The sequence below is a fragment of the Ammodytes marinus genome (assembly GCF_949987685.1).
Source record: "Ammodytes marinus genome assembly, chromosome: 5".
Taxonomy (NCBI): domain Eukaryota; kingdom Metazoa; phylum Chordata; class Actinopteri; order Uranoscopiformes; family Ammodytidae; genus Ammodytes; species Ammodytes marinus.
Window position 1 is genome coordinate 33,009,280 of NC_137234.1, and position 122,913 is coordinate 33,132,192.

The window sequence follows — 122,913 nt, forward strand, 5'->3', positions numbered from 1 at the left end:
TGTTCCTGTTGAACAGTATTGGCTTATGTTTATTGTCTACTCTCACTGATAGAAATGCTGTGGCCATAACACACATCTTTGAACGTTTCTAAACATTTTCCAAATACCAGCCCTGGTTTATTCATGGATATTAAATTTCAGGACATCAAAGGTTCAATGCACTGACTTAGCAGCCAGATTGTGAACAGTACCTTGGTTCACCCTATAGATGGGCCAATAACCTGTTTTATTTTACTGCTGATGCTGACACAAGGTGAACTCCTCATCACTATGTGACTCATGGTTTATCTTCATTCTATTGTCCAGGCCATGAGCAGGCAGACAGGCTGGAGGACAGGACTGCTGACAGTGACCTGTCTGACAGGTCAGTCACACTCATCTCATTCTGTCTTAGAACCACTAACAAGTGTTTGAAAAACCTCAAATAAATGTTAGTACATGTTTCACTGTCTAGACCGTTTGACAGGACTGTGTGGGTGTGGCCGTATGAAACAGTCTCCATGGCGATAGTCATTGTTTTTAAGGAATGTTCGGGCAGAGAACTGCCGTGATTGGTTCAAAATACTTATTGTGTAAGAAAAACCAAAGCATAGCTCGCCTCATCTAAACTGATTTTCTGAAACGTCTATCAAATGAAAATGAAAATCTCTCATTTGGAATAATAAATAAACTCTTTTCAGATGCTTACTATGATGCTCCTTACTCCCAGTTACAGTTAGAAGGATATTTTGGATTTGGGTTTAAATGACCTTTAAAGTGACATGGCTGAGATTGATAAAAGACCATAACGGCTACATTGTGTGTGTGTGTGTGTGTGTGTGTGTGTGTGTGTGTGTGTGTGTGTGTGTGTGTGTGTGTGTGTGTGTGTGTGTGTGTGTGTGTGTGTGTGTGTGTGTGTGTGTGTGTGTGTGTGTGTGTGTGTGTGTGTGTGTGTGTGTGTGTGTGTGTGTGTGTGTGTGTGTGTGTGTGTGTTTATGTGTGTGTGCCTGTGTGTCTCTCCAGGGTAATCTTTCAGGATGCCTTTGAGGAGAGTGGAAAAGAAGGCTTCACAGATGATGTGATGTTTGAGCCATGCCCAGACAAGAGGTGTGTACAGGTATTGTGGTTCCTTCTAAAGCCAGTTGAATATGACTGCTGTTGACTGAAGCTCTCTTTCCCCCTGTCCCAGAGCTCGCAGGGTCAGCGCGCCCAACAAAAGAAAAGCCAGCGCCAAGGCCCCCAAGGAACCTAAAGTCAGAAAGAAACCTGGACCCAAACCAGGCTGGAAGAACAAGCTCAAACCTAAAGGGTATGTAGGCTCATTCCACACCACTTGAGTCTTATAATAATAATAATAATAATAATAATCATACATTTTATTTGTAATGCACTTTATATTACTAGAATCTCAAAGTGCTACAGAGAAGTTATACAGTACCAGTCAAAGGTTTGGACCTTCTCATTCAATGGTTTTTCTTTTCTCTACATTGTAGATTAATATTGAAGACATTCAGACTATGAAGGAACACATATGTAATTATGTAGTAAACAAAAAAGTGTTTAAAAACCAGAATATGTTTTTTTAAGTTTTAGATTCTTGATGACAGCTTTGCACACTCTTGGTATTCCCTCAATCAGCTTCATGAGGTAGTCACCTGGAACGCTTTTCCAACAGTCTTGAAGGAGTTCCCAGAGGAGCTGAGCACTTGTTGGCTGCTTTGCCTTCACTCAGTGGTCCACCTCATCCAAACCATCTCTATTGGGTGTAGGTCAGGTGATTGTGGAGGCCAAGTCAGCTGACGAAGCCCTCCATTAGTCTTTCAATAGCCCTTCCATAGCCTGGAGGTGTGTTTGGGGTCATTGTCCTGTTGAAAATCAGATGATGGTCCCACTAAGCTAAACTAACAGATGGGATGGCATGTTGCTGCAGAATTCTGTGGTAGCCATGCTGGTTAAGTGTGCCTTGAATATTGAATGAATCGTCAACATTGTCACCAGCACCCCTGCCCCCCATACCGTCACACCATCTCCAACATGCTTCACGGGGGGAACACAACATACAGAAACCATCCGCTCACCTTTTCTGCGTCTCTCAAAGACATGGCGGGTGGAACCAAAAATCTAAAATTTGGACTCACTAGTCCAATGTCCATTCCTGGGGCCTCATTTATAAAGGTGTGCGTAGAAACCTTCCCAAAACATTGCGTTCGCACAAAGCCAAGAATGTGCTGCGCAAGAAAAAAGTTGAGATTTATAAAACTGTGCAGCGCACACTTGCACGCAATCTTCCCTTTATAATTACCCACCTGCGGTGAATTGTGCGCGGACGATCTCTGCCCGGTGTCATCCCACTACACCTCCCAGTTTCATCCCACAATCTACCATACATGGCGAATGCTAAATAGCTCCTGAATATGATGACACACTTAATAAGCACAGCATTTTGACTGACATGAGGAGAGAAGGGAGGCAACCGGCCACAAAGAAAGCGGCTGGGAAGGAAGAAAGCCCGTGTCATGCGTCGCTGTAACTGCCTCACAAACACAAACACACGCGCACGCTGATCACATATCATGATTGGCACAGTCGTCATAGTCTTTGTTAAACTGTTTTGCCCAACTTTGTACTGTATGAAATATCACGTATTAGCGAACCTGTACGACTATATGTAGGCCTATATAAAATGTGTTGTGAGAAGTAAAATAATGCATTAGCCTGTAGTCTATTCCAAAGCATTGTTTCCCTTCCGTGAGATCAACACATTTCCAACAACGTCAGATTATAGTTTAAACTTCGAGGGTTAGTTGTTATGGGAAAGAGATGCATAAAATAATTTGCTAAATTAATAACATGATTTTATCTAACGAAATATATAGTTTTAATTAATATGTTTGGCCTTAACTTTGTACAAAACTACTTTTTACACACAGCCTAAAATATTGACTTTGCTCTCCTGCTGGCCACTCACGGACACACCTCCCGACGTACTGTGTATGATATTATTATAGAGTAGAACTATAAGATTCAATTTAAAAATATAACCAAAACATGTATAGAACTACTTGATAAGTAAATCAACCTACATCATTACTGCATGCCATAGACAACAGTAGCCTATATTCACAACAATAGGTACGCACATATAATTGATTAAATATATTGGGTGCCATGCATTTCACAAGGATATGTGTGTTTTTCCGATGACAGAGCTTTATTTCGTGGTGTTGCCATTGAGTGTCGCTGATTCCCCGAGTCAGGAAAACCTTGCGGTAGCTCTACGCATGGTCAAAAGTTGGCGTGGGAATACGCACACTTCTTCGCAAAGAATTATTTTATAAATACCACCGGTTTGCCACCGCACATTTGACCACACATTCTGCCGTCTACGCAAGGTTTTTGTGCGCAGCAAGCTTTATAAATGAGGCCCCAGGTGTTTATTGGCCCATATTCAAAGTTCTGGTAACGGATTGACTGACCCCAATGTCTTAAAGTAATGACGGACTGTTGTTTCTCTTTACTTAGTTGAGTGGTCCTTGCCTTTATATGTATTAAAACAGTAGTAGTCAGATAGGGCTATTCACTGCATAGAGAGCCTTGTATCAACGCTACGTCTGCACAAAACAACCAATGCTCTCAAACACATTAAGCAGGCAAAACATTCCAGAATTTAACTCTTGACATGGCAACCCTGTTATTTGAAAGCCATTCCAGGTGACTAGCTCATGAAGCTGCCTGAGGGAATACCAAGAGTGGGCAAAGCTGTCATCAAAGCAAAAGGTGGAAACTCTGAAGAATCTAAAATATAAATGATATTCTGGTTTGTAAACACTTTGTTTACTACATATTCCATGTGTTCCTTCATAGTTTGGATGTCTTCAATATTAATATTGGTAGAAGTAAAGGTAGAAAAAAAATAAAGAAAAACCATTTAATGAGAATGTGTGTCCAAACTTTTGCCTGGTTCTGTATGTCCAACATCCATAAATAAGACACAGTATTTAAATATGCAGTTTGTTTCAGTTCATTTGGGCCACCTGTTCTAACTGTGGCTTTTTCCAGAGAGGAGCTGCCCAACATCTACAAATGTCCATATCAAGGCTGCACAGCGGTATATAGAGCTCCTGATGCTTTGAAGGTCAGAATTCACACACTCTTGACACAAGACAAAACACAATTCAAAGTGTTTTACTGGGGCATACAAATAAGACATCTGACATAGTCACATATAAATACATTTACCTCATCGCAATGTATCTTTGGGTCTCTCTTTCACTCGCTGCCTGAACAAATGCACGCGCTGGGGCTCGCACTGGGGCTCTGGTGTTGTAAATACACAACCGCTTTTGTCCAAAGTTGCCGCTAGAATAAAACTAAAGTGGATGTTGAAGCTTTAAATGTGCCTCTGGATACAGAAGGTGTGACTTAGGAGAACAAGAACTATTTAGTCATTTAACTCCAGACCTGAAGAGAATTACAACAATGTAAATTTGGACCTGCAGAGCTCTGTGCAGCAGCAGTGCTTATCTGCAATGTAACGGTTTGTGGCAACCGAAACAAAAAGCCTCAGTAACTGTGTTGCCAGTGAAAAAGTGCCTTGATTACGTAACTGTTGTACATAAACTGTGTCAGTGAAAATGAATGAGAATGTAGTATTTAGCAGCTGTATGAAGTTGCGGTATGCTCCGTCTTTGTATGAATGCCTAGTTGTTGCTGTGTTTTTAGAAACACATCAAGGAGCATCATGAGGAAGTGAAGGAGCGGCCCTGCCCTCATCCCGGCTGCAACAAGGTGTTCATGATCGACCGTTACCTGCAGAGACACGTCAAACTCATCCACACAGGTGAGGGACACACATTATACATGTGCTGTTCTCACCAAAGAGTCTTGTGTTTAGAAAGACAAAGCCACACCCTGCTACATGTGTTTCATTCTTCAATAAATGAGTTTGAATGATCAAAAGACCAAACTGTCTTACATTTGGGTGGATGTGCCATGTTAAACACACTGCCACCAATTCAATAGAACAGGCATTGTTTGAGGTGTAAATTCCTCTTGTATTTCATAAGTTTGATATCTGTGTTTGCAGAGCAGAGGAATTTCATTTGTGACCAGTGTGGCCAAACCTTCAAACAGAGGAAACACCTTTCAGTTCACCAGATGAGGCATTCAGGGGCCAAGCCACTACAGTAAGTACTGATGATGATGGACTCAACTTTAAAACAACTATACAAACCAGTTGTAGTCAAATGAAGTTTGATTGTGACTGACACTGCACTAAGGGGCACAGCGGGAGATGATAAAGAAATGATTAGAATAAAGTTGTAAATCAAGGACACTAGACACATGTTCTAAGTTTCTTTTGATTTTCTCCTCCTTCAGATGTGAGGTTTGTGGCTTCCAGTGTCGCCAGCGCGCCTCGCTCAAATACCACATGACCAAACACAAGGCGGAGGCTGACCTGGAGTTTGCGTGCCTGTTGTGCAGAAAGCGTTTTGAGAAGGCCCACAACCTGAACGTACACATGTCAATGGTCCACCCGCTGACCCAGGCAGAGGTGGTGGGAGGAGGCAGCAGGCAGAGCCAGCAGCAGGGCCAGCCTACGCTCTACTCTGAGCTCCACACCATCACTCTGACAGGGGAAGTGGTTCAGCAAGACCACCACAGATGACCAGGGCCAAGTCTGCTGCATGGGGTTATAAACTGTGGGCCAGGGACCGGGGTCTCCTCAACGGGGCTGCACTGTAAGCCTTGTTTACACTGAGCGGTGCGGTGTGGTTAATTGCGGCAGGCATTTATTTACTGTCAAAAGTTGGAAAGTGTACCAAAATAAGCTAACCGAGCCGCACCTATTTGTGTCACCTTTTTCATTGTGGTACCAAGAGGGTGGAGCTAAACACTCCAGTCCATTGATTGGTCGAAAGTCACCTCGTCAAGAGTGAAGAGTCTAATGATTAGAGAAAAATGTTGGCCTATGTGCCAACATTTTTCTCTAATCATTTGTTTATCGTGGGGCGTTTTTCCTCTTCATGAATTACCCCATCTACTAAGTAAGGGCAATCCAAGAACGCAATCCATGCCACACCGAACTGTGCTGCTCAGTGGAAACAAGCAGTTCCCATTTTGTTTTCACATTCAGGTCATGGACTGGGACCGGCTGTACAGCTACTGGCTCCACCCGATTCCAAAAAAGAACGGGTTAGTTATTTTAAAAAGTAGTAATTTTATCTCAGCTTTTCTTCATTCCAAAATTAATCAATTTCAGTTTAAAGGTACGAACACACTGCACACCGCCGCGCGGCGAGTTTACATACAAAGTCAATGTATTTCGCGCGGCGACGCAGAAGTTGAAAATATTGAACTATTTGCCGCCAGCCGCGCCGCGATAGCCAATCAGCGTTGAGCTCCTCCCGACGTCACTCACTTAGAGACGACGGACAGAGGAAATTAAGATGGATGAAAACATAATAGTCACAGTTTGCTCCCATAAGTTCTGTGAATAGCCTATGTGTCTGTTGCCTGCTGTGTACAGCTATCAGTTTTGCTTTATGAACCAAGTTAGCACCGGTTAGCTTGGGTAAAGCACCATCAGCAGACTGGTGCTCTCAGCACCGGTTAGCGCCAGCATATCCCCAGAGTAGAGAAGGCTGCTCTGGTCGGGCGGCGGACACAAATGAGCCAATATGATCACGCGGCGCGGAACCTGCGATTCGCGGAGTGCAGTGTGTTCGTACCTTAAGGAGGCTTTGAGAAAGCTGCAGCCTTTACTTCACATGTAACTGACTGGTGCAGTGCAACCTGACACACTAAAGCCGGGCCATTATCAATCTGTAGTACTGAATGGAGAGGGACCACTGTTGCACTTTCTAATTACTTCCAGAATTCATTTAAAAAATGTAATACTGGATTTGAAAGTTGTAATCCTCAAAATGTTCAGTTTGATTTGGAAACATGGTTGTTACTCTACAGTATTTACAAACAATGCCATTTCATACAACAACCAACACTCTGAGCAGCTCTAAAGACATGTCTGTCATTACAGCTGTGATCTGACTGTTTGGTAGAAGCATTTGTGATAAATGGTCTGAAAATGCATCATATTTCCTGTGACTGCTTCACAATAAAAGCCACCAAGTGTTTGGCCAGTGGAATGCTTTTAATGTGAAGCAGCTTTTATCTAGCCCTGTGAGACCAGCGGGATTTCATGCAAGCTTCACATTTGTTTCTCTCCCACAGATCAGTCTGGACTTTTCCCAATCTCAGTGGGGAGGAGCCTGGCCCTGTCCCCTAGTGGAAGGCAGTCCCTGATTGGTTCATGTAGTTTTCAATCTAGCCTTTATTTGTGGAAGGCAGCCCCTGATTTGTTCATGTAGTCATTGATGTCAACATGGATCGACAAATAAGCTCCTGAGATACGGCTTGTATCACAGAGCTAGACGAACCAATCAGAAGCTGCCTTCCTCTATGAGGGACAAATGTAAGTTCTGAACCCAGGCCCTGATTGGCACAGTCAGTTTTTGAGCGACTCCTCCCCACAGAGATGGGAGAAAGCCCAGACTGACCTGCGGGAGAGAGACCAAATGTTTGCTCATGAGATAAGGCTGGCTTCATGGGTCTAGTTGTTATAAGGGATCATATTACTAACAGTAACACAAGATTACCGGCTGCATTGCTTTCCCTCTCAATCCAATGTTCTTCTGTAGGCAGGTTAAATCTAGCACAGCAATGGCCGACCCCTTACTAATATATTATGTATAGAGGGATAATTATGAAACGTATATACATGAAATGCAAATGACTGAAAATACGGCACCAAATAATAGAATCAGAATTTTTTTATATTATAACGGATAATAACTTGAAAAGGCATGAAACCACTGGTGGTGCCTCTTCCAGATCTGAAGTAAAGACGATGTTCAAACTGCCTGTGGACTATACAGTACACAGCAGCCACATATAGAAAGCTGATTCACCTATAGAAATGCAGTCTAAAGTCCCATAATGCAATATTCCTGTTACCTAAACACAGAGGTGTGCTGAGTAACCTTTGCAGAATGATTTCACAGAATGTTCAGTTCACCTTCATTAGGTCACTGTTTTTGTATTAAGTTATTACAATGCTCTTTTTCAGAGTGTATGTATTGTAAACAGTGGAAAGGGCTTCAAATATACATACATGTGTATGAAAATGTCCTGTGTGCATTATGTACAAAAAGACATGTAAATAAAGATGTAGAAGTTTTTTTTTTTTACAAAGCCGAGTGCCAAATGTTATTTTTAATACACTTACTGGTCAAATCTGATCTGGCACATTACATTACAAACATTACAACTAATAAAAGTACCTGCTGTACTGTAACTACACTCACCGGCCACTTCGTTAGGTACACCTGTTAAATTGCTTGTAAAAACCAGTCGCTAATCAGCCAATCTCATGGCAGCAACTCAATGTATTTAGGCATGTAGACGTGTTTAAGACAACTGCTGAAGTCACTTAAACCCCCTTTCTTCCCCATTCTGATGCTCAGTTTGAACTTCAATAAGTTGTCCTGTGCAGGTCTACATGCCTAAATGCATTGAGTTGCTGCCATTTGATTGGCTGATAAGTTATATGTGTTAACAAGAAATTGAACCGCTGTACCTATAAAGTGGCCGAGGAGTGTATAGTTCTTATCACGTCCAAAGCTGTAGGGAGTGGAGACTATTTTGCAGTAAAGATGGCGTCACTGTTGACATTTTCAGCTTTAACATGAGTGTAGCTGTGTCTCAATTAAGGGGCCTACAGTGCGTTCCAAATTATTATGCAAATTATATTTTTCTCAGATTTTCCTAAATAGTCGATGCAAATGACAGTCAGTATAATTTTCAAGTCATCAACCGTTAAAGTAGGATTCAAATTTTATTGAACAAACCTCCAAATGATAAAAGTGATTTTTTCAAAAATTAAAAAACTCCAAATGCACCGTTCCAAATTATTATGCACAACAGAGTTTCAAAACATTTTATAGGTTGTAAAGAACAAAAAATGGTCATTTGTTGAATTTGCAGGATGTGGAGGTCATATTTAGTGAAATCAAAAGCTATTTCAATCAAAAACATCTTAACAGGCCAAGTTACATGTTAACATAGGACCCCTTCTTTGATATCACCTTCGCAATTCTTGCATCCATTGAACTTGTGAGTTCTTGGAGAGTTTCTGCTTGAATATATTTGCAGAATGCCAGAATAGCCTCCCATAACTGCTGTTTTGATGTGAACTGCCTCCCAACCTCATAGATGTTTTGCCTGAGGATGCTCCAAAGGTTCTCAATAGGGTTGAGGTCAGGGGAAGATGGGGGCCATACCATGAGGTTCTCTCCTTTTATGCCCATAGCATCCAATGACACAGAGGTATTCTGTGCAGCATGAGATGGTGCATTGTCATGCATGAAGATGATTTTACTACGGAAGGCACTATTCTTCTTTTTGTACCACGGAAGAAAGTGGTGAGTCAGAAACTCAACATACTTTGCCGAGGTCATTTTCACACCATCAGGGACCCTAAAGGGGCCTACCAGCTCTCTCCCCATGATTCCGGCCCAAAACATGACTCCACCACCTCCTTGCTGATGTCGCAGCCTTGTTGGGACATTGTGGCCATTCACCAACCATCCACTACTCCATCCATCTGGACCATCCAGGGCTGCATGGCACTCATCAGTAAACAAGACTGTTTGAAGATGAGTCATCATGTATTTCTGAGCCTAGTGCAACCGTTTCAGCTTGTGAGCATTGTTTAGGGGTGGCAGAATAATAGGTTTATGCACAGCTGCAAACCTCTGGAGGATCCTACACCTTGAGGTTCGCGGGACTCCAGCGGCACCAGCGGCTTCAAATACCTGTCTGCTGCTCTGTAACGGCATTTTAGCAGCTGCTCTCCTAATCCAATGAATTTGTCTGGCAGAAATCTTCCTCATTATGCCTTTATCTGCACCAACCCGTCTGTGCTCTGAATCAGCCACAAAACTCTTCACAGTACGATGATCACGCTTCAGTTTCCGTGAAATATCTAATGTTTGCAGCAAAGAGATCCTTTTTCTTTCCCATATTGCTTGAAACATGTGGCCTGCTTAATAATGTGGAACGCCCTTCTTAAGTAGATTTCCTTTGATTGGGCTCACATGGCAAACTAATTATCACAGGTGTCTGAGATTGATTTCATTGATCCAAGGCATCCTGAGACAAATTTAATGTTTATGACACTTCAATCTAATTTGCATAATAATTTGCACTGCGCGGCGAGTTTACATACAAAGTCAATGTATTTCGCGCGAATGGGCGGCCGGCGGTGAGCGGTTCACGCAGGAGTTGAGAATATTGAACTTTTTGCCGCCGGCCGCGCCGCGATAGCCAATCAGCGTTGAGCTCCTCCCGACGTCACTCACTTCGGGACGACGGACAGAGGAAATTAAGATGAAAACAAAATAGTCACAGTTTGCTCCCATAAGTTCTGTGAATAGCCTCTGTGTCTGTTGCCTGCTGTGTACAGCTATCAGTTTTGCTTTATGAACCAAGTTAGCACCGGTTAGCTTGGGTAAAGCACCATCAGCACAGCAGACTGGTGCTCTCAGCACCGGTTAGCACCAGCGCCAGCTTATCGGGCGGGCGGCGGACACAATATGACCCAATATGATCACGCGGCGCGGAACCTGCGATCCGCGGAGTGCAGCCCGTGAAGGCCGAACCGAAGGCCGAACAAGCGTTGTTAAATGAGACGGTCTCCGCAGGTCTCCGTATACGAGCATTTCCGGTTTGCGTAACAAGCTGTTACCTTGTGTGACGACTCGCCGTTCCTGTGCTGCCTAGCAACCCTGATTGCTGCCAACGGAGACAGCCTTGTCAACGGAGGAAAAAATAAAAAGAAGTTGCCTACCAGACGAAAAGAAAAAAAAGTACAAGAAAAAAGAAGGACAAGAAAAACAAAAGAAAAGACAATATAAAAAGAAAGCAAGATAAAAGTTAAGAAGATGGAGCAACACGTTGCTGTTTTGTTATTTTTTATTTTATTTTATGCCATCTCTGAAAAAACCGCAATGAATTTTTGGATATGTTGGGCCGCGAAGGATACATCTGTTGGACCCTTCAAAACCGTGAAACGAAGGCTGCATTTCTCGGCCGCGTATGAAGGAGCCTTCCAAATGGGACAGGCCGCTATGACGCAATCGGTCTTCAAATGCAGCCTTCGCAGGCTTCGGCCCCTTAAATGAGACACAGCTTGTGTGTATGTTCACATGAAGTCCAACTCTGGGCTGAGGCTGGGAGGGTCCAGGTGAACAGACAGAGCTGCTGCCACCTCCTGGTCCAGCTCTGCACACTGGGACTCCAGCTGCAACACAAACACACCACACAGCAAGCAGTGAGAAGCAGGACAGTAGTTGGGCTGCGTTCCAAATCGCAATTTCCTATACAGCTGATCATAAAAAAATAATCTAGCTAGAATGCAGTAACAATTGGGACATACTTTTTTTTTTTGGGGGGGGGGGGGGTGCTTTTTAAAGAACACAAACACACAACTGAAAAACAAACAAAAACTGACATGGCGCTCTACTTAGAAGGTTTCAAAGACATTGTTCATGAACAGTTATTTTGAGTCATAATTTAAACATTTTAATATAAATATAATTAAAGCGGCTACGAGTAACATTTAAATATCTTTTAAACAGCCTCATGTTTCCTCTGATAATCATAAATTACCTTTACCAGTAAACGAGACCATCAGTGCAAAGAAAGACGTTTTTAAATAGTTTTTATTACTGCTTTTGGTCTGGTCGCACACCCAGTGCGATTTTCGGTTCGCTCGTGCAAGCTCTATGGTCACATATCCGTATTGGTCGCAGATTTCAGTGTGGCGCAGCAACGTGAATTGAGAAGCCTATCCCTCCAGGTGAGGGAAGGGGAGCGGGAGCCTTGTTTGATACAGTTATTTGTCGTCATAATGACTGATAAAAGAAACCATCAAAGAAAAAAAAGAAAATGCAATGAAAAAAAGCTAAAAGGGAGAGTGATATAGGCTACGGGGGACGAGGGCGTTGCCAAGCAACGTGTATACAATTTCACGAGAGCGAAACTAGACTGCAGTGTTTACTCCTAAATGAATGAGCGGTTGGTACTAACACAAAGTTTGCTTTGCTTCACCATCATCAGATAACCATTATCTGAAATAGTAATTATTTACAACAACATAAACACATTACCTCATCGTGATCCATACTAACTGCCGTCTCTCGTTCATTCACTTTCTGTGAGCTCAGTGAGAGAGTAGTTAGGTGACACTGCGTGTCAGGTGCGTGTGGCAGTGACTGGCATTAGTTCATGCAGTGTCAAAACCACTCTCACGGAGCCGAAAAGAGTCCTCACACTTTCAACACACGGACATGCACTATATTGCTCCCTTCTCAGTTCACACTCACGCGCCTGGCACGCGCTAGGAAACAGCTTTGCGACAGCGGGCGTCGTAAAAATACTACCGCTTTTGTCCAAAGGGGACGCCAACGTGCCATGTTACTCGTAGTGGCTTTAATTAATAGAAAGAAAGAAAGAAAAAAACATACTTTTTACTTATTTGATCATAAATTGCGCCTTGATTCTGCCTCTCCTGACATATTGGTTTTCATACAGAGGCTTTGTGGAAGTGACGTCACTTCCTGTCCACACTGGATTGTGGGTTCAGAATTGCCCAAAAAAGCATGCTGATTTCAACACTACGAATCTCGGCTGGATGTAGTAGTAGCTTAGTAGGCATCCAGGTTTTTTAAGCATGCTAAATCCGACCACAATAATTGGGACATCCTGAATATTTTTCTAACTCAGGGATAGTCTCTAGCAGCGGATAACTACACTACTTTTTTATTCATTTTAAATACATTAAACTGGTAAACCTGAGAAGTTTGCTGTAGCGCCACCACCAGGCAAAACTTCACATTTACCGACAGCATTGTCTAGTTTTTCACCTTGACCTCTATGCATTTTCTTGAACAATGGTAATCTCAAAGGTACCACCAAATGAATGGGCATGTCCAATTTAGTTGGAATTGACACCTTAAATGTTCTTCTACATTACATGGTTCCAAAATAAAGATCGTTTGGCTGCCATCTTGGATTTTACCTCTCACGGTTAGCAAATACAAAAATCTGACTTCCTTCCACATCTGAAAACAAACTTCATAAAATAGAACTATTGTTATAATATGTGAGCTTATCCGCTGTTCTCAAAAGAGTGAGAGAGGTATAGCGTGTGTGTGCGTGTGTTGGTTACCTGTCTGAGTTGGCTGGAGGACAGAGCACTGGGAGACGCCTGTGAGATGGCTCTCAGTAGGAACTGCTTGGCATGGCTGAGGATCTGGAGAGGCTCCTTGATCTGACGGTTACATTTTACACATTTAAATACAATAACTTCAACGTCACAGGTTTTGAGTGACATCATAGTCACAATAATCTGAGGCGGGCTCACCTGATTGGCTGAGGGCTGGGCGGTTGGTGTAGGCGTGTGTCCGTCAAGGAAGAGCTGCAGCAGACTGACGTAGCACAGGACAGCAGTGTGGAGGAAGCCTGGACAACACACAGCTCTCTGTAGGAGCTCGCCACTCTGTTGGAGCAGTAGACTAAACACACACAAAACAGAGTGGAACTATATAAACCCTGCGTTCCCATACCCATACTTTCTGCTATTTAGTATGCTAGAAAAGATTTAGGATACCCCAATTATTGTGGTCAGATTTAGCATGCTTAAAAATACCCAGATGCCCTACTACATCCGGTCGAGATTTTTTAGTGTTGAAATCAGCATGTTATTTGGCCGATTCTGAACCCATAATCCAGTGCACACCGGAAGTGATGTCACATCAACAGATGTAACCCCAGATTATTTTTATAATCAGCAGTAGTATGTAGAATAGAAAAAAGTATGCGATTTGAAATGCAGCAAAAGATTTATTTTAGGATTGTAACATTATGTAGCTCTACTTTGCTCATTGTAGTTTTAAAATGATTTTGCATGATGCACTTACTCTTGTGTTTATATCCATGGTAGTATCTATAGTTAGCCTGGTGCTACCAGACCATCGTACTTCATTTCATTTGTACAGAAGGTCTGGAATCGCTCAATTGACAAACGTTCACTCACTTGGAGGCGGGTATCTGTTGAAGTTTAAAACTATTGGATCTGCTCAGTGCCACTCTGGATCCGCCAACCAATCGCATAACGTTTGGTCGTGACGTATGTCATGAGCCGGCTTCTGACGGTTCGTTCCAGTTGTACTGGGAACTCGGAAATTTCCGACTGCACTACACATTGTAGTCTATGGATCTACCGGTACCTGGCAACGGTAACTTGCTAGAGCCTCACGTTTAGTTATTTGGATGAGAAAGGTTTTAGGCGTCCATACTTTCCCGAGCAGATGCACTGGAACACAGACAGGTCGGAACTCGGAACTACCAAGTCGGACATTTCAGAGTTCCGAGTATAAAGGAACGCAGCATTCAACTGAAACTGGAGCGCGACTTCGACGTCATCGTTCTTAGCCACTCGCTCTGTTCGCTGATTGGACGGCACAAAAATCTGTTCGAGCAGGATCTCATGAATACACTGCAGCCCCAGACTGACTACTGAAGGGAAATTAAAATTGAGCGGAGGTAGGTGGGCGGTGCCAGGCTAACCTATAGTGGCTCTAGAGCAGGAAATAACTCAATCTTACCTGTAGAAGGCCCAGGGCATCAGTCGAGTAAACTCATCTGACGTCACCATGGTAATGGACTGGTAAACACCTTGTTCTAGAGTTGGGGGGGAGGTGGAATACAGCCAACTCATTTAACAATGCATACATATACACAACACATAGTCATTTAATATTAGTGCTGATACATTGTAGCACTAGCAGCTGAAGTGAAGTGAATGTGTCACACTACCAGTTGGTTTGAAGATGAGCAGCCAGTCAGCAGAGTCCACCAGCACAGGCAGCAGCTCTGTGCATAAAGCCCTGGCTCTCTCATGGCTCTTGTCCTACACACAGTAACATGTGTTTGAGGAAAACAGGACACATTTGTTATGCTCCTTTATGCTCGCTCCTTAAAAACAGCCAAAACTCAACTGCACATTGTTCTCATTTTACATTCTGTCGTTTGTTTCAAGCTTTTAAAGGTGGAGTCTGCGATTCTGGAGGATGCTCATTTTTTTCCCTCTTCAGGGCACGTACAGAATGGACAGGTAGCAGATCTTGAGATATTCACTGATTTTCACAAGCGTTCTCCAGAATCACTGACTCTGCCTTTAACTCTTAAAGAACAAGGTGCCGTATGGTCTAAGGGGGTTTTAATTGCCTGAAATAACGTGTAAACCTTTACACAACCCTCTCTCCTTTTCTCCCTCTCCACCTTTCTGAAAACATGTGTTAAAAAAACCCAGTCAGATTTCTCTGCCATTATGATGACATAAGAAAATGAAGCGTAAAATGTGAGCTTTAACATGTTATAGGTCAGTTAACCATCTCATGGCTGTGTGCTACATCTATATATCCATACGTTTCATAATGAACTCTGAGCATTTCTATACCCAAACACTTGTTAGACTCTGTTGTTTATCTAAGCTCAACCTGAACCTGTGAGTATATTGTGGTGGGCACTGGGCAGGGCATGGTGAGTTACCTGAGGATACAGGAGTGATGACAGATAGTCCTTTACACACAGGAAGAGCAGAAGAACCAGCACCTGGAATAAGAAATGAGACAGAACAAGGTTGAAAACATCAAACTATGGCTGTATGCAGAGGACGGGTATGTTAAAACAAAACTGGCATATGAAAACTGTTGGAGTTGGTTGAGGTGGAGCTCTTTCTGAACTATTTATGGGAAATGCCATCACAATTATCGAGTGTCTAAAGTGACACCTTAGGGGCCACTCACACTAGGGCCGCGGCCCCGTGCCCGAGCTCATTTGCATACTAAAGTCTAGAACATTTGGCTAGTGTGACCACGCCATCCGTATTCCAGCACGGAACAGCCCCTTGGCCACGGCACACTTGGGAGAGGTGTGCCGTGGCCAAAGTACAGATGCTAATGAGATGACACGCGCACAAGCAAGCGCACATGCGGCGTTCCTGACGTGAATTTATTAAGGATGCATAGTCCGTTAACGTCCGCTGCCTTACTAGTCGGCACCAGAATTGCCCACCACTTGGACTTGTAGCTAAAATGTGTGAGAATTAACGTGTGTGTAGGCCTAGGTGTGGGCTAATAAAAGAGGGAGAGAGCTAAATAGGTGAGCGCAGAAAGCAAAGCAAAAAGGTTTTCGTGTTTACTCACGTTCGTCAGATGATTTTTTTCTTTTTCCTCCCGTCAGCTGTCATAATACTGCCTTTACGCATGGCGGTGGAGACGCACCCAAAACAACAGCGGGACTCCGCGGCCCGGTGATAAGGAAACAGTAGCCTACACTAAGGTTTAACAAGAAACTTTATAAAGACACTTAAAAAAACGATCTCTGCCCATACAAAAAGTTCTGACTTGGATTACTTGATGGAGCGATCAATGTGTATAAAACCATCCGGTGTATGGTCTGATGATGGGCCGTTATATTAATAATAAACAGCGTGCTGCACAAATATGAGACTGTCCACCGCGACCTATTACGTCAAGGCTACTTTTTAAAAAAACAATAGCTTAAGGATTCTCATTGCTCTAATGTGGAAGTGGAATATTTGATGCAAATTTGGCCGGATGAAAATATTCACAAACAGTCGTATAGCCTACAAGTAGACTACGCTCCAAATCCTAAACGTGCATGGTGACATAGGCAAGGTGCAATCGTGCCCAGGCCACGAGCAGTGTGACCACGGGCCAGCGTGGGGAGTGGGGAGGGGGGGAATCGTGCTGAATCTTCCTGCAGCACGGAACAGGCAAACTTGCCTAGTGTGAGTGCGCCCTTAGGAAAACTTTGTTTTATCCAACCAATAGTCCAAACCTTCCAACAATTTGAAAGAAACAGTAAATTCTTACGTTTGAGACGCTGAAACAAATAGCAATATACTTGTATTTACATTTGGGTGATATTTTGTTACCCTGGAAATCCAGACCTGCCACTGGCAAAGTAATTTGCTACGCCTGTTGGGTTTGGACCCTTTACGATTTGGAAGACGGCACTCAAATCTTTCATTAGCAAGTAAGAGGAATGTTCTGTTTTGCCGACCGACCACGGCGAAAGTTTAATTGAACAGTTAATCCCGCTGTTCGCTAAACGAACAGGGCTTAATACGTCACCTTGTTCATTGCTCTGATTGGTTGTAGTGCTATCCAATTGCGTGCAGTGGCATTTGAAATGCACGAGTAGGAGCCGCCCCTTGAGTTGGGAAGGTCTATTGATTGTGGCCAGACCCTCTATCGTTCTAGATATGGGTCTGGATTTCCAGGCTAATATTTTGTTGTTTTTTTGTGCAAAGGTATGATTTCTTTCTATTAACTACAGTTTACCCACTGTTGTGGACTGCTTAAACCTAGATAAGACAAACAGTCCCTTATTATGTATAAAGATTTGCTTTTTGAAAGGAAACACACAGGTTGGTGTCCACTCACTGAGTTGGGCTGGGGAAATGAGTTAGTTCTATACTCTTACCTGTTGTCTCAGCATATCCAGTGCAGCCCTGGAGCCCCTGCCTGGCCAGGCTTCATGCAGGCTGGCAGCCAGTAGCAGGTCTGCAGCCACAGGCACTGCACACCTAGACAGGCCCTTCTCCAAACTGGACATCAAACAAAACATTGTTTGTTCAAGCACTGGTCCATTTTGAGATTATTGTCTATTTTGATTCAATCACATGCATGTCTTCTTTCATACTAGTATAATTCAAAGAATGGTCATACGTCTACATTAAAGTGTTTATTCGACTAAACCTTGTCTGTTTGTGTCTGTATATTTTTCCTATACAACCATCTTTCAGTGCCGTCATCTCAACATTATTTTTTCAATACTCTGAACCACAAATCTCAACTTCTTAAGCACTTACATCAACTAAATATTCCATATTCATTCTTAGCGCTATTCTGAAAGTTATGACTTGGGATTTGTTCATATGTTGTTAATTGTATGATTCATGACATATATATATTTTTTAAACATTTTCTTTTTGTATTTTTTTGTTGCGCTGACTGTAAAATGTTCTATGAGTGGCGTGGAGTGAGCTGGATGAAAGATACACAGCTGTTGGTTTACCTGCTGGCCCACTGCCTACAGTCAGTGAGTAGCTGCAGCTGCTCTGGTACAGGCTCCCCATCGCACACACGAGCCCACAGGGACAACAGCACTGGAGATACACGCTCCCACCAGTGCTACACCCACCCAAACACACACACACACACACACACACACACACACACACACACACACACACACACAGAAGAAGAAGAAGATATTTTTTTAAACAAAAACATACACACAATACCTTATCGTACATTATTTGCAGTACATCTTAACCTTTGACTTAAAGCTGGGGTACATGATTTCTGATTGGTCAAAGTTAACATGAGCTGTATACTTTGACCAATCAGAGCGAGGCTCCGATTCTCTGTTCTTATTGGCTGTTGGGACTGTCCATTCACTTTGGCACGACTTTGTTGGTGTAGAGCGAGTCAGGGAGGGACCATAGGGGAGGGACCAAAGAGAACAAGTGGAGCGGTTGAGGTATTTGGATTCGAATCTCTATCCCAACTGCCATTTTCTCCCCAAATCCTCCACCCCAGCTTTAACTCCTAAGTGGCACTGTAAAGAAAATAATGTGAATGTGACCTGAATGCAGGGACATCTGAGCATCAGCTATTGACTGAGGAAAATGCACTCTTAAATGATTGCAGTTCTCTTATAAAGCAGTACTGTCTTCCCAATGTGAAGATACTTCTGGGTGGATTTTCCTGAAACTGGAACCACTGAATGGAATTCAGCCGTTATAAGTTGTAGGGGAGAGTGGCCTAAGTTGTGCCGGTGGGGAAGTTGTGCCACCCCTTGTTTCTAGAAAACCAAATTGGAAATGTGACCACATATTTAAGAAGAGCCATCCATTTATCTCATCCTGTAAAGAAGGGAGAAACATGGAATAAGATATAAGCACATTTAAGCTCAAAAAACAGTTTTTTTCAAAGTAAAATTCCATGATCAAGGTTTTTTGATTATTGTGTCTGAACAATTATAAACATGTTTGAAAACATTTGACACATGTTTTAGTGCTTTAGTATGCTACACTTTGTGTCTATATAGTTAGCACAATGTCAGCCCTAAACTGCTGCATCATGCTTATTATCCAAAATTCTGGGGTTGGGGTGATTTGTGCCAGAGGGCCTGGGGTGAGTTATAAGTAAGTAAGTAAGTAAAATGTATTTATAAAAGCACATTTATAACAGTTTGCACTGTCCAAAGTGCTGAACATAGTGCATTCAGTAGATAAAAAATTAAGGTAAAATAACAATAACCAAAATAAAAAACATAAAGCCCAGACATCCACATATACACAGAGATAGTAGTGTAGAGGTAAGATAGTTAATGGGGAGGAAAAACCAGGGTGTACATATGGGTTTTGAGCCTTGATTTAAAGGCAGAAATGGAGGGGGAATTGCATATGCCAGGTGGCAGTTGGTTCTACAAGGGCGGAGCAGCTAGTGCAAAGTACATTTCTGAGAGTTGTGCCATTGGCATGGCTGCATACGCTGGTCACCAAAAGAATGTGATTGTCTACAGTAGCTCAGAAGAGAGTGACATCTCCATTCCACTTAACGACACTGATGAGAGTTCAGATGGCCAGAAAGATGATGATGGTGACTTTGTCATTGTGAGCTTTGCAGGTAAAACCATTAGATCTGCTAGGCCTTGTTTAAGAAAATTGTCTTGAATCTTTGTAAAATATTTACTTTATTTACTTTAAATAAACCTCTAATGGATTTGTCTTGCATTACAGTTTATGAGATATATATCAATGGCACAATTTACCCCATGGTATTCTCTCCAACGGCACAACTTACACCACACCGGGGGCAAGTTGTGCCACAAGACAACTTTTTTCCCGAAAGCTATATTTCTTCAACAGTTTATTCCAGATCCAAAGTTTTTATTGCCAGGGATGCACAACACCCTGAAATATATGTACATATTTGAGTTGGAGACTTTACTGTCAAGGCCTCACTTTAAAGTCACTTTGAGTAAAAAAGTGGCACAACTTAGGCCACTCTCCCCTATAATAAACATGTCCTATTTCATAAATCACTTTGACAAATCAAAATATGTTCCCTGTAAAAGGCCTATTTAAAAGCAACAATGATTGTAACCCTCATAAGCATACTGGTTAAAACCAAGTGTGTTGGACACAGGGTCAAAGTTCATAAGCTTTTACGTATGAGCAATAAAGCGTACCACTGTGGAGACAAGGAGCAGAGGACAGTGTAGACTGAGCTGGGACCAGGCTTTGTTGACTTCTTGCCCTGGATGTCCACAGCGTACACTGGCACATAACAGGCCCTGTGGAGGGGACACACACAGCAGACTTACTCTTTAAGTTGACCCGCAGACATACAGAGGGAACTCAGACTAGATTTGTCTTCAGTAAAGTCATTCTGACCTTCAGGAGGTGTGTGGTTAGATGGCAGGACAGCAGGCCGGCTGGAAAACACACCTTCCTCTGTCGAGAGAGCAGAACCAGAGACATGACACATGTGAGAACTATTGAGACGGTAAAAAGCAAAAAGAAAACCACTACATCACAAGCGGCCCCTAAAAACAAACATTTCTCACATACATATTTAATGCACAGCTGGTCGAATTTGGGTGAAGAATCGCTTTTCGAAGAAAAGAAAAAAAAGATGTGATAAAGAATTGAAGAAGACACCTGATGCTGGTTGACATGTTGTATCAGCTTGCTACAGTCCAGAGTGCTCCTCCCGCCTTCAGCCTTCACTTTGATGAGTAACACAGCCGGGAGAGCCAGCACAACTCTGGGAAACACACACACACTCTTTGTTTTTAAGATATACAGTACATGATGATCTGTATGTGGTGTGTGTGTGTGTGTGTGTGTGTGTGTGTGTGTGTGTACCTGTTCCATGTGTTGAGTGTGTGTTGCAGGCCCAGCTGGGTGCTGATGCTGGGTGAAGCGGAGGTGGGAGAGCATCTCTGAGACATCAACTCAAACAGAAGGTCACACACGTCAGCTCTGCTCCCACGGCCGCATGAGAGCTCAGTCACTTCCATCTCATAGACAAGCTCCTGCACACACACACACACACACACACACACACACACACTTATTGATTGACAGATTCAACATGCCAAATACAGTTTACCTGATTTTTTTTCACTAGCACTGTATTTAGGGCCACAACCTTACGCCTCACGTCCGTGTTCACACCTGTAATCTGGACAGGATGTCGGGCATGCAGGTCCCTCTTTCTTTCACACTGTGATCTAGCTGTTCCAGGCTCTGGTCGCTGTTGGAGTAAATACATAGAAGAGTTCCATTTTTACTAGAGGTGGAAAGAAAACTGTGTACATTGGATTTTATTATAGTTATTTTTTTATTGTAGGGGAGAGTGGCCTGAGTTGTGCCACTCCTTGTTTCTAGAAAACCGTGGAAGAAATTGGAAATGTGACCATATATTTAAGAAGAGCCATCCATTTGACTCATCATGTAAAGAAGGGAGACACAAGGAATAAGATATAAGCACATTTACGCAAAAAAAAACTGTGTTTTGCCTTTCAAAGTAAAATTTCCATGATCAAGGTTTTTTGATTTTTGTGTCTGAACAATTATAGACAAGTTTGAAAACATTTGACACATGTTTTATTGCTTTAGTATGCTACACTTTGAGTCTATACAGTTAGCACGATGTCAGCCCTAAACTGCTGCTTCATGCTAATTATCCAAAATTCTGGGGTTGGGGTGATTTGTGCCAAAGGGCCTAGGTGAGTTATAAGTAAGTAAGTAAGTAAGTAAAATGTCTTTATAGAAGCACATTTATAACAGTTTGCACTGTCCAAAGTGCTGTACATAGTGCATTCAGTAGATAAACAATGAAGGTAAAATAACAATAACAAAAATAAAAGACATAAAGCCCATACATCCACATATAAACAAAGATAGTAGTGCAGAGGTAAGATAGTTAATGGGGAGGAAAAGCCAGGGTGTACATATGGGTTTTGAGCCTTGATTTAAAGGCAGAAATGGAGAGGGAATCACATTTGTCAGGCGGCAAAAGCACGGAGCAGCTAGTGCAAAGTAAATTTCTGAGAGTTGTGCCAGTGGCATGGCTGTATACGCTGGTCACCAAAAAGAGAGTGATTGTCTACAGTAGCTCAGAAGAGACTGACATCTCCATTCCACTTAACGACACCACTGATGAGAGTTCAGATGGCCATAAAGATGATGATGGTGACTTTGTCATTGTGAGCTTTGAAGGTAAAACCATCTAGATCTGCTAGGCCTTGTTTAAGCAAATTGACCTTCAATCTTTGTAAAATATTATTTACTTTAAATAAACCTTAAATAAGTAATTGTCTTATGGAATTGTCTTGCATTACAGTTTATGAGATATATATCAATGGCACAATTTACCCCATGGTATTCTCTCTTGTGGCACAACTTACACCACACCGGGGGCAAGTTGTGCCACAAGACAACTTTTTTCCCGAAAGCTATATTTTCTAAACAGTTTATTCCAGATCCAAAGTTTTTATTGCCAGGGATGCACAACATCCTGAAATATATGTACATATTTGAGTTGGAGACATAAATGTCAAGGCCTCACTTTAAAATCGCTTTGAGTAAAAAGTGGCACATATCACCCCACTCTCCCCTATTATAAGGTTAAGGAAATGTCGCCTTTAAATTATGCAATAGAGAAGGGCATACAACGTCATTGCGCAATACATTTTTGGGAGGGAGCCGTCATATTGGGTTGCCATTGACGCTTGCTTGATAAGGGAATGCCCACTTACGTCGGTAAACACAACGCCACACCATTCTCTTCTGGTACTGCTCAGGCTTAGTATGCTTAACAGCAGACCCTGCATGTAACACACAACACTTTGTTTTTAACATGTGCGCCCACCTCTGTTGCTGGTCCATGATAGCATTAAGCAGATGGGAGCAGAGGGTCTGACTGTCTCCTCCACAGCCTCCATGCTCCTCTGGACGGGACAGGTAGAGCTCAGAGCAGGCCCACTGCTGGTACTCCTGACTACACACACACACAATGTTTAATGGCACACATGACTCGTGTGTTTGTGTGTGTGTGTGTGTGTGTGTGTGTGTGTGTGTGTGTGTGTGTGTGTGTGTGTGTGTGTGTATTGTGTGTGTGTGTTTTCTGCCTCACCGTTCTGGGTCAGGCAGCGCATCTTGACTTCTCTGAACTCTGAGCTCAGTGGCCAGCCATTCTGAGAACGACAACTTGACAACAAAAACAAAGGTTTAAGATCAATATGATCATCCATCAAACCATTTAATTTTATTTCACGTCATTACAGATGCTCACTGTACATAATATTCCATACTCACATGTTAAGCCCAGTTCAGACCAAAGATTCGCCTTGCAACTGCTTGCAACTCGCAACTCCTTGCGACGAGACGGTTGAGACGTTCTAAAACTGGACCTTGCAATTTGATATGTTGAATCTTCTGCGACGCCTTGCAACGGCTTGCAACACGCTGCAACGAGCAGGTCACACCGCTGCGATTTCTCCCCCGCGACGTTCTAAAACCGTCTCATCGCAAGCAGTTGCAAGGCCAATCTTTGGTCTGAACTGGGCTTTAGAATTTAATTTATAGTTTAGATAGACATGACAATGCGATTAGAAATTCTAGAACATTTTACTTTACTCACACAAGAAAGTGGTAAAATTTGATTTAAAAGGTTTAGTTAATAAATATCTATTTAAACACGTGTCATGTGATGTTTAATGATAGAAAGCCATCCTTTAAACAGTGCATTTCAGCTGCTTCCCTCTGGACAGAGGCTCAAAGTTCCCAATAGCAGAACAGACCGCTACAGGAACAGTTTTGTTCCTGCAGCCATTATCTGTATTAATAAAATGTTACAGCGCCACTAGTGGTGCATCATTTTGTTGCACTTCTGATGTACTGAGCACCTCTGTGATTATTGTCTTCTGTATTTTGTTGTGTCCGTTGTACTGTGTATGCTAGGTGTGTGAACGCCTTTTTCTTGACATGCAAACCAAATTTACCCACGGGTATGAATAAAGCATCCTTGAGAATGTTGTCTTAAAAATGTGTTAAACGTAAATGAATGGCAAATCTATCTATCATCTAATGAAGCCTACAAAGTCTTAATATTTTTGATTATTACCTTGGCAAAAAAGTTAAATGAAAGCATTTAATCTATTGTCATGTTTGACTGCAGTTATTTCTATATATTTATGTGCTTTGATATTGTAAGACTTGAGTGGAAAGTTGATAAGTTTTATGATACATTTTTCACTTTCAGTAAAGAATGGACCGCATTATGATTTAGATTGTTGTGTTGAATATTTGTTGAAAATGATATGAAAAAGTCTGAATTATAAGTAGGCTAAGAGTGGTGAATTTGAAGAATGTGCTATGTGGACCATATGAGAAGTTTGATTTGGTTTTATGGATGGAGCTGCCCTGTCTATGTGTCTGTCTGTGATACATTGTGATACAATGCATATTGCGACATTCCACATAGGTCAATGAAAATGTAAAAACAGAGCTTAAATACAAGAGACTGTGTAAACTATGGGTGGGTCTTAATACATCACATTATATTGATAATTAAGCACAAACATTTTTATTCAAATTCTAAACCTGGACATTCTAGGCCACTAGCATACTGCGACATCTACATGAGCGGACCCTAACCTTAGTTCACAACCCGTTTAAAACATGTCATTTTGTTCTCTCTAAAATATCGATACTGGAGCTCACAGTTAATTACAGATATCATGAAAAAGTAATCATCAGGATATATTGCTGTATGGCCATTTGAGCCCAGCCCTACCTGATACTGTGGTGTGTGCTGTATGTGACAGAAGGCTGGGTTCCTCCACAGCAGCGCTGCAGTGGCCCTCCAGGAGGCGCTGGTGTCTGTAGCGCTGCTCCACAGGCTGGGCTGGCTCTCCTCATGGGACTCACTCACTAGAGCACATGGAGCCAGGGCACCTCTTCTGGCTTCAGGTAGCAGTCTTGGGATGAGGTACTGCAGCTGAACACACACACAGTGACATGGAGAGCTTGAGTCACATTTGAATGAATTAAGGTTCAGGTCGTAGGCATGATGGAAGAAGCAAATATGTCCCTTGTCCCTAGGGGGGTGTGAAATTGACAAAAACTAATTTTTGCTGATATTTTGCATCCCTAAAATTAAAAAATACAAATGAAAATATCAAAATTGTATTTGTAAAAGCTGTGTAGACTAGTATATTAGATGTCAGTGATTTTATTTAAAAAATATGGTGGTTTTGTATAACATGTGCAAAGCCAATGCCATTGTGACATGCGACAGATAAAGACAGTCAGACCTTCTTATAGAGGCTGCTGGGGATGTAGCCCTGCTGTTGTTCCTGAGGCAGTGAGTCTCCTCTGCAGATCCCATAAGACACAGCTGCCACACACAACCTGGACAAAACCAAACCACTGTTAGTCAAGTGGCAAGGCAACAACCACAAGCTGATGCCAAAACAACAATGTCCAGTTAAGGTGAGACACGGCAGGCCTAAACTATGTGTTTTTAAGCACTGGTCATTTTAGAGATTTTTTGTCTCCATAACATGTCTTCTTTCATACTAGTATAAACCAAAGGTTCAACATGCCCATTTAGGTGTTTATTTGACTAAACCTTGTCTGTTTGTGTCTGTATATTTCTCCTATACAACCATCTTTAACAGCCATAATCGCAACATTAACGGTATTCAATACTCTAAACTCTCAAAATCTCAACTTCTAAAGCACTTACATCAACTAAACTTTCCATAATCATTCTCAGCACTTTTCTGAAGGTTATTACAGGAGGACTGTTTCATTATGTTGTTCATTGTCTGATTTATGATAACTATGGACAATTATTTGTTGTAAAAAATTAAATAAAGATTTTAACTCTGGCTTTATCCAACATCTAGATGTTTGGGTTTTAAAGAGATGCATAAGTTAGATACTGCCAAAGAAAACACTGTAATCCAAAAATTAATAGTTTGTTTCATGATGATAAGTTACACATTTGATCCTATTTTTATTTCTACTGTAAGTCCACAATAGGCCAGCTAACGTTTGAAGCCTCACCTGACACAGAAGAGCATGCTGCTGTGTGTGTTGCAGACTAGCGCCAAGCTAAGAGCTTCTCCCAAAGCTAGCGGCTCAGACAGCCTGTGTGTGAGCAGCTGAACCAAAGGACACAGGGACATGGAGGAGTGGAGGTGGACCAGGAGGGCTGCCAGGCCCAGGAGCTGGGCAGCACTCAGTGAAGACGCCTTTTACACAGAAGGGCTTTGGTTCAAAACTGACTGAATCAAACAAGTCATTTCAATCTAGTCTGGAATACTAAAACAAGACCATCAAAGCAAGATGTCAAACAGTACCACAGACGAGAGGGAGAGGAAGAACATACAATAAAATGACTAGAATCAAGTCGGAATTTTAGGAGAAAAAGGTCATAGCTCAATATTAGCAGAATAATGTTGTTGTCATTTTATGAGAAAAAAAAGTAGTAATATTGTGGGAATAGAGTTGTAGTTAAAGGCTATTTGTTATTTTGCATCAGGCCTACAATGAGCAAGGTGGAGCATCTTGTGAACTTATAGCCTTCTTAAATAAGGACATGCTTAATATTTTGGCGAATGAATTCCGGTTTATTTCTCGTAAAATAACAACCTTATCGTCGTATTATCACAACATATTCTCATAATTATTTATTTTGTTCTTGACGTGGCCCTAATACTCCATCGTAGAAAGAGAGATAGCGGACACAAAATGCAGGACAGACTCAATTAGAAGTCTTATGAATATGGATTTGTGTGTACCTGGTTATGAAGTAGGTCCCAGAGCCTGTGAATGAGGCAGGAGAGGAGCTGTGTGTTACCAAGCAGCACACTGACAAACCTGGAGGCCCACATGCTTTGTCTGGAAGGGACACAAAGGGAACCTGTTGATTCACACACTACAAAGACAGAGGAGATCCCACACAATGACTCAAACTGTGTAATTTCACACCTGTGCACTGTAAACTGGCTTTAAAGGTGAAGTAAGCGATTTCTGTATGTTAATACAAGTGTTAAATCGCTCTTTATTCATACAGTGATCACTTATATAGTGTGTAAAAATCCTTCTCAATGTCTGTTTTGATGGTTTTGTCATGTTTTATTGCGCTTATGGATCTGAGATGATGCTAGATAACTCACTGCTTGAAGACCGCAGTGCATTAATGTGGTGACGAGGGAGGGGACTGCTAACTGCAGGAAGTTAGCTAAACTGACCATTCCGCTTATTGAACCTTTAATTACTTGTCTGCTTGTTCCTATTCATGCATTGTGTACTATATAGGGATGGAACCGATCCAATTCAAAATCGCTATCGGGTCTGAAATGGCTGCAACCCACTTATCGGTAATTGGACTGATCATTCCACTGATCCATGTACCGATCCAAATTCTGTAGTCCGCCTACAACTACTACACTACTACTTATACTTCTGCATTGAAACCGTTCAAAGCAGTAATAATAAAGGGTTTGAAAATATTTAATGCATGTTTGCATTTTTGTATTATTTAATTTTTTTTAATTAGAATTGCTGTGTTGCATAAGCCTTTATAACCTTACACATAATATCATCTCAGCAAATCATTTTTATAATAATTATGATATTGGAACGTAGCAGAATCAGACCAGAACTGAAACATAATGGATCGGTGCATTTTTCTAAATGTGTGTAAAAGCTAAAAAGGATGTTTAGGGCCACAAAATACTGATCCATACACTTTGAAACTTTTCATTTCCTGCTTATTTCAGACCTGCAAACTCATAGGAGGTGAAAAAGGTGACAAACACCCGTCCCTTCTAGGGGGGTCGGGTGTTTTTCGCTGTCCAAACGATTGGCTATTGTTAAATATCATTCACACAACCAGAGTTCTCCACTATTGCCTCCAATGTCCAGCTGGGTGAAAATAATAGCCAGCTGAGATCCTGACCCTCCTAGGGGGGTCCGGGGGTATGCCCCCCCGGGAGATTTTTTTTAAACTTTTTAAAGTGAAATGCATGAATCTGGTGCACTTTGAGAGGGAAATTAAGAGGCTAAATCTGAGGAATTTTGTGTGAACAAATAATTTGGGTCGGATGAATTAGAAGCTTCTTGGATTTTCCATTAAAATGTTCATTTAAAATAAAATATTATGCAGGGTCCTCTGGGTTGGGCTTGGTGCTCTTTTTCTTTTATGGGACATATTTCTCTGTAATATAATGAATGCATTTAAATGCAGTGAGAGGAATGAAGCAGAAGAACTCTGTTGTCCAGCTATCTTTTTTTCCACAGATGAGGCTGAAATAGGTTATACAGTGCATGGGCATCTGAGCCCCATTTCCAAATGTTTTTAAATAAACTCAATACACACTGGACGTGAACGTGACGTGATCAGTTAAACTTGGATTACCTCCCAGATGAACTGATTAAATTATTGGGCTATTAACTAGGCTATCTAGATCAAAACATTGTATTATTATTTTTGTATGATATAATAATATGATGTTAATATCAAACACACAAACTAAAAAATAAAAATAAAAATAAATTGGGGGGGGGGGGGGGGGGGGCTGTCGGTCGGCTCCGATTGTGAGCGCACTGCAGACACTTCATTTCTGCAATGTGCGCTCATTAAACTGTCAGCTTCACTTAAGAGTCCTGTGTGGGTCAACAGTGCAGTGCAAACTATGCAGCATAAAGTTATAACATTCGTCTACGACCGTGATGTTAAATCACCTTCACACAAAGTCTCCGCCCCAGCAAAGCAGCGAGTCGATCGCTGTGACGGTGAAAATCACCGGGACCCGGGAGACCCAGTGAGCGAGTGAGACGCCGCTCAGAAAAAACTCTGTGGTTTGATGGATGAAATCAGTCGGGGATATCCTGCCCGTTAACTTTGTCTACGGGAACGGCTTCCGCGGTCTTTTTCTATGTCTCGAGTCTAACAGAGAGCCATGTCGGCAAACTGACAGCGCGACTAAATAAAGGGACTGTAGGCTACAGTGAGCTGCGTCCCTCCGTATAGTTTCTGTTTCAGTAGGCTGTTACATTAACCTCTGAAGCATTGACAGTGTTTAATCAAAGCCTCTAATTTTTTATTATCAAAAGGGTTTTGATTGAGACTTTTAGCCAATTCTAAAGTCTGAACACACAGCGGTAGCAGTGATGCTTGTGCCCGATCTTAACGCTGATTGGACAATACTCATGACGTCTACCAAAGATGTTTTATTGCCAAGATAACGATATTCCCTTGTCTCACACTACGGTAACTCGCCCACACAGTCCAGTCTGGGAAGCGCTGGCTGACTTCTCTGGCAGCTGCCGCTACCCCCCCCCCCCCCCTCCCAAAAACAAAAACTCTTCGGATCTATACGATTCACGTGGGTCATATATTTTGATTCTAAACGGCGATTTTTCGCCGAAAAGCGACGAGTTTGCAGGTATGTTATTTATATTTATTATTTATTTATAATGTGTCAGACTTTGTCAAAGTTACACTACTCACTTATTAGGAGGCTTGGCTCTGGAAGTGTCTAACACGCACTGGCAGAAGTTTCTCAGAATCATGTTGATGACCTGAGTATATGAGAGAGAGAGAGAGAGAGAGAGAGAGAGAGAGAGAGAGAGAGAGAGAGAGAGAGAGAGAGAGAGAGAAAGAACACATACAATCACTGGATTCTATACAGTCAACTACCACATTAGAATGGGCAGTGTAACAATAAAGAAAAAAGACAATGAAGTGAATTGAATGGCTGCATACGTTGACATGGAGCTCAGGGGCCAGAGGAGTGTTGATGTGTATCTTGATGACTGTCTGTCCAATCAGCTGGTCCGGACGCCCAGGGAAGATGACACTCAGAGTGTGTGAGATCCTGGACAGCTGGGCAGACATCTCTGAGCAGACACATCAAACATCATGCAGGAGATTTAGGTTTTAAGTTAGCCGTCACATATATATTGCTTATTGCACATTGTGAATATTTTTCATCACATTTCATTTTAACTTATCTATTTTTTACTTTCTGTTCTATTTTATACATACTGTTTTATATTGCACAGAATATTCCTTTGCACTACTTAGTATTTAGAATTTATCTTATGTAAATATTGTTTATGTTTAATCTTCTTTATCTCATTTAACTCTATATTGTTTTATTTTATCGTTCTAACTGCACTGTGGGCCAGAGATAAACACCATTTTGATTCTGATGTATGTCTTGCATATATCACAAAATAAATAAACAAAAAAAGTTATTTTTCACAAAGCTGAGACTTCTGCTACAGCAACATCTCCCCCAAACTCCTCATAGTGACTGCCATCTCCATAAGGTATCACACTTACAATGTAGAAGTACCTCCTACAACCCCACTTCAAAAATACTGAACAGTCTCTTTAAATATCCAAACAAAGTTCTCAACCAGCTGGGTTTGGGAAAACAGATTTGGAGAATACACACTTATTTAAGTATGGTGGCAAACACACACATACTGTTTGATCCGCTGTATCTAACTATACTAGATACCGCTTCTAGATCACCCATTACTAGACCAAGGAAACACCTTTTTGACAACTAGCTTCATCTGAACCCGCAATGACTGATTCATCTGAGAAAAAAAAGTTGCCAAAATAAGGCTGCCATAGCATCAACTTTTAAGTTGCTCTGTTTACATGTCCAGCAGTTAGCAACATTATCATTCATTTGGAGTCGTGTTTGTGTCACGTATGGACATAAGTCTAATATTATCATTTTTTTTACTGTTTTTGGTCTAAGCCAACTCCCTGGGGAAATAATGTTTATTTATATAAATGGTAGGTTCATGACTACAAGGGATGCTTCTCACATTCCCTATTGTTATTTGATACACTGTTGATATAAAGATATTGATTGAAGAACCAAACACTGATGTTGAGCAGCTGGCTTGACCGACTTGATTTTAAGATGTTAACCAACTAACTATATTGTAGGAACACAAACTTATACAAGCTTAAATTGGGGTAACTCAATTAGAAATGGGATACAAATGCTGCTGAAGTTTCAACAAAACATATCTCCAAAACAAATAGAAAAAAAACACTGAAACAAATAAAACATGAGAGCCATGTTGTGGCTATTGTAATTGCCAATGTGTGTGTGTGTGTGTGTGTGTGTGTGTGTGTGTGTGTGTGTGTGTGTGTGTGTGTGTGTGTGTGTGTGTGTGTGTGTGTGTGTGATGCACTGTATTCTCTCTCTCTAAATCGGCCTACCTCCATCCTCTCCCTCCACCACCAGCTCAGTCAACTCCTCCAGCTGAGTCTTCAGGACCTCCACAGGATCCTCTTTCTCTTGAGTGTCCAAACGCACCACACTCCCTGAACGCACCAAACACTCAAAATGCACTCATCTGTGTTTTCACACAACATTAAACCACTGTACTTTTGTAAAAGTCAGGTCTTCTCCACTCTCGATGTAGCCACATGTACTGTTAAGGCGCACTCACACAAGGCAGTCCTTCCGTGCCCAAGCTCGCTTGACGGCTTAAGTCTAGTTGCTTTGACAAGTATCAGGCTCAAGCACGGTTCACTTCCTGGCCTGGTTGAAAAAGGTTTGCTTGGGCATGGTACGGATGCTCATGTACGAGCATAGATGACGGCGGTCCTGCCGACAATTTATATGCGACTATTACCGTTGACGGACATTAAAAGAAAAATGCTTTGTGTTTGTGTTGCTCTGATGCAGGGGAGGAATGTTTGCTGCAGTTTTGGCAAGATGAAAATATTTTAAAAATACAAACATTGGGGCGCTCCGGTGGCGTAGTGGATAGAGCGCGTACCATATTGGCTCAGGCCTTCGTTGCAGTGGTTGCGGGTTCAAATCCGACCCCTGGACCTTTACTGCAGGCCATCCCCCCTCTCTCTCTGTCTCCGCATTTCAACTCTGTACTATCTAATAAAGCTTGAAAATGCCAAAAAATAATCTTAAAAAAAAAAAAAACATTAAAGTAAATCAGTGATTCTTGAGAACCGGGACAAAAGGCTGGGACAAAATGCAACTGCTGTTATCTCTAAAAATGAAAATATTTAAAATTGTAGATGTTATTAGGGATTAAGAATAGAATGTCTGGAGCACAATTATTCCCTTCAATGTAATTTTATTATTATTATGTCAAATATATGACACTTCAAAAACAGTCAAAAACAGTGTGTCCACAGAGAAGGTTTCAATAAAACCTATTAAAAATTTACTATAATGATTAAAAAGAGCTTTTTTCATCAAAGGCAACACTAAATAATCTCTCATATCAATAAAAACAGTTTTTCTACAACACATTCATGTTTTATAAGGTTTCTAAGTGGGGGGACACTTTTTGTCACCACCGTCAGACATTTCATTAAAATGTAATAAAATCAGGCAATATGAGGGGCAGCTGTCTCCGTGAAGGACCTATTGTCACAAGCTATCTGTGCAGAGTACATTAGAGTCAGACAGGCTCTGATAAGTGTTGTAGTTTTAGAATATTTTACATTCCGAATCTTGAAAGTCCTGCGTCACAACCATGATACGTCAACACCGACTTACAATTTCTGAAGAAACATATGAAATGTTTCGATAATTTTATTTTCCTGAAGTACAGTCCCCTCCATAAGTAACAGTGAGGCCAATTCCTTTATTTTTGCTGTAGACTGGAAACATTTGGGTTTGACACCAAACGAAGAATATGAGACATTAGCTCAACATTTCAGCTTTCATTTCCAGGTATTAACATCTGGATCCGATACACAACTTAGAAGATAGCATTTTTTGAAAAGGAACGCCAAATTTTTAGGCAAGCAAAAGTATTGGAACAGATAGACTTTAAATAAATTAAAGTGAATAAACCGTAATATTTTGTCGCAAATACTTTGCTTGCAATAACCGCATCAAGCCTGTGACCCACCAAACTTGTGCATTCTTCTTTTGTGATGCTTTTCCAGGCTTTCACCGCAGCCTCATTCAGTTGCTGTTTGTTTTGGGGGGTTACTCCCTTCGGTCTCCTTTTTAGCAGGTAACATGCATGCTCTATAGGGTTTAAGTCTGGAGATTGACTTGACCAGTCTAAAACCTTCCATTTCTTGACCCTAATTAACTCCTTTGTTGTTTTTGCAGTTTTTCTGGATCATTATCTTGCTGCATAATGAAGGATCTTCCAATCAGTTTGGTTGCATCTTTCTTTAAATTGGCAGACAGAATGTTTCTGTAGACTTCTAAGTTCATTTTGCTGTTGCCATCATGTGTTACTGTGTTGCTGTCAAGATGAACCTTTACCAAAGTGATGGAAAGGCTAAAGTTTGGAGAAAGAAAGAATCTGCTCATGATCCCAAACATACAAGCTTATCTGTGAAACACGGTGGAGGCAATGTCATGGCTTGGGCTTGCATGGCTTCTTCTGGGACAGGCTCATTATTCTTCATTGATGATGTAACACATGATGGCAACAGCAAAATGAACTCTAAGTCTACAGAAACATTTTGTCTGCCAATTTAAGGAAAGATGCAACCAAACTGATTGGAAGATCCTTCATGATGCAGCAAGATAATGACCCAAAACACAACAAAGGAGTTAAACAGGGGCAAGAAGTGGAAGGTTATAGACTGGCCAAGTCAATCTCCAGACTTAAACCCTATAGAGCATGCATTTTACCTGCTAAAGAGGAGACTTAAGAGAGTAACCCCCTAACACAAACAGCAACTGAATGAGGCTGCGGTGAAAGCCTGGAAAAGCATCACAAAAGAAGAATGCAAAAGTTTGGTGGTGTCAATGGGTCACAGGCTTGATGCGGTTATTGCAAGCAAAGGATTTGCGACAAAATATTACGTTTTATTCACTTTAATTAATTTAAAGTCTATCTGTTCCAATACTTCTGCTCGCCTAAAAATGTGGTGTTCCTTTACAAATAATGCTATCTTCTCAGTTGTGTATCAGATCCAGATGTAAACACCTGGAAATGAAAGCTGAAATGTTGATCTATTGTCTCATATTCATCTTTTGGTGTCAAACTAGAAGAGAAATTGATATGCTGGTTTATAAAGGTTTGAGGAACAAAGTTATCCAAGAACTAAGATCAGCTAAATCCCGATTTTATGTCAATATTTTAAATGAGGCAAGAGGCAACATTAAATTGATATGGGAAAATATTGATGATCTCACAAGGAGAAACCATAAATCTATTGGAGATCTTATATTAAAAGTACAGGGAGAGTTAATTGAAGATAATCGTGTTGTTGCTTCTGCTCTTAATAATTTTTTTCTTGAATCTGTATGTGAACTTGGGAAAAAATTTCCAACAAGAAAACTGGATGTTGCTCCACTAGATAAAACAGCCCCGGTCTTTGAACTGGTAGAAACAAATGTGTCACAAGTACAAAAAATCATCAGCTCTCTGAAAAGCTCAAAATCTAGAGATGCTTTTCACTTTGACACCAAGTTTGTTAAGTCACATAAGGATATTTTATCCTGTCCTGTCACTCACCTAATTAATCTCTCTTTTAAACGTAGTCTTTTTCCTGATGACTGGAAATGTGCCATTGTCACACCTGTTTTTAAATCTGGAGACCGCCTTGAAGCTAGTAACTATCGACCTATAAGCATACTGCCAGTATTTTCAAAAATTGCTGAAAAGGTTGTCATTGAACAACTGACCTCATTTCTTAACACCAGCAATTTTGGTCTACATTGTATGCAATTTGGTTTTAGAGCGAACCATTCAACCGAGACTGCCTCCTTACATTTAATAGAGCAAATTAAATCACGGCTCGATAAAGGCGGAGTAGTTGGTGCTGTATTTTTAGACCTGCGTAAAGCATTTGATACAGTTAACCACAGTGTCTTAATATCAAAACTTTCTAAATTTAATTTTTCGCCTAGAGCTCTGGCTTGGATGTCGTCATATTTATCAAACAGGAGGCAATGTGTTAAAGTCTGTGATGCACAGTCCAGTTACAGGACATGTACTATGGGAGTCCCACGAGGCTCGGTATTAGGTCCTTTATTATTTAGTCTTTATATTAATGATCTTGCTGAACAGTGTGCTGACGTCGATCTGCAGATGTATGCAGATGACACTGTTGTTCATGTACATGCTAAAACAGCTGACTTAGCAGCTGCTAAGTTAACAACTGCACTGGAGAGAATCACTCTTTGGCTTGATCAATCATGTTTGAGTTTAAATGTAAACAAAACAAAATGTATGTTTTTTTCTAAAACCATGGTACAAATCCCTGATGTTGAGATTCTCATTAAAGGTGAACGAATTGATATAGTTACTGAATTTAAATATCTTGGCCTGTTTCTGGATCCAAATTTAAAATTTAAGAAACATGTCAAAAAAATGGTTAAAACCATAAAATACAATTTAGTTAATTTTAAACACATCAGAAATTGTCTCTCTCTGGATGCAGCCAAGATATTTATGCACGCCATGATTTTGTCCCGCATGTCATATTGTATCACCTGCTGGGGGCAGGCTGGTGAATCTACTTTGAGACCTCTGGAGTCTTTATACAAACAAACCTTAAAAACACTGGACAAAAAGCCAATTCGTTATCATCATTGTAGGATACTTGAGAAACATGAGTTATTGAGCTTTGAGAATTTTAGGTTATTCGTCAATTTGTGTATGGTCTATAAAATTTTAAATGGTTTGGCCCCACAGTCATTATGTGTTTTTGTCCACGCTCGCTCGTCAAATTCCATCAGATCCACTAGAATATCCTCCATACGAGATTGTACCATACCATTTCGCCACACTGTAGCGGGGCAATCTGCTTTTTCTGTAAGAGCCACAAACCAGTGGAATACCTTACCTCGTCAGGTAAGGGGCAGTAGCTCTCTCAGAGTCTTCAAATCTAACCTAAAAAATCTGTTAAAAGCTGCTCAGCTCTGCAACCACTAATTTGGTCCTTAGACTTGTTTTTGTGTGTGTGGGCGTGGGTGGGATGAGGAAGGTGGGGGGAGTTGCACGCAGACGTGTGTAGCCATGTTGTTGTGGTGTTTTATCCCTGTATACTAATAATCTGTCTTGTTACTGTGTTGTATTTTTGTGACCTGCCAAGGGACTACAGATGCAAATTAGCTTAAAGCTATAATCTGGTATAGTGCATCAAATGGCAACATGTATGTTCTAACTGTACATTGTCCCTTTTAAATAAAGATTAAAAAAAAATTAAAAAAAAAAAAAAAAAACCCAAATGTTTCCAGTCTACAGCAAAAATAAAGGAATTGGCCTCACTGTTCCAATACTATTGGAGGGGACTGTAGTTCATACTAGCACCTATCATCAACAGAAAAACCAAACTGCTACTAGAAAAACTCTATTTGTTCTGTTTAAGAAACGTTAAATATGTCAACACCATCAGATATCAAAAACATGTATATTCATATACATTTTGAAAATATTTTTTGTGGCTCAATCAGTTTTGGTGAATATTTGTGATCACTATACATCTCATGGGTCTAGCATAAAATGAGGGAACATTTATTTGTGTTTTTTGGTGTCTGACGGAGTTGACACAAAATAAGGAATGGCAAGCTAAAAAGCCCATGTTAAAAAGGTGAAGCAAGGTAAGAAGTCCATTTTGATAAAAAGGACAAAAGCTGGGAGGTTGTGTCAAAGCTTAGCTCAGTAGCTTAGTATATGTTGGATACATACATGTAATATAATTTGCCTAAACATAGGGTTTGTATTTTTCAACATTGCACCCTGTTTTGTCCCACTTCTCAAGAATCACTGAAATAATAAAGTTAAAAGAGGTAGGCGTGCTCGGGGCAGAGTACGGGACAACTGGTCCTAGTGTGAGTGCACCCTCACTTTCAAATATATATATATTTTTTTCAAGTTACATCATTTAAATAAATGTAGTGTTTGTCCTTGGAAAAAGACACCACATGCAAAAGAAAGAAAGATTGATAATATCTTTGTTAATATACAATAAACAAGTGTTGTAAAGAATACTCACTGTCCTGCTGCCTCTGCTTCTGACAGGAGTCCACATAAGATGAATACTGTGCAGCAGGGATCTTATCGGCTCTGAATACACACATACAAAACAATCACATATAAACATCACTGCTAACATATTAACATTGACAATCTTATGGTTATAGTAATCAAACATTTTAAAGGTGCACTATGCAGGTTCAGAGAAGGGGGATTTGTTTACATTCCCAGAGCCCGCAGTTAGTTTCCCAAAAAATATCAACTCTACATGTAATTCTTAGTATTTCATTTAATTTCAAAAAATGTTATTCGAGGATAAGCCCCTTGAGGTGCTGCATCTCGTTTTCCTCAGAAAAAAACATACAGTAAGCACAAATACAATGACACAAAACAAACTACCAAAGACAAACACATACATACATACATACATAGGCTCTCACAATTCTTCCCAAAACCTCGTAAGTATGGGCGCCGACAACCTTTCTCGTCCAAATAACTAAACGTTAGGCTCTAAGAAGTTACCGTTGCCAGGTACCGGTAGATCCATAGACTACAATATGTAGTGAAGTCAGAAATTTCCGAGTTCCCTGTCCAACTTGAACGCACCGTCAGAAGCCGGCTCATGACACACGTGACGACCAAACGTTATGCGATTGATTGGCTAATCCAGAGTGGCACTGGGCAGATCCAATAGTTTTAAACTTCGACAGACACCCGCCTCCAAGTGAGTGAACATTTGCCAATTACAGCAGTTCCAGACCTTCTGTACAAATGAAATGAAGTATGATGGTCTGGTTGGACCAGGCTAATGTGAAGGTGCTTTAGACTTAAATGCTTGTCTCCCAACTTCTTTTAATATTCTAGGAACAACAAAAAAAGGTTGTTGAGTGTGTCTGAGTGAATATGATGAAGTAAATGGAACTAGAGGCTGTTTGAGGTAAACAGCATCATTTAAAGACAAAAAGCAACCAATGACAATGTGTCCTCGAGTCAGGGGGAAGCCACTTGAGTCCATCATACATGAAACAATGACGTGTGCACTAAGGACACCTCTGAACAAATCTACAAATATTATCATAAACTACATTTAAAGGCTGTAGATGTGTGTCTGCGGTATTCTGATAAAGCACAGGAGGAGACACAAGGAAACAAGGAACGAAAACGCTCTTGAAGAGGATCCCCGCGACCATTGTCTGTAGGGATGAGACGACTGGTCCTTCTTCCTGTTGAAGAGCAACTAAAAGACTGGAATAGATAGAGGGTGACCTCCTTGGGTTGACCACCAGGAGGTCAAGTGGGAGGTGTAAAGACAGAAGTCGCATTTAGATTTGATTCGGTGGTGCTTTAGAACACATATGAGTGGTGGGGTTTTTTCTGTGTATGAAACCCTTTTCCTTTGCGATCACACTGGGCGGTACTTGCTTGATTGCGGCACGTGAGGTGAGTGTGCACGGGTGAGGTGATAAAGGTCTGCTGTTTCCGGTCGGGACATGAAGGGTTTGTGCACGGGAGAACGCGAGAGCACGCATTGGTATGTATTTTCTCTTTTTGCACCAAAGTATAGTTTGCACAGTGTGCAGGGTTCTGGCACTTTGTCATGTCTTCTATGTGACAGCACATCGGACGGCGCAGACGTCCTCAGTGATGTCTTGGGCACATTTGGTGGAGGCGCACATGGTGAAAATGTTTGTGTGGAAGGTCATTGATGCCTAAATAATGCACTTTGTAATATACATATATACAGTATCTCACAAAAGTGAGTACACCCCTCACATTTCTTCAAATTTTTCTTTATATCTTTCCATGGGACAACACTGAAGAAATGACACTTTGATACAATGTAAAGTAGTCAGTGTACAGCTTGTATAACAGTGTAAATTTACTGTCCCCTCAAAATAACTCGACACACAGCCATTAATGTCTAAACTGCTGGCAACAAAAGTGAGTACACCCCTTAGAAAAAATTTACAAATTGGGCCCAAAGTGTAAATATTTTGTGTGGCCACCATTATTTTCCAGCACTGCCTTAACCCTCTTGGGCATGTAGTTCACTAGAGCTTCACAGGTTGCAACTGGAACCCTTTTCCACCCATTTATGACAGCATCACAGAGCTGGTGGATATTAAAGACCTTGCGCTCCTCCACCTTCAGTTTGAGGATGCCCCAAAGATGCTCAATAGGGGTTAGGTCTGGAGACATGCTTGGCCAGGCCATAACCTTTACCCTCAGCTTTTTTAGCAAGCCACTGGTCGTCTTGGAGGTGTGTTTGGGGTCGTTATCATGTTGCAATACCACCCTGCGGCCCAGTTTACGAAGGTTGAGTGCACGTGGTCAGCGTCGTACACAGAGGTTGGCTTTGGAAAATAGACGTATGAGTGCTGCCAGCATTGCTGAAGGGCTTGAAGGGGTGGGGGGTCAACCTGTCAGTGCTCAGACCATACGCCGCACTCTGCATCATACTGGTCTGCATGGCTGTCATCCCAGAAGGAAGCCTATTCTAAAGATGATGCACAAGAAACCCCACAAAAAGTTTGCTGAAGACAAACAGACTACGGACATGGATTACTGCAACCATGTCCTGTGGTCTGATGAGACCAAAATACATTTATTTGGTTCAGATGGTGTTAAGAGTGTGGAGCGGCAACCAGGTGAGGAGTACAAAGACAAGTGTGTCTTGCCTAGAGTCAAGCATGGTGGTTGGAGTGTCATGGTCTGGGGCTGCATGAGTGCTGCCAGCACTGGGGATCTACAGTTCATTGAATTCTAACATGTACTGTGACATACTGAAGCAGAGCATGATCCCCTCCCTTCATAAACTGGGCCGCAGGGTAGTACTGCAACATGATAACGACCCCAAACACTTCTCCGAACGACCACTGGCTTGCTAAAGAAGCTGAGGGTAAAGGTTATGGACTGGCCAAGCATGTCACCAGTCTTAAACCCTATTGAGCATCTTTGGGGCATCCTCAAACGGGAGATGGAGGAGCGCAAGGACTCTAATATCCACCAGCTCCTTGATGTCGTCATGAATGGGTAGAAGAGGGTTCCAGTTGCAACCTGTGAAGCTCTAGTGAACTACATGCCCAAGAGGGTTAAGGCAGCGCTAGAAAATAATGATGGCAAAACAAAAAATTGACACTTTGGGCCCAATTTGGAAATTTTTTCTTAGGGGTGTACTCACTTTTGTTGCCAACAGTTTAGACATTAATGGCTGCGTGTCGAGTTATTTTGAGGGGACAGTAAATTTACACTGTTATACAAGCTGTACACTGACTACTTGACATTGTATCAAAGTGTCATTTATTCAGTGTTGTCGCATGGAAAGATATAATGAAATATTTGAAGAAATGTTAGGGGTGTACTCACTTTTGTGAGATACTGTATATAGACCCACCTATTAAATAAAATAATTAATAAATAATGTAAATGGTGATATTGTCTTTCATGATCTATATTTTATAATATTATATATTCTGGGAGAACATATATTGATATTGTAATTATGTTTGATAAAGTCTCACTGATTTATTTGGATTTGATTTATATGTTTGATTATGCATCTTGATTTCATTTTTCTCTTTTGTTATATCAATAGGTTTTCAACCTAATCCCAATTCCTAACCAAAAATGCATCAAATAAAAACAAAGGAAAACGGATTTGTCCTGCGTCCTCTCTCTCATCCCTGCCATTTCAAGTGTGGCAGGCACATATCGAACATCAACACCCAGATAACTTGACAAACCTCACCGTATCCAATAATAGGACATAACAAGCTGTTGAACAATATATTTTCTAACTTTAAGAGTGAAACTATTAATTGACCTATATAATGTACTAAGCCTTGTCTTGATGCATTCAATCATCATAAATCAAAACTGAATTACTTTGAGGCACCTGGAGCCAAATGTAGGACTACAGTATGTTTGTGAGCCCTGCTGCTGTAAACAACCGCAGTGAAACGGTCACTTTTCAGGAAGCTCTCCTAACTTCAAACAGTGTCTCCAGGGATCACATTTTCCTGTGATTAACGTTTGTTTATTAAGTTATGAGAACACGCCTGAGAATTTAATCACTCTGACACACCCAAAGTTACATTGTGCACCTTTTAACCCTAACCCAATAAATAATACATGAGCCAATATAAAGTTATATAAACATCAGGTCTAGAGAGTTAAAGAGCTATGATGGAGGTTTCACAAGCCCCTGGTTAGAACTCACTTCCTCAGAGCGTCTATGAAACTCATCCGAGCGTCGGCTTTCACAGGAAGCTGCAATACAAAGACATTAGTTGACCTTGAAGCCCTGTATGTTGTGTGGAGATTTATGGTAAAGTTACAAAAACTGTTCCAACAGCCAACAAAGAATGAGAGTGAGGTGTGTGGGTGCTCACCACTCTGGGTGTGAGCAGGGCAGCCAGGAATCGTGTCAGGAAATACGGCCTGCGGAAAATACTGAGAGAGGACAGAGGTGTCAATGAACTGACTGTGTCTCTGTCCACATCAATGTGTTACATTAACATGATGAAGCCCATGTTTCATTAGTTTTTTCCTAAACCTTTTTTTATTGCTTTTTGAAGAGTATAGTTTAAGAGAGAAAGATAGATAGATAGATAGATAGATAGATAGATAGATAGATAGATAGATAGATAGATAGATAGATAGATAGATAGATAGATAGATAGATAGATAGATAGATAGATAGATAGATAGATAGATAGATAGATAGATAGATAGATAGATAGATAGATAGATAGATAGATAGATAGAAGAAAAATATGTAAAGTGAGGGAATTAAAAGGGGAAACAGTGCCGTTGGGGGACAATCTACATTATACATAAACAATATTTTACATTTCTGCCAGTACATAAGCCATTTATCCCAGCCTTAAGAAAATGAGTCTTTAATCTTTATGTGAGTTTCTCCATTGTTATAATATCAGAGATAATGTTGAGCCATTGTCACATTTTATTTGTGAAGGACTTTCATATACTGTGGGTGAACGTAATGCAAAGTGAATACCTGGCCTCCATGACCGTGGCTGAGATTCTTCCTGTGCTTTCAAACAGAGACACTGCCTTCTCCACATCCTGCACAGCCTGGCACTAAGGCAGACAGCACACACACACACACATCATTATACAGCTTCAAATACATTTTGATACAAATCATTTTTTATTTTTGCTCACTGAAGAACTTTGGCAATGTAACTAGGGATAGGTACGACACAGGGATACTTCTTTTGGGACCCTAACGAGCAATTAACAATTTTTGAAACAATTTTTTTTTTTTAAAGTTGGCATCAAAAGTCTGGACAGACTGAATCTTGGGCAATTTATTCAGGCCCAGTCTAATACATTTAACATTAGGGTATCTCAGCTTCTCTCGTTAAGTGATACACAGCTTTGTAGAAAACATGTTCATCTCCCTAACAGTGGGTAATAAAGGTATATTTTGGCGACATCTAGGGGTGAAAAATCTAGATTGAAATGCTCTATCTCTACCCCACCTCTGTTCAGAGAATTTAAAGATGCTACGGTGGCCTCCAAAGAAGCTAGCTACTAAAGATGGCATCATCCATCTTTACCTAAAGTCTTTCCACAATATAAAGTGATGAGGTGAAGATGTATTTAGGACAACCACTATTTATATTTATGTAGCTCATTCTTAAAGGTAATAATACAAATTTAAAATTGTTTTTAATTTAAATATACTTATGAATATTATGTTCTATTTCTACCAGGTCTGTTGTGAAAAAACGCAATTTCCCTTACCACACACTGAGCCTTCAAGTATAGTTATTTTAATACTAAAACATACAAATAGTTTAAAACGTCAGAGCCTTTTCAAAATGATTGCCTTTTGTCTTGACATCCCCCATTGGCACTAACTATTGATCAACCGTAACTATACAACCAGACCACTGGGTGTCACTGTTACCTGCACTGAAGCTGCGCCTGCACCAGAAACATCCTCATATAAACCCATGTCCTCCACTGATTCCTGCGAACACACACACACACACACACACACACACACACACACACACACACACACACACACACACACACACACACACACACACACACACACACACACACACACACACACACACACACACACACACACACACACACACACACACACACACACACACACACCTTGTTTGTGTACTCTGTCAATATAAGACATTTCAAAGTATGCAGTAAAGATGTGTGTACCTACCTTGAGGTCAGCCAGTCTGGTCTTGGCCAGAGAGACATACTCCATGAGGAGACTGCGGTGTTTGGCAGCCACATACGGAGGGTACAAGATGTGAACCTATAGCAGGGGGAATGACAGGGAGATGTTACAGATCATCACAGCTGCCTCATTCTTATGTGTATTATAGTTTTCCAGTTTTCCTAATGCTCTGCGCCAGCAAGAACCGTAGGTCAGAGGCATTACGTTTTGGGGTTGTGTTCTGTGTCTGTCTGTCCGTCCGGGCCATTTTGAGAGCACTATATCTCGTGAACGCTTTGATGGATTTTCTTCAAACTTTGCACAAATGTCCACTCTGACTCAATGATGAAGTGATTAGATTTTGGAGGTCAAAGGTCAGAGTCACTGTGACCTAATGCCTCGTGAACACATTATTTGTCAATTTGGCACAAACTCATACTTTGACTGGAGGATGAGCTGATTGGATTTTGCAGGTCAAAGGTTACTACGACCTTACAGATGATCATGTCGCAGTGACCTTGTCCCAGATTTTAGCTTCTTAGGAGCTTTACCTTCTCTAAACTATTGCATCCAGCACTAGACTTTTTTTTTTTTTAAGATATTTTTTGGCATTTTTTTATGCTTTATTGACAGTGTAGAGACAGAGTTGAAATGGGGCAGAGAGGGGAGTGACATGCAGAGAACGACCGCGGGCTGGAATCTAACCCGGGTCCGCTGCTTGCCGAGGCCCATGGGGGGGACGCCCTACCAACTGAGCTAAGGGCGCCCCCCAGCACTAGACTTTTAACGTTTGCCAATTCTATGCGTCACGGGGGCATATATCCACCAGGCGCTAGTTGTAGTTAGGTATAGCTTAAACTGTAACTGCTGCATCTTTAAGCTACTGCTCTGATGCCAGTTTGGAATACTCATCATTACATAGTAGAACGCGCTCTTAGACTGATGTATTCCATTCTTATTTATCAGTAGCAGTTGCCTGTTTTAGCTGCTGGAGGTGGAGCTAGTTTTACTTTATATACAGTTTGGAAGTTTAGTACAGTGGTGAAATAGTGAAATATATTGAATAATTTGATCTTTGAAAAAAAAGTAATATCCAGCTACTTGATGCATATAAATCAATCTCTTACATATTAATTCCAGCACTCTTTGCACTCTGCACCATTGCACTATTGTATTCCTTGCAGAGGACAGATTACAGAAGCTTGACTCTTCACCTTCAGGTACTGTGGGGGTTCAAAGGGCACCAGGTCGGAGAGGAACTTCAGCAGGAACACCAGAGATTTCTTACTGGTTGCATGGTAGCTACTGCCTCCACCAAAAGACATCTGAAAAAGGCAGAAAGATAATGCTTCTAAGTCAAAATGATCAACTTAAAAAGGCACCTTTAGAAAGTATTAAGCTCTCTGGATTCTTTATCTATGACATTACAGACTGCGACAACAATCAATTCACAGAGCTTGTAAACTGTTGGATCGTTGGTTTGATTAATAACCATATTAATGATTGGTAATCAAAGCTGCTGGCCATGGCAACAATCAAATAAAAGGGATGCCTAATATCAGATATGCAATGAGACCTTGAACCAGTTGCTGTAGGAGTGGAAGACACCGGGTCCCTCCAGTGCCCCCTGTCTCGCCAATAGGAAGGCAGTGATCATGTTCTCCAAGTCATAGCCTTGGAACGCAGAGCTCAGCAGTGTGTGCAGCAGCTCTGATGAGGCAGAAAACAACACATCAGACATGAAGTGTTTGAGCCAAAATCATTTCAAGTCCTTTTTTTAAACAACTGTCTGGTAAAAAGAAAATAGCATTAAATTGCTACATATTTTTTATTTAATTTTTGTTGCCGGTGTATTTGAAAGTGGCCTATCTAAACAACACTTTTCAAATCATGTGAGAAACTTAAAAAGCAAAAAAAAAGCTTTTTCGTCTTTTCTGACCTATAAATGTGGTTACGTTTTATAGTTGTGATACTAGTGTCAAATAATGACCTACATGCATTTAGACGTAGATTGTGTTCATAAACAGCCTAGGCTCTGTAAACTAGTATGTAAACGGGATGTTAATAAAGGGAATGTAAACAAGGCGGGGCAGATTGTGAGGAGATATTCACTGATTAAGACTAAAAGTTATTTGTCAACAAACGTTCTCCAGAATCTCTTACCCCACCTTTAAATCCAACCTAACGTGTGTGTGAGTGTGTGTACCCCCTGTGTGTACCTTTGAGGCTGGGCTGGGCACAGGGGTTGTAAACCAGCAGAGCGGAGAGGAAGCACAGCACGTGTTTCCAGTTGACCTCGTGGGTCTCTAACACCTGTCGCAGGTGACCCAGCAGCTGCTCCACACTGAAGATCACAGCCAGCTATGACAGACACACAGCCACAACACAGACAAGGCAACTGCTTCATTACAATAGGACACTGGCCACTGAGAAATAAACTTGAAGCACATTTGTTGCACTTGCTCTCTTCCCTTGTGTGTTTCTCCTACACATTTTCTTCTTCTACAGCCCCGAAAAAAAATGAAGAGACCAGTCTGGATTTTTCTTAAATCTTTAACTCTACATAACTTATTGAAAATGCTCTTAATGACAATATTTTTATTGTGAATTTGGTAGAAATGTTGTCAGTAGTTTATATCATAAAATCAAAATGTTCATTTTTACTCAAACATATGCCTATAGATAGTAAAACAAGTGACACTGAACATTTGGAGTGGTCTCTTATTTTTTTCCAGAGCTGTATATTGCATTGTTGAGAGGGAATTAAGAATTTCATTGCCAAAGAGACTGCTGCTGTAATTATTGTACATATGACAAATAAAATAGACCTTCTTGAATCTGGTTGACTATGTGAGACCAAACACAGAAGTTCTTACATGGAAAAAAGAACATCATAATACATCATTCAATACTCTCAAAGCTGTGTTCTCAATGGCTAAAGGGATTTCACATCTGCATTTGTCTGTAGTTTGAAATACAGGAATGACAATTGACTGTATAGGCAGAACAGGAGTGGGGCTTGTACCTATCGGAGGGAGATATCGGTCAGTTTCACTTTATTATGATGTTATTGAAAAAACGACAGCATGACATAACATAGATATAAACAGTAGGCCACCTTAAGAGACACCAGGGGGTTGTACTACCAAGAACTACGGTATATTGAGACTTAAGTCAGAGTTTTCAGTGTCACAAAGGTGGCTCTCTTTTTACCTGGCAAGTGGCTACATCACCATTATGCTGTGCGGCTAACCTGCTCCCATGTGGTAATGTTCTGAGTTTGGGATTAAAATGCCTGGTATAAATCTACTCCTTAGGAAATCCTGTGGGCCTGACGATATTATTTGAGCGATGTGGGACTAGATTCTCAAGGAGAGAACTCGGTAGAACAGTCACCTTGTTGATTTGTGAGTTAATGAACAGAACATAGCTTTGAAAGTGAACAGTAACGCTATGCGTAAGTGCTATTCACAAAGTTGTTCTTGCTCTCAGTGAACTATCGAACCTGTTTTGTAATCTTACCTGGCCTTTACATACATTGGCTTACTGAATACATACATTGCTCAAGCTATTAAAATCAAGGGTGGCAGCATTAGTTCACTGTAGGCTATTATGTGTCAGTCTGATGTTTACATGGATATGAAATGCGGTCGGCTGTAATAACAATTCTTAAGATTCCCTTTAAAGGTGCAGACATAGATCACACCCAAAATAAATACCACAACGGTTTAATTAGGGTGAGATCAATCATGGTAAACTATCTGTGACTCGTTCCTGGCAGGTGACAGGTCTCACATAAGAACGTTGCTGAAGGTTCACTAAAGCTGCTGCACAGTAGTCTTCACAATTTGTCAATATTCACAACCAGCACAGAATGTCTTATTAATACGATTATCAAATGCATCATAAATAATGTTTAATCAATAACATGTGTTTCACTTGATGTGGCCCAAAACTAAAATGTAACCTTCATTATGTGGTTATGTATGTGTCAGACCTAAATGCACCTTTTGAGTAGGACTTTAGTGTTTAAATAATGGTACAGTATTTATGTATATGTAGTGGTTAAATCTGCTGAGTCAAGTTGCATTGCTTCACGTTGGGTACTGAGAGAACGAGTGGTAAAATAAATGTATTCATTTGGATGTGTGGCATGTCTCAAATGTTGGTTTTGAAGGAAATGTGAATGTAACAGCAATACTTAATATCTCTTAGCTATTTCTTTGTTTTATTGACAATGTGGAAGCATTTATGTAATGTTAAATGCATTGATTTGTTTTATCTTTTATAAAATATAACTGATGGGGGATCCTAAATAAGATTAAATAAATTGTATGGCAGCATTCCACTCTCAACTTATGCTGGGCTTACACTACACAACTTTTCACGCGATTTGACAGTCGCAGACAATCTTCCAATGTCGGACTGAAATCACAGGAGTCGTGCTGGAGTTGTGGCACGCGCCCGTTATCTCAGTCGTTTGGTGTAAGGTGGTCATCCGACCCGATTTCAGCCAGTCTTCTTCCCGTCTTGACGTTCCGACATTATCAAACATGTTTGATATTATCGTTACAATTACTAATTTTATCAACAACAAGGTAATGCTAAGCGGCTAACCCAATGCTTATTAGCTAACAGAACCGTTAACTCACCAGGATAATCTTCAATTCACTTTGAAAAGCCCCCGTTATGTGATTGGTTGGCAGATCCAGAGTGGCACTGGGCAGATCCAATAGTTTTAAACTTCAACAGACACCCGCCTCCAAGTGAGTGAACGTTTGCCAAATAGAGCAGTTCCAGACCTTCTGTACAATTGCCATCGGTGTATGAGTGTGTGTATGAATGGTTGAATGTGGTAAGATATGTAAAGCGCTTTGGTGCTGAGAAAATCGTCTAGAAGGCGCTATATAAGTCAAGTCCATTTACCATTTACAAATGAAATGAGTACGATGGTCTGGTAGCAGTGGCACCAGGCTACCCTGAAACCCTACACGGCCCAAAACTACTCAAATGTCATATTTACATTTTCTATTTGTTGAATGCTTGAAAACTTGCGTTTGAATTAAAGCAGAAAATAATCATATATGGGTAAATACTTTATTTGCTGAGAATTTAATTATTTATATGAAATTTTTATATTTATTAATTGAATTTACAGAAAATATGCTATATCGTCAAATGTATCGTTATCGGGATATGAAATTCCTATATCGGGATATGAGATTTTGGTCATATCGCCAAGCCCTGTATTAAACTACAATCAATCCCCTTACCAATCAAATGTGAACTTAGAATCTTAAGTAACCGGATATAAACTTAGACATAGACATTTAGAATAGATACCCAGAGCCGGCCCGAGGCATAAGCGAACTAAGCGGTCGCTTAGGGCCCCCGACCGCCAGGGGGGCCCCCTCCAAAAAAAAATAAATGTTTTATTTATTTATTTTTTAGTTTGTGTGTTTGATATTAACATCATATTATGCAAATGTGAGTTATCATACAAAAAAGGAATAACATGTTTTGGTCTAGATAATTAATAGCCTAAAAATGTAATCAGTTCATCTGGGAGGTAATCCGAAATGATCTGATCATGTCACGTTCACATCCATGCACAGTGTGTATTGAGTTTATTTAAAAACAATTGGAAATGGGGCTGCCCTCAGTTGCCCATGCACTGTGTATAGTCTATAGCCTATTTCATCCTCGTCTGTGGAAAAAAAGATACAATAGCTGGACAACAGAGTTCTTCTGCTTCGTTCCTCTCACTGCATTTAAATGCATTCACTATATTACAGAGAAATATGTCCCGTAAAAGAAAAAGAGCTCCAAGCCCAACCCAGAGGACCCTCCATAATATTTTATTTTATATTAATATTTTTATGGAAAATCCATGTGTCCTTCTTCAATAGCTTCTAATTCATCTGACCCAGTGTCTCCAAATTATTTGTTTACACAACATTTCTCAGATTTAGCCTCTTAATTTTCCTCTCAAAGTGCACCAGATTCATGCATTTCACTTTAAAAAGGTTAAAAAAATCTCCCGGGGGGGCATACCCCCGAATCTCGGTTGTCTAATATTTTCGCACAGCTGCACAGTGGAAAACACTGGGTGTGTGAATTATATTTAACACAGATCTATAGTTTCAGCAGCGCTAACATTGGAGAGGGGCCCCCTAATCATATTTCGCTTAGGGCCCCCTGAAGGCTTGGGCCGGCTCTGTAGATACCCCACCTCTAGGGGTCACCAGAAGGTTACATCATCATCACATGTTGGTAGTTCATCAACGATGATAGAAGTTTTTCTACGTGAATCAATTTGCTTTGGCACAACAATCGATTAAGTTGACAGCAAGAAAATGTACTTTTACATGCAAAAAATAAATTTTTGTGAAAGAAACATGCTTACAACATCACCATGAGGTCCTCTCTTTCATGGCCGAGTGGAAATGAGAGGGGCTTGAAAACATATCTCTCACATGACCAAAAATGTGTTCCATTGCCTAGATACAGCGGGTGTCTCACATTACCCAATGCCTTACATTCCCCCGTTCTCCCCTATGTGAACCATACACTGGATATAGTAGAGCGATGTGAACGCGCACAGAGCCTGATGAAGACAACTCCAAATCCAGTTGATAACTGCTATCTCCGAGCGTTTCTTTAGCTTTTGTTGAGCCAGCTTAAGCAAAGAAAGCTGGGCCATGTCAAATTTGCTTCGTCGTACAGTCACAGTCACCTGTCACTCAGAAATCCACAGATGGCATGTGAAATACAAAAGGCCAGAGTGACAGACTGGGGGGGAGAGTTTATGAGAAGCTATAAAAACAGTTTTATTCATATGCCCTCTCACTTTCAAAAGGTAATTTTAATCTTGGCACACGTCTTTGACAAAGGGAAAGCTTTAGGTTCAAACAAGCGACGTGATGAAAACATTTACCTTGTGGAAGAGAGAAGTCAACATCCTGCTGGCCTTTGCAAAGGTCCACTCGCTCTGCAGACTGATGGCATCAGACACTGAGGACATATGACTTCAGTTTATCATACTTTTCTTTTTCTAGAAAAAACTCCTTTTATAATTACGACAGCATCATGTATTGTACATCAGGAAGGATACTTATTGAAAGTTGTTGTTTTTTCCCAAACCAGGCCTTTCACCCTGTATTCATACATCTATGGCTAAAAATGTGCCATTGTTAATACATAAATACAGCTGTATGCTAATTAAAGTAAAATAATATCTTCACATACACATCGTTGTATGCATAACTTGTGCAACAGGGCGATGTGCAATAACATCAGCACTTTAAATACCTTAACACTTTAGCAATTAGCACCAAATTGGTATGGTCCCCTAAAGACTGGTTTGTTGTGAGCGACATTGTTTTTTTGCTTAACTGTTTGTTTATTGTTCTCTTCATTGTTATTTTTTTATGGAATATTATGGTGTTGTGACATGTTGAACATGTTAATCTAACATCAACATGCCAGAAGGGAATACAGATGGGAATGACCCATCGGCTATAGTCTTGCATCTTTACATAAATGTCCATCAATTATGTCGTTATTCAGAACAACATATAAATAAATGGATTTTCTTACCACCATTATTTTAAGTTCCAAGCTAATGAGTGTAGGCAAATGAGGTATCATCATGGAGCTGTTAAATGGTCCACTGCTTGTTTGTACCTGTAAGTCGAGGCTTGTAAGTGAGAGTCTGTGTGAGGGAGTGTGTGAAGAAGAGCTGGAGGGCCTCTGCTGATGCCGACACTCCACACAGTGAGGCATCAAATATCTCAATCCTGCACAAAACACACACAGGGCACAGGAGGAAGAAACACAGTTTACACTACAGCTACTATTATTTTTATTCTTATTTCCATGTACACTATTCTATTTCATTTACATTTTATTTTACATTCTAAATTTAGTTTATATTTATATGGTGCACCTTCTTTTTAGACTTTTTTATCTGCACTGTGTCCTTGCACACTGTTTATTTGTGTCTCAGGTGTTGCTCTCTTCACTTGGGTTTTCCTTCTTTTATATTGTATTGTTGAAGGGAGTCTGGGTATGAAGAATTGCATTACCACTGACTGCTGCTGGAATTGTTTTGCATATAACAAATACACCTCTTGAATCTTGAGACATGTAAATAATGCATCCTAAAAGTTGTTATATATTGAAACAGCTTTGAACTTCTAACTGAGTCAGAGGGGGTAAATCCCACCGTCAGTGTTTTACACACAAGCACAGCGTTGTACTATGAGTAACTGCTGTCCAAGACTACCTCCTTGTTAAATAAACAGCTTGCTGCCGCAGACAGGGTCAAGAGGCTGTGACTCACTGTGTGTGTGTGTGTGTGTGTGTGTGCGTGTGTGTGTGTGTGTGTGTGTGTGTGTGTGTGTGTGTGTGTGTGTGTGTGTGTGTGTGTGTGTGTGTGTGTGTGTGTGTGTGTGTGTGTGTGTGTGTGTGTGTGTGTGTGTGTGTGTGTGTGTGTGTGTGTGTGTGTGTGTGTGTGTGTGTGTGTGTGTGTGTGTGTGTGTGAAGCCTCAGAGCGAGCAGACAATGACAGTTAGAGCTACTGTTACACTGATTGAAGACAACACAGCGTCTGATTGGAGGTTCCAGGTGCTCTGCTCTCAACGTGTTCAAGATTAGACAAGCAGCAGGAATGTTCACACTGCGGTGCCAGAGTTTAGTGAGAAGAGTGCAGAAGAGACCAGCTCTCCCCGTCAGCTCCCCGTCTCCCCTTACTTGGTAGGCGGGGTTTATGCCGGACGGCGATAGACGCGGTCAGAGTTTAAACAGTCAATGGGTCAGAGCCGACAGCTAAGTAACACCACACAATAAACAAAGGGCAGCGCGCCAAAATGTTTCTCTAAACACAAGACTATTCACTCTTGATTAGTTTACCACACACAACGGTTTATCTCTCGCACGGAAATTATGATTGTGTCAACCAATCAACCGACTGCAGTGTGTAGCTCCACTTGGGACGGCTTGTTTCCCCAACAAAAGGGTGACGGAAATAGGTGCGGCAAAGTGCACTTATTTTGGTACCCTTTCCAGTGGAATAGCAAATAAATGCATGCTGAGCCGAAATCGAACCTAATCGCACGACTCGGTGGAAACAAGGCTTTGGAGACAGAGCGGGGTTAAAACAGCGCTCTCAAGAAGAGTCCGTCAGAACTGAATGGCATTACACTTTTGCTGCTGTCTTGTTTAAATATTTCTGCTCAAGACATCCTAGTCTCCTGACATCTCCTTCCACCTGAGCTGACCTCTAACCCCTGAAGGACCACCACAGCTTTCTGCAGACAGTCTGAGTACATGTGCATAAGACAAAAAAAAGCAACGAACCATAGCTGGGCCCCGGCTCCAGCAGACTGCAGTGTCCCATCCACAGTGTCCAGGAGCCCTGAAGAAGACACACACACGCACGCACGCACACACACACACACACACACACACACACACACACACACACACACACACACACACACACACACACACACACACACACACACACACACACACACACACACACACACACACACACACACACACACACACACACACACACACACACACACACACACACACACACACACACACACACACACAGTTACAAGTTAAAGAGCAAGAGTGTGATGGAAAGCACTGAAATGACCACAGCAGTTAAATAAGTGGAAAATAGCTTTGGAGTGGTGAGTCTTTGTGCTTTAGAAAATGTTCCATGTAGACTCACAGTAGAGCATGTGGTCCAGCACGGAGCAGCAGAGCAGGGACATCCTCCGCTCTGCAGCAGCCGGCTCCTGGCTGGGCTCCAATCCGCTTCCCACCAGGACTCCCACCACAGCTACAACACACAGGCTCTTTGATTAGCATTAGCCTATGGTTAGCCCTAACACCATCAGCATACAGAATAGCATTTGGTCAACATTTAAACCACCACAAGTGTATTTAGTTTTTTGTTTCTTTAGGTGGTTTCTGTTGAAGTTAAAGGGATAATTCAGTGAAAGAGACAGGCGAGAGGCATGTCGTTTTGCAGCACGTCATGACTAGTTTTGCACCTATTAGATTACAAACAATATCCTAAAGAATCCATAAAAGTGACGTTGTATGGAGTTATTTCTGTTTCTGTAACGAGTAATAATATTAATGAAATTCTGATTCTACTCGATAACGTACTTGTTTAAGGGAAAAGTAAAATGATTACAGTAAAACCTTACTGCCCATTACTGCTGGCTAACAAATAGTCCCCCACACGATGTGAACTGAGGTGCTACAGGTGAGGAATCTAAAAAGGCACATTGTGTGTGTGATGAATGATTGAGTTGACTTTTTCAATGAAGCAGGACTACTAAGAGAGGGGTGAGAGACATGTGTGTCCTCACCAGACAAGACTTTGTGTTGAACCTGGTTGGTCTCCTCTTCTCCCTGTGGAACGGTCCGGTCACACAGAGCCTTCAGCTGAGACATCAACCACACACTCACTTCTTCATCACTGAAGACACACACAACAACAACAACAACAACAACAGCTTAAGGTTCATCTCATAGAGGAAAGGTGTCAGCCATGCATGGAACTTTCAATGCCCTCCACTTCCTTTAGGTTGAGGATGGATGGATGGATGGATGGATATGGATGGATATGGATGGATGGATGGATGGATGGATGGATGGATGGATGGATGGATGGATGGATGGATGGATGGATGGATGGATGGATGGATGGATGGATGGATGGATGGATGGATGGATGGATGGATGGATGGATGGATGGATGGATGGATGGATGGATGGATGGATGGATGGATGGATGGATGGATGGATGGATGGATGGATGGATGGATGGATGGATGGATGGATGGATGGATGGATGGATGGATGGATGGATGGATGGATGGATGGATGGATGGATGGATGGATAGATAGATAGATAGATAGATAGATAGATAGATAGATAGATAGATAGATAGATAGATAGATAGATAGATAGATAGATAGATAGATAGATAGATAGATAGATAGATAGATAGATAGATAGATAGATAGATAGATAGATAGATAGATAGATAGATAGATAGATAGATAGATAGATATTAATCAAATTATACTAGAGAATGTGCCTAAAACTGTGGACTATCATTTCTCACCACTCTAATATGGACTTCAGAGTGAAGATGTTGTGAAAGTGAAGATGGTACACCACCTCCAGATTAGGTAGCCTCTGTAAAAACACCACATTGAAAATGTCATTTACTACATCCGTTCCACTATGGAGGAAAGTCCAGCTGAGTTGGTTTGTGGCACTTTCTAACCAACTGTAAAGGGATAAATAAAGGGAGGGGGAAACTCTTATTTTTCACTTTTAACGTTTAACTTTGACTCTGCTGCACAAAACTCATGACTGAAAACTCCAAACAAATGCATTCAAAGGAACCTTGATGGAATTACATTTTTTACAAAAACCTAATAAGAAATAAATACCATATTAAGGCCTCATATATTCAGTGCATGAACTCTAACAAAAGCTCACACACCCCACACACACACACACACACCTGATCTCTTCTGTACTCCTGCCAGAGCAGTTTAGGGCAGAGGGCTCCCTGTGACAGCAGTTCTTTGCTGGTCTCCATCAGGACACACAGCTGGACCTAGAGCGGACAGACATGACACTTATAGTACAGGCAGGGTTCAACGTAAAAAAAATGTCCCAACTAGCCGTCTATGCCAGTAGATCTGAGTTTGACCGGCCCCTTGTATATTTTTACTGTCTCGAGTGGCAGCCAAAATAAAGCGTTTCCAGACTGTTGTTGATTAATTATATCTACAATATTGACGTTCCCTCTAGATATGGTTGTTTTCTTTTAGTACATGAAATGTTGATATATTGCGCATACGCATAATATAACATAATATAAAACTAGGTGAATTGGATTTGTGTAGAGCTCAGTTTTTGCAGTGTGGGAGGCAGTGTTTATACATTTCCTCATCTTCAGGTGACTCTGCCTGAGTTCCAAATCGCATACTTCCTACTATTTAGTATGGTAGAAAAAAGATTAAGGATGTCCCGATTCTTGTGGCCAGATTTAGGATGGTTAGAAGTACCTGGATGTCTACTACATCCGGCCAAGATTTTTAGTGTTGAAAACAGCATGCTATTTGGGCGATTCTGACCCATAATCCAGTGCGCACATGAAGTGACGTCACATCGACGGAGCCTCCATATGAAAACAAACGGGGATGCGACGGATATAAAACCAAGAGGTAAGATCAAGGCGCAATGTTATGATGAAATAAATAAGTAAAAGTATGCCCCAATAGTATGCCTACTGCATCCTAACTAGATTATTTTTATCGTCGGATGTAGTATGTAGAATAGAAAAAATAAAGAGTTTGCGATTTGGAACACAGGGTCAGTATTGGCTAATTTTTTTACCCATTTGCGTGTTTTCTACAGTGGGCCCAGGCCAGAGGGCGATGAGTTACATACAACCTTGAACCTTGACAGGGAATTTATATTTGACATAATGTCTGCACTCTGAACCAAACGTTTGAGTCTTCTGTTGTTGACACTGTAGCAATGTTAAACCACAAACTGCAAACAGACCAGCAGCACAGATGTGACACAGCAGTCATTTTAAATATGCAGAAGTACTATAACAGTGAAGACGTGGCACCGGGGAAACCACAAACAACAAGTCACTGTGTCTAAAACGTAACCACAATGACACAGGTCAATCTAAAGACTCTATATACTAAAGGAGTAGCTGACCTTTAAAATAAAAATCCATATGGCACATTGATTGTAAGAAGAGTGCGTGGCATCTATTTGATGGGCATTTACAGGCATGTTTTCATGAAAACTAGATAAACGTGTGAAGGTGGAGTATGTATGTATATCTTTGATAGTGGTAGGCAGTGAATTCCAATTTGGTATTCCTCTAACAGAAAATGATTGTTGACCAAATGTGCTTTTTCTAAATGGGATCAGAAGGTCACCCCGTGTGGTGCTTCTGGTGATCTGATTGCTGCTGTTACGTTGGATTGTGAATGACTTTAAAGGAGGAGGAGCGGTGTTATGCAACATTTTTAAAACCAGGCAGATGTTTTTATATTTGATTACATCTTCCCAGCTCAGCAGTTTACGGTTATTTAATATAGTACAATGATGTGAGCTGTTAGGCTTCTGGTCCAACACTTTGAGTGTTCTCTTGTAAAGAGTTGCTAATGGCTTCAATGACAAACTGTTAGTTTGCCCCCAGCTTGTCATACAGTATGTAAGATGTGACATAATCAGGCATCCATGTACAGTCATGCACAAAATTATTCATACCCCTGGCAAATTTTGACACAATATTGATTGCTGTAATAGCCAATTAAAGCGGCAACGAGTAACTTTTAAATATCTTTTAAACAGCCTCATGTTTCCTCTCATAATCATAAATTACCTTTAACAGCAAACAAGTCCATCAGTGCAAAGAAAGACGTTTTTATATAGTTTTTATTACTGCATTTGATCTGGTCGTACACCCAGTCCGATTTTCGGTTCACGCGTGCATGCTCTATGGTCACATATCCGCATTGGTCGCAGATTTCAGTGTGGCGCAGGAACGCGATTTGAGAAGCCTATGGCTCCAGGTGAGGGAAGGGGATAGGGAGACCAGATCCCAATTCACCAGATGTGGGACAAAGACTACGTTTGTGCGGGACAAAGTGCCGTTTTCTTTAGCAAAATAAACTCGTGTCACCACCGGTAATGCCAGAGACACGGCTTTCTATATTAAAAAACACTATCTTTAGATCAGCGCGCAGCAGTTAAGTTAGCTACTGTTAAACAAATAGAGTTAAGGCTGCGGCTTCACATTAAAAGCATTTCACTGGCTTCACATAAGCATTTCACTTGACAAACGTGAGTTGGCTTTTATTTTGAAGTAACAGAAAGGAAATGCTGAAGCAGGCAGCACCTTCACAGAGCCCAATGAGCCCAGCAGCCCCCCGACAGTGCGATACACACACACAGAGACAAACGGAGAGACGCACACTCACAGACTGCTGTCTCCACAGAGCTATCGGATATATAGGCTACCAGATTATAAAACACGCATTCAAAAAGGGGGGCTCACTTTCAATAACAATGCGGGACAACGTCTCAATTTGCGGGACGTGTGAAAAGTAATGGAAATGCGATCTGGTCACCCTAGAAGGGGAGCGGGAGCCTTGTTTGAGACAGTTATTTGTCGTCATAATTGATAACGGGGCTGAACCATCAAAGCAAAAAAAGAAAATGCAATGAAGAAAAGCAAAAAAGGGAGAGTGATAGGCGGGTGGGAGGGCGTTGCCAAGCAACGTATAGGCCTACACAATTTCACGGAGTGAACCTAGACTGCAGTGTTTACTCCTAAATGAATGAGCGGTAGCCTACTAAAGACTCGTTCAGCTCCGTGAGAGGTGACAATGCATCAACTCATTGCAATCAGGTGTGTTTAGCACTTAGGCCTACTGGCATTAGTAGATGCTGTGTCACCACCACTCTCACCGAGCCGAAAAGAGTCCACACACGGACACGCACCATATTGCTTCCTGATTATTTGAATCTTGCAGCCCTGCACGAGCAAGCAAACAGCTTCACGACAGCTGGCGTCGTAATAATACTACCGCTTTTGTTCAAAGGTGTCGCCAACGTGCCGACTTACTCGTAGTAGCTTTAAGGCTTTTTCTATTGATTATTGAGAAGGGTATGAATCATTTTGGACATGCCACTTTTTGTTCAAATGTAAATAAAAGCTGAACATTTTTTTTTACACAACGATGCCTCTTGTACATGGTCTTATTATCTTCTGGGAGAAGCCTTTGTCATTTACAATTAAGAACAAACGTGCTGGTTGAATAAAAGTAACTTCAAGTCAAAATTTGCCAGGGGTATGAAGAATTTTGGGCATGACTGTATAGTTTGGCAACATTAAAAGTGAGTGCATTTCTAATATATTTCAAATTGGCCCAATACTCCTTACTCTCTGAGAGGAGGTGAGCAGGCCTTTGCTGTGGGCCTTGTCCTCAGCTCCAGTGATCTCCATCAGTCTCTCCAGCACCACCTTCACTGACAGCACGGCCACAGGGACACCCAGCTGACAGGCCTGCCGCCGCAGCTCACACACTGCACACACACACACACACACACACACACACACACACACACACACACACACACACACACACACACACACACACACACACACACACACACACACACACACACACACACACACACACACACACACACACACACACACACACACACACACACACACACACACACACACACACACACACACACACACACACACACACACAGCATGTAGATCATAGCATTTGACTGTGTGGTGAAATGACATCTGAAAACTGATAGTTGTCCAGGAGTCCAAAAAGGGAACATTGATGCAAAGCGTGAAAGGGTGGTGGGAATTTGAGGTACTGTATATCCGAATAAATACCTTCATACCCTTTAACAGATGTTATCTTAAATCTGCCCAACTCTACCTGCAACTGTTTTAATTAGGCTACATTGTAGGCTATATTGAAAAGAACTATGTTGTACTTTCAGCGATGTCATTTTCAATGCAGCCATTCTACATCACTGTCTAAGTGTTTCAATGGTTTTGGCTCTTTATCAGCTTGTTGTGTATTTGATGAATGAGCATTGTACATAGTGTTTGTGTTGTTTTTTGCTTTGCGTTGTTTCTCGACATCATTGGAAATGAGGGTCACTGCTAAACGATCTCTCCAGTAAAGATAAAGATAAAGATTGAACATATACAGGTGAAACTCGAAAAATTAGAATATCGTGCAAAAGTTCATTTATTTCAGTAATTCAACCTAAATGGTGAAACTAATATATTATATAGACTCATTACATTCAAAGTGAGATATCTCAAGCCTTTATTTGTTATAATTGTGATTATTATGGCTTACAGCTTATGAAAACCCCAAATTCAAAATCTCAGAAAATTAGAATATTACATAAAATCAATACAAAAAGGATTTTAAATACAGAAATGTCGACCCTCTAGAAAGTATAATCATGCATATGTACTAAGTACTTGGTTTGGGCCCCTTTTGCATGAATTATTGCCTAAATGCGGCGTGGCATGAATGCTATCAGCCTGTGGCACTGCTGAGTTGTTATGGAAGCCCAGGTTGCTTTGATGTGGCCTTCAGCTCGTCTGTATTGTTGGGTCTGGTGTGTCTCATCTTCCTCTTGACAATACTCCATAGTTTCTCTATTGGGTTCAGGTCAGGTGAGTTGTCTGGTCAATCAACACAGTAACACCATGGTCAGTCAATCAGTTACTCGTGGTTTTGGCACTATGGACAGGTGTCAAGTCTTGCTGGAAAAAGTAATTCAGCATCTCCATAAAGCTTGTCAACAGACAGAAGCATGACGTGCTCTAAAATCTCCTGGTAGATGGCTGTGGTGACTTTGGACTTGATAACACAGTGGACCAACACCATCAGATGACATGGTGCCTCAAATCATCACTGACTGTTGAAACTTGACAGTGGTCTTCAAGCCCCTTGGATTTTGTGCCCCTCCACTCTTCCTCTAGACTGTGGAACCTTGATTTCCAAATGAAACGCAACATTTCATTTGGATCAGTGATGATTTGAGGCACCATGTCATCTGCTGCTGTTGGTCCACTGTGTTATCAAGTCCAAAGTCACCACAGCCATCTACCAGAAGATTTTAGAGCACTTCATGCTTCTGTCTCTTCTCTTGACAAGCTTTATGGTGATGACAATTTCCATTTCTAGCTAGACTTGGCACCTGCCCACAGTACCATAAACCACTGGTAAATGGTTGACTGACCATGGTATTACTGTGCATGAATGGCCAGACAACTCTCCTGACCTGAACTCCATAGAGAAACTATGGACTATTGTCAAGAGGAAGATGATACACACAAGACCCAACAATACAGAGGAGCTGAAGGCCACTATCAAAGCAACCTGGGCTTCCATAACACCTCAGCAGTGCCACAGACTGATAGCATCCATGCCACGCCGCATTGAGGCAAGAATTCATGTAAAAGGGGCCCAAACCAAGTACTTAGAACATATGCATGATTATACTTTCTAGAGGGCCGACATTTCTGTATTTAAAAAACTGTTTTTATTGATTTTATGTAATATTCTAATTATCTGAGATTTAGAATTTGGGGTTTTTATAAACTGTAACCCATAATAATCACAATTATAACAAATAAAGGCTTCACATATCTCACTTTGCATGTAATGAGTCTGTATAAGATATTATTTTCACCTTTAAAGTTGAATTACTGAAATAAATGAACTTTTGCACGATATTCTAACTTTTCGAGTTTCACCTGTATATATATATATATATATATATATTAGGGATGTCCATGGTTAACTGGTTAACCGTTAACCGTTAAGAATATCTTTAACCGGTTAATACTAAAGGTTAAACGGTTAAAAAAAATTCAATCATCTTAATTTCTCTCAACTCCAGACTCTTATTTTGATATCGCTAAACTGGATGTAAGAAAGTGAACTGTGTCAAAATGAATAAACATTGGCTACTGGTCCCTGAATAGTTTTTAATTGAATATGCCGGTCCTTGCACAAAGAAGGTCTGGAGCCCTGCTAGAATGCTTCAGGTATTTCACTATAAATAGGCTACATTAAATCTTAACGGTTAACCGGTTAATAACCGTTAATTCTGGTGGTTAACCGGTTAAAGAAAAAATTCTAAATGGCCATCCCTAATATATAAATATATATATATATATATATATATATATATATATATATATATATATATATATATATATATATATATATATATATATATATATATATATATATATATATATATATATATATATATATATATATATATATATATATATATATATATATATATCAGCCATTCAGCTGCTGAGGTGTTGTTGACTCCTTACACACAACCAACACAGAGAGTTTCATACAGTATGTCCTCGCTTGAAACTGCAACTGCGTTCAACACTCATTTCTTCCTAGTTTAACAGCTGTTTGTTCTGCAATGACTTTGTGAATATTAGATGTTCAGCAGCCTCTGTGCTGTACAGTACATCCATCCTCTGAAGGCTGACATCTTGTATCAAACACTCACCCAGCAGTGAGGCTGTGAGGGCACATGTGACGCCTCCGGACTCTTTCTGCTCTCCATTCTGACAGGGGAAAACCTTGTGCAGATCTGGATTCTACACAAAAAAGAGGGAAAAATATAGTTAAGATACATTAATGACACAGGACAGCAATAATTGAAAGTGTACGTCACTCGTATCAGTTCAAATCAAATATAAAAATCCCATGTAGCCATTTGCCTCAGAGGACTTGACAGTCTGTACACAATAGAACACCCTCTGCCTTAGTTCTAACTAGTTCCTAGCACACAAAGGTCAACTCCTGAGTATGAAGTAGCTTTCTCTAAAACTTTAAATCCATTGTGCAGTGTGTCATCCCTGTGTAAGTCACCTAGGAGCACTGGTTGATTCTAATACAATGTATTTTTGTTGTTCTGTGCAATAAAGCAACCTTACTTTGAGCCACAAGGAAAAATATTTCCTACGAAAGACAAATGAATTGGCACACAGGGTAAATGCAGTATACAGTACATTCTACCTTAATATTATAGTTTCCTTTTTTAAAGGTGGAGTCAGCAATTCTGGAGAACACTGTTGTCAAAATCACTTTGTCAAAATCAGTGAATATTTTCTCCTCCATATTATCCGTAATCACTCCGAAATGTGTGTGCTGGAATAATCTGGTGTTTATGAACGGCCTAGGCTCTGAGAAAAAGCCATTTTGACAACAAGCGGTCTCCAGAATTGCTGGCTCCGCCTTAAACGCATTTTGTTCATCATCTGACAGTCGTGACATTGTCAGTTGTAGTCCACAGATGAGTATAACATGTCATTATTCACACTCTCCTGCTCACATACATGCACTCTCTCTCACTCACTCACTCTCTATCTCTCTCTCACTCACACTCATTCACTCTCTCTTTCACTCACTCATATTCTCCACTCACTCACTCTCACTCTCTCTCTCTCTCTCTCATATTCTTTCACTCAATCTCTCACTCACTCACTCACTCACATTATTTCACTCACTCACTCATTCTCTCACTCTCTCTCACTCACTCATATTCTCTCACTCTCTCTCACTCACTCATATTCTCTCACTCTCTCTCACTCACTCATATTCTCTCACTCTCTCTCTCACTCACTCATATTCTCTCACTCTCTCTCACTCACTCATATTCTCTCACTCTCTCTCTCACTCACTCATATTCTCTCACTCTCTCTCACTCACTCACATTCTTTCACTCACTCACTCACTCACTCATATTATCTCACTCTCTCTCACTCACTCACTCACTCACATTCTTTCACTCACTCACTCACTCACTCACTCACTCACTCACTCATATTATCTCACTCTCTCTCTCTCTCACTCACTCATATTCTCTCACTCTCTCTCTCACTCACTCATATTCTCTCACTCACTCATATTCACTCACTCTCTCTCACTCACTCATATTCTCTCACTCACTCATATTCTCTCACTCTCTCTCTCACTCACTCATATTCTCTCACTCACTCATATTCACTCACTCTCTCTCACTCACTCATATTCTCTCACTCACTCATATTCTCTCACTCTCTCTCTCACTCACTCATATTCTCTCACTCACTCATATTCTCTCACTCACTCATATTCACTCACTCTCTCTCACTCACTCATATTCTCTCACTCTCTCTCTCACTCACTCATATTCTCTCACTCACTCATATTCTCTCACTCTCTCTCTCTCACTCACATTCACTCTCTCTCTCTCACTCACTCATATTCTCTCACTCACTCATATTCTCTCACTCACTCATATTCTCTCACTCTCTCTCTCACTCACTAACTCACTCATATTCACTCACTCATATTGTCTCTCTCTCACACACATTCACTCACTCAATCATATTCTCTCACTCACTCACATTCACTCTCTCTCTCACACTCATTCACTCACTCACTCATATTCTCTACTCACTCACTCACTCATATTCTCCACTCACTCACTCTCTCTCATATTCTTTCACTCACTCTCTCACTCACTCACTTACTCACTCACTCACTCACTCACTCACTCACTCATTATTTCACTCACTCACTCATATTCTCTCACTCACTCTCTCACTCATTCACTCAATCACTCATATTCTCTCTCTCTCTCTCACTCACTCACTCACTCACTCACTCTCTCTCTCTCTCTCACTCACTCACTCAGTCACATTGCCTCAATCTCTCTCTCTCACCCCGGCCTCTCCTAGCAGACTGCTGAGGTCCTGCTGCTGCTCCAGTAGCTGGAGGGTGGCCTCCTGCAGCCGGGGAGCGTCTTCCCGCTTCGGCCTCTTCACCACGCGACCAGCTGGAACAACACAGCATGTTCACGTGGACACAGTCACAATAGTGTGTAACAAAATGAAGACTAACTACAGTATGTAAAGAATTGTGTACCTTTGCTTTTACTAAAGTTGTAGCATACATTAATCTCGTTTTTAAAATGTGTATAGAATGATAAATATGTTGTAAGGTGACCTTGAGCGGCATGAAAGGCACCATTACATTCATGTAGTAGGGGAGAGTGGCCTAAGTTGTGCAACTTTTTACTCTAAGGGATTTTAAAGTGAGCCCTTGACAGTAAAGTCTCCAACTCAAATATGTACATATATTTCAGGGTGTTGTGCATCCCTGGCAATAAAAACTTTGGATCTGGAATAAACTGTTGAAGAAATATAGCTTTCGGAAAAAAACTTGTCTTGTTGCACAACTTGCCCCCGGTGTGGTGTAAGTTGTGCGGTTGGAGAGAATACCATGGGGTATATTGTGCCATTGATATATATCTCATAAACTGTAATGCAAGACAAATCCATAAGACAATTACTTATTTAAGGTGTATTTAAAGTAAATAAAGTAAATATTTTACAAAGATTGAAGACAATTTTCTTAAACAAGGCCTAGCAGATCTAATGGTTTTACCTGCAAAGCTCACAATGACAAAGTCACCATCATCATCTTTCTGGCCATCTGAACTCTCATCAGTGGTGTCGTTAAGTGGAATTGAGATGTCACTCTCTTCTGAGCTACTGTAGACAATCACTTTCTTTTGGTGACCAGCGTATACAGCCATGCCACTGGCACAACTCTCAGAAATGTACTTTGCACTAGTTGCTCCGTGCTACATTTCTGCCTTTAAATCAAGTCTCAAAACCCATATGTACACCCTGGTGTTTCCTCCCCATTAACTATCTTACCTCTGCACTACTATCTGTGTTTATGTGGATGTATGGGCTTTACGTTTTTTATTTTGGTTATTGTTATTTTACCTTCATTGTTTACCTACTGAATGCACTATGTACAGCACTTTGGACAGTGCAAACTGTCATAAATGTGCTTTTATAAATACATTTTACTTACTTATAACTCAACTAGGCCCTTTGGCACAAATCACCCCAATCCAAGAATTTTGGATAATAAGCATGATGCAGCAGTTTAGGGCTGACATCGTGCTAACTGTATAGACTCAAAGTGTAGCATACCAAAGCACTAAAACATGTGTCAAATGTTTTCAAACTTGTCTATTATTGTTCAGACACAATAATCAAAAAACCTTGATCATGGAAATTTTACTTTGAAAGGCAAAACACAGTTTTTTAGCTTAAATGTGCTTATATCTTATTCCTTGTGTCTCCCTTCTTTACAGGATGAGTCAAATGGATGGCTCTTCTTACATATGTGGTCACATTTCCAATTTCTTCCACGGTTTTCTAGAAACAAGGGGTGGCACAACTTCCAAAATGCACAACTTAGGCCACTCTCCCCTATTATTATTAGTATGACTATTTATAGTATTAGTATTATAAAATGTTATCCCACTTAAACCGTGACAGATAGATGAAAAATAACCTGTTGTGTAAACAGAAGTTATATCTGTTAGGAATCAAGTCAAACTCCACTTCAAATCTTGCAATTTAATAGATAGCCAGTTAATGACTTTCCATGTCTCTCGAGTCGAGACATAACACACATACACATAACGGCTTAAAAGGGGAAAATGATGGGCTAGGAGGACTATTTTATCTGAGAGTGGATGTTCATGTCAGACTGTATTCAGGTACTGATGCTCCATGAACAACAAGCTGTCAGTGTCAACTCACCGAGGAGGCTAGACACGGTCCTTTTCTGAGTGAGCGCTTCACACGACGATGCCCTCAGTGACATTTCACTTTCTTGGAGAGAAAGTCGACGTTAGGCCTATTGAAATGAATATATTAACCGTATTCAAGATAATGTATTGCGTTTCAGACCACGTTCATTTCATTTCTTTTGCTTTGCTGCGGCACTGTTTTGGTTCAGCCTCTCCTCCATCTTGCCCCTTCGCGCTCTCCTCTCTCATTGGTCCGTGTGAGAGCCAATCGGGATAGACAATTTTGGTTGCGGGACAAACATAAAGTATCCCGGAGTTTATAAAGCCGCATCTGTTTTAGTATTGTATTTCTACGTGTTTGTTTTAAACGTTTAAACTCAGATGGTCAGTTTCTTCATCTAGCAAACTATTTTTGTTTGTTTGCTTGTTTGTATTGCTGTGTGTTTAAATTGTGTGTGTTAAATTAAATAACATAGCCTAATAATAATCTCTCCCAGAAAGGACAAAGAACAATGATACTAAAGGCGCAACCTCTTTCTTTGTAATTTTGTTATCACACATGCAAGGTGTTTATGACTGCAGTAGTCAATTAAAGGTACAGTATGCTGCTGCAACGTCATTCAGAATGTCTGCAAAGTACAGAAATAATGACAGTGCTGTAGCCAACTGAATATATCAGTGATTCTTGAGAACCAGGACAAAAGGCCGTCTTCCATATGTAGCCTAACTGCTGTTATGTTTAAAACTAAAAATGTTTAAAATTGTAGATTTTATTAGGGATTAAGAATATAATGTCTGGAGCACAATTGTCCCCTTGAATTTAATTTTATCATTATTATGTCAAATATATGACACTTGTTATCTTCTCACAACGTCCAAAACAGTGTGTCCTCAGAGAAGATTTGAATCTTTCATATGCAATAAAACCTATTAAAAATGTACTTAAATTATTAAAAAGAGCTTTTTTCATCAGAAGCAACACTAAATAATCTCTCATATCAATAAAAACTGTTTTTCTTCAACACATTCATGTTTTATATGGTTTCAAAGTGGTGGGACCACTTTAGGTCAACACCATCAGACAATCCATTAAAATAAGAACATCAGCCAAAATAAGAGGCAGCTGTCACTATGAAGGACCTCTTGTCAAATTCTACCTCTGCAGAGTACATTAGAGTCAGACATGCTCTGATAAGTGTTGTAGTTTTAGAATATTTTACATTCCAAATCTTGAAAGTCCTGTGTTACAACCATGATATCTCAACACCGACTTACAATTTCTGAAGAAGTTATTTGAAATAAAATTTTCCTGAAGTAGTTCATACTAGCGCCTAACATCAACAGAAAAACCAAATGGCTCCTAGATAAATTTAATTTGTTATGTTTAAGAAACGTTAAATATGTCAACACCGTCAGACAGGAAATCTGACAGAGTTGACATCTGACGGTGGTGATAAGCCAATGACGGTAGAAAAAACAAAAGCTGGGAGGTTGTGTCAAAGCTTAGCTCAGTAGCTTAGTATATCAGTGATTCTTGAGAACCGGGACAAAAGGCCGTCTTCCATATGTAACTGCTGTTATCTTTGAAAATAAAAACATTTAAAATTGTAGATGTTATTAGGGATTAAGAATAGAATTTCTGGGGGCGCCCTTAGCTCAGTTGGTAGGGCGTCCCCCCCATGGGCCTCGGCCAGCAGCGGACCCGGGTTCGATTCCAGCCCGCGGTCGTTCTCTGCATGTCACTCCCCTCTCTGCCCCATTTCAACTCTGTCTCTACACTATCAATAAAGCATAAAAAATGCCAAAAAAAATATCTTAAAAAAAAAATATATAGAATGTCTGGAGCACAATTATCCCCTTAAATTGTATTTTATCATTATTATGTCAAATATATGACACTTATCTTCTCATGACGTCCAAAACAGTGTGTCCACAGAGAGGGTTTCAATCTTTCATATGCAATAAAACCTATTAAAAATTGACTTTAATGATTAAAAAGTGAGCCAACTGAGCTAAGGGCGCCCCAAAAAGTGCTTTTTTCAACACTAAATAATCTCTCATATCAATAAAAACAGTTTTTCTTCAACACATTCATGGTTTATATGGTTTCAAAGTGGTGGGACACTTTTTGTCACCACCGTCAGACAATCCATTAAAATATAAGACAATCAGACAAAATAAGAGGCAGCTGTCACTATGAAGGACCTCTTGTCACATTCTACCAGGGCTGGACTGGGACAAAAAATCGGCCCTGGCATTTTTGGCCATGGCAGCCCACCATGATTATTTATACGATATGTGGAGGCAGGGGCGTTGCTCCAAATTCTGGGCCCCTATACAGGAAGTCCTGATGGGCCCTCTGATAGGCCTTTCACACCAAAATGAACCAAGAGTCAGTTCCAGGCTGGTGTTGGGGTCAGTTCAAAACTGGTTACAGCCTTATCCCAGTTATGAACCGGTTGGTTTCACATCGACCGGAGACAGCCATGGAGCCGGCAAGAGAGCAACGTCATGACGTCACTGTAAACGTGTGTGTACGTCACCCGACGCCGCTGCTCTTGTGGCTAACGCTAAAGCTACCGCTAGCTTTAAGCACAACAACAGCGGCGAATACGTCTTATTTTTACACTTGTTGGCTCTCGCTTTGCTTTCTTAAGCAAACAGGACCCATACAGCGTATTCTCGCCGGTCAATTTGATCGCTACGTTCGGTAATTATGTTATGTTTACGTCTCGTAGTAGCGGTGTTTTTAAATATGGCGGGCATGAGGTTTGAGTTGCTCTGGTTGGTCAGGATAATCCCTCCCCCAACCGTTCGCGCAAGCAGTTCTTATCAAACCCTGCTCAATCCTGGGGTATGAGTTCCCCCGGTTTTTACGGCCCGGAGCAGGCTCTCTGGCGGTGTGAAACCAAAACACTGGCTCTAACTCCGAACAAGCCCAGAACTAGCTCCGATTTTGCGGCGGTGTGAAAGGCCTATGAGAGGCGGTCTTACAATACAAACATGTAAAAGCTATGTTTGTCTATAGTCCAAAACATATGAGTGACTGGTCCCTCTCTGAGCCAGATAACAACACAATGTTTCTATTGATGAATGACCAAATCATTACGCGTATTTGAACACAACCCCTGGTCTAATGACTCTTAATAAACATGCACACACACAGTGTTTCTCACAGGAATTTGGGAGACTGTGTCGTGGACCCTCGACCTTCTAGGGGGGTCCGGGGGAATGCTCCCCCGGAAGATTTTTTTTCAAATGTTAAAGTAAAATTCATCAATCTGGTGCACTTTGAGGAGAAAACTAAGGCTAAATCAACTGTTTCCTATGTAAGCTATTTATTACTATTTGCTGGAATAATTTATAGACACAGAATGACCAAAAAGCAGAAAGAAGAAATGTACATGTTTAAAAAATCCAGTCAGCTTCGGGAATTTTTTTCCTTCGTTTGTATTTTTTAATGGCCCAATATAGGCCCCTGATCTTCGTAGCCCCGAACAATGTTATTTAAAAAATAACAAAAATGTACTGACGAATGAAAGGCCCATGAAATCTTTTTTTCCCTAAATAACGTTTTTCTGGGCCTTCAAAGATCAGGGGCCTATATTGAGCCAGTAAAAAAAAAAAAAAAAAAAAGTTTTTATTTTTTTGGGTGCAGCCCCCCTCTGCCTTGGGCCCCCCAAGCCTGTCCGCAGTCCGACGGCCCTGAACGTAACTGACCATCGTCGGATGCTCATAATTACCGAGTAGAAGTTGAATGCATGATAATACAATTCAATGCAGCCTCTGAATGGGCGGCCCTCTGCTGTGTGTGTGTTTGGGCCAGGCCCAGCCTAGAACCAATCATAATGAGTAATGGCCTGGGACAAAGTGTTATTTAACTTTCAGGGGAAGTTGACAGCCTTCACGCACAATTATATGTCCATGGCACTCCCGAGAGGGAAGGGCCCTTGGCTGTGTGACTTGGCCGGGCCGGGCCGAGTCACACAGCCGAGGGTCCGATGGCCAGTCCAGCCCTGCATTCTACCTCTGCAGAGTACATTAGAGTCAGACAGGCTCTGATAAGTGTTGTAGTTTTAGAATATTTTACATTTCAAATCTTGAAAGTCCTGCGTCACAACCATGATACTGAAGAAGTTATTTGAAATGTTTCGATAATTTTATATTCCTGAAGTAGTTCATACTAGCACCTAACATCAACAGAAAAAACAAATGGCTACTAGATTAATTCCATTTGTTTTATTTAAGAAACGTTAAATATGTCAACACCGTCAGATGTCAACTCCGTCAGATTTCCTGTCTGACGGAGTTGACAGGCCAATGACGGAGTTGACATTCAATGTGAAGGCATCATATTTGGGTGGTTTTCAAGATATTATAATTATATTAAATACAGAAATAGGGTTAAGTTTTTCTAATACTGTATTAATGGAAACTCTCACAATCTTCTTTTGTCATGGATGATTCTTATAGTACAGGATGATATACAAAATGAGGCGATTTGGTGTGAGTCTTTTAGAGCTAGTCTGATTGAAAGACTGTAATGTGAATGTTGAATTAACGCTCAGCCAATAATAAGCTGTTATAAAATCACTGTTATTGATTATTCTACGTATTTGATGGTTATCTGGGTTTTTGTCGCCACCGTCCGATATGTCAAATTCATAAGATATACTTGTCAACTCCGTCAGATATGTGTCAACTCTGTCAGATTTATATTATTATGATAACAATACATAATGCTAGTTCATAGTTGTTGAGGAATGGTTGGTCATATGTGAAAATCTAACCAGTCACCTAACATGAGAATGTGTTTTGAAATTTGAAACACATCTTGATTGCTGTTAATTTTAAAGTAAACATTCTATTACACAGTTCAACTGAAGAACATAGAGGAAAATCGATATAAAATATCTATAGTCATATACATTTTGAAAATATTTTTTGTGGCCTCTGTCAGTCTTGGTGAATACTTGTCATCACAATTCTTCTCATGGGTCTAGCATAAATTGAGGGAAAATGAATGTGTGTTTTTGGTGTCTGACGGTGTTGACACAAAATAAGGAATGGGAAGGTAAAAAGCCCATTTTGATAAAAAGGATAAAAGCTGGGAGGTTGTGTCAAAGCTTTGCTCAGTAGCTTAGTATATGTTGGATACAAACATGTCATTTAATTTGTCTAAACATAGGGTTTGTATTTTTCAACATTGCACCCTGTTTTGTCCCACTTCTCAAGAATCACTGATATACGTTTGTGCTGCGTTCATAGACATACTGTAAATTCCCCTGTATGTCAGATAACAGGAAACTACTTTGAACACTGAATATATATATATATATATATATATATATATATATATATATATATATATATATATATATATATATATATATATATATATATATATATATTCCCTTTTAATGTCCCAGTATGTTAAACTGAACTGACATTTTCAAAAGTTGTCTTTGTTTTTGTTTTGTTTTGTGAGCAGTATAGTGACTCCTGAGGCTATTCTTCTGTGGCCATGTTAACTGTGAACCTGCTAAGCAACCTCTTGGTTCTTAACAGGAACAGGTTCTGAAATGTAGCCAAATGCTTTGTCATATGACCTACTTCCCTTCCCTTTGACGCACAGCTGGAGAGAATGAGGAGCACAAGTTGCCTGGATTCTGTTAGCCTATGTCAAAGAAACATATCTTGCAAAATGCAAATCAATTTTCATCGTAGTGTATTGTTTATGTTGGTTCATTTTACATGATTGTATCTGTTGTTCATGTGTAAATGTCAGCAGGGCGTTGCTTTAGACTAGATATGTTTGCTCAGCTGAACAGTGCCTGCATGCATTTGAGAAGGCTGAATAAACAAAATTATTATTTTATATATTTATTATTATTTGAGAGTTGAAAATAAAAAGATAGTTTGTCATAGCCTGGGAACCCCATAATTGTTATTAATGGTTTATAACCTAAGCATTAGGAAGAGACACATGGACCATTAGTTACAACTTGATAATATAATAGTAAACTTTATTGATAGAGCACTTTTCAAACACAATACAAAATGTTCTTTACAACTTATCCAATACGTGTAACTCAGAACGTTATATGACCAAATAGATTGAGAAAGACATAAAATCACTAGAAATCTTTTCAGTAAAAAAGTGTTCCCAATGCTTTACAAAGCACGTATGACTTTGTATGGCATTTAAATAGTTTGTTGATTCTTTATCTTGTCCAATGTTGACAGTACAGGTGAGTAACTGTTGTGTAATGCAGGACTCAGGGCACGTGTGAGAAGAGGTGTGGTTGGAATTTTAAGCTTTTCATAACAAAGAAGAGAGCTGGTTTTAGAGCCCGGCGACAATGTGTTTTACCAAAACAAGAGCTTTCTACTAAGTTGGTGTCTGCAAGAATAAAAACACTGAGAAATACCATTGTATACTGTAGAAACAGGAGCTTTGACTCAGTTCAGATTTTGCATATAGTGAGTGAGTGCCACACCTTGCCTAATGCCACAGAGTGGCTCTACAGCAGCAGGCTCCATCTTGCCCCTTGGTGTGTTTATGCTCATTCCTCTGTTTACAGCACAGAGCTCCTCTCTCCCGCATGTTCATCTTGTGGACTTCCCAGCTTGACTGCAGCAGGCAGAAGGAGCAGCGTCCCATGGGAGGGCGGGAGCCGCTTGAAAGGAACTCATGAAAACTTAATGCATTATGTGTCTTCATGAATTATTAAGAAGCCCTCACCTCGCCTCCTATTGTGCCACTAATGTGCCAGAAAGCAATATAAACAGTATAAGAGCTGATGTACTGTGTGGGGCTGAGTGGAAACCTACCAGCAAGGCAAGAGCGTCATCATCACCCGTCAGCCCTCATGAAGAACTGCACACCCGAGGACACACACACACACACACGTGATTTGTGTGAATAGTGTTTAGTTGCGGTTACACTGTAGTCCATTACACATGCCTCATAGTGACAAAAATCAATCATCCTACAAAACAGCACATACAGTATTACAACATAGGAGGTCAGGACTCAAAGAGGGATCATGTTGTTCCTGGTACACTCATGGGTTCCCGGTGAGAATCTAACCCCCCCCCCCCCCCCCCCTCTGTGAGGCCACCGCAGGAGCTGAAAACACACTGGTACTGTGGGCCAGGCTTTACAGCTGTGCTACATTCCTTTAGAAGACCTCAAGGCAAACATCTGCAACAGCATCTTAAACAGCGGGTCTGGAACTCCCTAGTTTTTCCATCACAAACCTCCCTCAGAGAGTGTGTTAATAAAGGCACATATAAGAGGCTGCAGGTCTCCACACACACGAACAGGAAATGCAGTCGCCATGTAAAAATGCCTGCCTATAGTCCCCCCCCCCCTTTTCCATTCACTGAGAGCTGTTTCTCAGGAAGCAGAGGGGAAGTTGTTGTGTTGTGAACAGTGAACCCATAGCTTGTCCCTGCGTTCCAATCCCCATACTTCCATTAATTTAGTATGCCAGAAATAGATTTAGGATGTCCCAATACATGCACGTCAATAGTAGTTTGCTGAAAATGCATAAATGCCCAACTAACTCCAATAGCATTTTGGAGTGTTCATCTTTATTCTCGACATTTCTCGAGATAATGAAAAAAAATCTTCATTATCTGATTTTTTTCTCTCCTGTGGCCCTAAAACTCTTCTGTGTATAGTAAAAAGAAAAATTATGTGATTTGGAAGGCAGGGTGTATTTTGAACCTGCATGCCTTCAACAGTTCACACTTATTAACACAGAGGTGATTAGGTCTTTCCATGAACAGCTTAGTGCTGATAAATGTTGAACCTTGTCCTCTGGTACAATATGTCACTAAACCTATTACTAAACCTTCACTACACACTGACATCTTGCATGGTTGGAATTGCATATACTTTGTCAAAATCTTTTGGTCCCATGGGCCTCGGCCAGCAGCGGAACCGGGTTCGATTCCAGCCCGCGGTCGTTCTCTGCATGTCACTCCCCTCTCTGCCCCATTTCAACTCTGTCTCTACACTATCAATAAAGCATAAAAATGCCAAAAAATATCTTAAAAAAATATATATATATAAAATAAATGTTTCGACAAGTCTTACTTCACTTCTCCTATAAAGCACTGTCAAAAAACGCACACGCACGCATGCATGCATACACACACACACGCGCGCGCACACACACACACACACACACACACGCACACTTGTACCACCAAGTCAAACAAAGGAAGTTCGTGGTGCTTGAAGCAGTAAAACAAAAGTGAAAGAAAGTACAACACTTTTTACCCAGAACTTATGTTCTTAGTATACTAGGAACATCTTGCCAGCACTGAGAAACACCACTGCACCAAATAAATAAATAGCACTTGGAAAACTGTCGCCAGTGTTTTTTGTGGATTATGTAAAGTAGCAGTCTTAATCATTCAATGAGCACCAACTTGCATTCAAATCTAGAGTAGGCAAGTCTTAGCAGCAACATTTAAAGGTGAAGTAAGCGGTTTATTTATGTTAATATAAGTGTTAAATCACTCTTTATTCATACAGTTATCACTTATACATATGTGCGTGTTTCATAAAGCCGATCTCTCAGTCAGCTGCTCTGCAAATTAACATATTGGGGGATCCCGAAATTTGTATCCAATCACAAGAGAGAACGCAACAAACCGACACCCGTCTACCTCATGGTCTCACTGCCGGTGCACGCCAGAGCGACAGATGGGTGAATGTTTATGCGCCTACAATGGCGGAGCAGGTAAAAATCCTTTCCAATGTCTGTTTTGATGGTTTTTATCATGTTTTATCACACTTATGGATCTGAGATGATGCTAGATAACTCGCTGCTTGAAGACATTCGTGCATTAATGTGGTGACGTAGGGACGAGCGAGGGGACTGCTAAGTGCAGTAACTGACAGGAAGTTAGCTAAAAGAACCATTCCGCTTACAGCACCTTTAATAACTGTCTGAAATGGACTAGGTCAGAGTTACAGTAGACCGGTATATTATATTACATATGTCTTTTATATGAAAAGGTTGGGTGGTCATCTCTTGACAAAAGACGTGACGCACATTGGCACCTTTTTATTTACAAAGCCTTGACCGGGAAGCTTCCTCGTTATTTAACAGAAATGCTGCAAATTTCAGATGGGCTTTATCAGACCCGCTCCACTGACATGCTTATGCTTTATGTTCCACAAGCCCGGTCTGAGCTGGGAAAGACAGCTTTTAATACATTTTATTTTATTTCCAGCCACTCTACACCTTTGTCTAAAATGTTTCTCTTTACCAGCTTGTTGTGTATTTGATGTATTTGCGTTGTATATTGTGTATGTATTGTTGTTTTTGTTACTCAACATAATTGCAAATGAGGGTCACCCCTCAATGATATCTCGAGTATAAATAAAGGTTAAATAAAATAAATAAATAAAATATTATATCAGTGATTCTTGAGAAGTGGGACAAAACAGGGCACAATGTTGAAAGTATACAAACCCTATGTTTCGGCAAATTAAATGACATGTTTGTATCCAACATATACTAAGCTACTGAGCTAAGCTTTGACACAACCTCCCAGCTTTTGTTTTTTTTACCGTCATTGGCCTATCACGACCGTCATATGTCAACTCCGTCAGATTTCCTGTCTGACGGTGTTGACATATTTAATGTTTCGTAAACATAACAAATGGAATTTATCTAGTAGCCATTTGGTTTTTCTGTTGATGTTAGGTGCTAGTATGAAATACTTCAGGAAAATAAAACAAGACATATACCGAACTAGACACTCGAACGGACCGTGTCACTTGTCTGAGTATACGTGGCCTTTCAGGAATCGGATAAATGTCCGATGCATGGCTGTCTCCACTATGCTAGGTGGCGCTGTAGCCCTTTCAACAAGTGGTTATAGAGCCACGTCCGGTTCCCTTCCGGCAATCATTTTTATACATATATATTATATATAAAGTATTATATACATATAAGTATTTATTTATATTTATATTTTTAAATACTATATGCAGTAACCCTACTATTTTTTACGTAGTTTCCTTCCACTTCCTTGTGAAATCCTCTGCAGGGATTCTCGAGCAGGCGTGAAACGAGAACTCCGATATGCGATGTCCGATCCCTGTTTACGAGTTATCTAGGTGTTCTTATCCGACTTCGCTTGTCCTTTAATGTGCCGATTTGTGTGCAAAGTAGATCGGATAAAGGTGTTAACATGCATTTTACAAGTCCTGTTGAAGTCTTATTTGTTTATTTACCCGGTTATGAGTCTGCATGTAAACACACTGACTGATGTATTACACCATTGGATAATCCTTAACATTGAGGAGTAAACAGTCAGTGCGTTTACATGCAGTCTCATAATCGGATAACTAAACGAATAAGACTTCAACAGGACTTTTAAACTGCATGTAAACACCTTTATCCGATCTACTTCGGACACAAATCGGCACAATAACGGACAAGAGAAGTCGGATAAGAACACCTAGATTATTCGTTCATTGTCGGCTTTCTCTCTGCATGTATACAGGGATCGGATATCGCATATCGGACTTCCCGTTCTGTGCTTGTGTGCCTGCGCGTGATAGGCTCATGGACATATAAAGAAATGGACACCGTATTGAAAAATGGCGCCCATTCATTCCTATGAAAGCTGCTCAGGCGCAGAGAAGCAACAAGGAAGCTGCCATATTGCTTTCATGTAAGCCCTGGCACGCCCAAGTGTATGACGTGCCGCTCCCTCCTCCTCCCTCGAAAACAAACTGAAAGCCGTTAAAAGCCGTTGGGCTAATAAAACGCTTTATGTGGCGTTTTGAAATGAAAAAACTTCAGTTTTAATAGTATATGGTCTCAAGATAAGTTTGAGCCTATGATTGATATCCAGAATTTTTTTGCGGCGACACAATCTTGTTCGCCGCTTGTATTGGTGTGGACGGGGAAATCTGCCTTAGGGCTACCATGAAAATAAGCTCCCATTCACAGCATGCAGTACCAATGGGTTGGCCACTAGTCCATGCTGGCTGCTCGGAGAAGGCAGCATCCTGGGGGCCTGGATAGGCTACACCATGGGTTATTGACGGAAGGGAACCGGACGTGGCTCTAAAACCACTTGTTGAAAGCATGGTTGAAAGGGCTACAGCGCCACCTAGCATAGTGGAGACAGCCATGCATCGGACATTTATCCGATTTCTGAAAGGCCATGTATACTCAGACAAGTGACACGGTCCGTTCGAGTGTCTTGTTCGATATATGTGATAATCCAATCTAGTTGTGCCATGGAAATGAGTGTTACTTGTGTCTTGTATCCCACTTATCATTCAATGCAAATTAAGATAGTCAAATAATGAACAAGTACCTCGGTACTGTTCCTATAGTGCCTGAGTGATTTAGTCAGTTTCCATCACTGTCATCTGGGACACATCTGTCCTAATGCTCAAGCGCCTATACTGTCACCCATGAAATCAAGTATTTCACCAGATTCTCCTTATGTTGCAACACATTCAATTACTGTAAATATTATTAACTATCCCTAGCAATTTTTGTATTTAAATGTAACTTATTTAATTCTAGTTCAATTCACAAGCTTTTTTCAACTTAAAAATTAAGTTTTTTTGGTTAATTCAACTAAACCACAAAGGATACGTTTCAAAGCTCAGCACGTAAACCCAAAACTAAGTGAAAAATATTCTTTTGTGTGTACTGTCCTTTTAAAAGTAGTCCAGTCAGAAGAAGCCATGTAAGATGTGTCGAGTACGCTGCACAACACATACCGTATATGGTAAACAACAATTGTAACATTTGATTGCACATAATGACGTGGGTGACTCTGTGGTGTTGTTGAGTGTGTGGGAGTTTGTGGTGAGTAGGGGAATGCTGTTTTTCAGAGGCCATTTAACTCTCTCCTTGACGACGCTAGAGCTGAACAACAAACAATAACCTCCTGCTATGTCTGTCTTCAACCTGTGACATTTACCTACAGTCAATAGTATGAGAAGATAAATGCTATCAAGCTTTAGCCCAATAATATCACAACTCTCTCTCTCTTGCTCTTAACCAGACTTTCAGCACATACGCTGAGCAACAATTTCTACCATCTGTGTGCTAAAGTGAAACCATCAGTCACATGTGGTGATATGCAGCCTGGTTCTTCTGACCTGTTCAGACATGATTCTTGAGACACATACTCTGACAAAGTGAACTCTGCTTTAACAAGGTTTTTTTATTATTATTTTAACTTTTAACTCTTCATTCCTCCTCTCCTAAATATTCAAGTACATGGATTCGCAGATCCAGGAGACACAATCAGTAGCAAATACTTTCAAATCATCATGTTCCTGTTAACAATTCCACTTAACCCCCAAAAAACCTCCCCTCCCCCCGGCTAAGACACATGGACCTCTTGTAAACATGACGCAAATCAATCTTTGCTTTTTGATTGCAAAAAGTAATCTGGTACAAAAATATCTTTTTTACTTTTTTTTTTTTTTTTTAAATAGGTATTTTCTCTTCTTAGGAATATTTACATGAAGTACCTCACAGTATATTCTGATTTTTAAAAAGTACATACCGTAAAATAAACACAAAAAAGGTCTCAGGGGAGAAAAGGCCTTTGGTTTTTCATGAAAAGTACAAAACACTACGGCAGCGTATTCATGCCATTAGGGAATGAAAAAAATAAAAAAAGATCTGTATCACTTGGTCCTGTGATGAAGGCTTATGATGTCATACCTAGATAAAGAGTTGACACGTGGATAGCAACCCAGCACGTTATGGTTAAGTTAAAAGGTGAAATGTGGGTAGAAACATCTGTGTTGTGTGCCATGTTTTTCCCTGTTTCGATGCCAAACACCAAGTGCTACTCCGTTCAAGACCGGACGTTTTTAATAATTTGAGATATCTAAATAAGTTATGATGTAATAAGCTTTTATCTTGTTATAACCAGATAAGTTGTCATCATATAACGAGGTGCTGATATATATCTTTTATTCCCTTCCCTAGTGGCATCAATACACCGCCGTACAAAACAACCCAAACACAAAAAAGTCCATTCTCTGTCCTGTGAAGCACAATGGCAGGGGGACTGTATGGGCCGAGTCTCTTATATCCAAAGACTGTGTTGGACACCAAAAAAAAAAAACTTTCCACAGGTTTGGAAAAAGGGGTTCATTCTTCTTTGAAAAAGTTCTGAACACAAAAGACTGCTTTGACTACAATCAGGCGTCGCTCCCCGAGACTGGCGACCCACACACCCACCGGCGGGTGTAGTAAGCCAGGACCATGAGCAGCATCTCTGAGGTGCTGCTGAGGGCCACGATGAAGGGTGCCTGGGAGGCAAAGTCCGCCTCCGACCGGCGGAACGACAGCTGCATGACGGCCAGGGCCAGCAGGCTGTTCTGCACCCCCACCTCGATGCTCACAGTCTTCCTCTGCGGCGGGGCCAGGCCCGCCATCTTACCCAGCACCGCTCCCACCACCAGCCCCAACAGAGGCACCGTCACCCCCACCGCCACGATCTGGGGCCGCACGTTAGCCAGGATGGACGCGCCCATCTGGTAGGCCATGAAGATGCCTCCTACGATCAGCACCAGACTGAAGGGCCGTATGAGGGCCAGGAGGACCCGTGTGAGGGCCGGGAGTCTTAGCTTTACCAGCATGCCCAGTGAGATGGGGATGGCTATGAACAGCAGAGTGCCCAGGATCTTCACAAAGGGCACATGCAGAGCGGCGTGCACGCCCAGAAGCCTGCCGTACAGAGCAGAGGACAGGGGCATGGCCGCTGCAGCCACCACAGTAGAGACCAGAGTCATGGAGATAGCCAGGGTGACATCTCCTCCCAGCAGCAGGCTGTACAGGTAGCCCCCTCCTCCCCCCGGGGCAGAGCAGGTGATGACCAGGCCCAGGGAGAGGGCTGTGGGCAGGGAGGCCAGCCGCGACACGCAGTAGGCGTACAGCGGCATCACCAGGAACTGACCCAGCACACCAAGGAGCAGAGGCACGGGGCTCCTCAGCAGCGCCCGCAGCACCTGTGGATTGGGATTCAGTTGAGAGACATTTAGATTATTTCTGAAATTTTAGCTTTAAAAAAAATTTTATTAAAACAGTTGACATGCAGAGAACTACCCGGGCTGGATTCTAACCCGGGTCTGCTGCTATGTAGGGCTGCAACTAACGATTATTTTGATAATCGATTAATCTGTCGATTATTTTCTCGATTAATCGATTAGTGTTTTGGTCCGTAAAATGTCAGAAAATGGTGAAAAATGTTGATACATTTTCCAAAGCCCATGTTGACGTCCTCAAATGTATTGTTATGTCCAAAACTCACAGATATTTCGGTTTACTGTCATAATAGGATTAAAAAAAACAGAAAATATTCACATTTGAGAAGCTGAAATCAGAGAATTTGGACATTTTGTATTAAAAAATTACTCGAAACGATTAATTGATTATCAAAATAGTTGGAGATTATTTTAATAATCGATTATCAAAATAGTTGGAGATTATTTTAATAATCGATTAATAATCGATTTGTTGATTAATCGTTGCAGCTCTACTGCTGAGGAATGAGCGTCTTTGGGCGCCTCTAACATTCAGAATATTTCTATGTTTGACGGCAGTGGTTTTTATGCTTTGATATAAGCATTGGATGATATGATCAATGTTTCCCGTTCAGTAAAGAATGGACCATATTATAAGAGTCCACAAGCATGTTGTTTACCAATTCATTTTCAAAACCTTTCCATGAAATGTTTTAAGAAGCCTAAAGTAGATTGGCCTGTTTATAGTCACATGGCTCAATAATGAAGCTTTTACTGACTCTCCCTTGAGCAATGTTTTTTGTCCGTTGGAAAGGCATCATTAAACACACTTCCCAGGCATTCTTGTGGATAAGCAAGCTGCTAACTTTACCCCCCCCCCTTTACTTTAACCCATGATCACACTAGACTTATAACAATAGTTATTCAAAGAAATATTTCACATTGGGTTAGAGATGTTTGGAATGTCTGCAGTATGTTTTTTTAAACACTAGCGAATAAATCAGTGTAAATTCAAAAATGTTCCTGGGAAACATTTTATGCTTTTTGTTTTTTTCATAACTTTTCCATGAATTTCATGACCATGGGAACCCTGACATCATGATTTAGATTGTTGTATTGAATAGTTGTTAAATGATATGAAGGTCATCGTTATGAGTTAGAGTGGTGTATTTGAAGAATGGTGGGAATTGAGAAGTTGAATTTTGTTTTTAGAATATTTCCAAATAGACACTCCAAATGGTTACAGGCTACAAATGATGATACAGAGCCTATATGCTCTTTGACTGTAGCTGCTGTACTGTCTATGTGTCTGTCTTTGTCTTGTCTGTGTATTGTCTCATTATTTTGTCATTATCCTATGTGTTGTGAAATGATGCTATTGTGTGTAGGCCTACGTGTGTGTGTGTGTGTGTGTGTGTGTGTGTGTGTGTGTGTGTGTGTGTGTGTATTGTAATGTATGATGTACATTACTCATTGCATTGTCCTATTGTAAAGATAGTTGTATAGACCTCAGGAAGAATAGCTGCTGCAATGCAGGAACTAATGAGAACCCTTAAAAAACAAACGAACCTCCACCTCCACCTTGCACCCGAAGGCACACTTGTTGACGAAGATGAGGGGCAGCAAGGCGAACAGCACGGGGTTCTCAGAGAAATGGGACAGGCCGCCAGCCGGCTGGGTGAGCCGGGCGGACGGGTCATCGTTGGCGGGCGCCACTCTGATGGAATAATCCGTGGTCTCCTCGATCAGAACCGGGACCGAATCCTGATCCTGGTCCAACAGCTGGATCTCCAGTGGAGCCCTTCCCGGGAACCCTGAGCGGATGCTGATAACGTAGCTCCGGGCTGTCGCTCCTACGTGTCCGCTATCCGTCACGTTGAGAATGGAGAGGACGTCCGGGTCCAGGGAGCGGACTCTCACAATCTGCTTCCAGCTCTGGCGGCCCTTCCTGCCGCTGCTGGCTTCGGGGCTGCTGCTCCGGTACTGGCTGGAGATTACAATCACACCTTTGGTGTTTTCGGGAAACTCAAACTCCTGCGAGGACCCGTCCCCTATTCTTATATACCTGCTGCTGCTTCTGCTGCTCACACTGTCGGCCGTTAGATTGGTGTTGTCGTTGCCGCTGTCGATAGTTAGGTTTCCGTTAGCCCACGCCCGGCTGGTAATGATAAGGAAGAGACAACAGAATGGGAATAGCGTCCACATATTGACAGGCGAGCTCCGCACAGACACGCTGCTTCTCCGACCGCCAGCCAGCGGGCCTCCCTGGTCCGCTACACCGCCGCCCTGTGACACCACGACGGTAAACTTCTCATTCTATTCTCCGGTCGAAAACCACAGCAGCAACGGCAGCTGGTTCCACCACATCTCGTCTGGTTCCCATTTTCTCGCTGACTTTATACCGGAACCTAAACATCACCCCGCCCCGCCCTGTCCGAGCCTTGCTTCACACACAGCGGTGGCCCCCCCTTAAAACACAGGAAACACCCAACGGCTTCCCGGTACTAAGATGTCCGTTCACTAGCCAAGACAAAGTCAACGTCCCGTCCTCAGTTCTTAGAATCTCCCCGGTTGAAAGAGACGGAGAGCATCGTAGCTCAGCTGCCGTTGTTGGCTCGCTGGTCAGATCTATCTGTTAAGTTAGCTCAAATGTACGTCAGACTTCCGGCCATGAAATGCCAAAATAAAGCCATTTTATTTTATTTTATTGACCACTAAAAAAAAAAAAAAAAAAAAAAAAAAATCATCATCTTCAACAACCGCTTACCCGGAGTCGGGTCGCGGGGGTAGCAGCTCGAGCAGGAAACCAAAAGTAGGCCTAGCCTACTAAAGCAATTAAAAGGCCTAGCCTATACAAATAATATCCTACCTGCCTTTATCTCAATTAGAAACTAAATAAATAAAATGTATGATACATTTTTGCAATTAATGTTTGCTAAATCACATTTAACAATCAACGTTTAATTTGTCTGTTACAATATAGGCCTTCTAGGCTATAGGCCTTTTTAAGACTTTGGTGGCATAAGTTTAGGACATTTTTGAATTAAAAGTGAACTGAAATGGTGCAGTGTGTATAGGCGACCTATTGGTGTATTTTGTCATAATCTAGTGGTGATTGCAATTGGCTACCACTCCAGTTTGTAAATGTTGCCCTACTGAGAAATACAGAGAGTTTTGTGGAGTTGATAGGCCTAATCAACTTTGTGTCAACTCGTTTGGCGATGGCTGAACGCAGGGCCGCCCATAAGGGGTAGAAAGTGGGAAGGCTTTCTAGGGCCCAGCCACTTGGGGGGCCCATGGTCTTTGGAAGCCAAGAACCTAACTAAGCTAAACTTTATTTTTAGATTTTTAGATATTTATGTCAATATCTATTCAAAGTTGGGTGTTTACACAGAGCCGCAGCTCCGCTTACGGCCATTTAAAAAGCAGAAGAAAAGCAGAAATGTTCAAAATGTTTCAGATTGAGCACACAACGGAGTGTAACTGTTTCAAACATAATCCATCCTATAAACCCTTTGTGTGCCAAATGGTGACAAAATTGGGTTTTGATATCAAACAGTTTTGGCTGGATTATATTTCTTGAGTCGTTCCTGCTCATGGAAAACATACATTATGTACCTGCTACTTGTGTCTGGGTGTGGCTGTGAAAAGGATCTGGACCCCATGAAAAAACAGGTTGGGTACCTTTTGTAGTTCTTCTACATTCTTATAAAGAGGACAGGCTAGTTACTCTGTAATTTTCCTGAGTCTACAAACAGGTTTAAATTATCTCTCCCTCATAAATTTTTGTGAAAAAGAATTTCCCTTTGGGGACAATAACTTCTAAAGGCTTTGACATAAGTCTTCAGGATGACACGGCCAGCCAGGTCTGACCAGTTTTTCAGAAACCTGGCCAATCAACCAACCAGCCGGGTCATACCACAATGAAGCTGACGAGCAGCATCATCCTGTTTTAATTTTTGCCTTAAACACCAAGGTCCTGCTTTCTGTATTGTTTCTAAAAATTAAAAATAAAAACAGACCTAAAAAAGTTCTTAATGCAAAGAAAGACACAAGGCACAAAGAAGTTGGAAATAATTGAAGGAAACAGATTTGAGTTCAAAGATTAAAAACTTTTTTTGTAATGATTTCAGTGCTTTTGCAGTGATGAGAGCAGAATGAACGAAGCCTAAATGTTGCAACCAAACATAGGCCAACTTTATAGTTTTGAGGGTAGGTTGGTTTGGTTATTCATGTAGAGAACCGCCTTTTTTTCATTTGTTTGTGAAGAATTTGTAGTTGATGTTGTTTTTTAAGTGTTATTTATTTCAACAATACCACCAAAAGATTTTAAATGATTTAATGGCATGTGCAGAAATACAAAAAAGTGCAATATTTGGTGCAGTCAATTAGTGTAAATGTATCTTACCAGAATCTAGTAGCATAGAAAACGTGCAAATTGTGAAAAAACTGTTTGCTTTAGTGAATACTAAAGAAGAACAATGTCTCTGTGTGTACTGATTATTTTCTAGAGATCTGTTGATCTGTTAAACAATTGTGTGAGTGTAAGGGAATCAAAATAAATTGGTATGCTGGGCTAAGTCAGAAATGTGCTACTATTTTAAAATAATAATGAGCCCTTGCTCTCCCAACTGTCCCTGCAATTCCCTGGTTGATAAGATAGTTAGTCTATCTACAAATACATGTATGTGTTTATTGAGGGATGAGCGCACTCACACTAATTGTTGATAGGAGTAATGAGTAAGGGGGGCCCATTGACTGGAGGTTTTCAGGGGCCAGCCATTTGTGTGGGCAGGCCTGGCTGAACGTAATTGACATTCATTTATGTAAAAAAATTACGCACTATAGCTTTAATAGGCCCTATTGTTTCTCCAGATTCTTATGTAGCCTAGGCCTACTCTTGTTAATTTACTTCTTGTTATAGGTCTATTTTGAAAGGATACTCCCATCACTTCATGTCTGTGCAGGCCTAATTGTGACCACCTTGACATTACCCTTCCATAATCCAATCAGCGCGACTTTAAAGTGTCAACTCTCCCCGCCCCTCAGCCAATCAGCGGGTGCGGTCGTAGGGGGCGGGAGCGGGAACACCGTGATTTCTTTTCAGTGGGGTGGGGGGATGGAGGGGAGAGCCAGGGATTACCCATCATACCCGATCATACCGCATCATACAAACACGCACACCGGGTGACATGCATTTAATTTTCCTCCTGACCAAAGTAAAATGGCGGAATTTATAGAAAAATGAGGACCGTGTCCCATGCCTAATAACACGTCTGGTCTAAAAGATGATGAGACTGTCTCGCTGTCAGTTCGCCTGTCCTGACCTTTAAACCCTGTAGTATCTCCACTGTAACTGATACATGGAGGAAAATCAACACAGTCACACACCGTCAGCAGTTTCCGGTTACCAACCCCGCTGCCAACTAGGGTTGTTGCTTATTTGTCGGGACACGAACAGCAAACACAACCTGGAAACCTAACACTGGGAATGTGGCCTTAAAGGGGCATTGCATTCTGCGAGCAAACACAACCCCGGCTGCGGGCATCCCTTCATAACTGGCTTCTGCTGGGGCTCACTCAAATATTTAATATGGAGAACTTCAAGGGAAATGGAAATTGAAATAGCCTATTAGAGAGCATTTATATATCATACCTGCAAACTCGTCGCTTTTCGGCGAAAATCGCCGTTTAGAATCAAAATATATGACCCACGTGAATCGTATAGATCCGAAGAGTTTTTGTTTTTGGGAGGGAGGGGGGGGGGGGGGGGTAGCGGCAGCTGCCAGAGAAGTCAGCCAGCGCTTCCCAGACTGGACTGTGTGGGCGAGTTACCGTAGTGTGAGACAAGGGAATATCGTTATCCTGGCAATAAAACATCTTTGGTAGACGTCATGAGTAGCCTATTGTCCAATCAGCGTTAAGATCGGGCACAAGCATCACTGCTGCCGCTGTGTGTTCAGACTTTAGAATTGGCTAAAAGTCTCAATCAAAACCCTTTTGATAATAAAAAATTAGAGGCTTTGATTAAACACTGTCAATGCTTCAGAGGTTAATGTAACAGCCTACTGAAACAGAAACTATACGGAGGGACGCAGCTCACTGTATTTAGTCACGCTGTCCGTTTGCCGACATGGCTCTCTGTTAGACTCGAGACATAGAAAAAGATCGCGGAAGCCGTTCCCGTAGACAAAGTTAACGGGCAGGATATCCCCGACTGATTTCATCCATCAAACCACAGAGTTTTTTTCTGAGCGGCGTCTCACTCGCTCACTGGGTCTCCCGGGTCCCGGTGATTTTCACCGTCACAGCGATCGACTCGCTGCTTTGCTGGGGCGGAGACTTTGTGTGAAGGTGATTTAACATCACGGTCGTAGACGAATGTTATAACTTTATGCTGCATAGTTTGCACTGCACTGTTGACCCACACAGGACTCTTAAGTGAAGCTGACAGTTTAATGAGCGCACATTGCAGAAATGAAGTGTCTGCAGTGCGCTCACAATCAGAGCCGACCGACAGCCCCGCCCCCCCCAATTTATTTTTATTTTTATTTTTTAGTTTGTGTGTTTGATATTAACATCATATTATTATATCATACAAAAAAAATAATACAATGTTTTGATCTAGATAGCCTAGTTAATAGCCCAATAATTTAATCAGTTCATCTGGGAGGTAATCCAAGTTTAACTGATCACGTCACGTTCACGTCCAGTGTGTATTGAGTTTATTTAAAGACATTTGGAAATGGGGCTCAGATGCCCATGCACTGTATAACCTATTTCAGCCTCATCTGTGGAAAAAAAGATAGCTGGACAACAGAGTTCTTCTGCTTCATTCCTCTCACTGCATTTAAATGTATTCATTATATTACAGAGAAATATGTCCCATAAAAGAAAAAGAGCACCAAGCCCAACCCAGAGGACCCTGCATAATATTTTATTTTAAATGAACATTTTAATGGAAAATCCAAGAAGCTTCTAATTCATCCGACCCAGTGTCTCCAAATTATTTGTTCACACAAAATTCCTCAGATTTAGCCTCTTAATTTCCCTCTCAAAGTGCACCAGATTCATGCATTTCACTTTAAAAAGTTTAAAAAAAATCTCCCGGGGGGGCATACCCCCGAACCCCCCTTGGAGGGTCAGGATCTCAGCTGGCTATTATTTTCACCCAGCTGGACATTGGAGGCAATAGTGGAGAACTCTGGTTGTGTGAATGATATTTAACAATAGCCAATCGTTTGGACAGCGAAAAACACCCGACCCCCCTAGAAGGGACGGGTGTTTGTCACCTTTTTCACCTCCTATGAGTTTGCAGGTCTGATATATTTAATAACGAATTGTAGGCCTACAGTTATAACAGGAGTCAGTACATTGGGTTTCAAATCCATTCATTTATCAATTTATAAATAAAATAACTATAGGCCTACAAATATTTTACAAAAAAAAAGTAACTAAAATAGCCTACATCATTTACAAATACATGAATGAACTCCTAAATAAATAAGATCATTTAAAAGTCTATTTCATTTGCAAATGGATTTTCAAATGTGCTTATTTGGAATTAATTTAGGCTATTCTAAATTATGTATTTGTCTACTATTTTAAAGTCACATTTCTAAAATAGTTTTATAGCCTACTAGTTCCTCTATTTAATGATGGATTAATCAATAGATTGGTAAACCAGTTTATAAATGTCTGTTTTAATGTAAAATTAGTTATTCAATAAAATAAAATGCTCTATTGCAATTCCCATGTCCCTTGAGGTCCCATCAACATTTAAAAATCATTTTTATTATCCCACGGAGGGTCACCGCGGTCACTGGCTCATGTATTTCCCAGTGAGATGAACTCCACCCCAGGCTTATCCTTTAAATATATTAAGTGACACGTCCCTCTTTTGTTAAGAAATCAGTCCTGGGACGGCTTGTTCCATTCACCGATGCATTGTGCTTTATGTGTGGCCTCCTTCTGTCACCATGGCTGAGTCAAGGCTTCCAGAAAAAGAAAAGGGAAAAAGGCGGGGGAGTCCACCACCGTGGAAACACTCGGTGCACGCCAAGAAGACAACCTGCTGGGGCTGAGGCTCTCTCTCTGGGCTTACTTCTTTTGACATTTCATGGAGCGACAGCCAGTTGTTATGGAGCTCCCGGGCATTGCACACACAGTTCCTGCCATGGCATTTGGTGCTGCTCCAACCCACAGTCCCTGTTGCTGTGTGCTGTGTAATTAGTATACACATGGTATGATAATTCACTTTGTGATTTATTGCAATAAAAAGGAATGCAAAACAAGCCCGTCAGTAACATTATACCCTTGCCCTTCTTGCCACTTTCCCCACCAATGGCTCCAGTGAGAAATTACAGCTGTTGGTTGCATGCCGTTTCAACTGTTTACCCAGAGAACACTGCGGCCTCTATATATTTGCCATGCATTTGTTTGTTTGTGAACACGCTTGCCACTGTGTGAATATTCATGAAGCAACTGAGAGCAATGCATTATGATCTGCCTTGCCCTTGTGTAAGTGTTGCAAATGAGATCATAAGCGGCAGCCATGATGACTAATCCATTGTCCTGTAGTGGTAAACAAGCACCAGTCTCCACACAAGGTTATATTCTGCTCTGCTTGGCCGGTATAGCACAAACAGTATGCCACAAACAGGGGGTTGGAAGTACTGGAGTGGAGTATCATTTTCAGAGGTTATGTGAGTACATTAGAAGTCAATGCAAAGACACACAAACATGAGTGAATGCGTGTGCTTTTTTCAGCACATACACAGTATAGGCCTACATACGGGTAGCAGTCGTAAGGAGATATTAACTGATTTTGACCCATTTTCTTTGTGACAAGTATTCTCCAGAATCGCTGACTACACCTTTAAACTTTCAAGACTGAAACCAGAACATTGAGAAAATGAACCTTAACAATGCTCCAATACTTTTATAGAGTATATATGAAATCCAACACCTTTCACATTAGACATAAATAAGCATTTGCTATTAAAGCTGGAGTGGGGGATTTGGGGAGAAAATGGCAGTTGGGATAGAGATTTGAATCCAAATACCTCAACCACTCCATTTGTTCTCTTTGGTCCCTCCCCTATGACACGCTCTACACCAACAAAGTCGTGCCAAAGTGAATGGAAAGTCCCAACAGCCAATAAGAACAGAGAATTGGAGCCTCGCTCTGATTGGTCAAAGTGTCAGCTCATGTTAACTTTGACCAATCAGAAATCATATACCCCAGCTTTAAGCAATACACACAAATGACAGCTGAGACTAATGGTAGCCTATTCGTTTGGCAGAATTGTGGTCAAAGTATTGACAAGTATTAAAAAGTATAAGATAATTGAAATTGTAATCCAGGGGCCGTATTCACAAAACATTTTAAGGCTAAGAGTAGGTCCTAACGTGCTGATTTAGGTGTAACTCTCAAAAATAAGGGGCGTTTCACTCCTAATTTTAGGACTCCTAACTTTTTAAGATAAGTGTAATTCACAAAGCCTTTTAGCGCTAAAACTAGCTCCTAAATCTATGAAAAGCTAAGAGTCCTCGAGAGGACTCCTAAGTCACTAAGAGTAAATCACAGACAACCATTTGATGGTGTTTTGGAGAGATTTAATGCTAGTGAGCTTTGTAAAAGGTACCTTTAATAGCTGTAAGGGTTTATTGATCTTAGTAAAGCTATATTTAGAAAGTATAGACACATTTATATATCATATTTATATAAAAAAATATTTATTAAGTTCCTTTTCCTGCAGTTGATTTGGGTTTATGATGCACTGAAAGTTACTGTTGGTGTCACGTTTGGGTTTAATTTCCTACTAGAGTAGGCCTATATGTGGCGCTTCGCAGCATCTCCTCCGTTCCACAGGTCCGCTACTGTATAGTTGCGCGTCTCGCCTTTTTCCTTCCGCATGCATTTTACGATTTCGCCGGCTGTTGTTTCTAAATGGTGAATTTCCTGGTTTGTCGCTGTCTGACTATTGCTGCATAGTCGCCGTTGAGAGAAGTACAGTGAGAGTGCATGGCGTGCAGCTGTTCAATGAGGATATTTTTTCCGATTCAAATCATTGTAAAATTTAAAATGAATAGACCTATGTGGCGCTATTGTAGGCTAATTGTGAACGCAGGTGTGGGAAACCCTGCAGTATCTTGGTTTCATGTTAAATCAGTGTCACTTGTCATTAATTGTATATAAAAACTCTTTACTTTAATACAGCGACACGATATGGATATCTCCCACAGTGTTTCTATCATAAATTCACTCTTAGGGACTCATTCCCTCTCAGCCAATCACTGTGGGCATAGAAGGTATGAACATGACATCATCCATAGCAACAGGGTCAACCACGCCCTCTAGTCTTAGCTTAGGAGTCCCTCCCATTCCTTAGTAAAAGTTGGTCTTATCAGCTTTGTGAATAAGTTTTAATAAATTACTCCTTACTAAGAACTTTTAGTGCTCCTTAGGAGTACTCTTAGATAAGATAAAATGTTTTGTGAATACGGCCCCTGATGGCTGGCACACTGCAAAAACAAGGCATATCCAAAATTAGAAACAATTTATCCTGACGGGCTGTAATTTGTGTAGCCATGAAATGCCAATTCAATCCAACAGTTGAGACAAATTCACTCAAAACCACAAATGTTAACTTTATAGTGGCGCTATAGAACAAAAGGCCAGAGGCTCACCAAAGTCATTGATGTCAGTATAAAATATTCATGAAAATCCATCTTGTAGTCGTTGAGTTATTTCAGTCTGTCCCAAAGGCTGACATCACCATCCCTAAAGTTACCAATACAGCTTTCGCCCAGTCACCCTTTAAAATCCACAGTGTGCTATCTGTGTGTTTAGGCCTAATTAATGAAAGCTTATCTTCAGATAGTCTACAAATGGGCAGCTGTGGCTACTATTGTAGTTTACCACCACCAGTATGACTGGGTGTGAATGAATAGAACCAGGATCCCTGTAAAGTTGAACAGTTTAATACGTTGCTGAAGACTCACTTTTGTTGCATTGGCCTTTAACACAAGTTGAGACCTTACTTTTTCTTCATGTATTTTATATGTTATTTTGTATTGTATCTTGTACAGCACTTTGGTCAACTGATGTCGTTTTTTTAATGTGCTATAGAAATAATTTGGACTTTGACGAAAAAAAACCCACAATAACCCCAAAAACAGTCACAATGTCTTATTTGGAATGTGTTGTGCATTAGTCATTCTGTGTCCCAAATGGCTGTTAGAGGTGACTGTTTGGACCCATCCTGAAACCCTGCAAGATGACATCAGATAAGTGCAGCGTGAGCCCAGCTTTCTCCCAGACAAACGCTTTGCTCACTTGTATTTTACTTTGCCTGGCTGCGGAAGTTTGGTAGCCTGACTACTGCAGAAAGGAAGGTTTTGGTGAAAATAGTTAAGGCTTTATCTAAAGTAGTTGATTTCAGCCTCCTATCTCTTTCTTTTGAATTCAAAATCACACATCATATAACACTATAAGTGCCTTTATGTGACGCTTCACACTGCCTTCATCTAAAACTAATGCCATAAAGAAAACTAATGCATAGGGCAATGTCAGATTGGAACAGCATTAAACACAGATTTACAAGCGAGAGGAGTCTGAAAAAGAACCTTAAAAACAGCCATTTGTCAAATGTAATGAAACCATTTGTTAAGGAGAATAATGTGAATGTGACAGCAGTACGGACAATTATGGACAATGGGAAAGTAAATGTGTAAAAGTGTAATATCTTGTTCTATCTTTTGCATGGACCCCAGGAAGAACAGTTGTTACTAAAATCGTTTTTATAAAAAAAAAAGGACAACACCCATTAAAATCAAAATCATCAAGAGTGAGATTTTATTTTCACAAGACTGATATACAAAAGAAAAAGTGCTGCAAAGTCTGCTGAACTTGGGAGTATAAATAATCCCTCCGTGTGTTTTGAATGGAGGAAAACATTCAGCAACAGTCAAAAGGGGTCAAGCTGCTCTGACGGCAACTAAATACACAGCTATGATCTCAAGAACAATGGACCAAACATGAACCAGTCTTTTGTAAATTCCCCACCGTTGCCATTGTCCTTTAATTATTTATTTATTTAAATATCAACTGCTCTCTTGATGCAAAAAAAAACATCTTCCTGCATTTACCTGAAAAACCAGGTACAACAAGGCAAATTAGGAGGAGCAACTGACTGTTTTCAGGTGGGCATGATCACTGCAATTTCAGAAAAGAGAAGCTTCCATAAAATATCTGAGGATGTCAGTATTGCTGTGAGAGCTTCAAGACCCTCCCCCCCCCACCCCCCCCAAAAAAAAAAAAAAAAATGATATATATATATAAACAAGACAAATTCACACCACAGAGTTAAAAGGTGGTGTCAGCACTTCTGGAGAACGTCTGTTGTCGAAATCAAAAGCGGGTCTTTTTGCTAGCTACGGTGGCGCACTCTACTGATCCTAGACTGTGTATTAACACTGGATGTTTTCCCCAACTGTTTCACAGTACGGGCAGGTAAGCGGATGGTTAGGAGTTATACACTGACTTTTGACGACAGACATTGTCCCGAATAGCTGACTCCACTCTTAAAGAGATAATGAATGACAACCTATGACAGCCATGGCTCACCAGAGCTCTCACTCATCACATACAGAGCTGGAGCGAAGCTGGTTAAGAAGAAAAAACAACATCTCATGGAAAAAATTCCCAGTTTTCACCAAGTTTCTGCAGAGATTTTTTTCGGTTTCCTAAACTTTCCGTCCTATAGGCACTTGTGGGGGGGGGGAGCACCTACGCAGGTACCTGCATCCCAAAATAAGGCCTTCAAAGCAAAAAGTAGTCTGAATACAGGCATGAGAAAATAATCGAAAAGTCTGGATAATAATAATATAATAGAACACGATAATATGTTTTGACACACAGACAAAGAGAAAGGGTTGAGGATTGTCCTGTTTTGTACACAGCATAACAAACAATCACAGGGAGAGTGGTGTAACTGGGATGAATCTGATGAGGGAAGTGAGAGGTTAGTGTTACCAACATGTCGCCGGGCTTTTGACTTAAGCCCCTGGAAACCCAAGTCCACAAAATCCTAATCCATAATTGCATCTGAAAAGAGTTAGTGAATATTTATCAATCCATATTAATGTATGATAACATTTACAGAAATTCAGTCTAGATGATGAATGCTCTGGTTCTTCTGACACAGTAATCATGGCAGTTCTCTGCCCGAACATTCTATAAAAACAATGACCGTTTGTATGAGACCGTTTGATACGGCCACGCCCACAGTCCTGTCAAATGGTCTAAACAGTGAAAAAAACATTTCTTTAACGAAGTCTTATAATTTTTGTAAAAACTTATTGAGACCCCCAACTTTAATATTGTCATATATTGATTTGTACTTTCTTAAACTAGGTTTCCAGAGGCTTTGAACTAATGTGCATGTGTCTTCTTCCTCCCAACAGAGTCATCCATTTAAACCATTTCTGACTCCCCCCCCCCCTCAAACAACTTCATACATGTTTAAACCACCCAGCCGCTTATGAGAGCCAGGTGGGGGGGGGGGCATTAATCACCATAACCGCTTATTAAAAGTCTTTCATTTTCACCATTGTAAATGTAAAGTTTGAAAAAATATTCCCATAATGTTATTTAAATTCTTCCTAGATCTTGGCCCTATTACACCGTCATAAAGCTTACATACAATCCTGTGATTGGAGAACTGACAAGTTTAGCCACAGGAGCTCAAAGATGAGGTGATAGTGGAGAAAGAGAGGGAAAACAGAGAGATTGAGATAACGGTAAAATGAGATGCAATGGGGGAATTAGACGGAGAGAGAGAAACGGGAATAGATGGGTCGATCAATGGGTGAAGCAGATAGACAGACTCATGCCTTCTCAGGTGGTGTGTGTGTGTAGTGTGTGTGTGTGTGTGTGTGTGTGTGTGTGTGTTCGTGTGTTCGTGCGTGTGTGCGTAAGTGTATTGAGTGTGTGTGTGTGTATTAATAGAAGAGGGGGTTGGTAATCAATAGACTCATTAAGTTCTCCCCGTAGGAACAGTTCAATAGTAACACACACAGAGAGCTCCGATGGCCGTCATCAAGCCTGGCCTGCTTCCACACAGTTGTAAACCCGCGTCACCTTTACAGCACTCAGTTCCTCAGAGCAGCCAACCTGGAAGGTGTGGAGAAAAGGAAAAAAAAGGATCATTGTCTGAAGCTTTTGTGAAACCAGATACCAGACTTAAAGGAGCAGTGCACTCAATTGTATTTTCCCCAACTGTCCCTGGGCCTTGGGGGAGGGGAACACTCGCTCAATTCACCATTATAAATCAAAGGAAAGTGAAAAAATCTATGCTGTCTAAATAATGACAAATACATCAAGATCTGAATGTCCAGTTGGTTGGCAGCATGCATAGCTGTTATATGAAGGTAACAGTGTGAGAAAATATAAATATGTTGCAATACCATGAAATGATCAGATATCAAATCCTAACAACAAGCTGGTGAGTGGACATTTGAGTTAAGATTATTTTTGCTTAACTATTGTTTCCCAGGTAAAAAGACGGTTCTGGATTATGCTTTGTCAAAATCAGTGGATATCTCCTCATAATACGCAACCAGTCCATAATGTTTGTGGGCGCTGGGGAAAAAACAGCCTAGGGTCTGTAAACTGTTATGTAAATAAAGCGTATCGCAGGGTTTCTCCAGGCACAAAATGGTCCAGTGGTGGTACATACTAAAAAAAGGGTCCCACAGTAGCTAGCAACATGCCTGTTTACAGAGCCTAGGCTGTGTAGTTATACAAAATGTTTTCATTTAGATAAATAGATTTTGGCAACAGGCGTTCTCCAGAATCTCTCACTCCACCTTTAAGAAGCAATTCTAACCCTCTATTTTTACAGCTTCTTATCATTTCTTCAGTCTTCATTTGACTGTGGTAGTCAGTAAAGAAGATGTACTGTGGCAGAGCGCCATTCATGCTGGATTGTCTCATTAATACAAACAAATTGAATGGTGTCAAAGATGCTATGATCATACAATGTTTCCACACATTGGGCTCAAAAATGACTCATAAATCTACAGCGTGTGAGCTCTCCGCCTGCTTCCACACAACCTCTGTCAACCCAGCATTGTGTGTGTTCCTGCTGCAAAGCCCTGTCAATGATGAGCTGACAGCAACACCTCTGTATTTCAACACCTACTAATGAGCAGACTTGACAGCTTGGCATGTGAAAGCTGCTGGTCCCTGTGTGACCAATGAGTCCCAATTATGCGTCCCAGAAATAACTTGTGATTAGATAGACAAACAGAGCACCACAATAGCAACAGCAGAAGACACAACACTGGAAAAACTGGAAGCAACAACAGTACAATTATTTCTTTTAGGGACGGAGTCAAACATGGAGCTGAAGATGACTCGCTAAAACCATCAAACTGAAGATTTTCTTATTTTATTTGAATCATTTCTTTCATTTATAAAGACGAAAGAAAATTGTGAAAATACCACAATCAAAAGAAGAGACCCGTAACATTTGAGAAGCTGGAAGCATCGGATATTTGAATAACCTAAATATGTTCAAAATAATAAAAGAAATCTAAAACGAATCAATTGTTTTATTATTAGAGTTAAGAGATTCATTATCAAGACTTAATTCAGCTACCACCACTCTTTATCCAGTATTATTGTCAATCTGCAGATACTCTTAGTCCATCGTAATCTTTGTATCTTATTTCTACCAAGCGAGAGGAAGAAACACAAGAAACTGTTGTATACGCCGTGATGTACTGTCATTATTTTTGGTCAAACCATGACTATTCTGATAAACCCATATCGCAACACAAAGGAATCTCTTCTTACCATCTTTGAGCTTCCTCATTTGAGATGACAGTGTGTCAGTGTGTGGAGGGGGGGGGGGGGAGCAGCCCTCTGCGCAATGTTCTCACTTCCTGATTTCATGCTCTATTCAAAGAATTTGCCTGACCATGTGCTACTTGTTATCCTGCTTCCAGAGATTGGAAAAAAACAGTGTTGCTAGGTTGAGAGTGGGAAGATTCTTTGTCCGCTTTAAGGAATCGCCTTCACACACACACACACGCACGCACACACGCGCACGCACGCACGCACGCACGCACACACGCACGCACGCACGCACGCACACACACACCCACACACACACACGCTGCTTCTAACCCACCCGTAATTTATATGAGGGTGCATATAGTTTTTATCAAATGCCTGGTTTTCACTGAGCAGCACAGTTTGGTTTAGGCCCGGCACGGTTCAGCAGGGCACGGTAACCCTAGATCTCTGGTTTGCGTTTCCACTGCAGACAGCGCTCTTACTTGGTACACAGGGTTTTTGCCAAAAGGCCATTGCTGAGGTCAGAGTATATACTCTGACTGCAGCTTAACTATGGTGTCTGTTGGCCCTTTTCCACTGCATGGTATCAACTCAATTCAACTCGCATTTTTGGTGTTTGCACCACAAAATCATGGTACCTGGTACCGGGTGGTTTTTTGGTATCGCCTCGCTCTAGGTTCCAAGCGAGCTGAGCCGATGCTAAAAGGTGACGTCGGCAGACTGCCGGCCACTGATTGGCTTCATTCTGTTGTATATTCTCCCAAACTCTCCGGGACTTTTCGAGTGTATCTTGTCTCGTCGTGTGCAGCCTTCTCTGGCTCTCTTTCATTTGATTTGCATCACAGATCTGAAAAAATGTGATGAAATGTCCATATATTCGCTTAGCTCACCCAGTTGTGTTGGTTGTTGGGGATATTACTTTAAACATACTGTACACAATACGAGAGGAGACATGTAGGGCAGCTAGCAGCTAGCCTGGCTATAGTAGCCAGCTGGGACAGAAACGATACTGAGCGATTACATTACAAGCCTCGGACTGCACCGATTACCTCAATAAATTATTTAGGCTGAGACACGGCCTTCAACTTTATCATGCCCGTGTTTACGTGCATAGGGATGTACGTGACGCATCCCTACAGCTGACTGTGGCAGAGTCACACATCGGGACAACAACCATCCCTTTTAATGGCCCGTCACAATATTCTTCTACTTCTTTTAGCAAACAGATACAAGGGGGGCATTTCTTAAACATTTCCCATCCGTATTTTTGGCGGTTGGTTCAGTTAATAGTACAACAACTGTTATAATTTCTGCTTTGCTACTTGGCTCCGGAGTCGGCTTTCAGCCCCTTTGTATGACGACCCCGCCCACGTTCAGGAGGTACTATTTGCAGTGGAAAACCACCCGTGCTGCTACCAAAACCAAGATGAGCTAAGTCGAGTCCAGTCGAGCAGAGCTACATGTGCGGTGGAAAAGCACTATTTACAGCAGCGAAAGACAGTGTAGCCTGCTGATGAATTCAATGAAGTGGGAAAAACACCACAAAATAAACTAACACTTTTCTCCAAACACAGGGCTCTTCACTCTTGCTGAGGTGATTACAAACGGCTTATTTTGGTCCCATCACCAACTTAGGAGACACAGGTAAAACACTTGACCTTACCGTCGAGACAGCTGGTCTTCTTTGTCCTGCACCCGTGAGCTCTCTGCTGCGCCCACTGAGGAGGCCCCCGCCGGCAGCTGGCTGAGCTGGTCCATGACCTCCAGGCCGTTCTCCTCTGCTATCTGGTGGATGAGGTCATCCACCTGGTCCTGGGGGGTGGTCAGCGTGGTGGCAGAGCTCATGGAGTCATCCATCACCTGGTGGGCATGGAGCACACAGGGGGGGTTAGGACAAAAAGACAACGCAGGCCAGACACTGCACAAGTGGGTTTGACTTTTTGAATTCAGACAGGAGTTGTCAAGTTCTTACCAGTGCAACTATAGACTAGCTACACTGCCCGGCCAAAAAAAGGTCACACACTCTAATATTTTGTTGGACCACCGTTAGCTTTTATTACGGCACGCTTTCGCTGTTGCATCGTTTTGATAAGCTTTTTTTTGCCACATAATGTTGCTGAACCAACTGAAGCAACCCCAGATCCTACTGTACACTCTCACACTGTACAGTAGGCACTAGGCATGATGGGAGCATCACTTCATCCACCTCTCTTCTTACCCTGATGCACCCATCACTCTGGAACAGGGTCAATCTGGTCTCATCAGACCACACAACCTTTTTCCATTGCTCCAGAGTCCAATCTTTATATTCCCAAGCACATTATTTCTTAAGATAAGGGCCACTGATAAATGGTTTTCTTTAGGCTAAACAGCAGAAGTCCCAATCCATGAAGTTCTCTTAGCAGTGTGCGTGTGGGAATGCTTGTACTTTCACTTTTAAACATAGACAGGAGTTTTATTTACTTAGAAACATCCAAGTGTCAACTTGTCTTTTTGGCCCGCCAGTGTATGATTGTATCATGTTTATTACTAAGACTCCGTTTCCACTTGTCTTTAACATGTGGTTTTTGTGATCGGATCACGTGAATACAGCTCTAACTACAGGTGAAAACACTCAAGACGCATTGAGATCGGATCACAAAAACCACATTCGGAGGTGGTTTACGTCGCTTGTGTCCGCATTCATTTGGTAGTGGAAACACCAATGTGACTCTTGTCCACATTAGGGACCTCCTACTCAACTGCCGCCCCCTGCCTGAGCGGACATACGTTAAAAGTGCATCACTAGCGTTCATGCAGCTTTTATAGAAGCCTCATGAACGTTAGTTGCATCCGCCAGTATTGCAAATGACAAGCTTTCTGTCCTCTGTTTTCATTTCACTGCGTAAATCTGAAAACACGGAAATCGCTGCTATTGACTGGAGAGCTGCAAGGCAACGACTTCCTGTTCTTATCTGCTTAAAAATTAAAGTCAACTCGCGTTTGGCTAGTTAAAGGCGTTTAATGTGAAGGCGCACAGGAAATATTCGGTTCGCAAATGCAGTAACTTAACTGCATCAATATGGAAAGCCTTGTACTGGTGGTGGTGACAAGAGTGTATCAGAGGCAGACGTTAGAAAAGCCGCCCGGTGAGCACACATCTTTCACCAGCCAAAGAGGCGTAATTACTTTGATATACTATCTATGATATTTACCGCATTTGGCGAGTGTTAATGTAGAGCCCTCTAAGCAGTGTTGTGCATCGCTCCTCCTTGTCTAAATGAGACAGTAGCCTATCTCGTCAAACTAGACTTTTAATTATCTTTGCATGTAATGCATTGTAATAGCAAATGCGATTTAAACTGCGGCACTGTACAGCCCTGTATGTTTACTTGTTTGAACCCCACCGGTTAAAAACACCAATGCAAACGGAAATGATGTACGTGTTGATTTAAATACAGAGCGGGTAAATGGTATCCGATCACAAGTAGACAAAGAAGTCACATGTGAAAAGACGAGTGTGAACACACGGACTGAGAGCTGGCCACTTGTTACCAAAATCAGATCATAATCCCAGGTGGCCTAAGTGAGTGATAATGTTGAGCGAACGGGTCACCCGGCCTCGAGAAATTAAGGCCAACAAGTTCGTCTTGACTGGAGTCTTTCCATACATTAATCATTACTTCACAAATCTGTGCTCTCGACATACAATCAAAAGGTCCATAGCAACAGTGAATTATCGATTATCCTTTATCTATTATCGAGTAATGACGGACCATGCAGACCAATCAGAACACTGCATTAATCAGCCACGTCCTGTAATAAGGCACAATAAACACTTATGCGACAATAAAGAATAGCAACTAGTCTGCAGCCACTCACCGAGGTGTGGACATCCAGGTTCTGGACTTGTGTTTCAAACTTGTCCATGACTGCAGAGACCTTCTGGAGATCCATGGAGTTCAGAGCTTTGTCCAGGGCCTTGGTCACCTGGCTCATGTTTTTGGCCACCTAGTGGGGGGGGGGGGGAGAGGCTTCATAATGCATTTGTCTAAATTCTGAAAGACATAAAAATTCCTCTTCTCCCCTGCCAGCTTTTTTTTTTTTTTAAATAGAGGGGACAATGTGATGCGTTCATATGAAAGTTATTGCCTATAAATCCTACATCTTAAAAGGTGCACTATGTAACTTTGGATGTGTCAGAGAAGTGAACATTTTCTAACCTGTTCTCATAACTGAATAGACAAACTTTCCTCACAGGAATTTTTTTTATTCCTGGAACACTGTTTGAAGTTAGAAATCTACCTTAAATGATACTGTTTTTAATGTTGTTGTTTTTTACAGCAGCAGGGCCCACAGTTTTGTTTACGAACATATTCTAGGCTCATGCTTGGTGACTCCAAATGATTTAGTTCTGAATAAGGATGATAGAATTATTCAATAATAAGAATTACACGCAGGGAAAATATGTTTGTTAACTCAATACAGTTTCTGCCTATGTTAGCAAATCACCCCCCCCCCCCCCCACTCTGAAACTGCACACTACACCTTTAAACGTATCGAGAAAGTGTATATAAGCTAAGGCTGCATTTGTATTAGTGAACTGACTGAACACGGTATCTTACTCCTTTCATGGTGACAGCTGTCTGGACTTTAGAGGCCACAGCGTCGATTCGAGACGCCATGCGCAGCCAATTAAGACCTTCATTCTTTTTCCGGATGGCGTTCTCTGCGTACACTCGGGCAACTTCCACATTTTTCTGAGCCAAAGCCTGGTGATGAGACAAAGAAGACACTGGTAACACAAACAAAAAAAATGCACCTTTACTATATCTCATTTAGTATAACCTTCCATGTGTGAGTGAACCACCTACCTGTTAATACTGACACACTGAAATAACATTGTTCAAAGTTTATTATCTGCATTGTACACTAAAATAGATAGATAGCTCTTGTTTTAATTCATGGCTCATAGCCATATTGTTACGTAAAGCTTTCTTTTCAACATGTTTTTAATTTGATCAAACTGGAATGTGTCGCTCACATAAAGCAACTGTAATAATCATTTGAAATGTAGGTGAGCTGTAAGTGAGAGGAGAAGGCTATCATGCCTCAACAGGGAAATAGCTCTAGCCAGTGAGAGAGCAAAGGACTGGTTTAGCCCACATGTTCCTTGAAAGAATACGCCTGTATTATATTATGTAATGTACCAACTAAACATGCATTTCAGTGATTCTTGAGAAGCGGAACAAAAGGCTGTCTTCCAATATTGACTGTTGTTATGTTTAAAAGTAAACATATTTAAAATTGTAGATGTTATTAGGGATTAAGAATAGAATGTCTGGAGCACAATTATCCTCTTAAAGGTGCAGTGTGTAATATGACATCATCAAGAAAGTTCTAGAAAGTTCTAGAATGCAACGCTCCCTGGGTAACCCCAACCCTTTTGAATAATAACAGAAATTTTAAACAATGCACCTGATGACATTCCAACTATGACACTTTCAAGATGGCGGCACTAGGCCTTGGTCCAAGATATGCAGAAATATGGACATATATGAGACCCTTTCTAAGGGAAAAAAAATAATTCTAAAAATTTTTTTCAGCTATTATGCACTAAATTAAATGTACTTATGGATATTATAATTACTTTCTACAAAATCTGCTAGGAAATAAAACCCAAAATTCTACACACTGCAGGTTTAAACTTGCAATTTAGAATTATTTTTCTTTCCCTTAGAAAGGGTCTCATATATGTCCATATTTCTGCATATTTTGGACCAAGGCCTAGTGCCGCCATCTTGAAAGTGTCATAGTTGGAATGTCATCAGGTGCATTGTTTAAAATTTAGAATTGTTCTTGTCCTTGAAGGCCACTGTAGCTTCTGTTATTATTCGAAAGGGTTGGGGTTACCCACGGAGTGTTGCATTCTAGAACTTTGAAGAACTTTCTTGATGATGTCATATTACACACTGCACCTTTAAATTGTATTTTATCATTATTATGTCAAATATATGACACTTGTTATCTTCTCACGACGTCCAAAACAGTGTGTCCACAGAGAAGGGTTCAATCATTCATATGCAATAAAACTTAAAAATGTACTTTAATGATTAAAAAGAGCTTTTTTCATCAAAAGCAACACTAAATAATCTCTCATATCAATAAAAACTGTTTTTCCTCAACACATTCATGGTTTATATGGTTTCAAAGTGGTGGGACACTTTTTGTCACCACCGTCAGACAATCCGTTAAAATGTAAAAAAATCAGCCAAAATAAGAGGCAGCTGTCACTATGAAGGACCACTTGTCACATTCTACCTCTGCAGAGTGTATTAGAGTCAGACAGGCTCTGATAAGTGTTGTAGTTTTACAATATTTTACATTCCAAATCTTGAAAGTCCTGCGTCACAACCATGATACGTCAACACCGACTTACAATTTCTGCAGAAGTTATTTGAAGTAGTTCATACTAGCACCTATCATCAAAAGAAAAACTAAATGGCTACTTGAAAAACTCCATTTGTTCTGTTTAAGTTTAAATATGTCAACACCGTCAGATGTCAACTCCATCAGATTTCCTATCTGACGGTGGTGACAGGCCAATGACGGAGTTGACATTAAATGTGAAGGCATCATATTTGGGTGGTTTTCAAATTATTATAATTCGATATAAAAAATGTATATTCATATACATCTTGAAAATATTTTTTGTGGCCTCAGTCAGTCTTGGTGAATATTTGTGATCACTATACATCTCATGGGTCTAGCATAAATTGAGGGAAAATTAATTTGTGTTTTTGGTGTCTGACGGTGTTGACACAAAATAAGGAACGACAAGCTAAAAAGCCCATTTTGATAAAAAGGATAAATGCTGGGAGGTTGTGTCAAAGCTTAGCTCAGTAGCTTAGTATATGTTGGAAACAAACATGTCATTTAATTTGCCTAAACATAGGGTTTGTATTTTTTCAACATTGCACCCTGTTTTGTCCCACTTCTCAAGAATCACTGATTTATAAACAAAGATGGCTCATGAACTTTAAGCAGAAATATCTACTTCTATACTAACTATTCAACTATTAACCATCATGATATATTGGAATCAACTTTAGAGGACAACCAAGGCACTCCTTGCTCAAAGGTAGAGTTGTACTGCCCCCTGCTGTACCAGAGAAGCGTTCCAATCATTAAGCCCTTATACTGACAAAGGGCAGTTGAGATGGGAACTCATTTAGCTTGGCTCTTGGAACCAAAACCAAGAGTATCTATTTGCAGACCCATGGGGAAGCACAGCTACACTGTTGAACCGGAAATACAGTATGTCACCGTCACTTGAATAAGGAAGTAACAACAATAACAAGACCGCAGACCAATAACCCGGTTTGTGTTATTTATATTGTTTTGGCGATTAGGTTCAGGAATCACAGCAGGGTGGCTAGGGTTAGGGTAAGGGGACAGGGATAGGTTATAAAAATGAAGTTTGTTATACTTAAAGAGGACCTATTATACTACTTTTCTGGTCTTAATTTCTTGTTTTACACCGCTATAGAGCAACCTGACACGAATCACATCACAAAAAACTATGTAGATTTTCGGGAAGCTCTTTCTCTTATTTTGGCGATCCAGCACGTCCTGTCAACACTTGAGTGTGTGTGCATCGGCCATCTCCGCTCCCTCCGCCTGTGCTTCGGCAATCTCCGCTACCCTCCCCCCCCCCCTCCTGCAAACCCCACTCCGTTGTGATTGGTTACCTTCCTTCCGGAACACTTTCAGTGGCGGGAAGCGCGAGCATGGACCTATAAGGGCGCGAGGCAGACGCGAGGCAGACGCGAACAGGGAAGTGACAGCATTACCATACATGGAAACATCCGCGTGGTGACTTCACAAAGTTACATGCGACATCACAAAGTTACAAAGGGTAGACCGCTTTGAACACGTGACTTCTCGACTGGCTAGAATAGTGTTTAGTGCTCGGCACAGACACCCCAGACAGTCAGCAGGGAATACGTCGAAATGCATGTAAGTCATTATTTGATAATTTAGTATGGTTAAGCATGACTATGAATCATCATAACAACGTTTATAGGTCATAAAAGTCAAAAAGCATCATAGGTCCTCTTTAAGTGGCGGTAATGCAACTACTAAGGATGCCGACAGCCATAAAACACCAAAAAAGAAGAAGAAGAAGGACCGTGACGTATTACTGTTCCAAAGTGGAGCTCCAGTTCCCCCCTGGGTCCGCAAATAATCGCCTCTCATCAAAACGGCTCTTCATTGGACCACTTCTGCCTTTAATAAATCAGAAAAACTGTAGTTCTTCTGACCTATGATTAGTACGCACGTTTCTACACATATCACTTAAATTATTCAATGTAATTATATTAAACCTCGTCATTTCTACAATACCATAAATTGACATTATATTTGGTATAGTTCCGCACAGCCCGACACAACCACAACATGCCGTATGGTATAATAATTTGAAATATAGAAACATCAAACACTATTGAATTTGTAGCACAAACAATGTGGCAGTTCTGCATATACTATTACTGAATAAGTGTGGGACAAAAAGTACAGGTGCATGTCAATTTTTTTTTAATATCAATGAAAAGTTCATGTTTTTCTGTCATTTAATTCAAAGAGTCAAACTTACACTCAACAAAAATATAAACGCAACACTTTTGTTTTTGCTCCCATTTTTCATGAGATGGACTTAAAGATCTAAAATTCATTCCAGATACACAATTGTACCATTTCTCTCAAACATTGTTCACAAATCTGTCTAAATGTGTGATAGTGAGCACTTCTGCTTTGCTGAGATAATCCATCCCACCTCACAGGTGTGCCACATCAAGATGCTGATCTGACATCATGATTAGTGCACAGGTGTGCCTTAGACTGTCCACAATAACAGGCCACCCTGAAATGTGCATTTTTTTGCTTTATTGGGGGTCTGGGGACTCAGAACCAGTCAGTATCTGGTGTGACCACCATTTGCCTCATGCAGTGCAACACATCTTCTTCGCATAGAGTTTATCAGATTGTCAATTGTGGCCTGTGGAATGTTGGTCCACTCCTCTTCAATGGCTGTGCGAAGTTGCTGGAGACGGCTTATGGTGGAGAAATGAACATTCAATGCACGAGCAACAGATCTGGTTGACATTCCTGCTGTCAGCATGCCAATTGCACGCTCCCTCAATGCTTGTGGCATCTGTGGCATTTTGCTGTGAGACAAAACTGCACATTTCAGGGTGGCCTTTTATTGTGGACAGTCTAAGGCACACCTGTGCACCAATCATGATGTCAGATCAGCATTTTGATGTGGCACACCTGTGAGGTGGGATGGATTATCTCAGCAAAGCAGAAGTGCTCACTATCACACATTTAGACAGATTTGTGAACAATGTTTGAGAGAAATGGTACAATTGTGTATCTGGAATGAATTTTAGATCTTTAAGTCCATCTCATGAAAAATGGGAGCAAAAACAAAAGTGTTGCGTTTATATTTTTGTTGAGTGTACATATGTTAGAGATTCATTATACATGAAGTGAAATGAATCTAGAATAAACAATAAAAAAATCTATATATGAACGTTTCACTATCTGAATGAACTTTCCCATGATATTCAATTGTTTTGGGATGCACCTGTACTGGCACAATACCAAACAGAATATGGAAAAGGAGATAGACCACTTTATATGTAACCTTAGTAACCCAATCCCTACTGCTAAGTATTTCACTGTTCAGCACACAAAGCCTGACATTTTTAAGATTATTGTCTGGTACATCTCATTTAATAAAGACGCCACCGTAGAGATTAAGATGCTAGAACATGTTAAAGGGAGAGAGAGGTATAGATAGATAGATAGATAGATAGATAGATAGATAGATAGATAGATAGATAGATAGATAGATAGATAGATAGATAGATAGATAGCATTGTTGGACAGTTTATAGAATGCAGTTTAAGCATCCAGCCACCACAAATGCTTGGCCTGTAGCCTGGGCCCATTTGCTCACCTTCTTAACCTTGGCCTGCTCCTTTTCAGACTCCTTCTCTGCTTTCTTGGCCAGTCTCTCAAGCTGCTTAGAAGTGAACTATGAAGCAAAGAGAAAGGTGCATGGGAAATGACAAATAAATAATCCACTTTTATAAGTTTTATCAAGCAGATTTGAAACATTTTCACTGATACATACCTTTAGCTGGAAGAGTGTTTCTGCAGAGGGACAGGGAGAAACAAAGTGTAAATAATGTAGACAGTCAGAAAGGTTTGCCTGTTACATAGCAACACATTCAGTCATTATAATAGTATGCATTCCTACAGTGTCTGTTGGTATCATTAACCGAAACATTGGCTTTTCATTGTCTGAGATGACGAGCGGTGTAATTCTAGAGTTTGAGAGTCTGTCTTTTCTTTGAATGAAGGTACTACGCACATTTTACTGAGTGGAAAAGTAAAGAGATCTCTAAACGCAACTCCTTATCACTGACCAATTCCATACATTATGATAATTTACAGCAGTAGGGGAAACAACAGTAATGGGAAACGCTAAAACAATATTCACTGCAGTGCAAACATACAATCATATTGTTTGATTAAATATCTCTTAAAACATAACAGGGCCTGTCAATTTTTACTAACAAACAAAACATATATTTTCACTTAAATGCTTAAAGCTATTGTCTACTATTATCTTTAAGTTATAAGTCTTCATGTTTTGTGCAAACCTAACGCGTCTACATTGGTCAACGTTTGTCACTCTTGGTTTGTGTGACATTCCTGATGTAACAGTCATCTCCCCCACAAAAAGAAAATATTGAAAGGCAGACAGCAAGACGCTATTAAATCATAAAAGATGAAATCTTAGTCAGCCTGCCAGTATCCTACTAGTTACATTGGATAAACCAATACACTGAACATTTTAACAGGTCTGACAGCGAACTAACTGTTTTTATATCTATGGAACTAACTAAGCTAGCCGTCAACCCAAGCTAACAAGCTAATGTTAGCTATCTGTCATAGCTACAAACAGGTGACGCCTGTCAAGATGGACCCTTCAGCAGTTAACACACGACATACCGTCCATGTCAAGACCAATGTAATCCCAGGCGATCACAGCAAAAAAGAGTTTCAGCTCGCCCAAAGGCTTGTTTGGATTTGTTTTGATTTAGCCGTGCTTCAGGCTTCTGGCACCACACACTTCCTGGTCCAAGAGCAGTCACGTGACGGATTCCTCTCCCTCTCGCGATTGGCCATGCGCTCCTAACACTACGATTGGTCAGGCGCCCCGAAGCAAAAGTAGAGCTGTCACTTTCTGTATCTGTACCTTTCATTATACTGTATGTCCATGATCTGTACTTATCTCGAAGAAACTACAAGTCAATTCAAACTAAGGAAGTGGCTGCAGCAATTTTTGAAGAGAACATGTATCATAAATCAACTTCTGAAGCACTTATATCCACTAAACTTTCCATAATCGTCCCTAGCACTATTCTGAAGGTTATTTCTGAAGGATCTGTTTATGATTCTCCTTAAAAACATGCCGAAAAGTCAACACTTTTTTTTTGATATAGCCTTTAAAGTAAAAAAGAAAAGAGAAAAAGGCTGTATCCATATTATTTTCTGTAAACTCTTTGGACACATAAGTTGCAAAAATTAAATAATGATTTTAGCTCTGGTTATTTCCAACACCCAGTTTTGGGTGTTAAAAAAATGCAAATATACACATAATTAGTAAGATATTGCCAAATTTGCATATTTATTCTAACATTTCTGAAAGAATTGTAATGTAAAAAACTATTTTTTTAATGTAACTGGTATCTGGTCTAGCTCAGTAGGCCTAGTATTTTCCCATTATCAGCCATATTCTTTTGTTATTGGCTAAACGTATTTACATAAATTCTATCTCGTTAATAATTGTAGGCTTAATATAAAACTGTTGCTGTATTGGCTCATTTTAATAAATATTTAAGTAGGCCAAGTTAACACTGCCAGCCATGCTGCCACCAATACACATGGACCTATTATAAAAGAGACGTAGAATATTATGGTTGTCACTGCCACCTGCAGCTTTCCTCGAACTGAAGCGGGAAAAACAGGAAAAAACAGGATGTATTTTTTATTATATTCCAAATTCAGGTCGGAAAGTAATAGCGCACAGAAAGAGCTCGTGCGTTCTTTTACTTTGAGAGTGGTCACCGGTGGTAACAAGCGGCGGTGTTCTGGGAGTAGCTACGAACTACGGTAGCTAGCCGCATTATCTTTCACTGCCGATTCGGGAACCGGACCGAGCAGGACCGTGGGCCAAAGCAAGGTGCCATTTTGACTTTGAGCCCGTTTGAGAAGCAAAATAACCGACATGTCTTCTCTGTTGGTGAAGATATTCAGCAAAGAAAAGGTGAGAAAGAAGCACCGCCAACAAGAGGACGTGGAGAAACTTCCAGAGCGAGAGGAGCTGCTCATAAAGAAGAAAGAATTTCTCAAGACAAAGATCGAGCAGGAGCTTCTGTTTGTCAAGAAAAACAGCAGGAAAAACCGAAGAGGTGAGGTACTTTGGTTACGTTGGTGCTGCCTTGTACAGTTCTTAGATAAACATAAAAACATGGCGAGATAATGTCAGTGTTAGCTATTTACGCTAGCGTGTCAGCTAAACAAGCTAATCTGTTCATTGACCTATTATGTAATAATGCAATACAAAAGTAACGTTGCATATTGGTCACTTAACAGCTGTGAAACAGATTTATGATTGTCTATATAAATAAGTTTAATAATATTAATAGTAATAGTAATAATTGTGTGAAGTATATTCACTGTAAAACGTAAGTGAAGACAGCTGACCTACAATGACTATAATAACTGAGTGCATTTAAATTATGATAACTTGTTTTTTTTAAATGGGTAGAAAACAGTGGGAGAAAAATGGCTTTTGTCTCATCCAGTCAAACAAATTTCATTGGCAACAGTATGCTTTTATAATTCTTGCATGCCACAGGATATGGATGCATAATAACCAGAACTTTGCAAGCTGTAGTCTACTTACTGTTCTAGTGTTGTTACAGTTTTATTATGGAATATAGTTTCATGATGATGTTGTTCTTTCAATGGTTGTTTTGTAGGCATTCATTTCCTTAATTTAGGTAGTAATTAAGGGTTGGTTGATTAGGAATGGAACAATGTTTTTATAGATGAATATATTGAACTTCTAAACATTGGATCTCTCATCATCAATTGTACTTCATCATCACTTGAATTTAAAAAACAAAACAGCAAAAAATCAGTTTTGTTCATTTGTTAATGTTTTATTACACAGAGGGATAACAGTATAAGGGAGGGATACCAAAGTGTTTGTTGTATGGCAACATGTTTGACACATTGACCCATAAATATTACTTCTTACAGTCCATATTAATTACCATATCACCCAACCCATTTTATTAACAACTGCATGATCCCATTCACAAGCCTTTTCCTGAGTCCGCACAATGCTTGGACTACTGTATAGTTATACTGTGTAACACAACAGTGAAAACATTACCGTACCATTGGTCTGACTCCTTTTTAGGTGAAAAGCCAGCCCTGATTGGTTAATGTAGTCGTCATTCTAGCCTCCAGTCAGACCGGGCCCTCCCCATTTACCGTCTGTTAGTGGAAGCAGCCCCTTGTTGGTTCTTGTAGTCGTTGAATGTAAAGCTCACGTGATATGGCTGGTCTCACCATGCTAATGTCAAACCTGCACACCTCCTGTATTTCCACACGTTCTGCATAGAAAACAAATGTATACAGTAACAGATAGAGGTACCACTGTGACACTGCTGGTCAGTTTGAAAATCCTTCTGATGATGATTATGTTGTGAGTTGAATTGAGTTGAGAGCATTGCTGCTCATACACTGTGTCTCCTCACAGTGGCTCTGCAAGCGCTGAGAAGAAAGAAGTGGTACGAGAAACACCTCAAGTACATCGACTGTGCTGTGAAGGCCATGAGGTCTGCTCATGAACACATGTAAGGGCACAGACACCAGCATAGGAATGAGTGGCATGTACTGTATGAAAAAGAATTCAAACAAGGGCTCACACAAAATGCTACAGATAGTAGGTGAGATTTTGGTTTTAGATTCAAATGTATGTGGATGTTGTCTTTACATTTTACATTATATGAAACCTACAGAATCCTGGATAAACACAATATCCTTAATTTTGAAAATCGCATTGTGTAAGATGATGTTCGCTTAATTTTGGAAATCATACACAAGGCTGCACACTGGGCTCAGAATTCTCAGCACGATCAACCAGGTCAACAATTAGGGGAGAATGCAGAATCCCACAATGCAAAACCACATTTGGAAAGTCGTCCTTCTCTTTTTAGGGATAAAACAATGGAACAATCTCCCAACAGATCTAATAACTAATAATGATTTTCAAGCTTTCTCCCGTCTGACAAAGGTTTGGCTGCTCACGCAACAGACCTGCACACACTTATAGAATGTTGTAGTGCTACTGTGCTAGTAGGATAGGGGTATATATTTTTTTAATAAAATATGTACTAGTGCTTTCCGTAAACTTTTTTTATCCTATGTATTTATATCATTGTATCTTGTTATCCTTTTAATGTTTAATCCCATGTTTAGATATTGTTGTGTCTTGTTTAGTTTAGCAGTATTTACTCTTCTTACCTGCCCAGGGACTAGCAGTCTGCTAGTTTGCTAAAACCGGGTACAATGCATCTCTCCTTGCTCTAAACAAGGTTAATGTATCTTTTGTACATTGTCCCTGTTTAAATGAAGTTACATTACATTACATTACATTGACGTGACAGTCCAATACAAATATTATTGTCAGTTAAATCAATGAATAATCGTGGTAAAATATTGTGATCTCAATATTGATCAAAATAATCGTGATAATCATTTTGGCCATAATCGTGCAGCCCTAGAAAAATACTCCTGCAAACAACTCATTTTTTCAATAAATAAAAATACTTCAAAACAAGCCTGTACATTCAGCATATTAACGTGTACGCCATATTATCCCTATTTACATAATCACGTATTGCGGTTCACCTCCTGAACAACCCGTACGTGCCTGTATTGTGATGGTTCGGTTCAAATCTGTGTATTGTTTCAACCCTGGTGTGCTAATGGTTTTTAAGAAAAGTTTGACTGAGGCTGTAAACTGTTTCAGAGACATTGTGAACAAGGTGAATGACCTGATCAGGGACATCACAGAGGAGCAGGATGGGACTCACCTTGACATGGCTGACACCTTCTACACATCTATGAACTTTGGAGTGGAATTTGACGAGGTACAGAGATTACAACCTAATGACAGCCAGATTAAATGGTAGAGGAAAGGTGGCCGACCAGTAAGGTCGATGGTTTGATCCCCGGCACTGGACAGGAGGGTGTTAGTTCTAAAACTAGTAGTGGCTGGTATTACATCTATGGCGCCCACCATCTCTACCATTGTGTCCATGAGCAAGACACTTAACCCCAAACTACTCCAGGGGTGCTGTACTACGGCTGACCCTGCACTCTGACCCCCTCCGAATTGTGGTAACTTGAGAGGGGAGATGTGAAAAGACAAATTTCAATGTAACCATTGACTAATAACTTAACTTAACTTAACTTAACTTAACTTAACTTAACTTAACCACAGTGAGAAAACTTTAAAATCACAACAGGTTAATAATAATAATAATAATAATAATAATAATAATAATAATAATAATAATAGAACAATATTTGCTGTATCATCATGATGTGCTGTATGTCTACTTTATACCAACAAAATTATTAGAAGATCATTTTCAGCAACATCAACCATACAACCCTCTTAGACAGTTTAGGATGACACGGTGAAACAGCAAAAAGCCTTAGTAAGCAGATGTGATGATGGTGTGTGTGTGTGTTTCCCTCAGGAGGAGCTGCTGGCAGAGCTGGAGCGTCTGGAGAAGAATGTGGATGAGACTCTGTTTGAAAAGGACAGTACAGAGGAGAGAGTGTCATGTCCCCAATACGCATCCTCTGACTCACCCTCCCCTCCTGGTAAGAACTAGGGACTGTTAGCAGCCAGAAAAGAAAGAGAAGGGCTGAATCCAAACCTGTACCCTCACGTACTTCAGCCGTACGTACAGTGACGTGTCAACCATCATCACGTCAAGTCTGCAGACAGCGGGCTGCTGATAGACAGACTTCAGATTGTTTAGTCACTGCAGCGCTCATTACAATACCACATAAAGCCCACTGCCCACAGCAGGTAGCCCAAACCCCCGCGCAAACTAATGAATTCCAGCATCTGCTCGTCTCTCCCTGCAAATAACTAATACCTAAATCCCATGTTAAAACTTCAATTGTAGGTTGACAGAATTATACTCACACTCATATTTTTATCAAACATAGCCTGTAGCTATCATTCCAAAAAAAGAAACGTCAGTGAAACAGGACTATGATTGATTAGATCTCAATAAATTGATATTACACTGGGCAGCTTTATTCTTCCACCACTTAAAGACTATAAAAATAAATAATCTACAGCCTCTAAATCTATAAATCACTACGAACATTTGGATACATATTCTAAGCTAAACTATTAAGTGGCTTTTTAAATTAGATACTGTATATTATATATATTTGTTTCACTTGAGAAAATAAAACATTTAATGAATCTGTTTTTGTATATCGTTTTGTATTCTTAAATTACGTCACGTCGTAACTGCAATGTGGTCAATGAAATCGATGAAGTCCGGTGAAGTCTGCTCCCCCCCCCCCAACGGACTCAGTGAAAGTCTGCAAAAAGTCCTTGTGGACTTGATGAATTGTTGCTTTGGACAATCCTAAAGACTCACAGACTTCCCACATTTGGATTCAACTACGGTTTTCCTTAGTAGTGAAATCTAAATCACTCAGTCAACTCTCTTCTGCTGCAGAACCCAAATTCACCTATGGCGCTTTTCCACCGCACATTTAGCTCTACTCGACTCGACTTAGCTCAACCCGGTTTCTCTAACAGCACGGGTCGTTTTCCACTGCAAATAGTACCTCTGAACGTGGGCGGGGTCGTCATACAAAGGGGCTGAAAGCCGACTCCGGAGCCAAGTAGCAAAGAAATGCCCCCCTTGTATCTGTTTGCTTAAAGAAGTAGAAGAATATTGTGACGGGCCATGAAAAGGGAGGGTTGGTATCCCGATGTGTGACTCTGCCACAGTCAGCAGTAAGGATGCGTCACGTACATCCCTATGCACGTAAAGACGGGCATCACAAAGTTGACTGTTTTGTGCTTGTTTCAGGATACGTGTTTTGAAATGCAAGCCGTGTCTCAGCCTGAATATTTTATTGAGCTAATCAGTGCAGTCCAAGGCTTGGAATATATGGACATTTCATTAATTTTTTTCGGATCTGTGATGCAAATCAAATGAAAGAGAGCCAGAGAAGGCTGCATGCGGCGAGACAAAATACACTCGAAAAGTCCCGGAGAGTTTGGGAGAATATACAACAGAATGAAGCCGGGAGTCTCTGGCCAATCAGTGGCTGGCAGTCTTCCAACGTCATCTTTTAGCATCGGCTCAGCTCGCTTGGTACCTAGAGCGAGGCGATACCAAAAAACCACCCGCTACCAGGGGCCTCATTTATAAACGTGGCGTACGCCCAGGAGAGGGCGCACGCCAATTTCTAAGCAAATATTGGGATTTATAAAAACCAAACTTGACGGGAAGATGTGCGGTACTCCACGCAAACTCTGACCCATGCGTACGCACAGAAAGTGGAGAAAGGAGAAACGGCGACTCCGTCGGCACATGTATGAAGTGCGAGAAATTAATCCAGATAGGCCTATTATAAGCCATGTAGGTCTATCATATATTGGGAGTTCCTTTGCAAAACGGATGAAACCATTCTTACAACTAATGAACAAATGCCTCCACGGATTTTTCCATGGAGTGATACCAACAAAAACAAAACGAATTAGGATCTTAAATAGCCTACAAACGGAGATATATGAGTGCAAATATTTAAAAAACAGCAACGTTCGAATAAGCTCTGCAGTTATTAAAGAATAACCTGTCTGCATGTTGTGGAATTCATTCTGATAATATTGAGGTGGAATACAACCTATTACTTTTACACTGACGCTGTTCTCGATGCCTCAGTCAGGCAGACAGGAGTGCACCTTTTCATACACTAATGATAAGCCTACTGTACATCACATAGGCTACTGTGATTTTTTTCACGGCTTTTAATCCGTTTTATCTATGTGTTTTTCTTTGTGTTTAAGCACGTCGCAATTGTGTTTTGAAAGGGACTGTGAAGTTTATTATTAACCCTCCGCCGCCCGCCACTGCCCCGGGATGAATTCTCTGAATCTGTATCTCATGGGGGGTCTCAGTGCCCCCCGCTCGTGGCACAAACACTGCTGTGTGAGGATATGCACTTGTTTGCGTCCACTTTTATGTCGGATCACTTCTTTTTATTTCGGCCACAGCGTTCACAGAGATCGCCACACCTTTACGCTCACACTGCCACCAAACTATATTTTCCCTGGTCGCTACTTCTCCAACGGGTACTTCGGGGTGACCACAGTGATCCACACCGTGTGGAGTCTATTTTTCCATTTCCCTTTCAGTCGGCGATTGCCACTACCGCCTTCATGCACTCAGTAAATGATATTAATTTGGGCGTGTCGATGACTATGTATGGGTAAATATGGGCGGTACGTGAAGCCCGCAAAGGCTGCGCCACATTTAGAGTTGATTGTGATTTATAAAGGGAAACAGGCGTAGGACGTGAGTGCGCACTGTTTTCATACCTGCAAACTTGTCGCTTTTCGGCGAAAATCGCCGTTTAGAATCAAAATATATGACCCACGTGAATCGTATAGATCCGAAGAGTTTTTGTTTTTGGGAGGGGGGGGGGGGGGGTAGTGGCAGCTGCCAGAGAAGTCAGCCAGCGCTTCCCAGACTGGACTGTGTGGGCGAGTTACCGTAGTGTGAGACAAGGGAATATCGTTATCTTGGCAATAAAACATCTTTGGTAGACGTCATGAGTATTGTCCAATCAGCGTTAAGATCGGGCAAAGCATCACTGCTGCCGCTGTGTGTTCAGACTTTAGAATTGGCTAAAAGTCTCAATCAAAGCCCTTTTGATAATAAAAAATTAGAGGCTTTGATTAAACACTGTCAATGCTTCAGAGGTTAATGTAACAGCCTACTGAAACAGAAACTATACGGAGGGACGCAGCTACAGGTACAGTCCCTTTATTTCGTCGTGCTGTCAGTTTGCCGACATGGCTCTCTGTTAGACTCGAGACATAGAAAAAGATCGCGGAAGCCGTTCCCGTAGACAAAGTTAACGGGCAGGATATCCCCGACTGATTTCATCCATCAAACCACAGTTTTTTCTGAGCGGCGTCTCACTCGCTCCAGTGTTAATTTTGGCAGCAAATTCTGATTTAGTCTTAGTCTTAGTCTTTTGAATATCACACCATTTAGTCTTAGTCCTATTCTAGTCATCGAACATATTTTAGTCTTAGTCTAGTCTAGTCTACTAAATCTAAGCAGATTTTAGTTTGACTAAATCTACAGCGGACTTCGTCGACTAAGTGTTTTTCTTCATTGAATGGTATTAAGGTTTGAATATGCAATACAGACACAGATTTAATGGTTGTAATTAGGGTTGCAAAATTCCGGGAATTTTCAAAGTTGGAAACTTTCCATGGGAATTAACGGGAATTTATGGGAATTAACGGGAATTTTGGGAATTAACGGGAATAAACGGGAATTTACCAAATTTAAAGACACCCAAATGCAATAAATTCTCCTAACTATGTTATTTCAGTCCAGGCAAACGTTCTAGACTGTAAAAAGCTGTTTTTTCAACTAAGTTTTAATATATTTATGAACATTTAATTTCAAATCAGATTTTTTTTAAAGTTTATTGAGACACCCAACTTGATATCATATATTGATTTGACTATACCAGGTTTACAGAGGCTTAAACTGTGATTTTACATATAGTTGGGGACAATATATTTTAGCATAATCTTGACTAAAACAACCAGATTTTATGCAAGTACACTTGGCAAATTGCACTTAGCACACATCCTACTGCAGGGGTAGGGGAGAACGGGGTAATATGTCACACAGGTTGGTTTTCACAATCGTTATATCTTGGAACCAGAAGGCGCTGTCTGTGAAATTTTGGTATGTAAATTTCCAGAATTGGGATCATAATCTTCCTTGGAGTTAGACTGCTGAATTTGAGGTGAGAGGACTGTTTGTGTCAAATTGAAAATATTTAGCTCCTCAGTATTTTTCTTCTAGGCTTTTACACAATGGGTTTATAACAAAACACTTGTTACCCATAAAAAGTGTGAAGGGTAAACTATAGTTTAGATTGTGGTTAGCAAGCTAATTGGTTGTCAGATGGTTGTTGGCCTTGATACTAGCAAGAAATTCAAGTTGGGGTTGGTCGTCACATTTTTGGGGGGTTGGTTGTCACATGTTATCCAAAGGCTGCAGCCAGAAAAGGAACCCAATAACGAAAGAAGTTGTCAACCTGTATCCTCACTGGCACCCCAGAGAAGGAAAGAATAGAGCAGGAAAAGGCAGCTAGCATGCAAAAGAAAAAAGGGCAACAAAAAAAAAAACAGTGCATCCCAAACTAGACCAGCTGCCAAGGCTACAGTAAGTTATGTAGGCCTATTTGTCAACTTGACAATGCAATTAAACTTTCAAATTTAGTTCTACTTTCCTTCTTTTTAAGATTATTCCCATTAAGATAACATTATGAAAAACAACCCCATAGTGTGTGACAACTGACCCCTTGATGGGGTTGGTTGTCACAATGTGTAAGGGTGTCTTTGATGATTAATTTCTTCTTTATTACAATAAGATAGAAAAAGTTAGGGGTACACATTTCAAGCCATCACCTTAAGCTTCAATTTAATGTAGGAATGACTATTGAAAGATCTTTTACGTGATGAGCAATTCTCACTAGAGTAAAAAGTGTGCCTACTTACCCCGTTCTCCCCTACTGAGGCCATGCCCCCTACATGCTCTGTGCATTCCTCCATCACATGGGGGGCATTTGACTTTATTTATTGAATGGTTGGGTTCAGACAGATGAGTAATATTTAACTCAACATTCATCTTTTTGTTGTTCAGTGAAATTATTGATTGTTCATAAAATAATCAAAACTTGATCAGTTCTTCTTACAAATAAATCTGTTCAAATGTAATGTTTTTTTAATTGTATTATTTTGCATGTCTGTCTGCCTATGACCAAACATAGTGTTTAAATGTTTAGATTTATGTTTGGATGTGAAAAAAAAAATTAAATTACCGACATTTAGTTAATTCCTATAATTTCCAATTTTGAATATTCCCAAAATTCCCGAGCGAAAGTTCCCGTGGAAAGTTTCCGGAAACTTTCCGGTAATTTACCGGAAACTTTCCACCCCTTTGCAACCCTAGTTGTAATACAAAACATGTATTCTATTTCATTAGTAATAATCTCACATAAAATCAGTGTACCTGACTGGATAGGGGGAGGGGGGGCTTTAAGAGCCTGTGCCCGGGCGTCCATTATCTCATGATCTGTCTATGAACCAACTGGATTCCACAATCTTTTTTCTTTTTGCGGGGAGCATGCACAAGCATTATTTATAAAAAAATAAAAAATAAAGAAAATATTTTTAAAAAGTTGGGGGCCCCACACTAGGTCTTGAAACGGGCCCCGAGATCGTTAAGGCCGCCCCTGGGTAGGAGCAGCAGCACGCAGTTGAGGTGCTGATACATTTGAGCAACTGCGCCTTCCTTTAAGCAACACTGCTGCCGCTGTGTGTTCGGACTTCTTTTGCATCACAGCCTTTTAGATAATACAATTAGAGGTTTTAATTGAACGCTGTCCATGCGTCGGAGTTGATTGTAACTTAAAAACAGAAACTAACGGACGGAGGCGGCAGTTTCACATGGCTCTGTGTATTCAAACTCGAGACAGAGCCTACTACAAACAGATCGCGGAACTTAGCCGTTCCCCTAGACATCGTTAACGGGCAGGATATCCCTGACTATCATTTTTGTCCATCATACCGCAGAGTTTTTCAGCACAGCGGCTCACTCACACCTGCGCGGTCTCCCGTCGATTTTCATCGACACAGGGTTGCATTCGCTGCTTTGCACTGATTGGATTTCTTCCCAACTTGTCCCACAAAAACAGTAGTTCTGATTGGATCTCTTCTCCATTCGTCCCGCCCTAACAGTTTCGTCTAGTTCCTATTCGTAGACTATAGTGTCAGTTAAATTAGTCTCAGTCTTCGTCATCACATCTGCATTTTTATTTAGTTTTTATTTAGTTTACGTCCGTGAAAAAGGTTCGTAGACGAATATTTTTCGTCATAGTCTTAGTCTACGAAATTAACACTGACTCGCTCACTGGGTCTCCCGGGTCCCGGTGATTTTCACCGTCACAGCGATCGACTCGCTGCTTTGCTGGGGCGGAGACTTTGTGTGAAGGTGATTTAACATCACGGTCGTAGACGAATGTTATAACTTTATGCTGCATAGTTTGCACTGCACTGTTGACCCACACAGGACTCTTAAGTGAAGCTGACAGTTTAATGAGCGCACATTGCAGAAATGAAGTGTCTGCAGTGCGCTCACAATCAGAGCCGACCGACAGGCCCCCCCCCCCCCCCCCCAATTTATTTTTATTTTTTAGTTTGTGTGTTTGATATTAACATCATATTATTATATCATACAAAAAAATGAATACAATGTTTTGATCTAGATAGCCTAGTTAATAGCCCAATAATTTAATCAGTTCATCTGGGAGGTAATCCAAGTTTAACTGATCACGTCACGTTCACGTCCAGTGTGTATTGAGTTTATTTAAAAACATTTGGAAATGGGGCTCAGATGCCCATGCACTGTATAACCTATTTCAGCCTCGTCTGTGGAAAAAAAGATAGCTGGACAACAGAGTTCTTCTGCTTCATTCCTCTCACTGCATTTAAATGTATTCATTATATTACAGAGAAATATGTCCCATAAAAGAAAAAGAGCACCAAGCCCAACCCAGAGGACCCTGCATAATATTTTATTTTAAATGAACATTTTAATGGAAAATCCAAGAAGCTTCTAATTCATCCGACCCAGTGTCTCCAAATTATTTGTTCACACAAAATTCCTCAGATTTAGCCTCTTAATTTCCCTCTCAAAGTGCACCAGATTCATGCATTTCACTTTAAAAAGTTTAAAAAAAATCTCCCGGGGGGGCATACCCCCGGACCCCCCTAGGAGGGTCAGGATCTCAGCTGGCTATTATTTTCACCCAGCTGGACATTGGAGGCAATAGTGGAGAACTCTGGTTGTGTGAATGATATTTAACAATAGCCAATCGTTTGGACAGCGAAAAACACCCGACCCCCCTAGAAGGGACGGGTGTTTGTCACCTTTTTCACCTCCTATGAGTTTGCAGGTCTGTGTTTTATAAATCAGAATATTTTTGTTCGCACGTACATCCTACATTTCTTCCGTACGCCAGCTTCCACGTAAATCCCACGCAAAGCTTTATAAATGAGGCCCCTGGTACCATGATTTTGTGGTGGAAACGACAAAAATGCGAGTTGAGTCAAGTTGAGCTGATACCACGCAGTGGAGAAGCGCCATTAGAAAAATTGGCCAGAGTTCTTTAGAAGTGTTTAGAAGACCATTTATTGTCTAATGAGGAGTTTGTCTCAGTGTACGATATGAACAGACCCAGCAATTTATATTTGGCTTTGGCCTAGTCCTCACAACGTCAAAACACTTGTTCCTCCATTGTAAACAGACGGACCAAGGGCGACAGGAGGTTAGGACATAAATTAGCGAATGCCCAAAGTTCTCGACCGTCATAACCACCACTCAATGGTCGCTGCTTAAAGTCCCTAGTTGTGAAAAACAGATACACAGACACACTTGTTTAGCTAAGTTGATAAAGCAGAGGAAGCTTCACAGCACAGAATCAAAACATTATTTCTAGGGCTAATCCTTCCATGTGGAGTTCATTCAAAGTGCTCACATAGTGTTCTGTTCTTTCTCCCCCACAGCAAAGACAGAGGAAGACGAGGTTGAAGATGGTTTAGAGTATCTGCGGCGCTGGGCCAGTGACTCCTCATAAACACACTCAACCACAACACAGCGGCCATTTAAAAGAAAAGAGTAAAGTGCAGTATGGAATAAATAGGCTGAAATGATTTGTTATTGTTCAAGATTTTTTATTTTTTTAATGTTTGTGTAGACATTTGACTGTCTTGATTGCTATCTATACAGCAGCACGTCAGTAAAACAGAACAAATGATTGAAAGCACTTAATGTACTAAGTGCTTAAACTTTAATGTAATGCTTTGCATGTATTGTAATGTATTGCAGAAACGGCAGAATTGAACTTGCAGTAAAATAAGTTTGAATTCTGTAATACAGTATTGTTATTTTGACACCATATAATAAGGACATTGTTAATATTATTAAATTAATTTATAATATTATCTGCATTTCCCTTTCCTCTTAAACTCCCATCATTGTCTCAGCTACTGGTGCATTCTTCAAAAGCCTTATTAGTTTGATTTGGTGTTTGACTACTTTAATCTTGTTTATATGTTGTCTTCACTGTAGAGAGGTTCTTTAGGTTAAGTGAAACAGACCCTGCGTTCCGAATCGTATACTCTTTCTTTTTTCTATTCTACATTCTACATCCGATAATAAAAATAATCTTGTTAGGATGCAGTAGGAATACTATTGGGACATACTTTTACTTATTTATTTCACATTGCGCCTTGATATTGCCTCTTGTATATCCGTCGCATCCCCATTGTTTTCATATGGAGGCTCCGTTGATGTGACGTCACTTCAGGTTCACACTGGATTGTGGGTCAGAATCGCCTAAATAGCATGCTGTTTTCAACACTTAAGATCTTGCCTGGATGTAGTAGACATCCGAGTCTTTCTAACCATCCTAAATCTGCCACAAGAATCGGGACATACTAAATCTTTTTTGTACCATACTCAATAGTAGAAAGTATGTGATTCAGAACGCAGGGAGAGTGTCCTCCCTCATGTTGGCTGTCAGGGTTCTTGTAAGAATTTTTGTTTCAAAAAAATAAACATCTTCTATAACGCCTGGCATCCGGCAGCAGACAATGCTTTGTAGACATAAGATCTGAATCAATCCCTCTTCAACGTGTCATGTAAATTGTTAGTCCTCAATGGTATTAGACTGCTATGACCTCCTTACATAGTGTAAGGGCATGAGCCTGTATTCATGAACAAGGTCTAATGCTTACTACATCTCTATCATTTACAATTGTGATGATTCTATGCTGTGAATTTGATCCCAAGGTTAGAATCCTGTAGCCTGTGCAGCCAGGTCTCTATAATGGCAAATACAATTGCAGTTGATATTGCGAATGTTGCTAACGATTAATGAAGTTTAAAAAATAAAGCAAGTAAAAGTTCATTTATACAATTATTTTAAAAAGCATGATGATAGTTTATCGGTCAATACTTATATATTTTTTTTATACTTGAAACACCTGTAATTGTGAATCCTCTGCATTTTGTACACATATACAGTAGAGTTATTTGTTTTTTCATAATATAACTAAGATTATACTTGCGATTTGCCCTTAAATTCCAATATCATTTATGTAGAAATGCCGAAGCAGCATACAGGATTAGTGTCTGTAACCCAGACTGAGCCTGTTAGAATGACATGGAGAGGCAGATTAGCAGAGGCAGCATAAAACAGGCTCTTAACTGCAGACTGCAGACGTGCCAGTCGAGCAGCATGTATATTTACATTTAAGAAGTGAACTATAGCTGACTGGATCCTAATGGGTACAGGAGCAAGCCAGGCCCAAGATACAGGTAAGGATGAAATACACACGACCTCAACAGATAGAAAGATTCAAGAGATTATTTGTCGTACACAAAACAGTTACGGCAGCAGTCATTTGCTATGAAATTCTTCAGCCTCTCAACAATACAATATAGAAGAAGAGAGACATAAAGTGAAGAGAGCAACACCTGAGACACAAATAAACACAAAAGTAGTGCAAGGACACAGTGCCGATAAGTGTAGAAAGAAGGTGCACCATAGAAATATATGATATAATTGTAAATATAAGTACATTTAGAATGCAAAAAAAAATGTGTAGATGAAATAGAATACTGTACATGGAAATAACAATACAAATAATTACTATAGTGAAATAGGATTCTGTACATGTAATATACATTTTTTAAATATAATTTTAAAATAGGGTAGGCCTGCGTGATATGTAGGCCTATGTAAATGATGACTTATCTAAAACTTGCAATAGACAAATTATACTTACCAACTGGTAAACCAGGGATTTACATTTATTTAATTGAATGGTCACTGCTTTAGGAATAATATTGAATATCATCCTCCTTCTACAAAAGATCCTGTTTGAATTTATTAAAATAAAGTACAGGGGAGGTACAGACGTGACAAATTAAAAGTGAAAACCTGAAAAAACGATTATGGATCAACATGGCAAGAGGAAAAGATGTTAGACTAAGTTTAGAGTTATATGATAAATGGACTTGTATAGCGCTATATCTCCGTTTATCACAGACCCAAAGCGCTTTACATTGTTTTTGTACACATTCACACACACGTTCATACACCGATAGCAGCAGCTACCACGCAGGGTAAGCTAACTAAGCTAACTATCGGGAGCAATTCGGGGTTCAGTGTCTTTCCCAGGGACACTTCGACAGGTAGGCGGGGGATCGAACCTCCAACCCTGCACACCAGAGGCAAACTCCCTACCCACTTCGCCACTGCCGCCCACTGTTTGTTCCACAATGAACGTATGCTCTTCAGCTGGATTCCAGTGATCTTTGAACAGATCTTTACAATGTTATTTAAGCTGTTCTGGTCCTTTACTGACAGACAGTTAAACCAGCATGTAAATGAAAAAGTTAAAAGACTCTCAATGAAAGACTGATAAAAAGTTCTCAAAATAACTTTGGAGACACTGAAAGAGTTGAGCATTCTCAACAAGTGAACTCTTTGTTGTCCCTTTTTCACAATGACCTCAGTATTTGCATGAAATTTAAGCTGCATGCATATATATATATATATATATATATACAGTATACACACACTATGGGTCTCTAGTGACTAAATTGACACACCCCTGGAGCAGTCTGGGGTTTCGTGTCTTGCTCAAGGACACAATGGCAGAGATGGCGGACACTGTACATCTAACACCAGCCACCACTATTTTTTCAAATAACACCCTCCTGTTCGGTGCCTGGGAGCAAACCAGGGATCG

At 40.8% G+C, this 122,913-nt stretch overlaps 5 protein-coding genes across 6 annotated transcripts in view; 2 read left to right on the plus strand and 3 right to left on the minus strand.

Moving 5' to 3' along the window:
* The window catches only part of znf276 (zinc finger protein 276), a 9,908-nt gene extending 4,011 nt beyond the window's left edge, over positions 1 to 5,897 (plus strand). For both annotated transcript variants that reach the window (XM_080028253.1, XM_080028254.1), the window contains 7 exons: positions 307 to 364; positions 1,003 to 1,086; positions 1,169 to 1,288; positions 4,039 to 4,114; positions 4,702 to 4,819; positions 5,066 to 5,165; positions 5,359 to 5,897. In XM_080028253.1, the coding sequence (XP_079884379.1) occupies positions 307 to 364; positions 1,003 to 1,086; positions 1,169 to 1,288; positions 4,039 to 4,114; positions 4,702 to 4,819; positions 5,066 to 5,165; positions 5,359 to 5,647 (845 nt within the window). In that variant the 3' untranslated portion in view covers positions 5,648 to 5,897. The remainder of the gene's footprint in view (positions 1 to 306; positions 365 to 1,002; positions 1,087 to 1,168; positions 1,289 to 4,038; positions 4,115 to 4,701; positions 4,820 to 5,065; positions 5,166 to 5,358) is intronic.
* Positions 5,898 to 11,242: 5,345 nt separating this feature from the next.
* Positions 11,243 to 65,801, minus strand: fanca (FA complementation group A; the record flags this gene model as incomplete). The annotated part of the gene is made up of 42 exons (XM_080027742.1): positions 65,696 to 65,801; positions 63,794 to 63,906; positions 61,591 to 61,681; positions 58,433 to 58,575; positions 54,977 to 55,072; positions 54,569 to 54,642; positions 53,807 to 53,916; positions 53,158 to 53,268; positions 52,770 to 52,827; positions 51,096 to 51,208; positions 50,347 to 50,423; positions 45,629 to 45,770; positions 44,986 to 45,119; positions 44,624 to 44,734; positions 43,413 to 43,508; positions 43,128 to 43,190; positions 42,210 to 42,292; positions 41,581 to 41,641; positions 41,409 to 41,458; positions 37,209 to 37,279; positions 31,482 to 31,586; positions 29,997 to 30,130; positions 29,742 to 29,812; positions 27,025 to 27,124; positions 26,288 to 26,475; positions 25,531 to 25,627; positions 25,011 to 25,214; positions 23,349 to 23,422; positions 23,085 to 23,213; positions 21,386 to 21,464; positions 21,074 to 21,243; positions 20,867 to 20,972; positions 20,600 to 20,659; positions 20,395 to 20,499; positions 18,211 to 18,326; positions 17,617 to 17,740; positions 15,655 to 15,717; positions 14,920 to 15,013; positions 14,709 to 14,784; positions 13,466 to 13,616; positions 13,271 to 13,372; positions 11,243 to 11,341 (listed from the first exon to the last, which is right to left on the minus strand). Exons 1-42 carry the CDS (start codon positions 65,757 to 65,759, stop codon positions 11,243 to 11,245), a joined length of 4,308 nt encoding a protein of 1,435 aa, XP_079883868.1. The 5' UTR covers positions 65,760 to 65,801.
* A 12,146-nt stretch (positions 65,802 to 77,947) lies between these two features.
* slc10a3 (solute carrier family 10 member 3) lies at positions 77,948 to 82,280 on the minus strand. The gene is made up of 2 exons (XM_080028397.1): positions 81,299 to 82,280; positions 77,948 to 79,714 (listed from the first exon to the last, which is right to left on the minus strand). Exons 1-2 carry the CDS (start codon positions 81,932 to 81,934, stop codon positions 78,905 to 78,907), a joined length of 1,446 nt encoding a protein of 481 aa, XP_079884523.1. The 5' UTR covers positions 81,935 to 82,280; the 3' UTR covers positions 77,948 to 78,904.
* A 9,299-nt stretch (positions 82,281 to 91,579) lies between these two features.
* On the minus strand, positions 91,580 to 106,795 carry chmp1a (charged multivesicular body protein 1A). Its single transcript, XM_080028591.1, has 7 exons — positions 106,662 to 106,795; positions 105,778 to 105,797; positions 105,601 to 105,678; positions 100,202 to 100,348; positions 99,459 to 99,587; positions 97,261 to 97,457; positions 91,580 to 93,908 (listed from the first exon to the last, which is right to left on the minus strand). Exons 1-7 carry the CDS (start codon positions 106,666 to 106,668, stop codon positions 93,887 to 93,889), a joined length of 600 nt encoding a protein of 199 aa, XP_079884717.1. The 5' UTR covers positions 106,669 to 106,795; the 3' UTR covers positions 91,580 to 93,886.
* A 1,145-nt stretch (positions 106,796 to 107,940) lies between these two features.
* LOC307250627 (charged multivesicular body protein 4b-like) lies at positions 107,941 to 119,729 on the plus strand (the record flags this gene model as incomplete). Its single annotated transcript, XM_080027743.1, has 5 exons — positions 107,941 to 108,124; positions 109,486 to 109,582; positions 110,761 to 110,881; positions 111,497 to 111,623; positions 119,659 to 119,729. The coding sequence occupies 5 exons, from the start codon at positions 107,941 to 107,943 to the stop codon at positions 119,727 to 119,729; spliced, it is 600 nt and encodes a 199-aa protein (XP_079883869.1).
* Between the last annotated feature and the right edge of the window lie 3,184 nt (positions 119,730 to 122,913).

Bases quoted from the DNA above. Each gene is read 5' to 3' on its own strand.
- slc10a3 (XM_080028397.1), bottom strand. From the start codon at position 81,934: ATGTGGACGCTATTCCCATTCTGTTGTCTCTTCCTTATCATTACCAGC. The intron at 79,715-81,298 runs GTTCGTTTGTTT...CCCAATCCACAG, and splicing joins GGTGCAAGGTGGAGGTGGAG to GTGCTGCGGGCGCTGCTGAG.
- chmp1a (XM_080028591.1), bottom strand. The intron at 100,349-105,600 runs GTGAGCAAATGG...TCTCATCACCAG, and splicing joins AGCAGGCCAAGGTTAAGAAG to GCTTTGGCTCAGAAAAATGT. The intron at 99,588-100,201 runs GTAAGATACCGT...CCCCCCCACTAG, and splicing joins CAGCTGTCACCATGAAAGGA to GTGGCCAAAAACATGAGCCA.